The sequence below is a fragment of the Accipiter gentilis genome, chromosome 4 (genome assembly GCF_929443795.1).
Source record: "Accipiter gentilis chromosome 4, bAccGen1.1, whole genome shotgun sequence".
Lineage (NCBI taxonomy): Eukaryota > Metazoa > Chordata > Aves > Accipitriformes > Accipitridae > Astur > Astur gentilis.
Genome location: NC_064883.1, coordinates 2,155,637 through 2,274,449, shown reverse-complemented (window position 1 = coordinate 2,274,449; position 118,813 = coordinate 2,155,637). Strand labels below are relative to the sequence as shown.

Below are 118,813 nucleotides of genomic sequence, written 5' to 3'. Positions count from 1 at the left end.
TCTGTGTCTCTGAGAAGTGTATGATTAATGTGCTTGTGCCTTACAGCTACTGCTCTCCACTCAGAGCTTTCACCTTTTTAAGCTGATACCCCTTCCATGGAAGACATGAACAACACAAGCACCGCCTAAACAAAGAGTGAGATACCTCTTTCTCCATCCACTCAAATTGCCTCAAGTGTGACTTTTAGGCTGAATCTAAGCCTTTACACAGGATGCAGTCCACCAGTGCCTGTTGTAGGTATCTGAGACTCTCCAGGCACCACCATTTTTTTCAGGGATGGTACTTTGGTACCAAAACCTCCAGCAGAGTTCATGCTTGGCTGCACTGAATATCTCCTTTTGAACCTTCAAGTGGAAATTCCCCAAACAGGCACCCAGGTGTCTTTGTTCATGAGTCGAGCAGACTCGCAGAATAACAGAGGCTGGCAGAAACCTCCGGTCCAGGTGCTGTGCTCGCTGGTCATCTCGTCCAGGCTCCTGTTCAAAACAGGCAGCTTAGATCAGGTTGCTCAAGACCTTGTTGAATTTTGAGTATGTTCAATGCTAATGATTTTGCAGCCTCTCTGGGCACCTGGTGTGCCAAAGAAAGCAACGTACATAGCCGCTGTCAGGTGTGGTGCAAAGCACAGAGGCCGCATCTAGTCTAAAATTGGCAAAATGGGGGCTTTGTGAAGAAGGCCCTGCCTAGGTGCCCCCTCAAGCAGACAGCTGCAGGTGACCAGCTCTTCCTTCAAGCCAGCTACCCTCTGCCCCATAGTACCAGACTGCAGTAACTCAAGCTGCACAGCGAGGATGCTCTGCAGCCAGCTGAAACCAACTGCCTGGGGACACCATGGAGGGGTCTGCAGGGAGCCCTGCTGCAGGGCTGCTGCCACCGAGGGTGCAGTCAGGACAGGACCCCCGCCAGCGGCACGGCAGCGCTGCCAGCACCAGCTTTGCTGTAGTTGCTCTGACATTGAGGGAGGGTGGGATCTCTACAGCCTCCCTCTCCCCAGCAAGCATTAATGGTGCAGCCTTCCCTTCTCTCCTGTTGCTTCAGCAAAGGCCAGGTACAAAACAGCTCTCGGCTTCCCTATGGACATGCAAAGCCTCACTGCCCATATCTCTGTGGTTTCCAGCAGCGACCTGCCAAGCCCCAGGCAAGGCTAGCATCGCTGTGGTCAGCCCCAGCGTTTGCTGGTGCGCTGATGGCAGTGGCCACCCCTCACCAGTCCCCACTGCTGGCCACGTGTTGGCAAAGTTCTTCAAGCCCTGACTTGCTGTTTACACTGGCTCAAACTCTAAGTCCTTTTGGCTTAACAAGGCAAACAAGTACTGCAAAACCAAATATAAAGTGTATTAACAAAATTTAGCAGGCAAACTCCACAGACCTTTCAGTCTTGAAGTACACAATATCCTTGAAATAAAGTACCCTATATCCTTCTAATATTTTTTTCAATTAAGGCTTTTGCCCACCTTTCTTATCCTAAATATGGTGTTCAACATCCTTTTGTAAGCAGCTTTTAATGAGCATGTCAATCAGTATTTTATCACCAGGGTACACAGCAAGGAGGCTCCAGCTGTGCAATGCAGAAGGCATTGGGTTTACTACTTGGGTTTACTACTGAGCCATCCAATGGTCTAAACTAGATGGCAAAATTTCCCACCGCAGCCTGCCTCTGTGTTACCAGTTCACGTAATTCCCAGAACAATGGGGATTTTACCCCCTTCTAGGATATTCCCAACTGCTACTGGAATAAACATGAATGATAAAAGAAGAAAAAATCATGACCCTTCTCCTGGGTGGGGGGGGGGGGGGGGGGGCGGGGAAGAAAGGCATTAAGACATTGTTATTCTGAATGCTCCTGGAAAAAAAACTGGGCCACATGTAGAGCACCTGCAATATTGTACTCTTGTCAAGCCAGCTGTGCTGGGACCCAAGGGCTTCCTTTGCTTCCAGAGGAACATTGATTAATTTATTTCCTGATCCTTAGCTCTTTCTCTCTCTCCTGCTTGCTTGCTTTTTCTTTTTTTTTTTTTGGCATTATGTTTTTAATAAAATGCTGCCTGAGGCAATTTTTCCCTCTGGCCACAAAGAGGATGGAGTGAATTGTGTTCCAGACTGTCTGCTTGTTGTTCCTGAAAGCAGTTTGGCTGCATTCATGCTGCTTATTACTTGGCAAACATTCATGCAAGTGGGTGCACACTATGTGCGTGTTCAGAAGGCTCTTGCTGGGGCAGGTGCCAAAAATTCCAGTCTCATCCTGGGTCAGTATAAGTGATGCACCTCACTGCAGGATTTTGGTGTTTGGGGTTTTTTTCAGGCGCCTGTGCCCTACTGGGTTACATTTCCCAGCATGACCCACAAGACCCAGTTGGCCTGAGCCCATGGTGTCCCAGCCTGGCTGTCCAGGCCCTGTTTCCTCACCATGCCTTGACCAACTGGCAGGTCTCACCTATTTCTGACCTCTGGCAGCTGAAAGGCCTTTCTCATGGACAGAAAGCTGAGGAGAAAATCGGTGGTTTGCTGAAATACGGCCAAATTGTGAGACTCTTGGGAGGACTGAGTCCAGGAATAGATTTAAAACTCTTGACTAATGAATGAATGCTTTGAGCACCATCTAATCACTTCATGAAGAGACAAAGGCAAAAGGCAGCTCATAAATTTTCTGCTGGGCATTATTTTCTTAGTTATAATAGTGATAAACCAATCGCTTCAGACAGTTGCATTTATGTAGCTAAATTCTTTAAAAAAAGAAATGGTCACCTGATCAAGTCAGCATGATTAAACTCCCACTGCTGAAATGTCTGTTTTGCAAACATGCTGCCATGTGAAAGCAGGTAGAGCAAAGATCCCTGGCATTTCTTCCCAGTTTAGCCATCTCGTGTGTCACAGGAGGGACCACTCAGAGCTGAAAACACTCCCCCTCTTCCTCCCCCGTTGCAGCAAGGCTTTCCTGTGGAAGAAGAAACAAAAAGCAATTCTCCCCACTCTCTTTTTTCACCCATTTGTGGCTTCAAGCCCTGGCCACCACCTTCCCTCCCTGCTGTTTACCCTCCTCCTGCCAGGCACCTTCGGGTGCCTGGGTGGGGGCTGCCCAGTGCCCGCCCTTCCATCTGCCTCTGGCTTTGGATCAGGGTGCTGGTCTTTCTCTCATGAAAGCAACTCATTGTTTTTGTGTTTCAGAACAAGACCTGCATGACATATTGGGGTTTAAGTGTTGAGCTCAACCCTGCACGACCTCCCGATGCGAGGAGTGGGATGCAGGACGTGTTATCATCAGAGCCGTATGGTGAGCTACACAACTGGAGCTCCTCACCCCCCACCCGCTGCCCTGACAAAGACCAAACCTGGCGCTTTCCATCTCGCACAAAGAGCTTTGGAAACAGACTTCCTTCTGTTAGAAATATGCCAGGGTCCTCATGCTTCAACCTTGCTGGAGACCATTTAAGGTTAGAAAATGTTTTATGGAAGACATTGATTGCATCTAATTCCTGCTTTTGCTTGAAGATGAAAACTGTCTTTCTAGTTCTCAAACAGGAGACAATATAAACTTCTCCTGAGATAAATATCTGCCTGTCTGTGGCTGCAGATGTTTAGCTCTTAAAGGCTGGTCTTTATCTACCGACTTCCTTATACACGTATGTGAATGCTGAGAGGGTCTCTGCACTCGTCTGGCAAGGTTGTCTATGCTATGACTACCCAGTAAAATAAGATTATAAAAGTTTGATATTAAATTGGGAATACATCATTTGGCAATGTATAAAAAAAATGCCTCCCCAGCCTCAGAAGTGCCAAGGGTTGCTGCTTCAGAGATTGAGATGAAAATACAAGGCCTACTTTGGGCTCTTTCAGTGCATCATTGCAATGGTTGTTTGAAAATCATTTCAAGTAAAACGCTATTTTTTGAAAGAGCAAAGCCTTTTATGAAAAATTATATGAATGCCTCGAGTGACAAAAACAGCGTTTCATCTTTGATCCAACAAATCTGAACTAAAGGCTGTCAGAGAAAGAATCCAGTAAAAGAAAACGCAAACCCCATCTGCTCACGCCACCAAGAAAAACAGCTACATGGTGCTGCCACCAAGGAGAATTATAACTTGCAGCACATGGGTTAACAGACAGCATATTCAGGAGCAGCCTGTTCATAAGAGAGGCATTTAGCAAGTGAAAGATTATAACTGCTGATACTTGAATCCAGCCTTATTTCTGAAAAGGTGAGATTTCCTTATTTGGTGAAATTAAAGCTAGGGTACCGATTCTCTTCAACCAATATATTCGCTTTCCATAAATGATCGGGTGCTCCTGGAGGCAGAAGAAAGTAGGCCATACCTTTAATTAGCTAAAAGGTTTTGTACAGGACATAAATCTCATACCAAGACTTTTAATTTTCCAGTTGTTAAGCCTTGTACGCTTTTACACAGACTTGCTCATTTGCTTTGGCTACAACCCCTTTTGCTCGTCTAATCCCCATGTGAGAAGCAGGAGCAATATTTCTGTAACATGACAATGTCACCGACACTTCAGCCTCACCACTGAGGAGGAGTTTGCAGAAGCAACTTGCAGGGGATTAGACTGAAATTTTTCTTATAATGCTTTGAATGGCATAGCAAAATGCTCCTGTGTTCCAAGGCATTAAGGGCATCTCCCATTAAGTAGCAGGTTGTTTAGCCTACGTACTTCTGGAAAGGACATGTAAGCCTTATTAAATAAGGGGAAAAAAATAAGGCAATTTCATTTTAATGTAGGAATGTTAACATTAATTTGCTTGTCTTGAAATAATTTCTGCAATGGTTGCTTTAAGAACCTAATCTTAACAAAGCCATAAGAAATGGAAGAAAGAATTTAAATTAACTTACTTCATCCATTTATAAATTGTTTAGGTTAATCACAATAAACCAAACAGGATTCACCCATACTTAAACACAGCCTTTGCGCAAGTATAAACTGTTTATTATATCCATGACACACAACCAGGCAAAATTCATTCTTGATCTGGACAAGAGTCTAATTTAGTTTTATTAGCTCTAAAGGAAAACATTTTGGCAGAAGAAGGTTCACTTTTCAACATAAAACATTCTCAAAAAAACTCTCCTGAGAACAAGCAAGCGATGCAGGAGAGTCTCACCATCTTCACCACATCAGCAGCTTGGCCTAAAATTGGCTCCTATGGCAGGGCAGGTCCTTCCCAATGGGAGGGGGACTGCAGATGGAGCCTGAGCACGGGCAGAGAATGGTCAGACAGCTGAAGCTTGGGGAGGTGAAGCTTACTCCATGTGCTTCCAGGGGATCCCATTAAGACCATCACTTCACTCCACTGTAATACTGCTGAGGACAATAGGTTTGACTTCAGCAATCTGACCCATTATGTATATGAATTATAGGCAGATCTTTAGTATGGACAATATGCTTTTCCCACCAACACACGGAGAGTGCTCATAGACTAGCTTAAAGACTGATTTTTCTTTTCTTTACATCAGTGCTAGTGATACAAAATATTTGGTTCAAAAATCCTAGCAAGAAATACAATGGATTTTTACAAGGAAATTTTTGCCTTTCAATTTTCCAGTGAGCATTTTGACAATCCTTGGTGAGTCTTGATTGCTACATGGGTTGGCTAGGCTGGGGCTCTGTACTTTCGCACTACTTGCCCTGATGTGCAAAAATCAATCATATTAGCTTCAAGAAGAGATAGAAATTTATTTCATGGACAAAAGCATGAAATAAGCCTTGGATACAGGGTCAAACAGGTCAAATTATGATGTTCATCTTTTTTCATCTCCTTTTCTATACATGCAGCCAATGCATTAGCCATTGGAATGTATGAATGCTATAAAGCGAATGACTCCTATTGCCATCCTAGCAACACATTTCTTGCTTGAGCTACCCATCTTGGCAATAATACAATTATTAACTTGAGGATATTAAATGATCTGATGAATAACTTGTGTGTGCTTGTGACTCCATTTTGCTATACTTTATGGTAAGAATTGCATTTTTAAATAACTGCTTTTATTGTCTCCCAGGAGTAATTAAAATGAAATTACAGGTATTGTGAGCTGCACGTAATGTTTTTATTAAGACAATAATTACGGGGGAAGGGGTCTTCATCAGGCGGGGGGGAGCTCTTTTTTTTAATGTCTTATGCAAATATGTCCCACATGATTGCCTCATCAGGCTCAATACTCTGGGACCAGAGCAATGTCTTTGTCTTTCAGTTCTAAAGAAACACAGGAAACTAAACTGAGGGGGTTTTTTATGATGAAAAACATTTAAAAAAAAAACAACAAACAAACAAACAAACAAAAAAAACCAGAAAAGAACTCTCTTCAGGAAGAACTACACAACTGAAAAGAAGGGTGGCTAGAAAGGCCAATGTTGAGTACTTGTTTGGTTGCAGCAGTCTTCTCTCTAGCTACAATCAGAAAATAAAAGATTAATTCTCAAACTAGCACCAGATAAGAAAGGTGTGGAAAACACATAATATATTGTACTGTTTTAGCCTGAGTGATCTGGATGAAATTCATCCTTACAACCTCAGATCCATTTGTGCTTGTCTTTGACTGACTCTCCTGCATAAAACGGGAGTACATATCTGGTTCCCAATCCAAATGCACACCCCCGCCACATTGTGGCTCTGTATCAAGGCAAGACTTTGATGCTCCTCCATCCTCCCTTTCCCAGACCTCTGCTTCTCCGCAGAGTCAGCACCCAGGCACGAGGCCCCGCGAGGCCTTTCAGCACCCTCCAGCCTCAGCTCCATCCACAGTCAACCTGAGGTTCAACTACTTGAGGACCAAATTCTCCAAGCTGCAACACACCCCAGTGAGGATTTCTGCAGTAGCACAGTTTGCTCCCATGTTGCCAAAGGGGCAGAGGTGCTACTTACCATTTGAAAGGGGGCAAGAGGAGCTGGGGAACCCATTCAGTTCCCTGGATCTCAGGAAATTACAAGGGGTGGGAAGAATCAAACAATGAGAAGAGGGTAGGACTCAACAAGGATTCATCATGATTTTTTTCCCTACAGAGCAGTAGCTCTTGTAAAATAGAGAAGACAAAGTAAACATCATATGTCTTGAGCTTAGAAAGGCTTTTGATATCACCTCAAGTGATATTCATGTTAGCAAATTAGGGTAATGTTGTCCAAATTCAAGTTCAGAGTGGGTGCAAAGCTGGCTTGAAAGATATAATAGTTACTATGTAGGTCCCTAAGAGGTGTTGAGTACAGTTCCACAGCAACCCAAGTCTAGCTCCTATTCAGTATTTTAAATAATAGCCTAGGTAATGGACAAAAAAAAATGCTTATTATATCTGCAAACTGTATCACGCTGTGAGAGGCTGAAAACGTGCTGCAGGACAGACTGACAATTCAAATTGTTCTTCACAGATTGAATAAACATTTTGAAAAAAAAAGATCCTCTTTATTGGGAACACTTACAAGGGAGTAATTAAGTGTACAGATATCTAATGGGGAAAAGCCATATAGAGCAGTTGGCCAATGAAGTTCTAGAGCTCAGAGTGGATCACAAATCTGACAATAGTCAACAGTGTCTTGCTGTTACAAAAGAAGGTGAACATCATACTGTGATATATAAACAGCAGTGATAGCTGAGAGATGTACTAAGTGATCCTGTCTCCCTTTTAAAACTTGGTAAGGTTTCAGAGGACTGCTCTGTCTTGTTTGGGCAGCAGAATCATCAGAAGACTGTCAAACATGGCCTCTGAGGAAACGTGGGAGGAATGGCTGTAATGCAGCACTAGACAATAAGATAATTAAGGGGCAATAAGATAATCATCTATGAAGTTGCAAAGAGGAAAAATATGTTGGCATTAATCATGGTGGATAGATCAAACATAGCAGGGAAAATCCAGATTATCCATTAAGAAAACCTCATGGGAAGGCTGTAGGATGTCCAGCATTTTTGGTCATGAATTATAGACCAGGCAAAGGTTAGACACTAGTCTTCTGGTATCATTGATCCTATCTCAGGACAGAGGTCATATTGTCTTGATGACATCTTGAAGATCCTTTCCTGCCACAGAGGTTGCAGTTGCATGTTCAGAATGTGTCTCCAAAGGGCTGAGTTCAGGGTGGTCAAGAAGCTGGAAATTTTGTTCTATGGGAAATTCCAAAATGTGCTGGGGCATGGGGGCAGGACATCCTCTTTCATAATTCACCATAGAACATTGATATTTCTCATGGAAAGGAAAATATTAAAAAAAACAGACATATGGATTGCTTCCTATAAATATGAAGAATAAAATCAAGCCTGGAAACTCAGCTCTTTGGGGCCATATAGCTTAAAAGTGGCTTGCACACTCCTGACTTCATTTTTTAACCTTGGTAAAGAGCAAGAGTATGGAAACACTGCTTAGCTGAGATGCTCAGTCAGGGAAGTGCATTTTTCATGGCACCCTGAGCTTCCCATTGCTCAGCTTGGATGCCAAAAACACACCAGTGTCACCATGGGTTACACAGCATGGAAACATGTTCCCATCACTATTTAGGCAGTATGACAAGAAATGATCACAGGTCTGCACGTATTTTCCCTAAATTCCATTGAAATCCAATGTTTTCATGAAAGACTGCCTAAAACAAAGCAACATCTTCTGACAAATAATTTTTGTGTGAAAATTCCCAAGGCATTTTAGTTCCAATTCCCTCCTCTGCCACATGTGAGACATCCAGGAGTGCTCTTCGGAAGAGACATCCCGTGCGTGGCCCAAGTTGGTTACCAGAGAACACACCAGTAGATGGAGCACACGACTAGGCAGTGCTGCTCTTTGGCTCTCTAAAACCAATTAATATTCTCACTCTTCACTGCTTGCAGCTTGAGACAACAGAGCTGGGGCATAGAGGCCTGGACCAGCCACTGAGACTGCCGCCCAGCTTTCCTTGCTGCTACGCTCCAGGTGAGAGGCTAGATCTGCTTTGATCTGCTCCAGATGAGAGGCTAGATCTGCTTTCTTGGCTGACTTTATTTATATGGCTTTTAGGCTTAGCTCATACACTGCTATTTATGCCATTATTATACTCATCCCCACAATTTTCTGTTTCCCGAGAGTATAGTACATCCTACTTCTAAGCAGAAAGTTCCTGCAGCTTTTTGCAAGTCCCCGAAAATTTTGCACTTTGTTTGACTGAGTCTCCCCTGCCACAAGCTCTTAAAATCACCTAGTTCTTCATGCATGTCAAACTCTAAAACTTCCAATACAACTTCATCAGCAAATTTCATGAACATATGTCTGATCTTTCTGAAAGGGTTAGTGATGACAGCATGAAGTTAGATGAGCCCAGAATCAATACCAGTACTTGAGTGGTATCTTCCTTTCGCCGTCACTTGTTTTCATCTTTCATGACTTACTCCTACCCTCCTTACATTTTCTGTCCTGCTTCCCATTTATGTAGGTTTTCCCAAATTATATCACATCAAATACTGTAAGAGTCCAGTCTAGAAAATAAAATTTTTTCCCCAGAAAGCTCTCTGGTTAGCCTAGCACCATCTGCCTCTGCTAAGCCCATATCACACTATGTCCCATTTTTCACTCACTGCTGTCTCCTGTTAGTGACTCCTTCAACAATTTTTCTAAATCCACAGTGCAAGTTTTCACAAAAATAGAAGTTTTAAGTTCCTTGTGCATCATTCTTCTGTAAAATAGGACAACTAACATTTCTTTCTCCCACCCCTTGTCTTATTTAGTTTCCCAGGGCCAAATTGGTCTCACACGTTGTACAGTGCACAGAGAAGTCCTGATCTTGATGTTACCTTAGTTCTGACAGGAGCAGTGAGTGATCATCATCTGACCATCTAGATAAATCCATTGCTGAGAAAGAGAAGGCAAAATGTCACTTTGAGACAGCAACCTGAGCACTGCTTTTGCTTCAGCTTCCAATCTTCCCCCTTCTGCTACTCTGACATTTTTCCTATGGTGCCAAATACTGAAAATCTCCTGCTGAAAAAATGTCCAGGCATCAGAGAGGGCACAGAAACAGAGCAAGGGTAAAAATTTGTATCACCTGGCACAAAAGGGGCAGGATATATAAAGCTGCCAGTACTAATGCCTGCCAGATTTAAGGAGTCACTTCCCAGAATGACAAGCTGGTTGAAGGTTTCTTGGAAGAACAGTGTTGTGCAGAGAACAATATAGACTGCACAGTCCCAAAGGCAGATGTTATTTTCCATGGGCCTCTGCTATTTCATGGCAAGTGCTTTCATCATACTTTCCATTTTTAAATAGCTCTGTAGAAATTAACGCTCTCCAAGTTACTTACAAGAAAGAAATTACTTCATCAAAGCAGAACATCTGTGTTTGACAGAACTGTTAAGAGTTCATGTCCTTCACTTTCTATTATTTGCCCTTATCCTTCACAAAATAAAGATTTTACTGGGTTTTTAAAAATGAATTTTAAAAATGTGATCAATTGTACTTCAATTCTACATGAGCTACTAAGGCTTAAAGTGGTCATCTCTGTGGGACTTTTTCAAGATTACCCTTTCAGTATCACATTTCTTATTGAGATTGTCTTAAAACAAACTTTACCCTGTGTCCTGGGTTCAGCTGGGATAGAGTTAATTTTTTACAGGAACCTGGGAGGTGGGGGCATAGCCGGGGCAGCTGACCTGAACTAGCCAAGGAGCTATTCCATACCATGTGCCATCATGCTCAGTATATAAATGGGGAGCGGGCCGGGGGGTGGTCTCTGTTTTCGGTGGGGGAAGTGGCGGAGCGTCGGGTCCCGGGTGGTGAGCAGTTGCACTGTGCATCACTCTTTTTGTATACTTTTTCATTAGTGCCGTTGTTGTTGTTGTAATCTCTTTGTGTTTGTCCCAGTAAACTGCCTTTATCTCAACCCTCGAGGTTCCAGTTTCTTTTTCTTTTCTCTCCTCCGTCTCCTCCGCATCGCACCGGAGGGGGGCGGAGGAGTGAGCGAGCGGCTGCGTGGTCCTTTGTTACCGGCCGGGCTGAAACCACGACACCCTGATATACACAAAAATTGTTACTGTACTACAAAATGTCCTGCCTTCTGAAAGGGCTTGTCTAGGATCGGTGGATGGACCATGCTATGTTGGCGCAGATTGCTGCAGCATCAAGGTATATGCAAGTTCTCTGATGGCTGCACAATTGGTACTGCTTCACCACTCCACTCCTGCAGCGCAGCCATGCGGCACATTCACGTACATTAGATTTAGCAGAGGTTAATCGTTCGCACGACCATTGTTTCCTTCTGTGGGTTTGCCTCGAAACCTTTGATGTTCTCTTTATTGTACCTCTTGCTGTGCAAATTTCCTTGTTTTGTTTTGCTTCTCAAAGTAATTTTTGGTTGATTATTGTGTAGTTACAGAATTAGAGTAATAACATCTAATTGTACATCTGAAGCAAAAACATGTAATTGTGGGAGACTAGATTAAATTTAAAGAAAGAAAACCCCTCTACCAGGGTTTCTCATGGTTTGCACAGTGCATTTGCCAGGCAGTGCTGCTTTGATTGCATCTAACCTGCAATTAGCATGTGCAATTAAGACATAATGAATGTGTGCAATAGCATTATTTCAGGATGTAACAGTAGCAATATTTAGCAGTTACTGTACTAGACACAGTGCTTATAAGCTCAAATGATTTATCAGCATTTACCAATTATGCCACAAGAAGGAGGGCAGGCACGTGAGTGTGCCTTACCTACAGCCGATTTCCAGGATGAACACACTTCACTCTCCTGTTGAAAGCCCATGGAAGTAGCCAACGGGGAAGAGAAGCCGGGCAGATTTTGCACTGTTGAAAATGAGGGGCTCAAATGACACTTCCAGCTTACCTTTGGCTTGTCATAGAGCTCACATGTGACGTAATAGGAGAAAGCAGACTTAGCATTTAGTATTTCTGAATTACTCTCCTCTGCCTTCAGCATTTCATATCAGTTTTGTAAGACCAATCACGCTACCCAAGGATTTAAAAATAAAAATTATTTGAGCATGAACAAATGCTGTGATCTGTGTGCATGAGGAAGCCTCAGGCAAGTAACAGGTTTTTACATGCTCTTACCTGGCATTCTGGGAATGCAAGTCTACCAGTTCCCCTACCAGGCTTTTCTTAAAGGACATTTCTTGTCCTTTAAGGGTCAAATGATATTTGAAAAGCATCTTAATACATCATTGAAGGATACAAATGAAAATACATTCCAATTCAGTCTCACAGAAATAAAGATCTGAATCTCTAGGCACAAACCTTGAGTAGATAAACTGAGATGTTCTGAGTACCAAACTGCTGGTGTTGAAATGAAAGATCCCAGTGATAAAACTCAGGGCCCAATCCAGCAAGCATTTCCAGTTAAATCAGTGGGAGTTAGAAGCACTAAAATCATACATAACCAGACTCTATTGATTAGTGTTAATCTATCACAGAAAATCATATTAGAAGTCTTGAGACAAGGATTGCTTGTTCCATGCACAATGATTTGTGTGAGAGATTTTGCACACGGACCCAGCACAAAATGCCCAGAGTTCTCAGAAGATGCATCCATGCAACTAAAAGCAAAAACCGCCTTAGCATCCCTTCTTTCTAAGTATTTCCTCCCTTTCCTATTGAAAAAAGATTATTAGAAGTAGACACAAGAAATTACAAACAGCCAATGGATTAGCTTCTACATTGATTTATACCTGTACCTCACTACTTCCAGAACTTGGTTTAGCATCCTGGGAGATGGTGCTTGTCAGTAACTAGGAGAGGGAGCTCACGGGCTAATCCCATCTAGCTAGAACAGTAAAAAAATAAATAAAACAGCCATTTCTGCAACAACAATTTAGCTTCTGCGTTTGAAATCAAGAGTAAGATAAATTGTGACACATTTTCATCCAAGACATTTATTAAAGATGATATGGGCACAGCACACAGATAAATTACATCCTGCAGCAGAGGTGGACTAGGTTTCACATTTTAAAGCTGTGCTGGCAGTTTGTAGTTTCTCTGTCTGGAGCGCTCATAGGTACCTTCTTTATATATAATCTCTGCAGTTTTAGATTGACAAATGACAAACACAGCCTGTATTTATAAGGGTGTCATTTACTTCACTTTTTATTAAAATCACCAGCTACAAAATAGCCATTTTGTACATACTAGTCCTAAACAGGCAACTATGAGAAAATGACATTAGTCCTGAAATGAGACCATCATATTGTGCACCTGGGACATGATAAAGGGTCAAAAGTAATAGAAAATGTATGGAGATTAGATAATGTATTCACATCACACTGGAAGGTTAACCTATACCTTTGAAATAATCAGTGCACATGTTGATCAGAGACTTATTTTCTGCAAACTTTAAAAAGTTCCTTTTTGCTCTCATTTAAAAATACTATAGCCACTACTGCTACAGAAAGGAACTGTGTTACTTCAGTCGGACATGCACCATAAGTGTCACAGTGTCTGGAAACAGAGAAATGCACTAACAACATGAGGAGAAACAAGACTAACACTTTTTTGATAGTAGTGGTGTCACAAAACACCACAGACCAAATTCTTAGCTGATGGAAGGGACATAGCACCCCCTGAATGAAAAATCAAGTACACACCAAGAATCTGGACCATAATCAAAACATCCCGACACTGTATTCTGTCTTTCCCTTCAATGTCAAAAAAGAGAAGAAGGGGTAACAGTCCCGTCTAACTCAAGAAGCAACAGCAATGTCATCCCATCCATCAATCCAGCACCCCTTGGGTACTCTGCACTCCACCCGGAGTGGCTGGGAGGCTAAATAAGCCTTTTGGGCCCTGAGTTTTAGTTAGAGGCGTTCCAAGATCATGATAGCTGGTATTGTCATTTATTGTCTTGTGCTTCTGGCTAATTATCTGTGGGTATTACAGGGCAGAATCCAGGGGCCACATTGTGATATTAATTTTTATATTAATGTCAATGTGGGGTTTGGCTTAAAGTCCAGTGATCACTACAATAGCATAAGAATTTCACTTCCAGGACACTGTTAAAGGCATCTGTCTAGTGCTGCAGGGTGATTCTTGCTCCTATCTACTGCTCTGATAGTGTGATCTCCTTGGTTATCACAACCTTGTTAAACTTTCCACACCATCACCCTGGAAGTAGGAATGTCATGCAATGTTGGATCCTGGTACAACGTAGGAAATGAAAACAAGAAAGCGTTGTGTTCAAAGACAGCTTACAGCGGGACAGAAAACATTATAGCAGAAAGGTTCATATTGGTCAGTGCTACCTCAAATACAGAATAAGGAACAAACATCAAAACACTGAAGTTAAAAAGGTGTTGATTATAAGGTGAAAGACATGGTTATTTCCATTAGTTTGCTGCAAGAACTTCACCCCAAGAAATACATTTCTATCTCTATAAAATGGATCATTTTATAGAATAAAACAGATCAAAAGTATACTGTAATTGTTAACACAAAGACAAAAGTTTAGAACTTAGTTTTGCAAGTTAAGATTGACCAAAAACGTTCAAGCTGTTCATATCCTAAAATCACAGACAGGCCTTCTCTGATCACCACCACCTTACTTTCAGTGTGAAAATATAAATTATACACTGATAACATAAGATGAAGTCATCTCAAATCTGTAGGAAAATACAAACGGATGATGACAAATGAGTAATTTTGCTATATTCTTAATATATAGTCACCATGCATAAAAACATACATATCTTTCAGGTAAATACATATTTTTTTTTCTCTGTTATAATTTTAAAGTGCATCTAGAAGCTGCTAAATAAATCTTTACACTTTAAAATAGAGGAAGGTAAGCAGCAGTTCAGAAATGATAGGTAACTCCTGTTAACAAAGAGGTAAGAAGTTCGAAGTGCTATTCCAATATTCTCAGCTCTGCTAAAGTGGTGGTGATATTTTGGGTGGGCAGCCACTCACTGACTGGGCCCAATGATTATATTTCACAGATCACAAAATCCTGTATGTTGGAAGGGACCTTAATAGGTCACGTAGTTTGACCTGCTCTAACCAGGGTCAATATCAGTTGCTTGGGGCTTTGTGCAGGGGGATCCTGCAAACCTCCCGGGATGGCGACTGCACAACCCCACCAAGCCCCATTCTACTGTCTGCCTGTGCTCACAATGGAAAACCTGGGCAATCCACCCAGTTAGGGGCCTTGAGGAACTCTTCATATATGTCCACAATTTCCAGTTTTATCAGTGTAATTACCAACCAGGCCTCTACCCTTAAACACATACCAAACTAAAATATTGACAGAATAGACAGAGTATTAACTCACATTTTAAGGCTCACTGAGCTAAATCCACTCCTAACAGTAACTTCAGAGGACTACTGCCTGCATATGTGACGAGTTTGAGCTACACTGTGCACAGGCACCCCATAAGTAGCTGCCCTCCCTGGGACGTAGACACCATTTTCAGAAGTGCTCCCTTCTCGAGGAAACACTTCCCAGAATGGCAGTGGCGCTGCAAGCACCGGCCTGCCCCCAGCCACTCTCAGCCCTCATCAGCAAATACTTTCCTGCAAAGGGGTGTTCTGCAAAGCTCTCAACATCACTCCGTAAAATGACAGTTTCCAAACTATATGTCAAGCTTTTTACTACCTTTCATTCACCAAATAGCACCAGAATGCTGCTGCCATCCTCTCTCCATAACTACCATACGTGAGCAACATCTGGTGCTGTGGAGCTACAGCTACAAGTCCCTAGCAAGCAGTTCAATTTCATCCAGCAAGAAGTCCATGTCCTCTCGACTAACATGCGGGCTGATCACCACCTGGCGGAAGAAGTTGACTTTGCCCTGGTGAGGCTGGTACCCAAGCATCATGCTGCCCTTCTTCATCATCCTTTCTTTAATTATAGGAGCAACCTGAAAATAGAGACAAACAAGGGTTGATGTCACAGTCAGAAATATGGCAGATTTGGGCAGGAACTGTGTTTTGTGACTTACGAAGTTTTTTTGAAGTGTCTGAGTTTTGCATCCCTTGCCTGCCTTCCGACTGCCTTCCCCAAGAAACATTAAAGCTCAGACCTGCAGGTTTAGAGGCAGACTGTGCACTGAGACTCTCAGGTTCTGGGACTCCCAGAAGAATCAGAGCAAGATCTAAAACCCCCAAAAGCCTGCTGCTTGGGGCATTCATCTGTGACATGGGAAAGCTTGGGTTAGAGGTCCCTAGTCTTCCTGATTTAGATCAAAGATTTGAACTCGGGAAGAACATCAACCGCAGCTGGTAAAAGGCCAGGTTTCTCCCCTTGTGCTAACTAGGCTAAGTCTGACTACTCACCCTGATGGCCCTTCTCCTGCCACAGCTGCAAAGCCACTCTCCCTAGAGGACACTCTCCATTGAACCCCTGTGAAAATTAAGCTGCCAAAGAAGTCAGTGTGATCCAATACCAAGGGAGAAGACCTGATCCTGGCGCTTAAGATTTCGTCTCTTAGCTTTAAGGTGTAAGTAGCATTTGGCTACACTGTTCTTGTGTCAGATGGGGTGAAATTTCATAGGTGTCTCACTGCAGAAAAAAAACATGCATAAGATTGGCAGAGTCTGGTCCTTATAGCTGAACATTTGATCTCACCTCAGCAGGGCTATTAACCTTGTCCAATTAATCTTGTGCTTTAAGCGTGTGAGTAGTTCTGTGTTCTCATGCTTGAAATCAGTCATAAGCTTAAATGCATTGTCGGGTTAAGTACTCTACTCCTTGGAAGATAGAATTCAACATAAATAAGTATTTTGACAGAAGTAGTATTTTCTAAAATCTGTTTCATTTTAATATATTACTAATAACACCAATGTATTTCAGAACAGTGTGTTCCTTTTCTTCCTTTTGTGATGGTTTGACTTTGAACTAAGCAAATAGGTGTATGACCTAACCTTAGTTTCTGCATTAATTTATTTCAGCACTAAAAGTTAGTGCCAGAAACTACGACCTGATGTGCAAAAGAAAAATTATGATGCCAACCTTGCCTTAATAGCTTTGTTTTTACATGGCACATTTTAGTAGGCAAGTCCTATACAGTTTGCTTAGATAGAAACAGCTAAGGTTTTCAACACTAACAGCCCAGCTTTCCCATATTTGTTTAGTGGCACATGTCTAAATTACCATTGTTTCAGAATGTAGATTGAATTCAGAGGGTGAGTGTTTATGGTTCTAACTTAATTTGTGTCTCTGATTTTGGTTTATCTTTGTGACAAAGCTACATGTTTTATTTAGTGGGGTTTTTTTAAGCTATGAGAGTGCTGGAGTCAGAATTCTAACTGAAGTCTAGAGTGTGACATCAGTATGAATTATACACATGAAAGCAATGAATATCCTTTCAGAATGCAATGTGCAATCAGAATTTTGGGGTTTTTGCATATTGCTACAAGCAAAAAATTAGAAATAAGTTGTGAAAGTAGTTCTGATAAACATTTGGGAAACAAGAAAATAACAATGAGGACAGGAACACTCAGAATTACAGCAGAAATGTTAAGAAGTATACCGCAATACCTTCAGTCACATTCAGTAGTACCTTTCCCATAAAATCCATAAAATCTAATGTGGAGCTCCAGGTGTGCCTCCTGTGTAAAAATTCTAATGAAAGCTACCAATGAAATCACAATTCTGCTGTGTATCTGCAATGCGTACGTCACTTAGAAATAGAAGTCATCAAATACATCCCTATACCATCAACCACCTGGGTTTCTGTCTGCCTAGCAAATGATTCAAGGATTCCTCAATTTTCTTGTTTTATAGCTCAGAATTACTTCAGACTAACCTCACTTAGTCCAGACTCAAGAAAAAAATACAAACACTGGAGTTCTGCTTGGATAGAGATGGTAGCTATTTTGCATGAGACAGCCTTCTTCATCCCGAAAAGTATTTTACTCAGCAAACAATCCTCTCTGCTTCAGATCAAATATTCCAAACTGCATCCTAACAAACCACTGAATGCAGTACTGTGCAGCGCTAACACTAGGGCAAAACCTCGGTCATACAATTGTTCTTGCACATTTTCCAGTGGTGGAGTCAAATGGGAAGACTCTTGGTTGGGAATACTCCTGGTTATGCACACTAGTCAATAATTTTGGCATGCTAAACATTCTCCTACTTCTACAGTTTGCGTGTGTTGCACCCTTGAACAGTGCATGAGGCTACTAAGGGCTCTACTCTTCCATTATTATTCATGCCAGCTATGGCCTGAGATAGCAATGACACTGTGACAATGCTCAGTAGACATTGTGCCCAGGAAGCATTGTGCTGGGTACCATATAGATAGAGAAAAGAAAAAATTCCTCCCACCTCTGTACTTGACAAGAACCCCCAAGCGACTTCTACTCATGGAATAAAGGCACTACGAGTGCAAGGGGAGAAGTGAATTCTTCTTAATATACTTCCTCAAGCTCTTCTTTAAGATTCAAATCCCTACAGCAACTTTTAGCCTTTATTGATGTTCCATCAGAGTTATTTCATCTTTTGTATCACACTATTGATTCTTTCCATCTCAACACCCAGTGCTCCACAATCCATCATCCCAAAATGTGCAGTAGCACAAATGGAGACCATGAAAGCAAAAACATTTAGAGCTTCAGTAATTTGAGGACTGTAAATATACTGCATTTTAGTAGGTGTTCTCTCATGGAACGGAAAGGTAGAAAAATCTCATTTTCATTATCTCATTTATTATCTCGTTCATCCTCCATGCTAACGAAGTTGTCATCTTAATTTGAAGTGCATCAATCCCTTTTTGATGGCAAAACACTTCCTACTTAAAAGAAACAAAACAATATGGGCTTTTGACAGGACTATTTTTGGAAAGGTTTTACGTCAAGTATTTTGCATGTTCTATTTGCTAATGTGATGCAGTCAGTGTAACAAAACTATCAAGGATCCTACCCACAGAAAGCTGTAAGGAACAGAATATACGCACAAATGCTTAAGTACATGTCTCGCAAAAGAACCATTAAATGATACATGCATGCTAAGGCTTGAACTTGAGGATCACAGGGTAGAACTGCTAACTGAAAGTAAAGGCAGCTACCACTTTACAGCAGAAAAAATAGACCTATAAGGAACTAATTGCCTAGTGAAGAGTTCAATGAGTTTAATCCCCACTGAAGTCAATGAGATTTGAGGATGCTCAAATATCAGAAGGAGCTGCACAGCCCCATTCAGGATAGGCTCCTCAGAAAGCAATTTAGTGAGAGTGAGATTGCTTCACCAGTCCAATTATTTTACTATGGAACTTACTTCAAATTGTAAATCTAATTCTTTATGTTACCCGCCGGTGGAACAGTCTCAGAATTTTAAGTATAACGTATCCTAAAACTGAAGTCCTCTCCTTTGCTCCCTTCACCACTTCCTTCCCACTGCTGGCCTCCTCTGCCAATCCACCCTGGAGATTATTATTTCAAATGCTCACTTCACCAGTGTATTAGCTATCAGACATGCCCTTCTTCCACCCAGGAAGGTGGAGAGGAGGTGCAGTGCATGGAAGACCATCTTGCAGCAGAGCTGCACACATTGCACTGTGCAACCAGAGGCCCAGGGAACTTCTTTGCCTGAGGACTGATGGGTGCATCACAGTCTCCCCATGCAGACCTACACAGAGGCTGTAACATCTCGTGCTTCCCTTACTTTTAGTAGCAGAGGTTTTTAAACTAGAGCAGCAATGACATAGTGGTTTAGCTCCTTCTCCATTTATACCCGGGTGACAGGATAATCTCTTCTCCCACTCTCAGCCAGCACTCAGCCATATTACAAACAACACAAAGTTTTAGCCCTAAAGTTGGGGCTGTTAGCTGTTTCCAACCAGAGTCCAGACCACAGCTGACCCTCCTATATATTCACATGGAAGACGCCAATATTCCTTCCCAGCACATAAACACACACAGAGCAGTGTGAGAAATAGCCAGGACCAGCTTGGACACTACAGCTGAAGTATCTAGTGCACCAGGAGGATCAGGAAAGCAATATATCTCTCCATATCTCAAGTGTCCTTGACAAGAGTGGTTCTGCACAATTGTACCACAGGACAATACCTTAAAAACCACTGTGCTCCCCCTAATTGACTTGTCAACGGCATTCAATGCAAGTTTCTCCAACACTTCAAGAATTTCCATCAAGCTCGGGCTGTGATGGCATAACTTCAGCAACCACCACTGAAGACAGACTCATCAATAGTTGAGCACATTCTCAGCAGGAGAAGCATGTACCTAGTGTCTCCAAGAGGTCATTCCCAAGTCTGGACACTAAAATCCTTTCAGAGGACTTGATGAAACACCTATTTGAGATAATTTCTTCTTCTTCCAGCTAGCAAGGCCTCTGAAACCATTCTCACAGTGGTCAAGCTGTGTAAGCCTGGTTCTTAAGCAAAGAACAATTTCCTAGCACATGGGTTTCCCAGGTAAAGCAAAATCTCCAGAGCAGCTCTGTTTAATAGGTGATGGTCCCAGCATGGCACAGCATTATGCTTTGGAATTCATTCACTGTAAGCTGTCTCCTGTTGAGCAGTACAGACATTTGTAATTAGAATTGGTTTGTAAAAGTTTATTCTAACTACAAAAAAAAAACCCAAACAAACCAACACCCCAAAACATAATAAGATAACCATGCGCCTAGCTTTTTCAAATCACACAATCCTGTTAACTTCTAAAATACATACATCACTATTACCAGCTTATAGTTTAAGTCCTATCCTTAGTCCAAAATAGTTGATGCTTTCTGATGACAAGGGACAGAAAAAAGTAATGTAGTTCTTTTGTTCACCTGAGGTAAATCCACTGAGCCCTCAACCCCAACTGCACTAATGCTGCTGGGTATGGATAGCCAAGTAAGTTGTCCTAAGCAAAAGCAGAATTTCCCAACAAATATGCTACCTTGTCCTTCTTGCTTAAGTAAAGAAATAAGCACCTACTGATTTTAATTAGCCCCTTATTTTTCTGCTCTAATATTGTCTCTGACAACTGCAATTAACAGATATTCCGAAAGTACAAGAAAGCTCGGGCTGAACAACTGCAGAATAACTGCTGATAATGGAAGATTATGCCCAACCTTGGTTATGAAACTCTTTCTCCATGCCCTCCCTTAATCTCTCTTAGACCTAATCCAGTATTTTCAAACTGTCCCATCACAAACTATTTTCTATGCCTCTGACACTGTACCTATGTTACCTGAATGCTACTTGTACTGCTGTCATTCTCACAGACTCTAGTCTAGTCATACCAGATGTTGACATATTATAAGAGCTTTTCCAAACTGTAGGCTAGAGGCTATGCTCTTTAAAAGCAACATTCTGTAAATTTTGTATTTAAACACTAAGGCAACAGGAATGAGTTGTAAATTGATAACAACGCTGGGTAAAAACATTCTGCTAAGCACTGCTAAGCAATGAATTTACAAAAATATTTTGCTTCGGGGGAAAAAAACATTGTGAATTTGACAAATAGCCCAAGTGAAAAGATAGCATTAGCCAGAAAAATAAAGAAACCAGAAAAACTTAAAGGTTTTCTAATTTTTTTTAAAGAAAAGTATTTAGAGTATTTGTTTCAAAACACTGTTTTCAATTAAAACTTAAATTCAATTGGAAATGACCCATTTTTATTGCAGTGAGTAGAAAAGGACTCAGGAAAACAAAACTAACCAAATTGTTTCATTTTAGCTTGTCTGAAAACTTTCTGGTAAACTAAGAATTGCTTCCCGTTTCTTAATTCAATGGCCAAACAAAAAAATCCACTATTTGTACAACCATAAATATGTGGGATCAAAAGTGCTGACACTGCTTAACTGAATCATCTGTAGAATTTTTGGCCCCCAGAAAAGACAGAAAGTATGAGAAAATTCACAGGACTGCCTGTTCTGTCAGCAAAGTTTGGCTGGGAATCTCATGTGAACAGCTTTGAGTAGCGTGGATGACTCTGAACGTGCTAGCCCAGCAAGTGCTACAAAGTCAGAATGCCTATAAAAGATCGTGTTAACACTGGCAACTGCTATCAGAAACATTTTTTCCAAATCTTTTGGACAGTCCCCAGGTTACTGAGCATCTATGCAACATAAAGCTGAAGAGCTATTCCAGCTGCTGGCAGCAGCGACTCCCAGTCACTGGACCCCATTCTACTCCTCCTGAAATTCATTTCAAAATTGCCACGGACTTCAATGGAAGCAGAATGCAATTATCTAAATTTCCTCCTTATGTGTCTGCTTCAGGTGGCACTTTACAAACAGCCTTCAGCTTTTACTAGAGAAAGGCACACTCACAGTAAATCAAAGACCTTTCTAGGGATCCAGAAAAGCAGGCTAGACAGTGTTGGAAGGACAGGAGCATATTAGCAGCTCAAACTATTTCTCTTCCTCAAATACAGCCTTGATGAAATTTTCCAAGGTACCAAATACTGCACTAGAAATTGGCTGAAGATTTGTAGCTAGAAGACAAAAAAAGTCGCCCTTTTGACAAAATGGAAAGATCACATTCTCATGATTTCACAAAAATGGAAAACATATTTTGTGTTCTTGCCTCAATTATTCCTTGCAATGAAAGACAAGTTTATACAGAACAGTCTCTCTCAACTAACCACAAAAATCTATTTTGGCTACCCCAGAAGGGGCAAATTTTCATTTAGAAGTTCATGATTGTTACTTAAAAGGCAATTTATTGGCTATTCAAAGTCTGACAAGTTATGCTTCCTGCTAGAAATTACCAGTTCGGGTTCATGTATATACATAAGAAAACAACTGTTGTACAGCAATTGCCACCAAAAAAGTAAACAAAACCCCAATTCATTGAAGTATTTGAACACAATTTTAAACTTCTACATATGGGCTATTAATTTCAGTGGGTCATGACAATACTGTTTCTTATCTTGCTTAAATGACAGCACAGTGGTTGAAGTGCTAGATACAGACTCAACAAATAGGACTGGTCCCAAACCCTGCCAGAGGCTGTTTGGACAAATCACTCTATCTCTTTTGGGTAACATGTTTCTTCTTCCCTTCACAGGAGGCATATAACCCTTCGAGGCAGTGAAGTCTCTATGTGTTCATACATCTATTGTAATCAGCCCTGATACCTCATGGGTGCTCTGTACGCTAGTATGATATATATTAAATAATTTCTGTGCCAAATAGGTCTCACAGACATCTGTCACAGCATATCTGCTGCATTTGCCAGTGTGAGTGCAGAAGATAACTTTGATATCAATGATCAGAGTCGGCATTAAGTAAGAACAGTAGCTAGCATTTTAATATTGAACATTGGATACAATACAAGTGAACAAAACACTTTCCTTGGTTGGTTGTAAACACAGAACTAGCTAAATACTATAAATATTTGGAAGTAATAGTGCTTTCAACATATTATAACACTGAGAAAGTATATCCTCCACTGTTAAATATATTTTCTTGCCTTGTGCTGCAACACCAGTTGCTGGCTTTAAAACAACAGGCTTTTTCCCTTTTGGTGATAATTAAAAACAAACTCAGACCATTTGTCAGCTGTCACCCCAACCGGGACGATCGAAATACCAAATATTTGCACATCCAATCACAGCTTTGTTCCTGTAGCCAAGGCGCTCTGTAAAACCCAAACATGTTTTTCTTTTGTCTAGAATTTGTTCTGGGCCCACATCCCTAAACCACTAATAAATTATTGCTGTACACTATTGCGCCAGTGTTCCCCTTGTGCCACACCAGGCAACAAAAGAAGAAATAAGTGCATCTGTCAAAATAGCAGTAACCACTTCCACATTCTTCGGAGCAACTAACGTATCAAAGGAGAATAGATGCTGCTGTATTTTTGTCCTGATACTGACATTCTCCATGCACCTTCAACCCAGGGCTGTGCGGTATGTCTATGCTATCATATTTTGCACATCATCTTCTCACTCGTTACTTTTTGCCAGAAGACACATAAGTGAACCCCACAAATTACTGAAAATGACCTGACTAATACGAGATGGTGGGTTGGCTTTGGGTTTTGATTGCCTTAAATGACTTTTTTAGGCGGCCATGTATTCAACAAAAACTAGCCTTCAGACAAAGGCTTTTACATTAATGGTATTTGCCATTAATGTAAAAGGCAAAGGAGGAGGCAGAACAGACAGCACCCAGAACAGAATCAGCACTTAAAGATGTTTGTGTGTTTTTACTCACAGCTAAAATATACATTGGTGAACAACACAGCTTTTCAGGTGCACAGTCCCATGTTATCTTCTGTCTGAGCACACATGGTTTTCAAGACAATTCACGTGGATGTCTTACTATTTTTCTGTCATTTCTGTGGTGCTTTACCAAGGTCTTATTAACAAGCCATGTAGAAAGTGTAGGCATTAAGAAAACTCCAAAAGCTAGCACACAACGCTATGGATCCAGCGCTCTGATCTGTTTAACCAGTAGCAAGAGAGTTCAGTGCTACTGGTTTTATAAAAATAATTTTTTTAAAAGCTTTCATAGTGTACATGAAGTTCTTCCATACAACGTTTTGTTAAGTTCCCATTTTAATGACTAGGTTTTCCAGTCTTTCAATCCTGCCAAAGACAAACTCCCTTTCTTCATCCAGGATGAAAGGGTAGCTTGTCATCTTGAAAGCAAGAGTAACTAATCAAAAAAATATCCTTTTTAGTTTGTATGCATAGGGATGAGCTTCTGTTCTACTCCACTGGGGGGAAAAAAGAAATCACAGTGCAGTGTGAACGTCTGGGACTGGGAGGAGCACTTTACAACAGGAAGGTTACATTATATGGTGACACAAATTCAAAAAACTCAACACATCTGGTGTACAGAAAGGAATGTCACTTCAGAAACTTGGAATGATTCCCAATTGTTAAGTTCTTATTCACTACTTGCACAAGTCAGCTTCTGGCATAAGGTAGCAGCACCTTCTGTATTTGCATTACAGTACGGATTAAAGAACAGTAATGTGTCTTTGTTCATATTCTTTAACCAGATCTAAATAAAAATAAGTATTTCAACAAAACTAGGTATCTTTTATGTTTTTTATTTTTCTCCTTAAAAACATCATAATGACTTTCTCAGAGGCTGCTTACAATCTCTTGGGAAGGATGAGGGGATGGTGTCTACCATGACCCAGACCGCTACCACAAAAGCAAGGCTGCTGTCTGATCTGATCACCCAATTTAACAAAGAAAAGGTTTCCCTTTCCCCCTCCACCCACTGAAATATAGGACCAATAACTGTCAGTTACTAGAATTGTTGTGCCTGCCTGGGACTCATTTAGCTTAAGCCCGATCTGGCCATGAAATAAAGGCCACCAAACCCTTCCACGTGGAGCCCTATCAAAGTCAACAACACTTTTCCCATGTACATCTTGTCCCACAACAATGTTCGTTCCAGCTCTGCCTTCCTCCTCTCCTCATCCCCATCTGAGTAGGTTTTCCTTTATTTTTTATCTACAACTTAAATGCAACGTATGTTACAAACCTCTGTGCTTAAATGCATGGACAGTCACGAAACTGAAAGAACAAAGCAGGATCCCTAGGGTTTCAAAATTCACAAATTTTCTTGCACTTTGGAAGTGTGGAAAGTGAAGAGAAAATAATTATTTGCACCTACAAGTATTTGCAAACTGAAGAACCAAAATATAGGTAATTATGAATAATAAAAGTCTTAGGTAACTAGAACTAGACTGCAGTCAATCCCTAGATAATTTAAGGGCACTTGGAGGGGGAAAAGCACACTGGGCTCAAAATTTAGCATCTCTTTTGCACAGATTTGTAACCCTAAAGGAATACATGGAATAAAAAATTTGCTAACCTTGGGCCTGCTGTACACCCCTATAGATCTGGCTCAGCATTCAGAGGCAGAGATTAAATCCTCTAATCCTGTATACCAAGTTGCTTTGAGAACCTTGTTCTTACCAGTCTGACCAGCTATTCACTCTGGACCATGGCAAATGACACAACTACCTATAAATCACACCAAAAAGGTAAAAATGGTACAATTAGAAGGAAAACAGCAGGGTGAAAAACTTGCAGGTTTTTGTCAGGCTTCCGAACCAGCATAGATTTTTTTTTTTTTTTTTTTTGGGGGGGGGGGGGGGGGGGGCAAAAACAATCTTGAAAGCAGTTACGATCTACTATATAAAACTCATCCATTAAAGTCTGCTAGATTTCACTTCCTTTATTGAAAAGGTTCCACAGAATTTAATAAATACAAATAATCTTCCTAGAAAATTTATAAAGGCTCCAATTGATCCGTGGCTCTGGAGAAGAGTCTCTACGTTAATCAACATTCACCTAAAGTCTGCCATTGAAGTCATGGGGAGTTTTATAGCTGAATTCACCTGCAGTAGACTAACACATTTCCTTACAACTCTATCAAATTTGAAAGGAAGGTCTAACCACCTGCTGAACGGATATCCATCCAAGCATTTTCTACTGGTTTTAGAGGAACTCTTCCCAGTTACGAGAAATTTTGTAAGACTTGTAGATATTTCTGACCATACTGACCCCTTTAGAGAGTAACAAGAAATTCCTCCCTTGTAGGCATGAAAAAGAAACATATTCCATCTCAATCCTCTCAAGACACCTACAGTTAGAAAGGAATCTGTGCTTAAATATCTGAAGCACAAAATAAAATCTAAAGTCTCAGTATACATAAAGGAGCAGGATTTCCTCCCACTCACACCCACAAATATTTTTGACACCACTCACAACATTACACAAAATCTAAAGACTTTTTAATTGAGCAGATGATGCAAGCTACACACTTTTTCTGTGGCATTACTAGTAATTGATTTTTTTCTGAACATTCTGAAATTTCTTATCAAGCAACAACAAGAAAGGGCAGTTTTATGTGAAGAAAGGACAAAGTTTAAGGCCCAACCCTTTTTTCTTCTACTTACAAATGCAATGTTTACTTGCAATTTCTTAAAGAAGCATTTGATGCAGCAGGAGGGAAGTGCAGGTCCCCTCTCCTCCTACTGAAGTTGGTTATAGGAAATAGAGTGCTAACGTAGTAAGTAGATACTCATTTAAGTGGAGACAAGCTTTATTGACCTGAGAGCAAGAGGTCAATATTTATTCAGAGAACAATAGATCTTGATACTTGGTTCTAACAGATGTTAACCCAATGTATTATTAAATCCATCCCAGTAAAGCTAATTAGACTGTATGTCCTCGTGAGCCTTGTTGCCAATAGTCATTAGCATAGCACGGGTCATAATTACTGTACTTTGATAATTAAACCATATAATTTCCAATAAAATTAAATATCTGGGGATAGAAATACTTATTTTTCTCTACCCTAACTATATTATGGTACATTTCATTGGATTCTTCCTTCATGCTGCTGTAGACCTTCCTTCCATTCTTCTAACAGGACCAGCACAACTAAGGAATCAAAAGTTCTGTTTGAACTTTTTTTTAAACTTTCTCATTTGTCTTAAAAACCTGATACTCCTATAGCCACATCCATCTACTATTCATGTACTAGGACTGTAAGGAGCAAGGACACAAGTCCACAAGAAGCTGCTGTCAGGGAAAAAGAAAAAGGAGTCATACTCTTAAGTGAAAAATTCCTTCTATTTTGGAGTTTTACAGTGCTTTCCATCCCCACATTTCAATGCACTTCATAGATAAGAGAAAATGCTATCATCTCCACCTTAATCTCTGGAAAGAACTGAAGCACACAGAGGGGAAATAACAACCAAGATCTTAATCAGAACTCCATGCCAAAGCTAGACATCACTCAGATACATTAGTGAGCAGGACAGGGTATTTTCAGTGCAAATTTGTCTCGCAAATACTCTTGCAGAATACACACAAACTCACCACCATTTTGGTCAAAGTGGTTTCCTTCCTGAAGGAACCACAGCTGAACTCGGGCATCAGGGTACAATGTGGAGTGCCCCACGTGCAGTGCAGATGATGGCTCCTCCAGTGGTTAGCACTCCATGCACTCACAGTGCACACCTAGGGCTGCTGACTGGTGTGAACTTCACTGTTGAGGAAGACTTAGTGAGGACATTAGGGATCACAGAAAATCAAATCCTGGTCACTCCGTCTTCTTTACACCACATACATCAGTAATATAGACTACAGTTCCCAAGTTTCAGCTCCTTATATTGACTTATATTGATCCTTGACAGTATTTTTCCATCAGGACCTGCACTGTTTACAGGCAGTAGTTACTTATTTCTGTAAGACTCACACATAAGGGGATAATAGCTTGAGGGGAAGCGTTAGGTGCATTGAACTGCGCATCATGTGTTACACAGAGACATGGCCTCCAGCACTGAAGGTAAAATGTGGGAAGTAGGATTCAACTCCCATCATTTTGGCGGTCTAAAAGTTAAGACATCTAGCCTAAGCTAGTCATCTAGGCTTTGCCTTTAATTAATGGAGAAAGAGGCACCTCTAGAGAGTGATTCACTTCATCCTAGAGTAGGCATCTAAGATAGATGGGGCTCAATTTGGAAAAGCTTCTCTCTTCCTTCATGGGCTTCAGTGGAAGACCTTGGCCTAAGTTTTAGATGGCTAAAGCAAGGTAAGATGAAGTCTATGCAGACAGTTTATCTTAAATTCAAGATATCTAAAATCCACATTCCTCTGCTGTTTCTAGGCTATGGAACTGATGGAAATGCCCAAGAGCTGCACTGATCACAGTGCAGAGGGAGGATATCCAGAGTACAAGCAGAAGCAAAGGGAAGGAAGTGCTCCTCCAGTGACTAACGGTGAATGTGCATTAGGTGATTAAAGGCTAACCACAGAGAACAAAGACCCAGCAAGGATCAGAGAAAAAACGTCAAGCAGAGGAACCCTAGTAACCTGATCAGTGAACACGGAGCACAACACATTGATTACTCCTCTGACCCTAGTGTGAAACCCACAAGCAGAAATAAATTAAAAACTCTCAGAGGAATACCAGGTGAGGGGTACAGTACTTACTATGGGATGCAGAGGGAAGAAAATTCTGGGACTGTAGTAAACATATTATGGGATGCTTAGGTGAAGGACCAAAGGTGTGGACAGAGAGAGGCCAAGGAAGATTGAGGAGGAACAAGTGTGGGAAAACAGAGGGAAAAGAAGATAAACAGGGAAGTCAGATACAGACAGACTGCTGGTCAGTACACTCATCTAGATGAACCCTGCACTTCAACACTGCAGACTATCCTTTATTCTTATTAAACCTTATTTCCTTCTTCTGTGTGGATGCCTGAACACTAGTGAACTTCAAGACAGACCAGCCAGCTAGCAGGATAAGAGGTCTGAGTACCTGCAACCTGAGAGGTTTGCAGACCAAGGTGCCAGCAACTGGATAAACTCAATTTCTAAGACCAGCTACCAGAGAGACCATAACATGCACATATTTACCCCACAAGATTTCAGTCCTCATCAGCTGAAGAGAATTTAGTTGTTCATACTATTCATGTCTGTATGACTGTTATATGTGTTTATGGGGGTGCCAGTAAAGACACTGCTTTCTGTGTTGATCTGTGCAGCCAGCTGTGTCTGTATCACATACTTTGTGTGTGCGTGCATGCACACACATGTGCACCTATTGGAATGTGTTTACTCACTGGACCTGGGGACCGTGAACCACAGTGGCCTCATACCTATTGGGCTAGAAAAGGAGGAATGCTCCTCGGTCCCAAGGGCATCTGGATTCAGCCACCTTCTGACATTGTACTGAATTGCCACTGCTGTGAAATCTTTTCTGTGCTTGACAATTTGCATTGAAATGGTCAGGACGTGCTTTGAATCATTTTCTATATATAAGGACTCATTTGCATTTGATCCCAGGAGCATCCCATTAGTCCCACACATGCACACTGATCATTAGAAAACTATCTTCGAGGTGGAGGTTCATCTGGCATGAATTTGAAATGGAACTTCAGACTAGGATTAAATCCACATATGCTTTTACCTCATTATTCTATTGTACGTCAAGTACTCTAAGATCAAAAACTTAAAACGCACCGAATGAGACAATGTGAGGTTTGCATTTCTGATTCTGTTTGAGGAAGAGCCATCTTTAACCAAGAACAGTTGTGAGAATACGTGCTAACGTCGTACTAAGGGCATGCCTCAGCTCTCTTGACACCTTTTCCCCTCCACGTTCAAAGCCAGTTTTTATAAATTTAGTGCATACAAATTCCTTTGGTAAACTGCCGCCAAGCTGGCTATGTGTACCTCCGAAGATCCATTTTTCATGTACACACAGATTATTTGCATGCAAATATTACATGCATGCAAGTGCATACATGCAGCTGTGTAGGACCAATTTAGAACAAAAGTCAGACTTGCAGTGGACTCCTCCAAAAAAACCCAAACAAAAAAAACAAGCCAAAAGAAAAAACTCCATCTAGTATGTGGCACAAGCTCCATCTCTCCAACATGCTACAGAGCAATTTACTCTTCACAACTAGCATGGCTACAGGCTGCTGCCCTCCTACAAGCTTCAAACTGTTGTTATTTTACTTCCCTCAGATGATTCTCATTATAACCTGGCTGAGTGCTGAGTTAAAAAGTCAGTGTATGAATCATATCATCAGCTCAGTTGTCTGGAATCTTGGTTTTCCATGCATTTCCTCATTGCTACATGGGATCACCAGTGTAAAACATGTTGTAGCTGCATCAAATTTCCTTTTGCTCTTTTTAGCCCTACAATTGCCTGTGAGCAGTTACTTATTTACTGTTATCCAGCTTCCTTAACAACTGATGACCTGTACGTTCACCGCCTGCCTTGCAAAGAGGCAAACTTGCAAAGAATTACAAATATTTGAACTTGAGGTTATTGCCCAAAGGGGGATCTCTTTATCCAGCTTCTGGGATAAGGCCTCAGCATTGAATGTCTGTGTTCTGCTCAAGAAGAAAAATAAGAAGAATCTCAATTTAAGCCTAATTTAAACCATGCCATTTCTCCATGCACCATCAGATCTCCTCCATTTTTCCACAGGTGAGGGTGGCTCCACAGCACTGTATCTTTTGCCACAGCCATGCCCCATGGGACCTCCTCCCACACTGGAGCAGGAAGTGGGTTGGTTCCACCAGCTTTTAACCCTGCCAGAGGAAGGAGATATGCACAAGAGTGGCTCAGAGCACTAGTCCTGAGACAGACTTCTCCTGCCTTTCTTGCAGACGTACACAGAGGACAAAAAAAAAAAAAAAAAGCTCCCAGCTAGTAAGACTTACAAGTTATGTGTCACTCTCCTTCTTTCAACTGTTTATTTGAAATACATTGTTGGCCTATAATGGCTATAGTACAGTCCAGTGTGCTGTACAATGGCATCTTACAGTCCCATGTGTTGTACATTCACGTTCTACTATCCAATCACCGCACCACTGATATTTCTACCTACCATCACTCTACACAGTATTGTACCAGCCTTCCCCATGTCCCTAATCTAAGTCCATCTATCAGTCTCCTTTCCTGAAAATTATACTTTGATTTTTTTAGTAAAAATAATATTTTTGACTGATTCTCTTCAGTAGAATGCATTTTTCCAGTTACAGAATCCAAAATACATCTTGCAATCTCTCCCTTTGAAGCCAGTAGTATTCCCAAGGTACAAGATTAGAGCAGCTTTTATAATTTCAGGGTGGGCAGTATGGAAATGATTTCTTCTTGGTTTGTTTTTAGTCTTATAAAAAGCTGTAATCATGTTTCCAGAGTAGTGCTCCCCTCTTTCCATTACTAGCTTGTATTAACCGCCAGTAATCAATTTGTACATTCAGAGATTGAGTTTCCATCCATAGCGACTATTTTAAGAACTGGTATATTTCAATTCCTGTATTGTGGAAACAACACTAACACCAGCTTGAAGTTATGGGATATTTTATGAATATTTTGTGATCACACAGACAGAAGTATCTCCTACGTGTTTATCAAACAACTGATTTAAAAATCACAGTTCCAACAGGATATATGAATTTAGCAGCACCACTAAACACTTTAATTTCTACCTTAATCTTTAAGAGGATTCTGCTAAACAGATTAATCATTCATGGCCAGAGAAAAAAGTTTAAAAGCTTGGCAGGAAAAATGGTCAGTCTCATGTGCTTTCATTTGCCACTATCAGCTATGACTTTGGGAAGCGAAGAGAGCATATAACTTGGGCTGCTTTTGATCACCATCTAGTGCATGAATTAATGAACTGCACAAGCTTAAGGAGTGACTTCCCGATTTAAAATTAAGCAGCACTAGAATTAACGATTCTTTTCATCATTTTTAGAAGACCTCAGACAGGCTTAGTGAACTTGAAAAAGCGGGAATTTCCAGACGCTCCTAGTTGCCTGGCGAAAGCAAGATGTTTCATGATGACACTGTTTTCTAGTAGTCTGTGACTATGATGGTCTAGGGATATAAAGCAAACAAGACCTGCATAGTGGAGTACTAACTTTTTTCCAGGCCAAATTACTAAGTGAGAAAAAGCAACATGGTTTCAAGCAAGCAGTCTTTTCATCAAGTCTCTGTTTCTTTTCCAGGTGCCTAAATGCTACATTCATTTCATTATTATCTGATTTTTTGGTCAGGAAAGTCAGAAATACCATTTGCAAAAATTTTCACTTGCAAAAATGAATTGTGTGTGTTGTTATAACTAAAAACTACATTCTGATTGTGCTTCAACATTCATCCAGGCAATGGGGACTTCAAGGCTGGTAAAGCAGTAAGATGACTGGACAAAGGAAGACGACTAGTACCACTGGGGATGAAAGTCCCTGGCAGCTTTAGGTTTTGATCATTGCAGGTGACTCAGGATAACTTGGACAATGCTTCCCAACAGCAGTAGCCAAGCAAGCCCCGATCTCAGCTAGCAGCCTTGCCTTTCAGAAAGCATGCTGTGACTCAACACACAGAAACTCAGTATCTTCACACTGAGGAAATTAAAAAGCCTGAAACAAACACAAAACACATCTTTACTGAAAGAAGGTAATACTTTCAATAATAAGTAATCATACTGTAAATTTTCATCACAGATTAGAAGAGGAATTTCAGGAGACACTTGGAAGAAGCCTTTGCCTGTAGCCAGCAGAAAAGCCTTCTTTTTAAATGGAAAAACACTACTTTTCCCCCATTTTCTTGCGAAGGCAGGTCAAGGAGCAGGCAAAGATACTTTGACACCATGACTTATTAGTAACCTATAGTCACTCTTACACAATATCTACCCATGCTAAAATCCACACAGAGTAACTAGCCAGAAGGGATGTCTTTAGGTTTCCCTTCACATCTGAAATTCAGACCATCAGCTGAATTGTCACTCAGGAAAAAACAAACAAACAAACAAACAACACTCACTGCTGTTAAAACTGTACACTAACTCCTCAAATATTACTGGATTCAGACCCCATAGAGGATACTCAAATGCCTACGAAGGGGACAACTGTAAAATCTTTACAACCAGTTTCATATTTTATTAGACACTGACCTCTCAGTGATAATTATTCAAAATAACTTAATAGTCTAAACCTTGTAAGCAATACTTAATTTTATTCAAAGGAAAAGGAAGGGAAAAAGGACGGAAAATCTAGTGCTGCCTGGAAAGTAGAAGATAACTCATGCTTGCTATAGTTTATTCTTTAACAGCTCATGCCTTCAAAACAGAGCTGGCAGTATTACTGAGGAAATTATGCTGATTTAAGAACCGGAAGAAATTTCCTCCCCTCCTCAAACATAGGGTTTTTTCCTGACTGCACCGAACAGACAAGAACAGCGTGTGCATCCGTGAGCGTTTCCCACATATTACTGTTGTTCTGGTGCCCCCCAATGGTCGCCTGGCTTTACTACTACCTATGGCTTAAAAACCTATCTTGGAAAAGTTGTGCTCCAGGTGTAATCCCCAAATGCACACGTAGCTCTTCATCCGGCTGGACCCGAGCTCTGAGCCCTGACCAGCGACCGGCACCGCGGATTTCCCACAGCTGGTACCCGGAGTTGGCCGTGCAGGGCAGGTCCTACAGCCAGGTTCTAACCACCATCCCAAACCACTGCCAGCAGAGCACTTCAGCAGCTTGAGCCCTGAGCCCTCCAGGTCAACACAACTACCTCATACCTACTGCTGATTGCAAAAACTAACCTGATTCACCAGCACAGATGCTACATACAGCCAGGGTCTCTGCAGAAAGCTGCATTATATTAACTGAGCTGAAGCACCATTCAAGCAGCTAAGACACACAGATACCCAGCACTGGCTGTGCCTTCCCTCCCTTCCCCAGTCGCTGCATCCCGTTATGACACACACTGACCTAGCGTGACCACAGTCCCCATCTCATACGACAGTCACTTCTGCACAGCAATGCATCCTGTCCCAACTCACCAGCGGGGGTGGCGCGGACCCAGTATGATACATCTTCATTTCCAACCATATCGTGGCACAGAGAAATTAATCATCAGTCTACAAATCAGCACTTCCCTTTCTGAACTGATCACAACCTGACTATACTCACTGCAGCCAAAGCAAAAGGATGGTCCCAATCACAAAGGGTGTTTCAAAAGACTTAATTTCCAAACAACTTCAGGTGGAAAAGCTAGATGGAAGCTTCAAGCTCTATAAGAGGAGATTAGATGGCCAAAAGCTGCAATCCTTCAGTCAAGAAAGACGACAGCTTTATCTAAAAGCCCATCCTGGTTTATTGGCAAAGCAAAGATAGCAAGGCAATATTTAACAAGTTGAAAGGGGGAAGCGGGTCAGATAGCAATCAATACAAATGTGACATGGAGAAAATTTATCAGAGGGAAAAGAAATCCTTGATTGACAGGACTAAGAAAAGAAGAAACACTTTAGTATGTACATTAGGAACAAGTGAAGCCCTACCTATGGTTAATCATTAAAAATGCAGCCAAGGCTGAAATGTTCAATAAGCTTTCAATTTCTGCAGGGAGGGATTCCTACCACAAATCTGATGAACATTCCGAGCCATCAGCAGCTATTGGGATATTAAAGATCTGAGGGCAAATTTTTAGATCTAGAGGCCTGGATGGCTTGTACCCAAGATTAAAAAGGGCTCACTGAATCTTTGGATAATTTGGGGGATACCACAGAAATTTCAGAAAACAAGCACGAGTATTAGGAGTGGTAAGGTGACAGACCTAGTGAAATAAGGATGCTTAAGCCAATATGAACATAAAGTTAAAAAAAAAAAAAAACCAAACACTCACACTGGATTTAATTTATAATGAATTAAAGGGTAAGAATATATAGTCATTTTAAAATTGATAGAAACAGATTTCAATTTTAGTCTTTTATGTTCAATTACATTTACATCTTTGCGAAACATCATTTTTTTGGGGTCAGCCTGCCTTCATTATTTTGCTGATATTACAAGTTTTCTTGATGATTTACTTGCACTTAGGGCATTAATAAGAAAGCCTTACACAAGCCATTTAGATGAAAAATAGGAACAATTCACACAGCAACAGCACAAAAAAATTAGGAACACACAATAGCAATACAGTAAAACTAAGCAAGATTTGAATAACTAGCATATCTTCACATGTAGTAAATAGGGTGTCAATCAAACGTTGCTGCTAGTGAGGCTCCACAGAGATCAGGATTAGCCTTGATGCTAATCCTCATTGTTGGTTTTCTGGAAGTCAATAAATGACAGCTGATACCATTTGCGAGTGAGAGACTTGCTAAGGGAGAAAACCGAGGAAGACAAGCCATTCCACAGACCTGGAGTACTCAAACCCACTCTACCAATGACTTTTTAATACAGCCAAAAGGTTAAGTTGTGCATGTAGAAAAAAAAAAAAAAAAAACCCAAAAAACAGAGACAGCTCAGAATAAGTAAGTACCCTAAAAACAGTGACTTTGAAAAGACTGTAGCAGTCAACAATAAAACAAAATTCATATGAGCTTCCAGGTCACATATCAGAAACCAAGCATCCTTCCTGGCAAGAAAGTGACTTCTCTGCAATTGTTTTCACTCTACATTGGAGCTAAAATCAGCTTTAAAAAGTTCTGTCAAGAGACAGACTACAAAGTTTTGTAATTAGGTCATCTATGTGGATGCTTTAAAACAGTCAGGGGTGCTCTTAAACACGGATGTCCAGATCCTAGGACCACTGGTTAATCTGGGATGTCAGTTTGTTTTCCATGGGCCAATGGATGGGAAAAAAAAAGCCACAAGATGTTGACAATTTATTTTGTCTTGAAATAGTCATTTATATGCACAAGTAAAGATTTCATTTCAGCATTCATCATCATAATATATATAAATACATCATCAGCTTGAGCTCCCAAAGAAATACAGTAGAAGAAAAAAGTTAGTATGATCCATGATTTTATAAACAAGTACACAGGCATTTAGGAAACAATTTTATCTCCACATGCAGTAGTGGAAACTCAGGTGCTGGCAAACAATACATAGTTCAGATGTTCCCTTCCCCCCCCCAACGATAATGAAAAACTGGAAGGATGCTGGTGACAGCCACAGAAATGATTCAATGGCTAATGAAGACTTAAAGATGTGAATCTCTTTAGTTTATAAATAAAAGAATGAGAGGTGACTTGATGATGGCTTATGAGCACATGAAAAGGGAAAAATAGAGAAGGCTATTTTAGTGTGGAAGGCTATTTTTTCACTACCTTTTTTCCCCCTTCTCAATCAATCTCCTTTCATACAGGAAGGCTAATTAGCCACTGAAAGAAGGTGCCAAGAAAAATGGTCCTTTTACCATTCCTTGATATTTTCCAGTCAAGAATAGATACCTTTCCAGAAGATGCGCTTATACAAAAGTCACTGGACTACCCAGAGACAAGTCCCCAAAATACAGAGGTGGTCAGGTTATTCCTTCTGTCCTCAAGTTCTTTTTGATCATAGGCTTCAGTTTTATGGCTAGATGCAAATCAGCTGCAAACATGCAAATTAGTTTGTTTATTTATTTTCATAATTCACATGCAGCAACCTGCAACTTGTTAAACAATGGCTAATACATTCCTGCCTGGGAGGCACAATTCAGTTTAAGCATACTTTCAAGGGAAAAAGGTAAGGCGAGCTGATGCCTTCCCACAGATCTCTGGGCTGACTGCAGCTGGCTCACCTGGTCTGCCCAAAAGAGGGAAAGGGGAGATGAACTGCATCACCTGTCCATACGCATCTCTCCCAGAACACCTGCTCTGTTTAGAGAGTAAGAGCACAAACACTGGACTGGTAAAGAGTCGCTGCTACAAGAAACAGCAGGAAAGGGTAGAGAAAGAGGAGAATGGCAGAGAACATACAACAACTTCATTGCTCTTCTTTTGCAGAGAGCATGCTTTCCTCTGTGGTACTTGCACTCCTATTCCAGTGCCACAAAAAATGCATCTTTTGGACTACTAGGAACAAAGTAAGGACACTTCCATGCACTACCTCTCTTCCACAAAATCTAGGTAAGCTGTCCAACGTAAGCAGAGGTGTAAAGCTATAAATGTTCCATTTGTACCCTAAACCAACCACTAAACAATTCTATGATCAAATATTTGTAATCCAGGTACGTTTGTCATGCTTTTCTAGAAATGCTGCATATGCCCAAGTGCCCACATCCTTTGCAACTCCACCCAACATGGGAGTTCCCCACTTACACCTGATATAACAAATAAAATGAAATATTTCCCCAGATAGGTTAAGTCAGTGTTAAAATTGTCACCCATGTTTCAGACTACAGCAGAAGTTTACCTTTCCTGTGAGGTAAAATAAAGGCTTATACTGTTAAGCAGCTTCTGTTTTCTGGCTGATAAGGCAGAAAGATATCTTATCTTGTTTTCCATCAAATACATAGTAACTCATGCTGTAGGGGTCCATTAATTAAGGGTGAAACTCAAAAGATTTTATTTTCCTTCTGTCCAATTCCCTATAAAATGACAAAAAAAATATCCGTGTACTATTTATCTTGTAATCACTACTACTGCGCTACAGCCAATTAATTGCTGTTATTTATTAAACATGCCAAAACCAACAGAATGCTAGAAAACACTTGGTTCATTCAGAAACCACAGCAGGTACCAGCTGGCAGGGCAGAATGGTCATGATGCCACCAGAAAGATTTGTAACTGGAGGAAACTTTAATTGTGTAGTGTAGAAAGGGTTCATTAAAAAGCCACTACCAACAGACCACACTAGCACTCATTATTCATTCATGAGATTGTCATTCAGCCCGCCTGCAATTTCTGATATTCAAGTACCTTTATAAGATATTTAAAGCATTCGGAGAAGCTCCTGTTACCGCACCCTTGCAGAGGGAGAGACTGCACTTAAAAAGGTGCCAACCAAGAAGCGCTGGCTTCCATTCCACATTACAGTTTTGCTGTGTGCAAAAGCAAGAAAAATCACGCCCTAACAATTGAACAACTGCTGAAAATAATTTTTGTTTGGCTGCATTCTTTGCTTTCACTCTTAGTAAGATTCACCCTATGCTAAGGACCAATAGGAGAGGCAGATGTTACTTTTATCCTACACACATCCTTCAGCATTGAAATATCAATTATTAGCAAGGTAAAGGAATATATATAACCATCACACAGGAAGCCAGTGGCTCTGCTGGGCAGTCACCTCATCAGCCCCTAGCACACCCTAAAACATCCACTGCAAGTGCTCACCTAAAAATCATCTGTTATTCCCTCTTTTGCATTTCTCAGTCATCAACCCCATTCAGTTCAAACTCCCACTGTATAACAGAAAACACAAACCTCCTGATCCTCTGAACTGCATACCAAAATCCTCACAGGGATGAGGACCCACAGCTTGGACAGCTTCAGGAAGGGCAGCTCTAGGATCAGCTTACAAGCACAAGGTGAAACAACGCAGTGAAACAATGATGGTCCTCAAGGAGCACCATTGCCCACCGTGAGATGGGGCTGATCTGAGCCGCACAGCTGCCTCACTACTTCTAACCCAGAGGGCTCCTTATCAGCCAGTATGCCCTGCACCAGCCCAGCTCTGCTACAATCACACGATGCAGCCCCGGCACAGGAACCCTGTGATCACAACTTAAGAAAGGCCCAAGGGTCTCAATTTGGCCAGGCTTCCTACTGTTTCATTCCAAGATTTTTTTTCTATCAGTAGGATGCTGCAAAAGTCAACCTTCCTTCCACCACCTTCGCATAGGAATAGAATTTATCCCCTGTGCAAACCACAGAGCACCGAGTCCACAAAAGCCTTCTGTGACTGCTGTTTTCCTGAGACAAGACTATACATCCTTCCCATACCCACACAATACCACCTGTGCAGCCCCAGGGTTGCAAATTATTGCGTTCTCATCACCAAGGGACCAGTTAGGATCCTTCACAGAGCCCCCAGGGCTTCTCATATGAAAGGAGTAAATTCAGAGCTGGCATGCAGACCAGCTTCACAGGCCCAGAGAACATGTTCAGTGCCCCTATGGGACCGTTCTGCAGACACCCAGCACAGAAAAGAGATAGCTGTGAGTTGAGTGTACTGAAGACACTCTGAAATGCTAATGCCTCTGAATGATTGTTTTTTCTCATTTCACAGAAAATTAGGAGGGGGAAGGGGAAGAAAAGGAAGTTCATTGTTCCTCCAAACACCAGACAAAATAATTTAAGCCAGTGCATTAAAATATAATTACCATTTGTTACAAAAAGAAAATGATGGGGGGAGGAGACAGCTTTTATTCAGGTAAAAACTGAGCACAGAAGGAAGCTTCTAGTGACCTCAAGACTCAAGTACTTCGACATTCCCAGGATGCTTCAATTATTGAGTTCCCCTGTGATGTATATTGGGTTTCATTTTGGTCCACAGGCTATTAAACATGATCTATGACACTTTCAGAAAAGCTGTAGTTTGGAGTTCAGCCTGTAACTCAAACTTTTTTTTTCTTCCGTCATTGGTTATTAACGTGCATATGGCACTGAGAGAGCATAATGACAGGGTGCACAGAGATGCAGGAGCACAGTGCTGCTTTATAAGAACATAGTCAATAGGGTCAACTAGAACTAAATTAACTGTGTTGAGTGTCTTCAAACTCTGCTTTCTTATTAAAAGCAGTTCTCTTCACAGGCAGGCACAAAAGGCCATTTAAAAGATTAGTCAATATGTTCTAACTCCAAAATGAAGCAAAGGAAAGGAAGAGTAATTAGTCCTATTTAAGCAGAGGAAAATATATGCTGTTTGGGCAACCAACCACTACACAGTCAGGAATCTGGACGCACCAGCTGAAACCAACAAAATACATCAGGAGTACAGCAATTTGCCATGGCTCAGAATGGAAAATATTTGACTGTAAATAGCCTAAAAATGCATACTGTATTTTTGTCAAAGAATAAGCTAAAGATTTAGAGGTCACCATTTATTGGAAAGCGTATCTTTGTGAGGAATAAGGTTGTGTTTGCTTCTGTAGGGTTGTGGGTTTGTTTGGGGTTTTTTCCCTAAAAGTAGCCAAAGACTATTAAGATAGCAAAAATGTTGACTATGTGTAAGAGAAACAGGAAGATGCAGACAATAGAGGCTGGACAAATGGGCTGACAAGAACCTCATGAAGTTCAAAGGGAAATGCCAAATCCTGGACCTGGGGAGGAACAACCCCATGCACCAATAAATGCTGGGGGCCACCCAGATGGAAAGCAGCTTGGCAGAAAGAATGTAGTGGGGCTGGTGGACACCAAGTTGAACATGAGCCAGTAATGTGTCCTTGCCACAAAGAAGGCTAGCGTAACCCAGGCTGCATTTCGCAAAGCACTGCCAGCAGGTGAGGGGAGGTGGTCCTTCCCCTCTACTCGGCACTGGTGAGGCCTCACCTGGAGTACTGTGTCCAGCCCTGCGCTCCCCAGTGCAAGAGAGACATGGACATACTGGAGAGAGTGTAATGAAGGGCCATGAAAACTATTAAGGGACTGGAGCATCTCTCCTATGAGGAAAAGCTGAGAGAGCTCGGACTGTTCAGCCTAGACAAGAGAAGGTTCGGGGGGGGGGGTTATGAATGTATACAAACACCCCAAGGGAGGGTGCAAAGAGGACAGAGCCGGGCTCTTTCCAGTGGTGTCCAGTGACAGGACAAGAGGCAATGGGAACAAACTGAAATACAGGAGGTTCCCTCTAAAGATCAGGAAACACTTTCACCCTGAGGGTGACCGAGCACTGGCACAGGCTGCCCAGGGAGGTTGTGGAGTCTCCATCCTTGGAGATATTCAAAAGCCACCTGGACATGGTCCTGGGCAACCAGCTCTAGGTGGCCCTGCTTGAGCAGGGGGATTGGACAGGACGTTCAGAGGTCCCTTGCAACCACAACTGTTCTGCAATTCTGTTAACAAGTTTTTCTAAGAATCCAGTAACTTCCATAAAACTATGCCTTATTCCATTCTCTCCCTTTTCAATAATAATTTTCTTTTACATGATCCCAATATGTAAAAACATAATCATATACATGTGTATGCATGAGCACACACACACATTTACATTCAAAAAGCGCACACAATTCTAAAAAGCCCCACACTGTTGCATTACAAAATATTAAATTTTTCATTTCTATAGCAGTAACGAACAAAAATGCAATACTGTTCTGTGTGGCAACAGAACTCTATGTAAGAAATGCCTATTTTTATAATGCTGGGAATGCCTATAATCAGGAAACAGAAATACAGATGATAAACTCTTACATCCATGCCTTTTTTTCCTTATTTTCTTTATCTGTAAAATATTGATAATTCACCATTAATTTACCTGCCTTTCAAATATTAAAGCAGGGTTCACTAGTGGGACAGATTCAATGTAAATTCCCTTTGGCTTCCTATACTCTGAAAATAGTTTAATGCTTGCTTTTAAAAAATGTCATAGAGTTGACTTAGCTTCCAGATTAGGTGTTTTTGACTATTAGCATAAGGACAGGCTAATAATAACAGAAAATGTTAAATTATTCTTTGTTCCTGTGTACACAGAAACGATCATTATTTTTCTTTTCTACCTTGGTCACTCGTAGTAGAATATACCATTCCAATGCTTCAGTTTTACCCTAGCATAATCCTTTAATCAAGATGAGCATTATCTCCAAATTAGGAGCACTTAGATTTCAATTCTTCACAAACACAGACAGAATGATTTTCTGAGGTATGTCACGAACTGCCTACCTAATTTCTATGAACCATGCTACTTCCACATAATCCCCCCAAAAATTCACTTTTCTGGAAAAGAAACAGGGTTTAATTTTACCCCTTGGTCCTTCTACAATCTGCAAGATTCACAACAATGGATGCAAAATGTCCACTGCTCTGGGTAACATGCTATACCTATTTGAAAGCCATACAAATTAAAGAGTACTGTCTTTGTTCACGTAGAAATAGCAAACAGGTCTTATACAGCGCTTAGCATCCTTTAGTCAATTGGATCTGTGGCAATAAAGTGGAGAATGCAGTCCCACTGAATCGCCACAGCCTTTGTTTCTGTGATCTTTCAGTTAGAAAATAAGGCTTTTTAGATGCTTCCGATATGTAAACAGAAGAATTTATTATGTCTGAAGCTTTTCACAATGCAAAGGTTTAAAATCAGCTTGTTTGCTTTCTATATCTGAACTGAAAGCTAGAATGACCCTCAGGTTTTAGTAAGGCAGTATCCAAAATTTTTAAGGCATTGGACAAATGGAACCTATGCTGCCTCTGTAAGCAGGGAGTTCGTTTAGTGGTGAACGGGCTGAAATCCAGTTGGCAGCGGGTCACAAATGGTGTTCCCCAGGGCTCGGTATTGGGCCCTGTTCTGCTTAATATCTTTATTGATGATTTGGATGAGGAGATTGAGTGCACCCTCAGCAAGTTTGCAGATGACACCAAGTTGGGAGGCAGGGTCAATCTGCTTGAGGGTAGGGAGGCTCTACAGAGAGATCTGGACAGGCTGGATCGATGGGCTGAGGCCAATCGTATTAAGTTCAATAAGGCTAAGTGCTGGGTCCTGCACTTCGGTCATGGCAACCCCATGCAGCGCTACGGGCTTGGGGAAGAGTGGCTGGAAAGCTGCCTGGCAGAGAAAGACCTGGGTGTGCTGGTTGACAGCCGGCTGAATATGATCCAGCAGTGTGCCCAGGTGGGCAAGAAGGCCAATCGCATCCTGGCCTGTATCAGAAATAGTGTGGCCAGCAGGAGCAGGGAGGTGGTTGTTCCCCTGTACTCGGCACTGGTGAGGCCGCACCTCGAGTACTGTGTTCAGTTTTGGGCCCCTCACTACAGGAAAGACATTGAGGTGCTGGAGTGTGTCCAGAGAAAGGCAACCAAGCTGGTGAGGGGCCTGGAGCATAAGTCTTACGAGGAGTGGCTGAGGGAACTGGGATTGTTTAGTCTAGAAAAGAGGAGGCTGAGGGGAGACCTTATCGCTCTCTACAACTACCTGAAAGGGGGCCGTAGTGAGGCAGGTTCTGGTCTCTTCTGTCAGGTGGCTGGAGATAGGACAAGAGGAAATGACCTCAAGTTGAAGCAAGGGAGGTTTAGGTTAAATATTAGGAAAAAATTTTTTACTGAGAGGGTTGTCAAACATTGGAATGGGCTGCCCAGGTAAGTGGTTGAGTCGCCATCCCTGGAGATATTCAAAAAGCGAGTGGACAGGGCACTTCAGGACCTGGTTTAGTGGGCATGGTTAATGGTTGGACTCAATGATCTTGAAGATCTTTTCCAACCTAAAATGATTCTATGATTCTACATCTACACAAAACATACTCCACTATCATAGGTGATTTGCTTGGGTGCTGACAGAACAGGCATGTTAACTAACTAGTCCTTGTGAGATAGTTTCTAACCTGAATTAAGTACCATACTTACATGTGGCCATATCGCTCCTAGTACCTAAGCTAGCTAAGGTACCTTCACAAAGCATTACATACTGTGATGAAAATACATCTTGCATTGATCTTCCTGGAAGGTTTGGTCCTTTACATTGAGTCTGTCAGTCTCTCATGATTTTATTTCCTCACAATATTTTTCTCCACTTTTTCTAGCCCCCCCAGCTTCATTTCATGCCATTATGTGTATTACCACATAGAGAAATAATTGGACCTTCCATCATCCTTAAAAGGATTTCAGATAAAAAACAACTAGTGTGAAACCTACTTCACCTCTGGACATCTGAGCAATCTTGCTCCGCAGGTGGCTTGGGGAAGTTGAAATCCTTGTTCAGCCCAAATGCAACATATGGAGCTGCAGCAGACTCCCTCCCCACAGCTTCAATCATTTCTGTAGGCTGAGCACTAGGGATCAATAGACCTCAGTCCCCAGTGGGCCTTGAATATGCACGCTCAATGTTAAGTCTCTGACAAAAGTTGCCCTGAACTCCAATCTAGTAAACCATACATCAGCAAAGCCATTTGGGTTTCTTCTCTTTGTTCCAAGAATTGAAGGGTAGTTTTAGCAGCTGTGTAACAGTGCTCTTACAGTAGAGATGTTTGGCTGCCAGACATGTTATCATTGCTGAATGGGTTGTAAATATCATCAGTTCCAAGTATCACCTGATATTACAAGTCTGGGAAGGGACTGAGGGGTAGAACAGAAATAGTCAACTATCCAAAGGACCGAACTTAGATGGTTAAAATGAAGTGGAAGGTTATTTAGTGATGTTGATTCTTGCCCATTTGCCTCAATTGAAACAGCACCACCGACTCCCAAAAAGTAAAGATTTCTGCATAAATAGGACTGCTTCTAAATAGAGCCCAACTAGTACTACCCACTCATGAAAAGCCAGTCTGGAAGAGGGGCAGAGAGCTAGAACAGAAATCTCTACAATTGCCATATCATGAATTACTGAAATACCACAACTATTATAGAAAGCATAGGCTGGAAGCAGTTCATGTCTTTGCCTTGTCTTATCACATCTACTTTAGGTTACAATACAGTCATACAAATATACCTCCTTTCTATTCCCATACACACATCTGATATGCCAGTCATCCCATGAAAGAGCAAGCGTGAGATCAGGTCAGTCTCACAAACCATTATATGTGGCTGAAAGTTAAGCAGGTGTACAACCCCACTGATGTAAAATATATACTGAAGTGTGGCTAGCACCTGGGTCTAATGCCAAGGTGGGATGGACTGCATCAAGGTAAAATGCATTGATCCCTACTCCTGATGGAGACTTTAATAGTGAATTTGGCCCCTTGGTCTAGCATTACTACTTCAGTACTCATGCAAGAATAAATAGAACAGAACAAAAACATAAATTCCAGCTATGTCCAGTTATGCAGTCAGAAACCAAAGTATTCTATTTTGAATTAACTTTTTTAAAAAGACATGTTATTTTTGTGTTCTTACAACTCAAATCTATGGAGGAGACATTTAAAACAAAGTCATGCTAAATATCTTTTTTAATTAACAGCTACAGCCCACTTTTCTACTGATAAGTTATATAAAACTGCAGGGGAAAAAAAACATATTAAAAGGGAAATTGTACAAATCCCTCATTAACAAGTTACTGAAACACTGCTATATTTTTTTTCTGCTATTATATTACACTGTACTGTTCCTTCTTATTTATCAGAGCTCAGATCTCTCTTCTTAACAATAACAGCCATTTATATGCAGCTAAACTACAAAGACCTCATTCATCTGCTGCTGTATATTATGTACTATTAGTTGCAAAATAAGAGATGTTGTTACCTTAACAAGTGACTGCTCATTTTAATATTAAATTTCTGAGCATCATCCTCTGCTGAGGAATGGTCACACTACAGCATAAGTCCTGGTTATTATTGTATTACTCATTTTGTGATTTCAGGCCTTATTGTGTCCCTGTGCCCTAGGGTCCTTGCCTGCAGCCCTGCCTCCACCAGACCTCCTGCTCTCACCTCTACAAGAATGCTCTTTTTCTGCCACTCTTGAACACAATACTGAGAATTCAGCTGGGCCCATTGAATTAGGAGGAGATTTTGCAGCTCCTCCCTCCAGCAGCCTGTAAAATAGAGGCCTAAAACAGCACACAGCATGCTGAGGATTTAGTGTTGGGTTCTTCTTACTTGTGTTTATGAACTAAAGCAGCCGAGCTAGGATCTTGGCACCCCTAAGGTTCCCCTCCTGAATAATGAAGAACAACAAGTTTTTCCCAAGGGTGCTTCTAACTGTAGGCTGCCCAAGTCATGATCTGGGAGTTCCCCTTCTTCTCCTTGTTAAAGATGGAGGGAAACTGTGCCAACTCCTCAAGTAGCTTCCTTGGGTAACTGCCTCAAGTTACATAGGATTGATCTGAAGCTTCTGTTGACCCTGAGGATTTCCCTGACAAACCAAATTTCTTCAGACAACCCCTTTGGATGTCCCCATCTGATTCATTGAAATGACAATCCATCCCCCCGGAAGGTCTTTCTTTTAGACCTGCCAAAGCAATCTCTTTCATTTGTAGATTTTTGTTTCTTGAAGTCCACAACAGATTTGTAGGTTGCTTTAAGAGAAAGCATAAAGGTTGAGGGATGGCACCATCTCTTAACAATCCTCACATGTTGGCAAAAAAACACCCAGAAATTGACCCACTCTTTTTCCTTCCATTCTTTTTCAAAGGTATTTCTACATGATTACATTATTTCAATGTAACAAGAAAGCAGATGGGATCACAAACAATTAGATCGACATACAATATTCACAAGTGACTGATGAACAGCTCCAGATCTGTCAGTCACAATGATTTAGCCAATCTAACTCCCATATATTTCTGTGTAAATCTTACCATTGATTTTCCTGTCGTTTGATGTGGCCCTCCACAGAAACTAGTGTCAAACAGAGCTAGATGCTAGAGTCAGTAGGCTACTTGTTACCATAAAAATTACTCATGTAAGCAAAGTTCACAGAAAGAGGTCTCTACCATTGCTCTTCAAACACACACAATAAAACATTGTTTAATTGTGTTCTCGTTCAAGGGTAAGAAAAACTCAACGTATAGTACACAAGGATGCCAGGCATTCAAGTAACAACATTTTGCACACAACTCCCAAGTGGGGATCCCATGCAGTGACATGTTGGGGACCTTTCTTGTGCATAACCCTGGGCTTGCCGCATTTAATGTTCTGGTTTTAATCTATGTCATTTTTCTCTTGTTCTTCCAAAATATAGAGGGCAAACATTATTAATATAACCAATTGGAGGTCTTGTTTTCCTTTCCCATTCAAACCTCGTACCAGAGCCAATAGATATTTTGAATACATAAAGAATACTGAATCAGGTCCTTGATTAGTGTTTGATTTATACCACAAAGACCACAAGATTCAGAGGTTGCCAAGGCAACACCACTTCAACCTCCTTACATTTCAGCTTTGATATGAAACCTCTCATTATATAAATGTATCACAACACCAGTCAGCATGACAGGCTATTTTACAAATATGCCTTCACAGAGCAGACAGCTATATTCTTCTCTTAAATAGGGGGGGAAAGGCAGGAATAAGGTTACCTTTTACTAAGTAGGAGAGGGGAGGGGCAAAAATGGCATTCCAAGTTATATAGGCTTTAGTATGAAATTGTATCCTGAGCCTTCTAATACAGCCAATAAATTTTGTATTATTTGGCCAAAAATCCACAAAAGGGCAGGAAGCAAACAAAACAAAAAAACCCTAAACACACCACACAGTAGAGTCTGAGCCTGAGATGCTAAAATTTTGAGCAACTGGAACTAACAACTGCATATAAAAGCTTTACTGAACCATTGGAATCTGATACTCCAGCATACGCTTAGAACTACACTCCAGGCAAAGTCTAGTAAAGCATGAAAGACCTATCAGGAATCTACTGACACTTTAACCCCAATTTTGAGGTCTAAAGTGGTACTAAGCAATATACTACTAGCCTTCTTTACTGAGTAGCATTCAATATGCAGTAGTCTACCTACAGTTACGCTCCAGGATCCTTCAGCAAAGCCAGGCTCCTGCAGGAGGAGGGCTCTGTTAAAGATGATTACTTCTGTGTCTCCTTAGTTTTCTAGACCACTCCGAGTTTGAGCAGACTACAAGCTGATCCAGAATGCACAAGGCATGGCTGGCTGGGTTAGCAACAGGATGGCAATAGTTCCAGATGCATCCCTCCAAATGCTTCCCTGTGCTCTAGCACCCTCTGTGCTGCCAGGAGGCTTTCCAGAGACATTATTACTAACAATCAGCTAATTCTGCATCATCTAGAAACACTTCAGCATAAGCTGAGAAAGATGACTTTTCTAAAGAGAAGATTGTTACAAGTAAGAATATGTATAGATAGTTGTGGTTATGGAAAAAAAAAAAAAGAAAATTGGAATGGTCTAGGTTTAAATTTTTTAGTTCTCTCACTTTTATTTCTGGCTTGTAATTTCCAGGTACACTTTTCTGACTGTGACCCTGTGACATACTGACCATCCGCAGCAGTACAAAAAGTAAATCCAATGGTGTGTCACAAGAGGAAGAGGAGCAAATACAGTACTAGCAAAGCTAGGAGGCACATACAGTACTAGCAAAGCAACTGCTCCTTCATCCTGTCAATTATGTCCGTTCCAGGTCAGACACAACTGCCCCCGGTTTGCAATGACAATGTAATACCACTTACAAATATTTCTAGTTGAATGTAACAGCAGCTCCCCAATTACCCCAGTGTGCCCGTTTCTATGGTTGCTGCAAGAAGAAATCCCTCTTCACTTACTTGTGAAGAATGTCACTGAAAAAGGTTCCTTTACAGGTTAGGCTATCTGCTATGCCCTCCACATACTGCAAAATGTTCAGGGCGTGGACTATCTTGGACCACCCAACTGCATGCAAAGCCTTGCTGTACTGTCTATAGAACCAGTTTCACTACGGCGCCAATTCCTGCTGTAATCCCAAAAGATGAAAGTGTTGCAAGACTGTAGATGTGCACAGAATTCCCAGTTTCACTAGGTAATGGAGTAATGTACCACTCATGCTCCTCTCTACTTCCCTACCACCATGTTGTTTCTTTTTCCCTAAAGCATTCAGGTGATGAGTCAAATAACCAACTAGTGGCTGTCCCAAATCCTTCAGGCCACTCTTTCTTATCACCTTTCTGGTTTGCATGTTGGGGACTCTGAAGAGGGCAAATTTTATTCCTAAAGTCCAAGGCCCCCAAACTTAAAACAAACAGCCTATCACACACACACTAGGAAAAAAAAATAGGTTCCTGAGAGACACAGTTTATGTAGGACAGCTGGAAGACTGACATCAGAATCAGCTATCACTCTGCAATCCAGTCAGCCCTAACACATTTCCACATAAAGTGGGCCATGGAAGCTGAAGAAGAGCCAGTACAGCAGAATACCTTCAGGGTTATTTTGCATAGGACTATGCAAATTCTTCACAAAGCTGAAGACTTGAGATCAGAGCTATTTGCTTATCAACTTTCACCAGCACTAAAACTCACGTAACTAACCGTAGAAGACAGCATGTTATGCTGAACAATATTGCTGAACAAGCAGTTGAATAAAATCAATTACTTAAGGGATTTTTAAGCCATACATTTCCTTAATTATTGTCAGATATGCAGGTCAACAAAAAGGAAGATTGATTTCTGGATAAACAGAATAACTGTGATGTTAAAATGTTGTGTGAAAATACAAATTGTAAATTAAACCATTTTAATGATCACTTTAGTGGAATGATGGGAATATTCAGGAAACACTTGCAGTCAAGAAAATATACACATCCCCATCTGCCCATCAATGGCATAATGCAACAACCTCTTCAGTCTTCATCTTCTTATCACTTACACCTTGCTGATCAGGATGCATTCCTGCTTGCCCAGCCATATATTTGTACTGATTAATGTAATAGTAATATAATGACTATGCTGTTTGCATCAATGTTAGAACAAATTGACATTAGCTGGAAAAGTCAAGTCAGTCTTATCTTTTGTGACCCAGTGCTGTCATCTCATCTGCTCACTGATGCATGTTGTGTGCCAAAATGGCCCTCAACATCCAAAAAGCAAAGTAACCCCAGACCTGTCCCTGTAGAGAATCACGGAGGTGAAATAATGTTTTAGTTGTCTAACAGGCTCATTTCTGTAGTGTCCAAGAACTTCACAGCAGTGCCTAAAGCAACGCAACTAACAATCACCATTTGTTGTTTCCTCCAAGACAGAAATTTGTGCCATTCAGTGCCTTGCTTTGCTAGGGAGTTTTGGTCTGTTTTGTGGTAGATTTTTTTTCAGGCTTTTGTGGGGACGAGGGAAATAGGTTCTGGTTTATGATTTTGGTTTATTAATGCTTCATCAGAGGAGGCGTAGGAATCAAGAAAATGTCACCTTGCCCATGAAAAGAGTAGTTGAGATCTGCAGTGGTGCTCAGTTCTTGGGAAAAATTGCACACAAACTGCTTTCCAAGTTCTCTCCCACAAAACACCAGCTAGAAAATCTGCATTTCCAGCATCAGTTTATCTATACCAGTATATATACCAGTATATACCAGGCATCTATTCCCCACCCTGACTGGAAGCACCATAGAGCAGCAGAGCAAAAGAACCACTAAGTTACACTCAATAACCCACGGACAACATACATGCTTAAAGCCATTCATTGGGCTTCATCCCTTCCCTCCTCAGTCCCTTCCATAGCGTACATAAACCAAAAGATGGCAGTTGCAGCATTATTTCTTTTATGCCTTCCCATTGCTCCTTTCCAAATCCTCACTCCTCCACGGGTAGAGGAGCTGTTATACAGCTCTGTGTGTGTGTGTATACATTTATACACACACATAGGCCTTCCACTCTAACAAGAGGAGGGGAAGCACCATATGAAAGGATCATAACTCATCCATGCTTTGTGAAAGCATGGTAAATACAAAGCCCTTGTATCCACACTGTGGCTACGCATGGCTTTGTACTGTGAAAGTTAAATATACTTTCCAAAACAATACAGACAGGGTTAAGGAAGACCTCACCCCTAAAGACACCAGCATCCAGCATAAACTGAAAGCAATTCCTGTGAAAGTAAAGCTGCTGAAAGGAGAGCAGATGTTATAGAAAGTATGCATGTATATATAGTATGTATACCATATGCAAGCATGCATATGGTAAATACATCTATGTTCTAGTTCAAATTTCTAGTAGCAAATTCAAGGAAAGAATAAATGCAGAACACCAAAGCTGCTAGAGAGAGGAGCAAACAATGAATTAAATTCAATTCCTCACAGAATAGCTTATTCAGTAAAACATAATCCCACAGTGTCTACTGGCTTCTTAATTAAGTCTTAACTACTGATTCCCCACTAGCAACTTCAAAATTGTACTGCTGCTTTTTTCAAGATGTTCATGATTTTCTACCAGGATGGCAAAGAGTTACCAAAATGCTCACCAATGAAGTTTTTTCCCCATTGTATTCTTGTTGTCATTTATGGGTTGTTTAACATCAGAAATGCATTCTTAAGCACTTCCTCACTTGTCTTGCATTATCTATGATAATCTATGATAATGCAAGTTCCAAGGACAGCATTGTTAAGTGTCTGAAACAGGTAATGAATACTCACTCCGTCTAGACAAGAGATGCAGACAATACTGTTCCTCTTCTCTCAGTTCTGCCAGCTGCTAACAGCTTTGATAGTAAGCTGAATACTTGTAAATGCCTGCATCTCTTACATTAAGAAAAATATTAATTAGCTTTGTCTAAACAGAGAACAAACTTAAATCCTACCAAAATCTATTTAAGGATTAAATCCCCATTCTACTGATAGGTTAATGGTGAGCAAAGCCAAGGGCTATTTCACATTCTTATCTAGCATACAGATAAATGAGTAAACTACAGAGAACACTGCTTATGTGACACTCACCTGGTGTAGCTTCTGCCAAAATTCAGGTCCATCCTCCATTTTTCTTAAGCTTGGTGGAATGTACCAAAAGCAAACATTTGCATACTCCGGCTAAACAAGAGAACAAGTGATTTCTTATGAGATATAACAAAAGGGACAGGAACACATATTATATATAGCTTGTCAAAGAGTTCTATCTTTATTTGGGGGGGGGGAGGGGGGCTTTGAGTTTATATCCTTTTCATTAAAACTTCAATCTCCAACTAACCTCTTGTTTCCCTTTTTTGAAACTAGAAATAGTTTTCATATCATCCATTTCTCTTCCTGCTGCCAGCAAAAGGAAACCTGTTGGTGTTCCTTTTTAATTTCTTCTTCCTATATACATATTTAACATTGCTTTGCTCACTACAAATTTTGATTAGAAAAAAGTGTAAGAGAGGATAGAGAGGTAACTTACAGATTTAAAAATTGAAGCAACTTTAAAGAGAAGAATATATTTACTTTTTAGTGTTTTTCTTAAATGGAAATTTCCTATGATGCATTTTACACAAAACAAACTTAATTTTTGACACCATTTAACACTTGTACACCTAGTCATTTTTCTGCTGAACGCTGCTTATCTCCTTTTATATCATACAGCACACTACACAGTGCTGGAGTTAATGTTGGTTTTCTCAATTTCCACATTTTATAAGAATCTCAGGACCCCTTGCAGGGTACATGCCATAGGCTGGATACATCTTGCCCAATATCTAAGCAGGCCTTTTGAGCAAAGACTGAGACTCCAGATCTCTGCTTCCCTCCAGAGAAATGTTGGCTTTAAACTCGGCAGAGAGTTACCTGCAAGACTCCCAACAAGAATGGCTGTTCACCATGTACCATAAAATAAGGCATTTTGTGCTTATGAGGTTTCTGTTTCATACGTGATTGAGAAAAAGTTCCCAGCAGACCAGTCCAGGGCCTCTCTACAGTTCCTGCTAATTCGGAACATTTTTTTATTTTTTTTTCATGTACAGATAGCAATAGCACGAGGAATAGATGTGCCTTTAAATCCCATCCAACACTACCCATAAAACCACTCAGTCAAACTTGACCTACATTATTTGCAACACAGTATGTAACTGGGGTCTACATTATAACATGGATTATAAACTCACACACCCCTCTTCCCCTCCCACATGCCATCCTCATTAGTACTGGTTGAAAGGAAAAAAAAAATTGAAGTTAAAAGGGAGCTTAGTGGCTGGGTCACACCATCTCTTTGTGCCACTGTGAACATGGCTGCTATCACAATCCCAGGAAGTTTCCTGAACGAGGAGAGCCCACCAGCTGAAACATGTTCTTTCATGAAAGGGCACTGAGAACGGCTCATATCATTTTCTGCCTCGCTTCAAAGAATGCATTAAATACAATTTAATCATCAAGAAGAATATCATTGTCAGCAGGAACAGAGCTGCAAACCTGCCACCTGCTGCCACTGAATGAAATAAAGCTCAGCTCTTAAAGTCCCATTTCTTTCCCCAAAGAGCATGCATTGAGTATACACATAAACACAGACTCTGAAAAGGCAGCAGCTTCTTCATGAGCACAAGCACTAGCTCGCTGTTACAGGGTTTATTTTAAAACTATTTAAAATCAGATGGCAGGAGTAGACAGATGGCATATATTACCATATTGCTTATATTGCCTTCTTGATTATCTCAGTTTCCTTTCACACATCAAATACATCATCCCCCTCTGAAAATACCATTCATCCTAGAAAAACTTAACTACCCCCATGCTTCACTCTATTTCTGGTTATCTTGTCACAGCTCTTATCCAAGCAGGTAAGCAATTATACCACAGAAGAGTTCAAGATGACTCAAGCGCAAGTGGCATTTCCAGGCCATAGAGCGGTTCTTGTTGCAGGACTTTCCTCACTGCATGTATCAGAGGATCATCTTCCTGAGCTTCTTGTCCAAAGTCCAACTTCCTTTCAGAAAGGGCTCACATAACTGGGCCTAGCTGCCTCCCAGCAGTTTTTCTTTGAATTCTCACTGCTTGTCCCCCTGCACCCCTGAAAACCTTTTCTTACCCCTTGCTCAATTTCCTTCTCATAGCCCATACTATAGCACTCCCTCCAATCCCACTTTTAATCTGAGTGTCCTGTTCCTGCAGGAACTGAATAGCAGCCTCTGCTCTCACCAACAGCTTTCACATGTACAGTAGATCTGGGCTCTCTGCTAAGCTCTACAATAAATGGAGAGCTTTTAATAGACTTGCCACTTTAGGAACCCCAGAATGTGCTGCTGGCCCAAAATTCTTTAATCCATGTAAATTTTCCCAGTATGCACTTTGAAATTAGCAGTTTTCAGAGTTAAAGGGAAAAGTTTATATTATATGAATAGTATAAAACATTTTTTATATTTCATATTTCTTCTAGCCTAACCTGGAATGCTCATGGCATCAGCGAGTGTAAAGCAAATCTGCATCGTTTTGGTTTGCTGGTCTCCATGTATGGCACTTACTTGGTTCCCCTTCCTCCACCATGTGGTCTCTTCCTCCCCACACTACATACCCAGCTGTCTTTCACACACACACTTACACACACAGTTTCAACAATGCAGGTTTTTCTAAAAAGACAGGTCTTTGCAACATCCCCAGCACCTTAGTCTTATTAACCAAAGAGCTGAGGATAAGTGGAAAAACAGCGCTTTAATTCTGCCCCCTTTACTCACTCTCCCCCAAGCAAGATCACCAATAGATAATAAGTTGACAGATTCAGCAAAGATGAATGAAAAACACTATGTTTGTGTAGTTTGGGGGAAGATTGGTGTAGAAACAGAATTAAGGAAAAAAACCATGGACTTTAATCACAAAAAGTCCATTTTTAGGAGCAAAATATTCTTCCATCCAGCACACAGTCTTACCCTTAAGTCTGGCAAGCACTGCTTTTCTGTAGCCAGACTTTTCACTTTCACAGAGAAGAGCTCCATCTATACCCCCTGAGGCAATACAGGCCCAGAAGCTAGGAAAATAGGTAGAGTAATGGTAGGGAATACAGAGCATGTTACATGTGTTCAATCATATCTATGTATCTCCAATACATAAACTTATTATATTATATACTTCAAATACATATAGGCAATTGGCTAAAAAGAACAAAATCAAACAATAGATACACACAACCCCCCCCAATAACAACAGTTCAGTACCATTTTCACTTACCTCCAAAAGAAGCTGGAACCCCTCTCTTTTCTTAATTTCCTCCACTAGGTATCTGTAATTAAAAATGCAGGGTTTTAAAGCATAGAAGAAAATAATACATACAGACAACAACAACAAAGGTCTTGAACATGTACACACTTTTTTTTTCCTCCTCTTCCTTTTTCTTCTTTTCATTTTTTTTTTACCCTCCCTAAAGAAACCAGAGTTAAACCTCATCTCTACCTGCTGTGAAAATGCAGTAGCTATCAGTTCCTGAAAACAAATGAAGGCTACAGCCAGCCAAGGAGCACTGAGGAGAGCCCAAATTCTGTCCCCAGGCAGAGATTTTCAGTGGAGCCACATGACACAATTGATCCTGTTTGCATCAGGCTGTGAACTTTCAGAATGCAAATTTCCATTGATGTTGCTCTCTACAATTAATTCCTCCACCTCTTTTTCTCAAGTGATGATGCTGTGCTGCCACGCTATTTCATGGTCAGCCTGATATCTCTTACACTACTACTGTCACCGGACCTCTTCGTTTAGCCCAGAATTTAAAAGTTTCCACATATGTCAAGGCCAGCAGTTTTCCTAGTACTGTCCTTATTCCACACTGTACACAACAGTGCACATTTCCATTCAGTGAGCCACTGATGATGCACAATAATCCCTGGGCATCCTATGCTAACAATGCATTGAAATAAGTATTTCTTTTCTCTTTCACCTGTCAGTATGAAAAACACAGAAACCTTCAATAGGAAGATGGATTTGAATCAAAACTTTGGATCCAAACAGCTTCAATTTATAGAAGTTTTTTAAAACATGACCTCAACTTTGCCATGGCATACATCACACAGGAATTCTGAAGCAAAGAGGACACTGTGACATAGCTGGGACCTCTCTTATTCCCCCCCTTCCAAAGCGTTCCCAAGGAGAACTCCAAAGAAATCACCTCAAATTCACACAGCTTTTCCACTTCAATAGAATTTTAGTCCTCTACACAAAGATTTTGCTGTCTAACAGTAAAAAAACTGAGACAGTTGACTACTCATTGTGTACAAATCTGTTCTTTTGTTGCATTTATTTGGCATTTTCCTGCCCATGGCTGCATTACTGGTCATGACACAAATAATTATTTTATCCACTACTTGAGGAAGAAGAATACCGTCAGAATAACGCCCCTTGGTCCTATCCACATGCCTGAAACCCGCCCCCACAGGGACACCTCTAGCACAGTTGTATCTGAAATGCCTGCTATTCTGCAGAAACAGGTTGGCTAGGGAGCCAGTAAACAATACCCTAGATGGTGTATGTTTTTCAAAACAGAGCATGGGGAGTTGTCATGCTGTTTATCATTAACAAGTATCATGCGTGTGACTCATTACCTCTTAGCACACATCCCTGCAAAATGATTGCTGTGGTAGAGTGCCAGTTCCCACGACACGCAGCTCTGAGTTGCGCCGCACTGTGCACTGTTGAGATGCTTCCTCTCACTATAACAAGTTGAGGTTCTGGGTCTTTTCTGCCATGACCTTTTAGATCCTACTGTGTGCATTTCTTTGTTACCTGGCTATTAATGCCAACACTACTGTTTAGGCTGAAAGAGAGGCATGCTGAAAGGTAAATAGGAGACTAGATATCATGTGAGCATGTTGGGAGGAACTTGTTTCTGTAGGGGAATTGTCTTAAGTAAAAACAAGCTCAGTGCTTTTGTCCTGTTGATGAGAAGATACTTGTCTGTGCCATAAAACCAACATTCAGCAAAATCAGCAGGCTATTCACAAGACAGTGGCTCTCCATTTTTTTTTTTTTTTTGCTTTAATTAAATCTTGAAAAAGAAACCTACTTATGACCACCTTTCCTCTGACAGTTCCCCCCCCCTTTTTTTTTTCAAGTCTTAAATTGTTAAAAGCTATTTTACAATGCTTAATACCCTTCCCTCTTATCACAAGTGCCTTTTTTTTTTTATGTCACCATCTGACATAGGATATCTGATGTCGGTCAAGCTCACAACACTGTTAATCACATCCTTAACTACATTGCCAATAGCCTAAGAAGGCAGCCATTAGAAAATCCATCACCCATGACTTATCTTGCCAGGACCATTTGATGGCAGTGAAGCAATTTGCTCTGTGCATCTTTCCACAGTTGACAGTGGTATTTTATTATCGTGTCATGGTTGCAGAATGTCAGAAGGGCTTCAGTCTCAGTGAGGACTGGAGTGCACAGAGAAGTGGTATTTGCTATGATTAAGCCTTGCAGAAAATGAGGGGTGGAGATCTGCAGTGAAAGTAGACATATGTCTACTAAGAGTGGGTGTCAGAAGAGGAATCCAGCAGAAAAACTGCAAAGATGCTGAAGCATAAAATGCAGAGCTGATTATAGTTGTATTCTAAAAGCAGTTAACTTTTATTTTCTTTTTAGTGTACTTCATAAAGCAATATCCCTGCATCAAAAATAATTGGGAAAAAAACAACCAGCAAAAAATTTTCTGAAGTGATCAGCAGGATGCTCTACTGTAGGTATTTTAAAAATAAGCCTTTCCAAATAGGTAGCATCACAATGTTCCTGGGATATCTAATACACTGAAAATATGATTTATCTCCAGAACAAGAAGAAATTAATGGAATAGCCAATAAGCCAAGTTTGATGCAACAGAAATACGTGCTTGCCATTACCCTAAACCCTTGGCAGCTCTGCCTGGCCATGGGGGGGGGGAAAGTAATCTTGCTGTTAAATTCAATAGTCACTGGACTAGTTCCAGAATTAATCCAGCTCTGTGTTCAGATATGCTGAAATACTGTCTTTGCAACATCAAAGTAACACCTACTGTAACAAATCAGAAGAAAGGCTGCACAGCTGTTGAGTAGGTAGGAAGCCTGGCATAGTGCCCATGTCCATGCAAACCCAAGGTAGCAATGCAGCTACTGTAAAGAATATACTTCATCACATAATGACCAAGAATTAAATTTCTTAAAAAAAAAAAAAAAAAAAAAAAAAAAAAAAAGACAACCCAGTCACTCCTTGGAAATGCTACCAGCCGAATCCTAACATTCAAAGAAAATATTGATCCCAGAAAGGTCATTAATCACTACACTCTGTCAAATGACCTTGCCCAGTGACTTTGATAAGGCTCAATTCTCCTACTGATAGTGGAATGAATTACTCTGTAGAGACACAGAACAGTACAATGCTTTGGAAAAAAAACAAGGTGCAATTTAACAAGAAGATATTAAGGAACACTTAACCACCCAAACAATGAGTGGCTTTAAAGAAATAAAACAGAGAAAAAAGCCACAGCTCATCTGGGCTTTTCTAGTTTTGCTTCTTTCTAATCTACTCTGGGTTTAGGTCATGGGTATTTTTACCTTTTCTTTAAGTGACTTCATTAAACTGAGACTACTCCTTTAATTGTCACTGGAGTAAAGATTCAATTCTTTTCAACTTGGTAGTCCATATCAAAAATAAAACGGCAATATGATATTGGTGACTTTTTCAATATTAATGATTTGATTTATGGTAGCATATAGCTAGCCCACGAACTGGTGAAGATTTCACTGGGGTTTATCTTGTATAAATTCTGAACAAATATGATACTTCAGGTGAATTGTTTTTAATGGGCCATTATCTGATAGAAGAAATAATATTGAAATAAGAAGACAAAGCAACCTGTGTATGGAAGTTTCTTCCCAGAAACTGAGACATCACCATCACTTTAGAAAAAACTTCTAGCAATAATTTTGCAGAATTCACTTCTGAACCTCAGTTCTGCAAGACCAAAAACTTAGTAAAATTGAACAGGGCAGGCAAGGGGAAGATTGCAAGCAAAAGGTGTTTCAGTCCCTAACAGAACACACTGTAAGCATTAAGAACTTCAGCAAATTTGTGGAGAAAAAACAAGCAGTATCTCAGAACAATATGCCTTAACGTTAGGATGTAGTAGAGGTTTATTAACAGTGTCCTCATACGAATTTCCCCTCATCAGCTTTCTGCGTTTCCTCAGTCATGAGGAATGAAGTTAAGAGAAGAATGGTTAATTCACTTCTTGCTAGACACAGCTCAAGAGCCTGGCACATAGGGCTCCTTTTACAGTAACACCAGAACACAGTTATTAGTTAGAAGAGGGTGTATTGGCAAACCTGTCCTAAGTCTGGTTCAGATAACACAAATGTTAAACAACATAGATTGATAGTCGAATTTGGACTTCTATGTTTACCAAAACCTATGCTTATTGCCAAAAGTAATAGTTACTACTAAATATTGTAGCAAATGTAATAACACTCATTATTGCTATTAGTTTCTCCTATTATACACAAACAAAAGGAGAGGGGAAAAAAGTAACAATGTGGTCTGTTCCAGGATACAGAGTATCAGCAGTGTCAACATTTCAATCAATTAAACAGACCAGACATATTCAAAATTGTGAGGCAGTACCTAGCCAAAGCCAGTGCCCTGTTTACTCTCTCCTCAAGGCCTGTGGTTCCCAAGGCTTTCCACATCAGCCAGAATTTGAAGGCATCCGGACGCCTGCTGCACTGAATGGACTTGTCACCAGTGTCATAGCTGACATCGTAGAACTTGTCCTGCTGGAACAAGTATGCAGCCTTGGCAGAGTAACACTTCTTCAGGAGGCCCTATTAGAAACACAATAGAGACTTAGATTGCTGATTAGCATTTTCAAACCTTTTTATCTTCACAAGCCAAAGCCTTTTTTTCCTGTCTGTACCAACTGCTTAGTAAAACAGAACTGAATGTGCAGGAAACTATCCAAAGCTTATGGTGTAGTTTAAGAATCCTGGATGAACCTGAACCCAGTGAAGTCAGCGCTGACAACAAGGAAACTTCTTTTTATTATTATTTTCTTCATTAATGTCACTGTAGAGTTGCAGGTTGAAGAGGAATTCCAACTCAGATCTCACGAAACCATGGGATTGGGTGGGTACCACAGAAACAGTTGCCCAAAGACATACATAGGTGGTGGGAAAGAGGGAAGAGAAAGGAGAAGCTTGTGTCCACTGCTCCAGTCCATAGATTAGAAGAATAGCCCCTAAGAAGCTTTCTACATGTTCACAAATGGCTCAATCTATTCCTTCTCTGTCAAATAAAGAACTTTATAAATGGCACAGTTAGTTGTAGGTAGGGAAGATTTTTAGCCCCAAGTTAGCCCTTACCAGAAAACGGTCACTGAGGATTTAGCATAGGCTATCTGTTTGAGTGGAAACACCGCAAGGAGACTAGTACAACTTCAATTTTTGTCTCTTTTCACAGTTCAGATAATTTTAACATTTGAAAATAAACCTCAGAAAAGGTACCTTAGCATACCCTAATTAAGGTTTGTTAATGAAATTACTTTTATTCAACAATCTCCAGTCTCCAACTTCTGAGACGCTGTCTTGGCAGAGATGAGCAGCAGAAAACAGACAAAGATAAATGAGTAACATGGCAAGTTCCACCAAATAACAAAGCTGGGAAACAGAAAGGAGGCTGTCATAGGTTTAAAGGTGCAGCGGAAGAGAAGAGGCATAGGACTGGCCGTTGGCTGAAGAAAGAAATATCAAAGTACACTCTGTAATTCTATGAAGTAGAGAGAAGGGCTGGCAGAAAGCAGGTTACAAGAGCAGAGATGAGGGTGGCCCTACAAGGAGCCCAGGAGACAGAAAAGGTTGTAAATTTGTCAGTGATATTAAAAGTGGATAAGAAAAATAAACCACAGTCTATAAGATAATACCAGAATAGAAATTCAGATGAGGTTAAAAACATGGGTACAGCATCTAATTCAGACCTGCAAACATGTATTTAAGTGACAGTTGAACCAGAAGTCTTCCATGCAGAACAGACCAAGGAACAGAAGTGGACAGCATGACAGAAGTTGCTGAACAGTATCTCGAAGAGCACAATTCATTTTCCAATTCAACACCACTCTTCAGTTTGAACGAACTGAAAAAGCATTTCACATTTCATCCTTTTCTCTGCATCTGCTGCAAGTCTGATTTTAAAATGGCAGACAGTGTCTGACATCACTCTTAATCAAAGTGTCATATTCCTGTAACAGAGGTACAATTCTTGATCTACATTACAATACACTACTGATAACTTTGGAACTGGCAATAAAATAGAGAATAAAAGGTCAAGACAAAAAAATCCAAAGGAGAAATAATCCACTGGCATACACAGAATAAATCTCCCTCTCTCCTAGCCTTTTCAGTTCCCTCCATCAATACTAAAACCAAAGCAAACAAAAAAAACCAGCCTGCACACCTATTCATAGATCACAAAAGGAGAACACAACTAAAGGTTTCTCCACAACTTCTGTAGGGGTTTGCCAATCCCACTGTAATACCACTGGTTTGCAAAAAGGACAGCAAATTCAGTCTGAACTCTTTAGCCACAGGATCAGCACATTCAGCCTCGTGAAAAGAGTTTATGTGACACCTTGGGCAAAAAAAGGGGCAGCAGCTTCTCTCCCTCTGCAGTGATATTGTGCTGCTGCAGCACACGGTAGCCATAGCTGAAAAGCCAATGCTGGGTGCAGTTTTTTGCCATAGGATACTCACACCTGCTTTCCAACTTTCTCAGGAAAAGAAAGGCAAGAAGCTCACATTAGAAACCAAAGAAAAGTCAAGCACTGAAGCATGCGCCCTTTACAGTTTCTTTACAGCTCTCTGTTCTCTGGCTAGCAACTGCACAACAGGAACAGGAGTCTGTCAAGCCATTGTGCCATATTCATTTAGATCTCTGTACCATGATTTTCAGGGGAAATACAAGTTTACTAGACATGGTATTTTAAAAAAGAAAGAAAAAAAAAAGGCAGCAACATCTACAAATTTGATTGCTTTGTCTCTTACTGACTTTAAAATTCTGCAGTGTTTCTGCAGTGAGAGTATAGCAGGGTTGATCAATGTAGGACTATCTTCTGCCTTATCAGAATGTAGTACAGCTGCACAATAGAGGACATTACAGGATATTAGTTCCCCTCATGCCTGTTGTCTGAGAAAATAACTTTTGTTTGTCACAAGAAACCTAAACTCAGTTGGTAATATTAAAGAAAGACCAAGAAGTTCACCTAAGATCACAGTACAGCTGCAGAGTTTCATAGTTTAAAAACAAATGCTCTAGAGTGAAAACATAACAAGAACAAATAGTTCAATACCTCTGAGTGAACTCAAATTCCTAGCAACATATTTCATGTAAAAAAAAAAATTATGGGTACTGTCCTACTCTCCTGGTACATCTGAAGCTGACAAGACATGCTGGCTTGATGATCCTTTTTCATCTGCTTATCTTACTAATAATGCAACATGCTCAAGAAATCCTGCTGAAGATACTGCCTGCTGTCAATCTCCAGAGGCAAGTACAGGGACATCCTCCAGCACGTCACTAGAGCAGACAGGAAAAGAAAAAAAAACATGCTTTGTGAGAAAGAAAGAAACATGCCAGACCAATGCAAGAAGCAGGGTGGACCAGACCAGAAAGAGAAGGGAAGAGAAAGGGAATGTTGCAGAATAGAGTTTGGGCAGGGAAGACAACAGAAGAGGAAAAAAAATCCAAGATAAATGTTACGCTCAAGAAAGCAGTTACTCCTTGATTGCTGCTGTCTCAGAAAAACATGCTGAAGACAAAGTCATCTCAGTTTTCCTAGTCAAATGATGGAAAATTAGAAGAAAAAAGGATAAAAGTATGCTTTCTAACTCAACATTCTCAGTCCCAAGAATACCCCAACAGTTTTCCACACAGTAACTAAGCTGCTTCATCTGTTCAGAAGAATTGCAAAAATTTCATTAGAACTGCCCCATTTGACAAGTTTGAGATTATTTCTTCAGCATCTTTTATCCTTCTACCCTTTGTACAGAGACTAATGGTAGTGCTCTGCCTTATACTGGGGCTGTTAAAGTTTGGAAAATGGAAATACTATTTTTATGGAGGCTCCAGTCCACTACAAAGTTTGAAATAGCCTTTGGTTTTGATGAAGTTGTAATGTGTTCTAATTAATGGCAAATAAATGAATAATTATTGATACTGAAATCAAGTTATAAGAGCTCCAGTTTCATAATTCAAGATATTTTTCTCATTGAACACACTTATCTACAACAAGCCTTCTGCTGTCTTTCCATTTCCATTGCTAGTTAAAAGTGAATTTCAATTTCATTAACAAAACAGTTTTTTCCCCCCAAAACAAACATCTTCCTGATTTGCCTCATCTGAAGCAATAAGGATGCTTTTTGAAGGCATACTTTTGAAAGGCATATTTGAAAATTCTCAAAAGCAGTGCAGTGCAAAAAGCCATCCCTGTAATACATCTCAAAAAATGAGAAAGAGCTCTCAGTTGTACTAAGCCCACACAGAAAGCAATGGGAATAGAGTATTTGCTGCAACTGCCTTGGAAAGGAATCGGCGAAGTAGATACCTTTGTGATACTGCTAATAATGAGGAAGAGATGACACTGTAGATGGCTACTATGATCACCTCAATCAATTCTATTCTGTGCTCATTCTGGGATTTCATTAGCTACATTCTTTGAGACTTTATTTTTAACTAAGTGAAAAACTAAGTGAAAATTCTGCTCATTATCTAGAATTGATTGCTAATTACCTAACCTAGTGCTACACTCCAACAAGTCACAGAACTTCAGCATTGATGATAAACATTAGTTCTCTATATGGTGATAATATTCACATTTATATGCATTATAGCAAGGACAAATTAGAGTAGCTCTGTTGCCATAAAGGGTGTATGTAGAACCCAAGACTGATTCATAGCATTTTAAGAACATGTGAGAACAAAAGTTGACACTCATTGTTTTGAGAATATCAGTCCCTCTAGCTTTGTGTTTAAACAGTCACTGCAATTCACGCCACAGGAATACAAGTGTTTTCTGAGTAAGTCTATCTTATTATAGAAGTGATGAAATTTACCCAGGGCATGGCAGTGAAAAAGGGATAGCTGTGCATTTCCTGAGTGCTTTAAGCACTGAGGAACTGCTGTCATTGATCTGAGCTTTTACAGAGGATTAACCAACCTCTCTTTCCCTTTGGTGAAAACACTTCCCCCTTCTAAGCAAGTCAAACATTTGTTTCTCTTTTCGCTCTCTATCTTCTTTGGAAATCATTCCAATTTTGTTTCACTAAGGCTGGAAGATAGTCTTTTATCAGCATTTCACTGCAGTTTATCCTTTTTTTTTTTTCAATCTGTATAGGAAAATATTTAAGTACAATGTTTAATTCTAATAATCTAGCTGCAATGTCTTAAGCCTATTAACAGTGCTAAACCACATAGCTTTATTGATGCTATGTGGCAAAAACCCAACACAAATCAAACAAAACCAGTCACTATTACTTTTGCTAATGAGAAATTAGGGCGTTACAACTACCTCAGAAATGTGATTATTCTTTCTAAAGATTATCTTTTCATACATAAAGTAAAATACAAAGCTTGGGCTTGTTGAACTATCTATACTTTTGAAAAAAAAAAAAAGAAAGAAAAAGAGAGAGAGAAAGAAAAACTGAAGGGGATTATTTGTCCACTTATAATCACCTAACACTAATCCTGAGGTAGTCCACAGTTTCCAAATGGACATCAAAGCAAATGGGAAGACAGGCTAACAAAACTTCCTTAATCAGTCCTTCAAAGGGAACTAGGGCTTGATTCATAAATGGGACTTAACATCTATGTTTAACATTTTTCTGCTTTTATTTCTTGCAGAATTTACCACTTCAGAAACTACCTGAGGTTCCTCGAACATTCACTAGCAAAGCAATGTGTGCCAAACTCCTCCAGCTCCCACTGATGCATCCTAACCACAGCATGAAGGAATTATGTTAACATATAAATATGTGCTTCATCTGCAGCCATGGGTATTTATGTAATTTAGGAGCAGTGGAACAAGCTCCTAAGTGAGAAACCAATACATGTACTCTTCCCTTCTCTTACTGGTGTGCAGATACCATTTTTAGTGGGAAACTGGATTCAGCTGCCTGTTCTGCAAAAGGATCAAAGCAAAGCCTTTCTTCCAAAGTGTCTTAAATATGCATTTGATCTTTTTTTCTTAAGGATGTATATTCCAACACCTTCAAAAAGCTGATAAGGAACTACTCAAATTTGTATGCGTGTCTGTCTGCCTATAAAGACTGCACTGGCACATACACAAAACATCTAAGTGCCAATTTTCCAGGAATTAAACAGAGTAAAATGCTCTCTCCTCCCCATGCAGAGAAATCTTCTACTTTCCAGAAGACCTCTCACAGTACAACAGGATCTGATTGTATGATCAGTAATACTTGTGTTTTCACCCCTCAATGGCCTAGGATTCAGCTCTACAGGTACTTCCAGCACAACACTGCCTAGCTGTGATTTAGAAGTGGAATACAATTGCTCTACCAGACATTACACTCCAAGGAAGGAGAATGCAGAAAGGCTGCCAGAGACCTGCAGCTAGAACAGTGTTTGTAAAGTTACTATAAATGCCAGGGCAGCTAGGATATTTCATTCCTCTCCATTTCTTTCCTCTTTCTTCCTGAGAAATTTCCACTATGCAGCCCAAGTAGTCTAATCATTACCTGAGGCTATATCTATGTACTGGGTCTAATTAGTTAAAAATATAGCAGTGAATTCTTCCCAAGCCTGCAACTAAGACACCACATTAATCTTAGTCAATAACTTCATTCTGCTTGTTTTTTATCCTGGAATAAAGATAAAGTGATGGATGGGTAGTCCTGGAGTCTAATCCTTTTTAATCCCACATACTCTAGTTGAAGGAAATGAGGAAGCACGCTTCTCCTTGCTGTCCTGCCATGACTCAACCCTGACTTCGAGCAATGAGCTCCAAGAGAGCACTGATTAGCATCTATGCTCTTTGGTCCTCATCAGTTCTTACTACCAGAAGTTAGTAACCAATTACATGGATAGCTAACCACTAGCAGCTGAAAATAAACTATCAGCTCTTTTGACAGAGATTTATAAAAGTGATATACAAACCCTGGCCACAAAACAGTGATGCAAACCTCAGGGGGGCTCCATATCTTCAAGATGTTCAGTCATTCGTAACTATGAAGTAGAAGCTAAAACTCACCCATGATCGTGGACAATGGGCATAAGTTTTAGCAGGGTTGATTTTGAAATGGGACTTGAAATAATTGACCTCTTACTGGCTTCTTTATTAAGATAGAAGACTTCCACAAAGATGTAAGCAGGGACTTTTACCACATTGCAGACTCATCTCACTTTTGTGCCACCTGAGGTCAGAGCTCTGTTGTTTGCTTGTTAGACCTTTTAATTAGTCATGGCTTTTGGTAAGCCTAAATCACGCTGGTGATGAGGAAGAACTAGTAGAGGGAGGAAAGAAGGCTCACCACCTTTACCTGCATGTGCTCCAGCTCCTATCCCTCTCCTTTCCCACCCTGGTGCACCCATGTAAGAGGATGCAAAGAGGAGCTCAGTCTACTTCAAACAGAGATGCAGTACTGCTGCAGTCCCAATGAATCACAGCTATTCTGAGGACTTTGATGAGCTCAGTGTTTAAGTGCTGCAGACCTAGGTGACAAAATACTCAATTCTGAATGCAAATCATGTACAGAAGTTAACTAGCAAGGGCACCAGCTGCAAAATTTGGCCACTGGTGAGTACAGCAACTTGGATCAGTTTGACCCTGCTCTCTTATTCACCCTTTATTAATTTTGTGGTGAAATTCAAAATAATATAATTCAGCCTTGGTACTGCAGTGTAGTAAAACTGACTTGCAGTTGTTTTCTAATTATTTCCACCCCCATATTACAACAATGACAGCCTACTGCATTAAAAAAAAAAAAAAAAGAAGGACAGAAGGACTTACGGAGTTGTCTTTCACCAGAAGAGCACAGCACTGGATTCCTGCCAACAGCATTTTATGGGGATTCCAGGCGACAGAATCAGCCCTGCAAAATTTATAAATGGAGAAAGGGAGGCGGAAATTGCACATATAGTCATGGGTACTAGAGAATCAAAAATGGCCAAACGCAATCCAAGCAGACAAATCAGATTTCCCATTTCACCCCCCTAGTTTCAGAAACCTCTCCAGTTAATAGTATTTTTGGAAAATGCAGGTCTTATGGAAGCCAACAGGCCCTATGACCTCCATCTCAGTCCCTAGTAAGTGTGTCCATGAACTAAACTGACTTACCTGTGGATGCCGTGAAGAAGTCTGCAATGCTTCCTTGATATCAAAGCCGAACCACCCCAAGAAGCCTGTTGGAAAATTTTTAGAGCCAAGACAATATTATTTGTAAAAAGTTCTTTTGATAATGCTTCAATTAATAATTTCTGAAGATGTTTTATCTCATTTAAAACTTAAGTTTACTACATAATCAGTGGGCTAAATTTTGCCTTTACTATCATCTACTGAAATAAAGATGGCAGCCTGGGGTTGTGCCTAAAATAGAGGAGCTGATGGTTTGTGCCACTATGTCACCCACAAACTCCACTGTGCCTTCTGTGTAAGCAAGGGCATGAACTGAAGTGTCCTTGCATAACCAGATCCATTCCTAATATTGAATCAGAGGTGCTTCTTTTCCCCCAGCCTAAACCTAAGCAGTGAGAGCGAAAGCCCCATTTTGCATACCTTCTTCCTGCTAGCCTTTTCCTTTGAGACATTCACAAGGGAAACAGTAGAGAATGATAATATCTGCCAATTGCAAAGTTCATGCTCAGATTTTCCACTGAGTTTGGATATGAAAAGTGAAGTCCATGAGTAGGCAAGAGCAGCATTTCTGTTACCAGCAATCTAACTGACATTAAAATGGAGTAAGACTCACCACATCTCCCTCAGGTCATCGAAGAGCCAAGTGTGTGGTCTAAGAGTCATTTAGGCCTTCTGTGTAGTGAGGAGCTCTCCACTGAAATTTGTTATTGAGTGTTATCTTATCTATTCTGGACACCTGTCTTTGGGTGAAACCTTTTGCAGATGTCTCTCTCCACGGACTATAGAAGGAACCCAGACAACAAGCTTTTATTACAAGTTTAAGTTCTGGGCAGCTGGAGTCAGGGAAGGTGATTGTCAATCCATGAATTCTGCAAGGATCAGATTTCACCCACCAGGTGCTGTGAATCTCCAGTTCTCAAACAACAATATTCGTCCACAGGAGAGGGGTGGGGAGAACACACAACAAACAGTAGACATGTCACACAGTGCATTTGAGAAATTATTATTAAATATGAAAAAAAAGGATTTTCAATGTTCATGCAGGCAGAATCTACTGAAGCAAAATTCCCTGTGAAGCAAGCAAGGCTCCTCAGAGACACACAGGAGGCATCAGTCCACAAAACATCTGGACTCAGCTTATTTTTAAAAAAAAGATTCATACATTTTGGGCTAATGAAGGAAAAAAAAAAATATTACTGATGTGAAGATTCCTGACCTAAGCACGGAGAATACATGCTTGTATGGCTTTTGTTCTTCTTTTCCTTGAAAGAAACAGATGTGATAGCTGATCTAAGAATTTAGCATCAGTATTTACTTCAGAGGCCATACATTAGGAATAAGATCTGCTGTCTCTAGGAGACAGGAATTGTAAAGGCTCACAAGGGAAATGGCAGGTTAGTAACTTGTCTTAACACATGTTGTTCTCATTAACGCAGTATATTAATGCACCACATCACCTTTTATGTTGTCATGCTCACAGCATCCTTGCTGAATGAAGGGCTGCTGCTCAATCTACAGGTAAGACCTAAGGTAGGAAATGATTTGCCTCGATCTTCACAGTAATCCTGTAGCAGAACCATGACTTGAAACTGGGTTTCTTCAGCTAGCCCAAATTTGCCATGTTATGGGAAGACAATCAAACTGAACTTCCTATTCATAGACAAATTTTACTCTTCGCATTCTATGATTGAATAAAGTCAAAACAGTTACTAAGTTATTCCCCAATTTTCATAATTCATAAGCAACCCATTGAAATATAATAAATCTTTACAAAATTTGCATCCAAAGGTGTCTATATTTGAAAAAGATGACATTTTCACACTGTCTCTGAAAAACAGGACTAGAAAGGCCGTCAAGAGGTCACCTCAACAGTATGCTACCCCCAAAGGCAGGATCAGCCATACCTATCTCATTTCTGTCAAACACTTGTCTTTTCTAGAGACCTAAGCACAAGCTAATAGGTCAAACCTGATTTTCTGTACTGGTCTAGCCATAGGAAAAAAAGTCAAAGGACCAGCAGGGAAGAAACTCTTGTACATAGTATTTAAAGCTACATTAACATAATACATGACATACATAAGTGCTGGAGCTTGAGTGCGTATTGATGATGCAAAACAAGTCAATAAGAAAGGCATCATAATGTATGATAGAATGCAATAAGCAACTGGAATGTGTGTATGAATGCTGTTACGTGCACAAAATAAGCCTGGTTATAGTCTCTGCACTTAGGCTGTTGAATGGCTTGACTGCTGAGACAGTTTGGGCTTATTGGTATTATGTTCTTAAAACAACTTTTTCCTTAAGTCACTTTTCCTCTTTAGGTTTGTCTCCATGTGAGAGCTTATCTACTACTTCTGACTTCATTGAAATTTATCTTCCTGAAGCCCACTGATTTTATGCTGATGTTCTCCCTTTTGCCTTTCCTAAGAATCATAAGCTTTATCATCTCATATTTAATGAAAAGAGTCTCCCTAAGGCAAACATATAAATCTTCAGGATCAGAAAATATTCTGAAATGAGATACATAAGTGTAAATCTGGAAATAACACCACTGACATTCATATAAGATATTCTTAAAAACAGCTCAAGACTATTTTCAGTAGATAATCCTGATTCCCAACAATGATACATGAAAAGTCCTAAATTAGACAGAACTTTCCCTGTTTTTTAATCTTTGTTTTAATTGCACTGTACATTTTTTTCCTCCAAAGTTACAGCAGGCCCAAATACCAGTACTTACTTGCTATAACTCAGACTGCATGTGTAAATCATTCAACAAGAAGCCGGGCCTTTCAGAGGAATGGAGATCCTCAGATTTCAAAAATATGATATTCCTGCCTATAAAGCTAGAAAGGAAGCAGGCTTGCTTAAAAACAAACAAACAAAAACCCCAACTCTTCACTATGTTTCTCGTACACTCTTTCTGAATGGCAAATGCCTAGTCCCACTGTACCTTTTCACGTATTCTAGCAAACCTATTTCTAATGGTGCTGTGAGTGAAAAAAGGTCACATTATGAATTACAGTCTGCTCATTTTACTGTAGCACATTTGTATATACGTGTATGCCTAATGTCTCTTACGTGGAAAGTTTTCAGTCTTTTCCCCATACCCTGTTCTCATATAAATACAGCTAGAAACTTTAAACAAAAAATAAAGAAACAGCCATCCACTCAACTCTTCATAGAGGGTGAAAGGAAAGATGGAAGAAATACTGATAGAACTCCTGAGAACCACTCAGGTTCGTAACATGAATCACACCTTAACAGAACTATTGGTCTTCCAGACTATAAACCCAATTTATTACTGGACATTTGTCCTTCTACTGGGAATCAATTAACATCTGACAATGACAGTCACTCTTCAAACAGAAAATTAACTTTAAGATATTCACTGGCATTTTTACCTTAGTTTAACATGATGCTAAACTGGAAGAAGTTAATTCTTTACAAAACACTATCAACTGCCTATGAAGTATATAGTTCAGAATATGGCCCAGGCTCATCCCACCTAATTTTAGTTATTCAGCTACAGGGAATGTGTCAGGAAACCACTCATTGTCCTCTTACAGACACTGGAGATGGCTCCAGCCATGTCTATTCAATTCACCTAAGATCCAAGACAGATTCTGAATACATCCCTCTTTCCACCAACTATACACAGACACGCAAGAGACTAGCACCTAAAGTGAATGCTGCACTTCTGCTGAAAATCTGCTGGGTCATTCTCACCAGCACACAGCCATGAGGAAGCTTTGCAGACACTTTAAACACCAGGGCTAAATTCTGCATCTTTGCCTCCAAGTCAATAAAAAAAACTCTCTTGACTTACACATACAGCAACTTTATTTATTTATGTCTGTGAGACATTTATTTGAAACACACTTCGCTGCCTACATGATTTTTCCTCAGATACTCAACATTAAACAAACACTTCACAAATTTAGAGCAGGTCTAAGATTCTCCACTAATGTTGCTCCAGATTCTCTCATTGCTCCATGGCTTTTCATCTAACCATTCTGGATTTGTGGCATTGCAATTATAAAGAAAATGCAATTTTAGTATATATGAAGAGACCTAGTTTTAGAAAAATACATTTACAGCTAACTCTTTCAGGTAATAAAAAGGCTCAATGATTATTCCAAAAAGGTTCGTGAATGGATTTTAATATCCAAACCTAAAATTATAAAGAAATGAGAAAAGAAAAATTTCTTAACACTTTAGAAAAACATAAGGAGATCTATAGGAAACTCAAGCCTGTAAATATGAAACAGAATAATTTATGACAGGTTGAGCCAGAAATTCACCTGTATGAACCATACACCACAATTCTAATGTGTCCATTCTCCAACAGAATGTGGAAAGAATCCAAAGTTGTATTTGTATATAATCACCCCTGGAACATTTTTAGGAGGTGGCAAGAAGAAGAAATCGATTCTAAAATAATTCTGAAATATGACCTGACAATGACAAAATAGCTTTGACTGCTTGTCACAACCAAATTATTTGCTGTTTTTCAGCACATGTAACAGAGACAAATCAGAATGTATTTCTGTTCTCTATGCAAAAAAAAACCCAAACCAAACCAAACCAAAACGTTATTAGAGCCCAACTTACTTCTACAAAGAAACATCAACAGTCAAAGAAAAATAGCAATTATAAAAAAGTAATGCTAAACAGAACTACACAGTATACAAACTCACATCAACATGAAGCCAGAGGCCATGCTTTTCACAGATATCGGCAATTTTATCCAGAGGATCAAATGCTCCCAGCACTGTTGTGCCTGCTGTAGCACAGACAAGAAATGGTGCTGACCCCTGCAATAGGATTCAAAACAAAAAAATTGTCATTTGCGCTGCTTATTTCCTCCAGTATATCGGCAGAGCTAAAGTATAAAAAGGTTTAGGAATGTAGGACAAAGACACAACAGTCTACATTTTAGTTTCCCAGCAGAAGGTACTGCATTTAAAAGTGCTGACTTTTTTTTTTTAAAAAAAAAAAACAAACAAACAACAAAGACATTTTCCATTTCTAGTTAACACCATCCCAGGGCAGACTTCACCACCTTCAGACTGTTTTGACAGATGCTAGTTTTGTCAAGATCAAAACATACTGGATATTGACATCTCTCTTTATACACTGATTTTCATTTCTCAGTCTTCCACATTTTACTACCATATTTGCTGCCATTCTGCCAAATAAAATAAAGCTACTAGCTCAGCCAGCAGGCTACCCATGCAAGAAAAGGGCTCATCCCTCTAGAGGTTCCACCTGCATTGTCTCTACAATGCCCCTATTCTTCACCTGGTGAAGGGGAACCTTCAGTTAGGGAACACAATTTGCCTTCAGCAGCACTTCCGCTACTGCGACTGGGATAGTCATCGCTGTCTGACCCCCATGCCTGATCTACAACAAAGCGCTATTCTCTTGCTCCTACCCCTGTCTAGAAAACAGGAAGGACTGTAGATGGTAACTGAATGTTAGGAGAGAGACCACTGGAAATCTCAGACCATTTTAAGGTTAGACAGGTGGGATAAGGAAAACTTTTGTCAGGTTGCAGTCTCAGACAGCCATCATAAGCCATCCATTGTGGTATCAGTGGCTTTGCTCATCGCTTTCCCTCTCAACTAATAGCAGGGGTACAATTACAATAGCAGACTAGGTCACACACTGTGGCAGATGTGCTTGTGTCTACTTAGGAGCAGAAACTGAAACAATGAAAAGAATTGGTGGAAATTGAGGGTATCAGCCCTAGCAATGACTGTGGTCTCACTTGCTGTTAAATAGGCGCTGAAGGAACACTTCTGAACGTTTCAGCATCTGGACCACAGCATGACAATGCAGTTACTGAGGAGGATTAAGTTGTTATTAAATTGTACAGTCTGGGATCGCTGGAGTTCATTTACAGTGAATTAAATCTCTCAGATGATATAAGTTTCTCTGCTGATGTAATTGAATGTAGCTTCACTGAAATCAGACATCAGCTGAAAAATCAAACTCAACACATGAGTCTTTTATGCATCTCCACGTCAGCTGAAACCTGATCTTTCTTTAAAAAAAGTGTTGCCACTTTTAAACATCTGCTAGAGACAGAGAGGCTTGATTCACATTTACACTCTGACCGTTTTATACTTCTTTAACAGTGTAAAGGACTGTTGGAATGGTACATAATTATGATTTATTTGTATTTAAAGTTTCTTTACAAATTGCTAAAGCAGTGAAAAGTAACCTTGGAATTTAAATTAATCCCATACATTCACAATGAATTACCAGCCTATAATTCACTTCTTGGTCATTCATTCCTAGTATACAACCTACCACAAAAGTCAATCAAACTTACAAACGAGCCTGAAGCTCCAGTACAAAACACTTGCAAGTGAGGCAAAGAGGTATCTGCTGCATCTAGTTTCTGTTAGCGTTCTCACCAATTTTCTCCCTTAGCTACATCAAAGTCCAAAGGTCCCCCAGCAGCCAGTAGGTAACATGACTGAATAGGAGGACAAGTCTAGGACTTCTACGAATTCCAAAGATCATTACCATGACATTTTTCCTGCAAAGAATGGAATTAAATTTTTATTCTTCTTGACGATGTAGTTAAATAAATCTTCCTGACTAAATTCTCTAAAAAGAGGCCTAAGTCATGCTACTCAGTCAGTGATCATTTTGTGCTCCTATCACTAGCAAATACATCCTTTGTGGTCTAGAGCCTAGAATATTTACTGTAATTCATTAAAGTTACCTTCTGTAAAAGTTGTAAAGTAGCACTTTATCAAAGACAGACACACTGAAGCTCTGATGAAATGAAAAACCTTCCAATTCACCTGTAACTTCCATTAAAGTGCAAGTGAAATAGTGTTCTCCTGTAAGCAGAGCATTTTAATATAGACCATTTGTTTTTAAATTGCAGAGCACCATACTGAGGTTGACCTTTTTCTTAAAATCATAAATGCCAGAGGGTTTCTTTCAAATAACCATTAAATTTATTATTACATCAACAAACAAGAATTGTTTTTGCAAGAGCAGAGCTCGTTCTCCTGTCAGCCTGCTTCCTCTTGCTCCATTTTGTTTCAGTCCTTTTCTTGTCCCAAGCTTGCTCAAATGGGTCAAGTATAGGTTGTCTTCCACAGATAATGCAAAGTACAGAAAGAGGCAAGCAAGAGAGTTTGCTAGGTCATTAGGGCCACCATGTATCAATAGTTATGCCATCTAGCATGAAACTCAAAGAAGAGATGTTTGTTTGGCAGAAGATCTATCTAAATCAGATCTTAGTGAAAACTGTTGTGGCCATGGCAGTGCCTGACAGGACAACACTGCCTTGGCTTTTCTATCAGCCACAAAAGTAGGTTTCCCAAGGTAGGATTCTGTGGTAGGCATTGTCCACACCATGGACATTGCACTAGTTGCTTGGTATTCACAGATCGTGGACTAAGGGCTGAGCTCTGAATCCTACTCCTCTGATGCACAAAGTGGAAGTGAGAAATAAGGTGAGCTAACCAAGCCAAAAAGAAGATGCTCTGTGACTTAGAATTCACATTCAGTCCTACAAGCTCTCCAAAATAAAGTATGTTGACTATAGCAAGCGCTGACTTACAGATTGTGGGAATGTGTTAATGTTGCCCAAATACACACACCAGTACATTTCCAAATGCTGGCCTTTGACTTCCTACTTGGCAAAGTCCCTGGGGGAAAAGAGGCACAGGACACAATCTCTGTACTCTTGCTACAATACTAGAAAGGACCAAATTTAGCATTTGTAGCTTGTATAATTGTTTTGGAGACTAAGCCACATGTTACAGTTCTTGCTCACTGCAGAGGACAGAGCAGTACTGCTGTAATTAACTGAAAAACCTACAGTTTTCATTTACTGTTTAAGGAAGTCAAATACTGCATCCATTTAAAAAAGAATCAAGGGCAAAATAAATCCTAGAAGAAATGTGCTAAATACTTCAGAGCAGTGTTGTACTTGGGACTTTCCTTAGTAGTAAACACCCTGTTGAATTTTAATCCCTTGCAAGAGTGTAGCACCTAGAAGTCTTGGCTTGTTCCACAAGTTTATGGCAAACGGATTGCACCTGTAAGAAAGACACTGTTACATTAACTGCCCTATTTTTAAGATTTCACGCACTCTTAGTTTTCCTTCCTTTCACTCAGACACAAGCACATAGTCTGCATACACTCTTCTCCACAGTCTCTCCCCCTCTCACCTCTTTCCAGGCCCGTTGGACTTGTTTCTCCAGTTCCTCAGGTATCATCTTACCTCTAAGGGACACAGATTTAAAACTTTTCAGTTACATTCAAATAGGCTGGTTATGTACAGCACTACTGCATTTTAAAAAGGCTCAGAGACCACAGCCGTGGCTTTTCCTTGCTTACCTTTCATCTGCTTTGATGAAGTAAACATTCTCTGTACCAATACCCAGGAAGGAGGCTGCCTTCTTCATGGAGTAATGACACTGTAAATGAAAGTGGCATGGAAAAAAAGAAGTAAGCAATTAAAACAAAAGAAAAAAATTCTTTAGCATAGGGAACAGTGACACTGAAATTAATTAAATAGCAGCTAACAGTCATGACTACAGCATATCCTAACAAAAACTGACAAAGCTACACAGCACCAATACCATCTTGTATTTAACAATAACACACACTGAAGACTGGGGAAAATAAGACAAAAAAAAAAAGATGTGCACCATGTTTAAAATGTGAGCTTAAAAAAATAAAAAGCTCTATTCCATACACCTTTTTTTTTTAAAGCTGGTTCTGCATTAGAATGAAAAGTAGAAATTTTGAAGTGTCATCAGGGAAGAATTATTAATTGTTTCAAAATGTTTTAACAGAACTGAGTCAAAAGTATCAATGAGTGTAAGAGTTAGGAAATGCATAAGAAGAAAGGTCCAAAGGCTATCGACTCAGCTGCCTAGAAGCAACCGCTAGGTCTGAAAGTCTAAAAGCACCACTCCTTGGAAACTGGACCCTTAATCAGGATATATCATACGATATAGCTAAAGCCTTCACCAATTTATCTGTGTAATTTTTCTATGTGCTTTCTCTAAACATCAGCTGTTGGCCACTGCCAGAGACAGGATACTACACTAAACTGACCCTTGGCCTGATCCAGCAACTCTGTGCATAGGATCAAGGAGCTCCAGCCCCAAAACTTAAAGCCTTTAGATGTGGTACAGTTAGGACTTCCAAGGCTTTCAAAGCCCTATCACTGCAAAAGGATCTAAAAATCATGGTGTTATGAAGGCTGTTCACATCAACGTGAATCTCAGAAGCCATTATGAAAGCAAGCAGACTTTAGATAGGACTCAGCACATCTTCAAAAGTTAATATGAATTTTACAAAAGGTTCCAGTATGGACCAGTCTGCATTTTTCAGAAAATGAAGTTACTATTTCTGCAAAGAATTTTAGCTAGGTGTCATCACAGAGACGTTTTTTGAATGACTACAGATATATGCAGCCCACATTTCAGTTCGCACTGAATAAAGGGCATTAGCATATGAAGCCTGTGAAGCAAGTGTAAAAGAAGAGGCCCCTTCACCTGCTCAAAGGATGTTAGAAATGGGTGTTTATTCAATCAGAACGTGATAAAATGGCTCTGGTGAGAAGGATACTTAAGCCCACAGCCCACTCTGTACTTTTTAAAAGCTTTTTTCTGTTAAACGAATATTGAAGGTATATCTTACCGTATTTCCAACATTCACCTCTACAAGGACCTGCTCTACTGTGGATACTGTTACTCCAGCATAAGAACATTTTGTCTTATTCCAGAACAACAGTATGCTGATCCCTGGTTAATCCATCTTCAAGATTAGCCTGGGAATTCAAGATACAGTAACCTTCTTAATCTGAAGATATTTTTAGATGTCAAAACCACTCTGAATAACCTGCAGCATGCCAGATGTCTACACCACTCAGCAATGGAGTCAGTTTTGACAGTATGCAGCATCTCACAGGACTACACAGTTCTTCTGAGAATCAAGATCATCCAAGCCTTGGATAATCACTGCTCTTCTCAAAAAATATAATTGGCTCTTTTTAACATTATAACTGAAGAGTTAAAATAATCCATGCATACTCCAGCAACTGCGAAGATGTCTAGAATTGTTACTTTTCATATGGGAGGTGAAGCCAGGTGGTTAATTAATTCCACTTTCTTCCAGAGAGTTCACACAAATGCAGTTACTGCAGAACATAATTATGAAAAATGTACAACATTTTAATGTGTGGGTATGAATATATTAAGGGTATTAAGGCCTGTCATGCTTATTTTGATGAGATGGATCATCTCAAAGGGCTCTTTCTTTTTGACAAAAAGGTTTCCCCCACCATGATCTACTTTTTCAATAAAGGCATTCAAAGATACTGCCTGATACTATCAGGTAGTTTTAAGAAAGCTTAATTCTGTAACATCACACATTCACAAAGCCTTTAAGGCTCATTCATTTAGACTGTTAAAAGAACAGAAACATACATAGGTAGATAATTAGTCCTACATTATATCAAATTACATCAATAATGGTAATAATGATTGTAGAGTGGCTGTGTGTTGTTCAGTAGAAGTTTGAAGATGTTTTCAACTGGTTAGTGAAGCACTCAAAATACAAGTTGCCTCCATCACTGATTTCTATCCATTAGGTTCAAATGAAAGGTATGAATCACCAGGAATAATCAGATTGCTCCAAATTAAGAAAGCAGTAGACCTGCAAATTCACTATACTAGTAAACAGGCAATCACTAAATCATGTATTTTATTATAAAAAATGGTATGGGAGACTGGGAGAAAGATAAGAGGCTTGAGCACCTGAGAGAACATACAAAAAAGCAGAGGGAAAGAGAAGGACAAAGAGAATACTAAAACAAAACAGGCTGCAAGACACATTATTTCTCGCCTCCACAAGTACTTCTGCACCTCTTGGAAAATTTTGTCAGGTCTTCAGTAGGACAGAAAAGGGACAAGACTTATACTACCCCACAGACTTGGAATATGCTTTCCTTGATGAAAAAAGTAGTCTTTCAGTTATATTGATTGAAAACATAAAATTTTCTTTTTTTTCCCCTACTATCATTACTAGAAGCCATTATGCTAAATTATACCACATCAAGAAAAAATATACCAGAGGACATTTAGCAGCTCCAGTCACAAGTGTCAACTAATTCACTTGTTCATCATTCCATTTCCAAAAAAAAAAGAGATAGAAATATTCAGATAAAAGGTATTATTTGTATCTAGATTATGTATGTAATTTGAAGTAATAATTTTAAATACTGTGAGTTCAGATTACTCTTGCCACATCTTTGCAATTTTGTTTGTTTAGACCCATTATTAAATCTGTAGCCATTTGTAGCAAGAAATTAATTCCTTTGAGCACAAGATCAAATTGGAACAGTGCATTTAAGATGTGCTGCTGTACTATTTTAACTATAGCTAGACATAGTTTTCATTTCCTAATAACATTTGCAAAGACAAGGTACTTTCCCCCTGTGCTCATTAAAACAGAAGATAAATTTGTATTTTCTTGCTTGTGAAAAGTTTCCTAGAAACATGGTTGCATAAAGCAATTACATTATTATGAAATTGTTTTATTGCTCATTTTTGTCTGTTGTAATTTCAACAGGGGACAACATGGTGAGTTAATGTTGTGTTCTCTCACTTTATTACTTTCATGATCAAGTTGCACTGGGGAGGAATTTAGTTTCATTGTATCTAAAAAACTGCTCATATCAGCATGAATATTTCAACTGTTTACACATCCTCTTCTACCCTCAGTTACCTCAAATTTGGCAGATTTCTACCTTTCAGGTCAATGCAATACATTCTTGGGTCCAAATAAAGTTCAGATGGGACTCAAATAGCAAAAAGTGATAAAAAGGTGGGCTGACATCTATAACTACAACTGTATTCAGCTCATATGGAACCACAAATCATGCCTCAAGAAGAGGGGGATATAACCATTTCTCTACTACTGCTACTGTCTCAAGACAAATCACTCTGTGATGGTCCAGCAAGAAAACTACAAAGTAGTAGCATAAAGAGTTTTCATTATCACCATAATTTTAAGTAGCTAAGCATTTTACTTGGAGGAACAAGGAGCCTTTTCATTCCTGAAGGCCAAGCAGAGCATGTGAGGACCTTGGGTGGGCCATGCATTAAACATACATCTTTGTGTTATCCAAGAACATACAAATAGCCCCAGATCACATAAAACTGAGTCAGTGACAAATCCATGCTTTCCCCTGCTCTACAGCAAGGCAACTCTTTCAGTCTGCCAAGTGCCAGACTGAAAATTTGAGACTTGGCAACTCAAGGCAAATATCATTTCATCTGAACACAGTGTTGAAGCCAAGCCCTAAAAATGACAAGTGCCTTGAGCAGCCATATGTTTTAACTCCTTATCAATACTCTCAGTTGATTATAGCCTTGTGGCTTCTCCATGCCAGCACTGTTAGCCTGATCACGTTGAAGATAAACACAGGTTGTTAACTTTCCAAGATAATTTTTTTTTTAATCATTTGCTTCTCCAGGTAACTCTTCAGTGAAAAAAAAAAAAAAAAAAAAAAGAAAGAAAAAAAAAGCGAGCAGCACAAAATGCTAAGTAAAAGAAGGCTCAAAATAAAAACAAATAATAAAACTTCAGATTGTGTGACACACACACTTGTGTACTCATCTTCAGGGTGGGCCATTTATTACATATATTCTCAATACGACGTATCTGAACTAAACAAAATTCCAAAAGGTTACATAACTTGGACTCAGTACAGGTGGTTCTAAAATAAGTATATATGAACATGCACATCTTCTCCCTCATGACCATGAATAAACACTAGATATCTGTCCTGGGTTCAGCTGGGATAGAGTTAATTTTTTACAGGAACCTGGGAGGTGGGGGCATAGCCGGGGCAGCTGACCTGAACTAGCCAAGGAGCTATTCCATACCATGTGCCATCATGCTCAGTATATAAATGGGGAGCGGGCCGGGGGGTGGTCTCTGTTTTCGGTGGGGGAAGTGGCGGAGCGTCGGGTCCCGGGTGGTGAGCAGTTGCACTGTGCATCACTCTTTTTGTATACTTTTTCATTAGTGCTGTTGTTGTTGTTGTAATCTCTTTGTGTTTGTCCCAGTAAACTGCCTTTATCTCAACCCTCGAGGTTCCAGTTTCTTTTTCTTTTCTCTCCTCCGTCTCCTCCGCATCCCACCGGCGGGGGGCGGAGGAGTGAGCGAGCGGCTGCGTGGTCCTTTGTTACCGGCCGGGCTGAAACCACGACAGTCCTTTTTGGCGCCCAACGTGGGGCAGAAGGGTTGAGATAACGACAGACCTGGCCAGAGCGTGTTAAAACAAATTTGCCAAACGCATTTCTTAGATAAATAGATGTTAGTCACAATGTTGATTCATTTGTTTACATGGTGGCGTTTTGTAAGCTCTTATATGCTCTATGTATTGCCTGTAGTTGCGTATCTCATCTCTGGGAGAGTGACTGGGATTATCATTTTGCTGTACTGGGCAATGTCGATTTATGAAATGATTACATCACTGGTCATGAGGTTAAGCTGGTATCTGTATGAAGCAGTGGTAACATTTCCATACTTTGGGCGCCTTCTGTCGGATTTTATTGGTAATTACACCCAATCCATGGGGAAATTAGGGGGGGATACCTCCCCCCGTCCGTTCCCCTCCCTTTTCTCCTTCCGACTAATTACAACAGCTTTTGAGAATTTTGAATATCCTTGGGATGCGCAAGCCAGTGTGCTGTTAGTGCTATGCCTCCTGAATATGTTTCAGGTCTTCTTTAGGGCTACAAAAACGCTCTTTAAGAGTACCACTCAGAGATCTCCCCCAAAGCTGGATACTCATGGGTGGCACGGCACGTGGGAGGATATGGGCAAGTATCTAGAGAACTTCTCACCGCCAGTGACTTGGAAGTTCACTCCCGAACAACTACAGAACCCTCATGACGTGACAGAATATTTGAAAGAAAAATGCTGTGGCTATTCCAAAGACGTACAACTCGCCTCACTGTGCTGGGCCCTGGCCAGTATCTACCAAACACTGCTTAATACTAGGCAGCACCCTCAGGGAGAAAAGATGGAAAACAGAACAACAGGCACCGTGGCTACCCCAACCCCGACAACAGACACCGTGGCTGCCCCTACCCCGACAACAAGCACCGTGGCTGCCCCTACCCTGACAACAGGTACCGTGACTACCCCTACCCCGGTGACAGACACTTCAGCTAAACCAGAGAACCAACCTGTGCCAGTGTCAGTCGCCCCTGTACAGAAAAAGAAACACACAAAGAAATCAGTTCGCTTAGCGAGAGATGAAGATGAACCAGGGTCATCGCGAGAACAGGAGGTAGAGGCAGAACCTGAAATAATTACCCGATCTCTATCCATGAGTGAGTTGCGTGACATGCAAAAAGATTTTAGCCACCACCCAGGTGAGCACATTGTTACCTGGCTGCTCCGATGCTGGGATAGCGGGGCTAGTAGTGTGGAATTAGAGGGTAAGGAAGCCAAGCAGTTGGGATCTCTGTCTAGGGAAGGGGGCATCGACAAGGCGATTGGGAGAAAAACACAAGTCCTCAGCCTCTGGAGGCGACTTCTGTTAGGTGTAAAGGAAAGATACCCCTTCAGGGATGAAGTTACATGTCACCAAGGTAAGTGGACCACCATGGAGAGAGGTACCCAGTACCTGAGAGAATTAGCCGTGCTGGAGGTGATTTATAATGATCCAGAAAATGCGCAGTCACCCACAGACCCAGATGAAGTCCAATGCACACAACCCATGTGGCGGAAGTTTCTACGAAGTGCACCACCAACCTATGCCAACTCATTGGCAGTAATGTCCTGGAGAGAAGGCTATGGACAAACAGTGGATGAATTGGCTGTCCAACTCCGGCAATACAAAGGGAGTCTCTCTTCCTCCCTACGGGCCTGTGTCTCAGCTGTAGAGGAGTTGTCCCGAGAGTTCCAGCAATTCAAAGTGGATCTGTCCTCCTCCTCACCTGTACAGGCCCGCATCGCAGTTATTGGGAGTAAGCGTTCCTCTGCCCAAGAGAGAGGAGAGAGCAAGTACACTCGACGGGCTAACCTGTGGTTTTACCTGCGTGACCATGGAGAGGACATGAGGAAGTGGGATGGAAAACCCACTTCAGTCTTGGATGCACAGGTACAGGAGTTGCGAGAAAAAGCAACCAGAAAAGAGAATTCTTCTTGGAAAACTGCTGCTCCAGTTTCCCGTGAGCAGTCCCCCAGACGCAGTAGATGGGCTGATCTCATTTCTGATCCCCTTGAAGGGACTTCTGATTTACGTGTGCAGAAAGTGAATAACGGATATTCTAACCAGGATTAGAGGGGCCCTGCCTCCAGCCAGGTGGAGGAGAGGGACAACCGAGTCTACTGGACAGTGTGGATTCGATGGCCTGGCACATCAGACCCACAGGAATATAAGGCTCTAGTGGACACTGGTGCACAATGTACCCTAATGCCATCTAGTTATAAAGGGGCAGAACCCATCTGTATCTCTGGTGTGACAGGCGGATCCCAAGAGCTAACCGTATTGGAAGCTGAAATGAGTCTAACCGGGAATGAGTGGCATAAACACCCCATTGCGACTGGCCCAGAGGCCCCGTGCATCCTTGGTATAGATTATCTCAGGAGGGGGTATTTCAAGGACCCAAAAGGGTACCGTTGGGCCTTTGGTATAGCTGCATTGGAGACGGAGGAGATTGAACAGCTATCTACCCTGCCGGGTCTCTCCCAAGACCCTTCGGTTGTGGGGTTGCTGAAGGTTGAAGAACAACAGGTGCCAATTGCTACCACGACGGTGCACCGGCGACAATATCGCACCAACCGAGACTCCCTGATCCCCATCCATAAGCTGATTTGCCAATTGGAGAGCCAAGGAGTGATCAGCAAGACTCACTCACCCTTTAATAGTCCCACATGGCCCGTGCAGAAATCCAATGGGGAATGGCGACTAACAGTATCTACATAATCTACTGATTATCGTGGGCTGAATGAAGTCACGCCACCGCTGAGCGCTGCTGTGCCAGATATGTTAGAGCTTCAATATGAACTGGAATCAAAGGCAGCGAAGTGGTATGCCACAATTGACATTGCTAATGCATTTTTCTCCATTCCTTTGGCAGCGGAGTGCAGGCCTCAGTTTGCTTTCACTTGGAGGGGCGTCCAGTACACCTGGAATCGACTGCCCCAGGGGTGGAAACACAGCCCCACCATTTGTCATGGACTGATCCAGGCTGCACTAGAAAAAGGTGAAGCTCCAGAGCACCTGCAATATATTGATGACATCATCGTATGGGGCAACACGGCAGAAGAAGTTTTTGAGAAAGGGAAGAAAATAATCCAAATCCTTTTGAAGGATGGTTTTGCCATAAAAGAAAGTAAGGTCAAGGGACCTGCGCAGGAGATCCAGTTCTTAGGAGTAAAATGGCAAGATGGGTGTCGTCAGATCCCTGTGGACGTCATCAACAAAATAGCAGCTATGTCCTCACCGACCAATAAAAAGGATACACAGGCTTTCTTAGGTGTTGTGGGGTTTTGGAGAATGCATATTCCAAATTACAGTCAAATTGTAAGCCCTCTCTACCAAGTTACTCGGAAGAAGAACGATTTTAAATGGGGGCCTGAGCAACGACAAGCCTTTGAACAGATTAAGCAGGAGATTGTTCACGCAGTAGCTCTTGGGCCAGTCCGGACAGGACAAGATATTAAAAATATGCTCTACACTGCAGCTGGGGTGAATGGCCCTACCTGGAGCCTTTGGCAGAAAGCACCTGGGGAGACCCGTGGCCGACCCCTGGGGTTTTGGAGTCGGGGATATCGAGGATCCGAGGCTCGCTATACTCCAACTGAAAAAGAGATCTTGGCAGCGTATGAAGGAGTTCGAGCCGCCTCAGAAGTGGTTGGTACTGAAACACAGCTCTTCTTAGCACCTCGACTGCCAGTGCTGGGCTGGATGTTCAAAGGGAAAGTTTCCTCTACGCATCACGCGACTGACGCCACATGGAGTAAGTGGATCGCACTGATCACACAACAGGCTCGCATAGGAAACCCCAGTCACCCAGGAATGTTAGAAGTGATCACAGACTGGCCAGAAGGCAAAGATTCTGGAATGTCGCCAGAGAAAGAGGTGACACGGGCTGAAGAAGCCCCGCTGTATAATAAACTGCCAGAAAATGAGAGGCAATATGCCCTGTTCACTGATGGGTCCTGTCGCATTGTGGGAAAACATCGAAGGTGGAAGGCTGCTGTATGGAGTCCTACACGACTAGTCGCAGAAACTGCTGAAGGAGAAGGCGAATCGAGTCAGTTTGCAGAGGTGAAAGCCATCCAGCTAGCGTTAGACATTGCTGAAAGAGAAAAGTGGCCAGTGCTCTATCTCTATACTGACTCATGGATGGTGGCAAATGCCCTATGGTGGTGGCTACAGCAATGGAAGAAGGGCAATTGGCAGTGCAGAGGTAAACCCATCTGGGCTGCCGCACTCTGGCAAGATATCGCTGTTCGGATAGAGAAGCTAGTGGTAAAAGTACGTCACGTAGATGCTCATGTACCCGAGTCGAGCCACTGAAGAACATCAAAACAACCAGCAGGCGGATCAGGCCGCCAAGATTGAAGTCTCAGGTGGACCCGGACTGGCAACGTAGAGGTGAGCTATTTATGGCTCGGTGGGCCCATGATACCTCAGGCCATCAGGGAAGAGATGCAACATATAGATGGGCTCGAGATCGAGGGGTGGACTTGACCATGGACACTATCGCACAGGTCATCCATGAATGTGAAACATGTGCTGCAATTAAGCAAGCCAAGCGGCAAAAACCCCTGTCGCGTGGAGGGCGATGGCTGAAATATAAACAGTGGGAGGCCTGGCAGATTGACTATATCGCACTCCCACGAACACGCCAAGGCAAGTGCCATGTGCTTACAATGGTAGAAGCAACCACTGGATGGCTGGAAACATATTCTGTACCCCATGCCACTGCCCAGAACACTATCCTGGGCCTTGAAGAGAAAATTTTATGGCAACACGGCACCCCAGAAAGAATCGAGTCGGACAACGGGACTCACTTCCGAAACAACCTCGTAGACACCTGGGCCAAAGAACATGGCATTGAGTGGGTGTATCACATCCCTTATCACGCACCAGCCTCCGGAAAAATTGAGCGATACAATGGACTGCTGAAAACTACATTGAGAGCGAGGGGGGGTGGAACTTTCAAGCATTGGGATACACATTTAACAAAAGCCACCTGGTTAGTTAATACTAGAGGATCCGCCAATCGGGCTGGCCCTGCCCAACCAAGAGTTCCACATACTGTAGAAGGGGATAAAGTCCCTGTAGTGCGCATGAGGAGTATGTTAGGAAAGACAGTCTGGGTTAGTCCTCCCTCAAGCAGAGGCAAACCCATTCAAGGGGTTGTTTTTGCTCAAGGACCTGGGTACACCTGGTGGGTGATACAGAAGGATGGGGAGGTTCGATGTGTACCTCAGGGAGATTTGATTTTGGGAGAGAATAGCCGGTGAATTGGACTGTATGATATTTAACTGCTAAATAACCTGCCAATGCATGTCATTGTATCTATAGTGTCTATATGCCATATCAAGGGTATTATTGTGAGAATTATCCAAATGACTACAGGATGGACTTTTGAAACTGAGCCAAGTACAACAGCGATAGAACTTGAACTGGCACCCAGCAATTTCCTCAAGATCAACATCTTCGACCTGCAGACCAAGGGCATGAGTTGCACCAAATGTACTAGCCACAAGTTCCAGAGGCAGCATACAACAACCCAACATCTCACACCATCTCTCTCTTATCCTGAAGAACTGTTACAACAGATAGAGTCCCAAAATCGATGGACACATTAGAGGGATAGCCCATAGGCTAAAGGAACACCATGTGTGTGTGTGTGCGAGGTCGGTGGGGTAGAGTCCATATACTTATATATAAGACAAGGAAAGTTGTAGTGGTTGATTGGGAAAAAAATGTAAGATCTGGGCATGATGTAGATGGTGTAGAATAAGGGGTGGATAATGTCCTGGGTTCAGCTGGGATAGAGTTAATTTTTTACAGGAACCTGGGAGGTGGGGGCATAGCCGGGGCAGCTGACCTGAACTAGCCAAGGAGCTATTCCATACCATGTGCCATCATGCTCAGTATATAAATGGGGAGCGGGCCGGGGGGTGGTCTCTGTTTTCGGTGGGGGAAGTGGCGGAGCGTCGGGTCCCGGGTGGTGAGCAGTTGCACTGTGCATCACTCTTTTTGTATACTTTTTCATTAGTGCTGTTGTTGTTGTTGTAATCTCTTTGTGTTTGTCCCAGAAAACTGCCTTTATCTCAACCCTCGAGGTTCCAGTTTCTTTTTCTTTTTTCTCTCCTCCGTCTCCTCCGCATCGCACCGGAGGGGGGCGGAGGAGTGAGCGAGCGGCTGCGTGGTCCTTTGTTACCGGCCGGGCTGAAACCACAACAATATCTTAGACAATAGCCACAATATCTAACTACTAAAAGTGGCAGTTTTACAGTTAAGTGATTATTGAGTACTAAAGACAACATGATTTTGTGACTCAAGCAAAGTATTGGACATCAAGAACATTGCCTTACAAACAATTTACCAATTTATTTTTCCTGGTCAGTTCTATGTTTTATGGTTTTGGTCTTTCTGGTGAAGAAAAGACATCAAAATAAATTTACTCTGAGGGTCAAATAAAATTTCTTTTGTCATGAAATTAAATGCTCGTTTGGTTTGGAGTATGCGATTATACATTTTAGTTAAATCTCACAATGAAATAAAGTATTACTTAGTGATAGAAATTCTATATGCTTCACCTCAAAAGCGTTAACAGAACATGTTTCAACCTCATGTTTCTTCCTTAGCTATTTTTAAGATGTAATGTGATGGATTAAGTATGAACTGGCATGTCATTTCATATACACACTTTTCAGAAAGAAAAAACCTAAATATATTTTGCCCGGGAAAAAAATAATCCCTTTATGACATTTGGATTCAGTTCCAAAATATATGTGCTGTCTTGAACAACTTATACGATGCCTTCATCCCTCCGGCCTTTTCAAAATAAGCCTCTTGTCTATTTACACTGCAAACTGTTTGGAGCATAAACTTAAGAACTAAAATTATTCTAGTAACTATATACATCCTAGTACAACAAGGTTCTCACTTCCACTGGGGCCTTTATATAGTGAAGTCAGAATTAATAATAACTCTGTACTAATCAAATGATAAACTCTTAAAATTGGAGGGACAGGTGAAAGAAAAAAGCCTCCAAAAATCAGCTTCAGAGGAAATGTATGAATATAACTCAATTTCCCACAGGCAGTTTGGACAGATATTCAAAAACTTTAAAACTAGCCACATATTTTCAATTATTTAAAGAACTGTCTGAAGACCAAGCATGTTTTTTTCCAAAATGCTTTATGGGGGGTTTGGTTCTGTACCACAACCAATCTGTATGCAGACATAGGGCAGAGTGGGAGCTGCAGAGAGCCAACTCACAGTTCCACAAGTGCTCAGCTTAGTACAAATTAAACCTGCAGAAAACAGCTTTGACATCCAAAACCTACCTATGGCTCCTGCTGGACTTCCCATGATGTGGGAAATAAATGCTGCAGACGTCTACAACAGACCACATGCATTCTGCTTCAGGTTTGCCCCACATAAAACTTATTCTTATATCAGCAGTTTCCAAGAGCAGGAACAACTGTGTTTGTTTTCTGAAAGCACAGAAGCTTCTGCAGGGAAGTTTACTATCAGACTTCTCCATTTAGCTCCAATGTTCCACATCATACATAGAAGACAAATTTATTGTACCAGTGCCCCATCAGATTTGCAAATGATATAATTTTGCAGCCATTGAAAAATAAAGTTCAAAAAGCTTTTTTGTTTTGCTTTTACCTCTTCTGAAGTGAACAGGACTAGTCTTGGCAAACCTGAAAGTCCTTTTTCCTTTATCTCAGGACAAAACTTGTATCTTGCTAAGTTCATAGCATACATATTAGAAACAGAGCCACCTGCAGAAAGAGACATACAAATATCATATTAGCCACAGTCCTGGCACCTGTCCTCTATCTGAGTGCTTGACCTATTAGGGAAAAAAAATAAAAATATCAAACATACAGTTTTCCTATAGATGCATCCATCTAGCTTATTTCCTCCCCCAAAGCCTACAGACATAAAATGAACTTCGGGTTCTGCAGCATGCACGGAAACAGAGCATGTTTGAATGCTCTTTGGGGATATTTCCTGAAGAATAAGAACTATGCCCTAACAGTCCTCCCCAACAGAGAATACCCTGCAACAGCTCCTTCGCATTTACACTGAAGCAGTGCCAGCTCAGCTGCCCACACCGAGCTCAGCTGTGGCTGCACCATACGGAGCCTAGGAGATCTCTTGGGCAACAAGGCCTCAGAGTATTACAGGGAAAAAAAAGCCATTAGAAAAAAAAAACCAAAACACAATGAGCGGGAATTGGAAGATCTGCAAGGTAAGATCTGGACAGGTTTTATTAACTTAAAATAACAAAACCAAAATAATAAGAAACACCCTTACATAAAACTAGCACAAAAAAGTACAATCCATTTATCTTAACAGTATCTCAGTAAGTTTTAATTAAGCAAGTCTGCCATAAAAGCAAGGATTCCACTGAAAATACACATCAAATCTAATGTGAAAAAAAATCCATACCTGCAATATATTTTAAAAAAATAATTAGGGGATTTCAGTTTGTTTATTTTTCTACTACTTACATGTAGGCTAGAATTACTGACTTTGTTTTGGTAGGGGGGGTTAAATCCATTTACTCACATAGTTTCTCTTCTCACCCCCAAATTAGATAGAAAAGCTTCGCATCTAGCCTACTAATTTGTTATCTGAATAATCTGTGGAATAAAATCATTATGCTTCATTATTTCAATACAGTGGGCTGGAACACTGTTTTACAGAACATTTGAAATCCATGACTTATCAAGAAGCTTAAGTATTTGGTTGGCCTTATCACAACTTTTAATAAAACTATCAAAACTCAAAGGAGTTAAGATCATGACACTCTCAGTAAGATAAACTCTGGCTCCCACAGTTGATATGAAGGATACACAGATCAGTGCCCTCAGGCACCACTGGTTGGTGTATAGCATGTAAATCAGCTCCCTGCCTGTCAACCAATTTGACTCAGTCCAGTGAGGCTGTGGTATTGTTGTTAATAAGGTCAGGAAGGGCATCAGTTACAAACAATTAATTTCCACATAATTATATTTAATGTAGAATTGTTTTCCTTCATTTACTGAATCAGATTCACAGAATTATTACTAGAAACACATAAAATAAGCCTGGATTAAATAGTTGTGTGTGCGCATCACTGGATTTTTGCATGCATTTTCAAATATTCTACATGAATCCAATATTCACGGAATTACTGGTATTAGTTGGTTTATAATGACTCAGCTTGAAATCTGAACTGTTCCCACCTGGATTAAATATACCATCACCTTCTTCCCAGCCTATGAACTCAATCATTTTCTTGATGACTGCTTCTTCCACCAACAGAAACACAGGGGATACTTCATATGTATATCTGAACAAAAATAAAAGCATCATGACTGGTATTAAGACTAAAGAACTCGTGCCACAGAATATTGCTAAAACTAGATAAAGGTTTCTTGCACTTTAATCTATCAGAAGCTGACCACCATCGGCAGTAGAACTCTAAGCTAAAAACACTATGGATCTGACCCAGTAGAGCAATTGCTTAGTTCCTGCCAGCATCACATTGACACTTCCACTCTCAAAGTAATACATCAGAGTTTGCTTTTAATGTAGGTCACAGGCTTAAATTTCAGCTATAATGATCTATTGCAAACAACAATTACTTTTTGTTTAGGCTTTACATTTGCAAGTAAACAGTAGACAGGTAACCATTTGCATTCAACTCCGTGCAGAATGTTTCAAAGGAAAAGAAAACTGAGTAAGTCTGATTAATTAATTTTTATGCACTAAGTAAGATAAAAGTCTTAACGTTTAAAAGCATTGAAAAGCAAAGATCTCTCCTCTTAAACCCCACGTCACAAACTAGAAAAAAAGGCCTCATCAGATTAACCAACCTTCTGGTTAGCTATTCAGCCAATCCAGACTGTTTTCTCTCCCAAATTCCTGCACAATTCCTACCTCCTCTGTAACACTGAAAACAGAAATTGGAAGGGGGTAGGGTGCAAAAAAAGCTGTTATTCCAAAAAGCATGCTAATTCATCATCAAGAGGACAATGAAATACACTTACACACTTGGGTTCAGTGCTTCTGTAATGAAACGAGCCACTAACGAGTAATAATCTATTCCAGCATACAGCTGGTTGAAAAATCTTGGATGACCTGAAAATAGAGATGAAAAGCAAGCAGTGACAGGACGTACATGAAAAGAGAATATATCACAGGCCCTCTCGGTTGAACACTGATCACTGCAAATCACAATTCACTCCATTTTCTCAGTATTTTCTGGATTTACTGTCCTTTCCTTAGATTAGACAATCCCTTGAAAGTAAATTTAATAAGCACTTTCAGGTCCCAAAACAAGGTTTGAGAGATATAAATAGTGCACAGAATGAATGTGGGTTGTTCACAAGTTTTACAAATCAAAGAAAAAGAAAAGGAATTTACAACTGAGTATATACAGTGGCTTTTAACAGCGATCTTGAGGCCACGATGGATGCTCAACCAAATTCTGTTAAGCAGTAGAATACAGGAAACTGCTGATCCCAGGCAGCTGTGCCTATGCTCCCACCGAAACCTCGGTATTGAGGGAGAGGCAGTTTAACATCTTGGAAAAACTTGCTGCAGACTTAAAATGACAAGTTAAGAGAATTTGTTTGCCTGCCTCAAAACACTGAGATATAACTAATTGTGAGAAAATTCTATACCATCGCTGACTATAGAAACAAGTCAGTTCAGCAGCGGAATCATCACCTAAATTTTAATGCACAGCATAGTACTTTTACATGCAAAATCAGGTAAACTGTATGGCTCCATTTATATTATACCTGGGGCTTCAATAAATGTTTATACTTAGATTAAAGACTATTTGCACAGCATATTTTTATATACAATATCCTTTCTAAGGTGACATAGTGTAACAAATGAAAATCTAAAGCCAATTTGCAAAAGTAAGATAAACAGAACACCTTCCAGTAACTCAGTAATTATATCTGCATATTATTAGTGCACTCCCCCTGCAGATCAGTATTGCTATTTTTCTGTGGTTTTCAAAGGCATGCATTCACTCTCAAAATTATTTTACGGTTCTACTTTGTTGCAACAGTGACTGTACCAAGGAACATGCCCTGGAAATCCACAACTAACTATATCAAATGTCATTCTCATTTTCCAAAACACAGTCTAAGCTATGCCACATCTGAAATCCCAAGCTACTGATCCACAGCAGTTTCCTGAACAGATGTTGTTCGTCCCTTTTTGCTAAGATTGAATTATACTACACATGCTGCAGAAAGGTTAGCCGTAGAGAACTAACCCTACAGAGATGTGGTATACTATCTCTGAAACATTGCAAACTTTCTTCTCACCAGTGTCTGGAACAGGAATTACTGCCTATCAGCAAATTATCACCCTATTGCTCAAAAAGAACAATAGTAAATGTAGGGTAATCATCACTAAGAATGTATGAGGGCAATGACTTCAACCCCACTCCTTACCACCCAGACAGCAGAAAATCACACCCAAAGGTCCTTCTCCTACCTGTTTTGCTAGACTGTTACATCACAGCTGTCTAGGTGACTTTGTCAAGACTTCAAAATGACAGAATCTACCATTATGTCAATGGCATTACAGGAACTAGTTTTCAATTAGTTTGCCATGATTACACATTTTAGTCAAACCTGTAGTGACCAGCATTCAGTCAAATAACAGGAACACAGCCAAATGTTTGCATAGTTGTATAGGCAGGCAGAAAACAAACATTCACACCCCCAGTTTCCTGAAAGGTGACAAAACTTTGTAAACATTATCCTGTCTTCCTAAGTCAGCATACAACATAACTTCACTAGAAATCACATTCCTACTGGTTTTGACGCTGTATTGTATAACATCCCGGCAGAGTTGCAAGAGTTTCTGATGAGATTCTCCAGCGTCCCTCATTTCCAGGTCAAGAATCTGCTTCAATGTTTCTGGGTCTTGCCATTCACAAACCTAGTGATGGGGAGAGGGGGAGACACCAGCAGTGAACAGGTGAGCCAAGAGGAAGAGGTCATTAAGGTACAAAGCACCACATACAGCACTGGTTTCACAAAACCGCCCATTGCAGGGCAGCATGCCACCATAAAATATCTCTGATAAACTGGTCTCATGGGATCTTTGTTTTATTGTGTGTTGGGCATTGCTTGACCATAAAAATTAGAGTGGGGAACGCTGGAAAGCAGAAAAGCAAGAGAGCTGTTCTGCCAAGGGGTGGGAGCAACCAGTGGATGCTCAAAGGCAAGCCCAATTCATTTGCAGCTCCTTTTCCCATACAGCCTCTTAAGCAGTATTTCTGGGAAAACCATAGCAATCTCATAATGTTGCCCTTCCACACTGGTACCACATCCACTGTTCCTCTTTCTCCAATACCAGTGCCCCTCAGGAGCAAACAAATAACTCCCCCCAGCCCAAACAAGAAAAACACTACACCCACTTGTCATGTCAAAGAAAGTGCCCATTGTACTCCAAGATTAAAAAATTCATTATTTTCTGGAAAATATGTACACTAATTATGTTATTGAAGGATTTTTTAATGCGATCTTTCTTAATTTGTAAAGCTGTCGTCTTATTTCAGCCAGGCACAGACTATGTAAGCCTTAAAATCGCTTCTAAAGTGCAATAAAATACAGCTTAGAAATAAATCGATTTATTGTTCATTTTCTCTGTTACAAATGCTCAACAACACTCTACGGCTTTACCTTTTCTGTTACATCATCAGCTTTCTGGATGACTTCTTCCATTATAATATTACAAGCCTCTTCCACAAACTTCTCTCCTGCTTTTGAGTCCATTATTGGACCATTTAGGACGACCCCATCCACCAAAACAGCATTCTTCTTCTGGAGCATCTCCTGTTTGCAAATGCCATCTGCAAGATAAATAATTCACCATTAGAGCAAGGCCTGGACAACTAAATCATAAACAAAAAAAAATATTCTTTCATCACTCAAGATTTAGTCAACTTAAGGAAAAAATACACGTGGGCTTTACATGTGTACAAAAATCCTAGCTTTTGGTGGAAGAATTACAGACAGAAAACCCCAATGTGTTACTTCAAACCTAGATTGTTATTATGTAGGTAATAACAGCCTACTGTATGGTATCTACTGCTTTCTACAGCATACAAAAGCATGCAAGGCACCTTCTAAACACAGAGGAAAATACAGTTCTGGCCTAGAACATGATACAGCTGGATAAAGAGAAATAAAGTGCAAGATATTAGGCATTTTTCTCAGCTGAAAATGTTTCCCTCCACATGTTATCCCTCCTGCTCCCCGTTTTTCATGAAATAATTTTTAGTTTCATTCCCGTATCTTTATGCTGGTCTTTCCTACCAGCCAGTCCTATTGCTCTGAGTCTTCTGCATCCTTTGCTGAGTGTTTCACAGAGCCATGCTCCACGAAGATAAAACCTTTTGAGATTACTGTCAATATCACACACCTGTACTTCTCTCCTTTCTGCCCTCATCCTATTATGTGCCCTCAGTCACTAATTACAGATTATCTTGTTTATTCACTTCAACAATGATCTCTTTCCTCTGTCTCACCTTTATCCACTAGACTACTCTCCTGATGTTTTCCATAAACATATCACTACTTGCTCCTTTACATTACCTCTGAAAGCCCATCCAAGATGCTTGTAAGACACTGGCCAATAGCGTCAACTACGTATCTATTTCATGTATTGATTTCATATGGTAAGATCAGGACTCCAGTTTTAATCAAGGTGAGGATAAAGGTGAAAGTGAGACATTTGGAGATATCAGGGGAACAGACATTTGAAACAGTATAGCGCTGAAAGGAGAAGCAGTAACTACCATATCCAAATTATCTGGCTTACAGACAGCATCTGTCCACTGATCTCGCCTTAGAATAGCTAAGATCTATGAAGCCATGCAGCACTGCCTTGAAGGGTCATCTTCATCTACAGTGAGGATGGTGGAAGGGTGTCCTGGTTTCAGCTGGGATAGAGTTAACTGTCTTCCTAGTAGCTGGTACAGTGCTATGTTTTGAGTTCAGCATGCAAAGAATGTTGATAACACTGATGTTTTCAGTTGTTGCTCAGTATTGTTTAGACTATAGTCAAGGATTTTTCAGCTTCTCATGGCCAGCCAGGCCACAAGAAGTTGGCACAGGACACAACCAAGGCACCTGACCCAAACTGGCCAACGGTGTATTCCATACCATGTGACGTCCCATCTAGTTTAGGAACTGGGAGGGGGGGGGGGGCAGGGAATCGCTGCCCGGGGACTGGCGGGGTGTCGGTCGGCGGGTGGTGAGCTATTGCCCTGTGCATCATTTGTACATTCCAATCCTTTTATTACTACTGTTGTCATTTTATTAGTGTTATCATTATCATTATAATTTCTTCTTTTCTGCTCTATTAAATCATTCTTATCTCAACCCAGAAGTTTTACCTTTTTTTCCCGAGTTCCTCCCCCATCCCACTGGATGGGGGAAGTGAGTGAGCGGCTGCGTGGTACTTAGTTGCTGGCTGGAGTTAAACCACGACAGTCCATTTTGGCGCCCAACGTGGGGCATGAGGGGTTGAGATAACAACAAACCTGACCAGAGCTTGTTAAAACAAATTTGTTCCAAGCGTTCATTATGTTGATTTATGAGTTCTTAGAGTTGTTGCCCTGGCTTTTAAAGCTCTGTTATGTATCACCTCGCTTGCTGTATATAATTCCTCTTCTACTGCTTATCATCCGTGGGAGGTGGATTTTTGCTTTGATGTGTGGTATAACACTGGTTTATGGTATGATAAAGTCATCGGCTGTGGGATTAATCCGGTATTTGCACTTAGCATTGTCACCTTTATACGGCAGGAGCCACCTGTGGGAAATTATTGATAATTATACCATTTACCTTTCCTCCATGGAAAACCAGTCTATGGGTGGGGTATCTTTCTTCCCCTCTCCTTTCTCCTTTAGTCCAGTTACAATGGTGTTGGAGAATTTTGGAAAATTTGAATATTCCTGGGGTGTTGGGACTAGCACAGTCCTAGCCCTACTGCTAGGAATTAGCATACTTCTGAATGTGGTTCAGCTCTCGTTTAAGGTTAAACAGCTATTTAAGAAGATCACCCAGAGATGTGCCCCAAGGCTAGATAATTATGAGTGGCAGGGTGTGTGGGGTAGTATGGGCAAGTACCTAGAAAATTGGGCACCTCCAATGTTTTGGAAATTCACCCCTGAACAAGTGCGGGATCCAGAAGAACTAGTAAAATATTTGGAAAAGGTCTGCTGTCACCCCGGCAGCTCCAGAGAGATACAAATCACTGCAACATGCTGGGGCCTGGCCCATGCCTATCGAGCCCTGTTCGACACTACTCAGTACCCTCAAGGGGAAGAGAAAGTCTCTAGACCTAACAACGAAACGATGACCACCGCAGCCATCCAAACCTCAACAATGGGCGCTGCGGCCCCTCCAGGCCTAGCAAGGAGCACTGCTGCTACCCAAACCTCGGCAACAGACACTGCGGTTATCCAGAACCCGGCGAGCGATACTGCAAATGAACCAGAGGACCAACCTGGACCAGTATCGGTTGCCCCCGTACAGAAAAGGAAATATACAAAAAAATCAGTTCGCTTAGCAAAGGACAATGGTGAACCAGGGTCATCACGGGAACCGGAGGAAGAGGCAGAACCAGAGGTAATAACCCAGTCCCTATCCTTGAGTGAGCTGCGGGATTTGCGAAAAGATTTTGGCCGCCGCGTAGGTGAGCATATTATCACCTGGCTCCTCCGATGCTGGGACAATGGGGCTAATAGCTTGGAATTAGAAGGTAGGGAAGCCAAGCAGCTGGGATCACTTGCCAGGGAAGGTGGCATTGACAAGGCACTTGGAAGAGGGACACAAGCCATCAGCCTCTGGAGGCGACTCCTGTCAAGTGTGAAGGAAAGGTACCCCTTTAAGGAAGATGTTATATGTCAATCAAGCAAGTGGACCACCATGGAAAAAGGTATTCAATATCTGAGGGAATTAGCCATGCTAGAGGCGATTCATCATGACCCGGACAACCAACAGTTACCCAAAGACCCAGACGAAGTCCAATGCACATGACCCATGTGGCGGAAGTTTGTACGGAGCGCACCATCGTCCTATGCCAACGCATTGGCAGTAACGTCCTGGAAGGATGAAGAGGCACCAACAGTGGAGGAAGTGGCTTGCCAGCTGCGTCAATACGAAGAAAATCTCTCCTCCTCCCTACAAGCCTGCATTTCAGCTGTGGAGAAGCTGTCCGAGGATTTCCAGCAATTCAAAAAGGATATGTCCTATTCCCCACCTGGAAGGACCAATGTCTCAGCTATTAGGAGTGAGCGGTCTTCTGCCCAAGAGAGAGAATATAGAAGGTACACACCACGAGGTGCCCTGTGGTTTTACCTATGTGATCAGGGAGAGGAAATCAGGAAATGGGACGGAAAACCTACCTCGGTCCTAAATGCACGGGTACGTGAACTGCGAGGAAAAACCCCCACAAAAGGGGATTCTACCAGGGAAAATGCCGCTCCAGTTTCCAAACAGAGTAGAAGGCCTGACTTTATTTCCGATCCTCTTGAAGGGACTTCTGAGCCAATTCTACGAGAAGTGAATACTGAATACTCTAACCAGAATTAGAGGGGCCCTGCCTCCAGCCAGGTGGAGGAAAGGGATAACCGGGTCTATTGGACTGTGTGGATTCGATGGCCTGGCACGTCAGACCCACAGGAGTATAAGGCTCTAGTAGACACCAGTGCACAGTGCACTCTAATACCATCAAGTTATAACGGGACAGAATCCATCTGTATTTCTGGTGTGACAGGGGGATCTCAAGAGTTAACTGTATTGGAAGCTGAAGTAAGCCTAACCGGGAATGAATGGCAAAAACACCCCATTGTAACTGGTCCAGAGGCTCCGTGTATCCTTGGCATAGACTATCTCAGGAGGGGGTATTTTAAGGACCCGAAGGGGTATCGATGGGCTTTCGGTATAGCTGCCTTGGAGACGGAGGGCACTGAACAGTTGTCTACCCTGCCTGGTCTCTCTCAAGACCCTTCGATTGTGGGGTTGCTGAAGGTTGAAGAACAACAAGTGCCAATTGCTACCACGACGGTGCACCAGCGGCAATATCGCACCAACCGAGACTCTCTGATTCCCATCCACAAATTGATTCGCCAACTGGAGAGCCAAGGAGTGATCAGCAAAACTCGCTCACCCTTTAATAGTCCCATATGGCCAGTGCGGAAGTCTAATGGGGAATGGAGATTAACCGTAGACTATCGCGGCCTGAATGAAGTTACCCCACCGCTGAGTGCTGCCGTTCCAGATATGCTAGAACTTCAATACGAGTTAGAGTCAAAGGCAGCCAAGTGGTATGCCACAATTAACATTGCTAATGCATTTTTCTCAATCCCTCTGGCAGCAGAGTGTCGTCCACAATTTGCCTTTACTTGGAGGGGTGTCCAGTACACTTGGAATCGATTGCCCCAGGGGTGGAAACACAGCCCCACCATTTGCCATGGACTAATCCAGACTGCACTGGAAAAAGGTGAAGCTCCGGAACACCTGCAATACATTGATGACATCATTGTATGGGGCAACACAGCAGAAGAAGTCTTTGAGAAAGGGAAGAAAATAATCCAAATCCTTCTGAAAGCCGGTTTCGCCATAAAGGAAAGTAAGGTCAAGGGACCTGCACTGGAGATCCAGTTTTTGGGAATAAAATGGCAAGATGGCCGTCGTCAGATCCCAATGGACGTAATTAACAAAATAGCAGCTATGTCTCCCCCAACTAATAAAAAGGACACACAGGCCTTCTTAGGTGTCATGGGGTTTTGGAGAATGCATATTCCAAATTACAGTTTGATTGTAAGCCCTCTCTATCAAGTGACCAGGAAGAAGAATGATTTTAAATGGGGCCCTGAACAACAACAAGCCTTCGAACAAATTAAACGGGAGATTGTTCATGCCGTAGCTCTTGGACCAGTCCGGACAGGACAAGATGTTAAAACTGTGCTCTACACTGCAGCTGGGGTGAATGGCCCTACCTGGAGCCTCTGGCAGAAAGCACCTGGGGAAACCCTAGGCCGACCCCTGGGGTTTTGGAGTCGAGGATATCGAGGATCCGAGGATCGCTATACTCCAACTGAAAAAGAGATACTGGCAGCGTATGAAGGAGTTCGAGCCGCCTCAGAAGTGGTTGGTACTGAGACACAGCTCTTCTTAGCACCCCGACTGCCAGTGCTGGGCTGGATGTTCAAAGGGAGGGTCTCCTCTACACATCACGCGACTGACGCCACGTGGAGTAAGTGGATCGCACTGATCACACAACAGGCTCGCATAGGAAACCCCAGTCACCCAGGAATGTTAGAAGTGATCACAGACTGGCCAGAAGGCAAAGATTCTGGAATGTCGCCAGAGAAAGAGGTGACACGGGCTGAAGAAGCCCCGCTGTATAATAAACTGCCAGAAAATGAGAGGCAATATGCCCTGTTCACTGATGGGTCCTGTCGCATTATGGGAAAACATCGGAGGTGGAAGGCTGCTGTATGGAGTCCTACACGACAAGTCGCAGAAACTGCTGAAGGAGAAGGCGAATCGAGTCAGTTTGCAGAGGTGAAAGCCATCCAGCTAGCGTTAGACATTGCTGAAAGAGAAAAGTGGCCAGTGCTCTATCTCTATACTGACTCATGGATGGTGGCAAATGCCCTGTGGGGGTGGCTACAGCAATGGAAGCAGACCAACTGGCAGCGCAGAGGTAAACCCATTTGGGCTGCCGCACTCTGGCAAGATATTGCGTCCCGGCTAGAGAATCTGGTTGTAAAAGTACGTCATGTAGATGCTCACATACCCAAGGGTTGGGCCACTGAAGAACATCGAAACAACGAACAGGTGGATCAGGCTGCCAAGATTGAAGTGGCTCAGGTGGACCTGGACTGGCAACATGAGGGTGAGCTATTTATGGCTCGGTGGGCCCATGATACTTCAGGCCATCAGGGAAGAGATGCAACATATAGATGGGCTCGAGATTGAGGGGTGGACTTGACCATGGACGCTATCGCGCAGGTTATCCATGAATGTGAAACATGTGCTGCAATTAAGCAAGCCAAGTGGTTAAAGCCTCTCTGGTATGGAGGGCGATGGCTGAAATATAAATTTGGGGAAGCCTGGCAGATTGACTATATCACCCTCCCACAAACTCGCCAAGGCAAGCGCTATGTGCTGACGATGGTGGAAGCAACCACTGGATGGCTGGAAACATATTCTGTACCCCATGCCACTGCCCGGAACACTATCCTGGGCCTTGAGCAGGTCTTGTGGCGACATGGCACCCCAGAAAGAATCGAGTCAGACAATGGGACTCATTTCCGAAACAACCTCATAGACACCTGGGCCAAAGAGCATGGCATTGAGTGGGTGTATCATATTCCCTATCATGCACCAGCCTCTGGGAAAATCGAGCGATACAATGGACTGTTAAAGACTACATTGAAAGCAATGGGGGGTGGAACTTTCAAACATTGGGATACACATTTAGCAAAAGCCACCTGGTTAATCAACACCAGAGGATCTGCCAATCGGAGTGCCCCTGCCCAATCAGAATTTTTACATACTGTAGAAGGGGATAAAGTCCCTGTAGTGCACATGAAAAATATGTTAGGGAAAACAGTCTGGGTTACTCCTGCCTCAGGCAATGGTAAACCCATTCGTGGGATTGCTTTTGCTCAAGGGCCTGGGTGCACTTGGTGGGTGATGCGAAAAGATGGAAAAGTCCGATGTGTGCCTCAAGGGGATTTGATTTTAGGTGAAAATAGCCAAAATTAAACTGTATCATATTAGTTGCTATATAACCCTGCTACTGTATGTTATCATTATTATAATTGTTATATGCTATATCCATAGTACTATAGCAAGAAAGAACTGTCATAAAACTGAGCAAAACGCAATAGTGATGGAACCAGAACTGACTCCAGCATGCAACAATCCAACGGTGCACACCATCCTCCTGCTACGTCAAATGTCAGCTGCTCGTCACACCGCACTGAAGCCCAATTCTGCTCTACCGACTGAGAGGACTTTGCACCATTCCTCCTGCCCAGACAGACTGGTGTGACAGATGGAGCCCAGAGTTGGAAACTAATTGAACTCAACAAATGTTTTATGAACATAACTCATGAACTAAAGGAATAATATCTCTGTGTGTGTATATATATATATATATCTCATTGTTCATATGTCTCAAAGGACTGGAAAGGTGGTGATGATTAATCAGGATGTAACTAAAGGTATGGGAACTGAGCATGACGTCAATGGTATAGAATAAGGGGTGGATACTGTCCTGGTTTCAGCTGGGATAGAGTTAACTGTCTTCCTAGTAGCTGGTACAGTGCTATGTTTTGAGTTCAGCATGCAAAGAATGTTGATAACACTGATGTTTTCAGTTGTTGCTCAGTAGTGTTTAGACTATAGTCAAGGATTTTTCAGCTTCTCATGGCCAGCCAGGCCACAAGAAGTTGGCACAGGACACAACCAAGGCACCTGACCCAAACTGGCCAACGGTGTATTCCATACCATGTGACATCCCATCTAGTTTAGGAACTGGGAGGGGGGGGGGGGGGCAGGGAATCACTGCTCAGGGACTGGCGGGGTGTCGGTCAGCGGGTGGTGAGCTATTGCCCTGTGCATCATTTGTACATTCCAATCCTTTTATTACTACTGTTGTCATTTTATTAGTGTTATCATTATCATTATAATTTCTTCTTTTCTGCTCTATTAAATCGTTCTTATCTCAACCCAGAAGTTTTACCTTTTTTTCCCCGAGTTCCTCCCCCATCCCACTGGATGGGGGAAGTGAGTGAGCGGCTGCGTGGTACTTAGTTGCTGGCTGGAGTTAAACCACGACAAAGGGTAAAGATGTATGAATGAGAACGCTCTATACCCAAAACAACTTTATCTTCTGCTTTACTTTTTGCTCCAGTTACAAAGTACAGAAGAAAGGTAGCTTCTTCACAGGTCTAAACCAACTGAAATTCCAGAAGACTGCCAGACACTGCAGTCTGACACATTCATCATGCTTATAATAATTATAGTTCCTCATGCGCAGGAGGACATCGACGAACAATGCTGTGTAGAAAGGTGCGTGACTTCGAGGTTCACTGATTGAAAGAAATCCTGTCAATCCCATGATCTTTTGTTTACTGATGACTCAGAGAAGCTATTCAGTTCACTTTCACTTATCAGGAGAGATATGACAAACAAGATAAAATTCCAACACGAGATGGAACCTCAGGCTTCCTATAACACTGATGACAAAAATGAGACCCCCCACCCTCTGCATTTCTGAAATTACTTCTATTTTTAATCCAACAGAGCAATAGACTATATTTTGCTGAACAGAGTAGCCTTCGGCACATTATTACAGGAGAGGCATAAATGTTCTTGTGGGAAAGATACAGAACAAGCAGATAAATAGTATTATATCTTCAACAGGCAAAGATGGAAAATCACAGACATCAAAAACGTCAATTCTTATCATGCTTCCCAACACACCACAGCAGAGGTACTGTACAGAAATTGCAGCTTTGAAAAAGTCTTAGAGGTTTCTCTCTGAAAACACAAGCTAGTAGGTCAACTTTACGAGACTTAAAACACCAGGTATTAACAAGGAATTGGAAGGCATCAGGTCTTTGGGCAGACAGAATAGGCACTGTTTTTGGATTGAGAGTTAGTTATTTGATGCATAAATAGCTGCCTTAAGTACTAACCAGAGTTCAACATAAACACAGAAAAGAATCTCAGCCTTGCCATCACCTGAAGATGCTGTCATCTCCTTGTATGTCAAAGGTGTTTTCTTTCTATGGAAAAGACAACAGGATCTAAAAAAAACCTACATTGGAGATTAATATCTATCGCAGAGCACAGATGTTAATACTTACTTTGGTTACAAGAAGAATAGATGGTGGAGCTCACCAACCTCATTAACTCCTTTTTTCTGCCGTGCTCCACCTCTCAGCTCGCTGCTAGAACCAGAGCTGTGCAAAAGCTTTCTGGTGGTAACTCCATCAGCCCTATTTCTGACACTTTTGCACAGAGATACGATACTAGTACTTCCATGACTTTACATGATCTCTTCCAGGGATTCTGCAAAAAGCAAAAGCAGACTTTACATCACTTTTTCTGCCACGTCTTTATGGGGCTGGGTCATGGGTCTAAGAGCAGCTCCCTATTTGAAGCAGGTCTGTTCACCTCTACACACAGTTTTACAGTCTCCACAGGACACTTTGTGGAGCCTGAGGAAGAAGGGATCCTCTGGAAAATAGGTGATAGTCCACCCCTAGTCCCAACACATGTAATGCTGGGCCTCAGGCACAGTCTATGAAAGAGAAAGGCAAAGCAGAAGGGTCAAAAGAAGGGAGGGAAAAAAGCCTTCATTTCAACAGCAATTTACCTGTGTAAGGCTCCAGCAAAGAGTTCAGGATGTAGCCCACATTATATTTCATTAAATAATACACTTTGCAATTATTTACCACTTTCTCAATAATTTTTTGGTTATCACTTACCATTTCAATCTGAACTTGCTGAGCTGAATTCTACCCTGGAACATACCATAAGACTATTACTAGAAATTAATAGGAACAACTATTTCACAATCAGCAGCTAAATCAAGCCCTAAACATACACATTTTCCAAGGCAAAGGTCTTCAGGTTTTGCAAACCACTGGTAGATATATACACTATTCCCATCCCTCATGATTTTACTGCAAATCCTGTGATACTTAATCTTCTACTTAAACTGTCTGACTTCTGGAGTTCTTATGAGAATTCCAAACTCTTCTTTACTGAAAAATAAATGTGTTTCCTCCTGGTTGCAGTAAAAACCTTGAAGAGGAAAACTAAGTAGATGATAAAAGTCTGAATTTTCATAACTTTTTTTTCCTTTTATCATATTTTTTAAAAGATCTATGACCAATTTATTATGTTTTAGATGGGTGAACCTCCAGAAAGATTCAAGGTTCACTTTGTATCACAGTACCCAAATTAAATAGCATGATTTTAACACCTTCTCAGAGCTCAGCAACCAAGCTAAGAAAAACACGCTATCTTTATGAGCTGATAATGTGTTGTCTCTTTAAAAAAAAAAATCTTACCTCAAATGCTCAAAACATTGTTTTCCAAGAATTTGGGGCCTTTTAGATATCTATCTCAAACATACCTCATTGCACTAAGGGAATGTTCTACATGGAGCCTACTTCGTAGAAACATCTTGTCACATATACATTTTTTGTTTTCAAACATGATAGGCAAACAATCTAGAGATGTGGCTGCAATAAATATATTCTTTTTTATTTAAGAATACAGAAACAGACTCCTAAGCAGACTCAGAAAAACAGACTTCCAGAAAGTATATCAAATGCAACTTCAGCCAAATGGCCCCAGGCTTAACACAGAACTGAAACTTTACCAAATGGAAGTGCTTTTAAGGATTATTGACTGTTCAAGATATTCTTCAGCAAAAAAGACGACTCAATCCTGCTCCAATTGAAAGCAATTGGGCATTTAGCCACTGGCTTCAGCACTGACAGAATGAAGCCTGTAATTCTCACATTTCGTCCTGAATGAAATATTCTATTACAGAAGCCGAAGGATTTCCAACCAGCATTTCATTTTTATGATCAATATTATTTTCCCAGCAGAAAACATAAATTAATTGGAGCTGAAATACAAGTACAGAAAGACAAACATTTTCTTCAGATGTTTCTATATCTTTATGTAAGCACTACCAAGTATTTTTAAAGCTGCATCTGTGTTTCCATAAACATATAGAAACTTTCACTGCTGAATTCTTGCACTACAAAAAGGAGCTGGAGCCTTGTACTTGGCACATTCTGACAACATTTGGGAGAGTAGAATAAAATGCCCAGAAAGACTTACTGCTCACAAGGAAAAGGCAGAAACAAAAGGGCGTGGTTGTGAAAGAGTAGTTTCTGCTTGAATGCCAGAGCCAAATCCTGTTCAGTTTAAACTGTACTAGTACCACTGACTATTCAAGCAAATGCAAAAGGCTGGCTTTGACCAAAGGCCAATTTCTGCTTTGTAACAAATACAATAATAATTGCCAGCATTAATCAGAAAAAAAAATTCTTAAATTTCTCATTCTGCACGATCTAGTCATGGTTCTTCTTTCAGAAGACCTCAGTATCTTCTTTCAGTGTGTCCAAAAAAAACAGAAAACAAGTGAACTTCAGTGTCAAGACTCCACACCACCATGTTTAATGGATTAATGTGGTACCATATCATGCATCGAAGTATTAAAACACAAACCTGTCCCATACTATGCAGCAATTTGAGTCCTTTGGCATACATAATCTTTAAAGACACTTTTGTTTCTTTAATCACCACTTTCTGTATGTCTATGACTAAAGCAAAGCCACTCCATTTTTAAGGCAAAATACTTAGTTTCTTAGTAAAGTGATTTCCCAGGCCTGTTGCCAAGTAAAGGAGGTGCAGGTTTCTTAGAATCCAGTATATAAGTTGACTTGGTGTCCTGGCAAAGCCATCCATATAAAAAAAAAAAAAGTAGGCACAGGTATGGTAGGGCTCATGCAGTTGCCCCTATACTACATGTTCCTGTTTTGCAGGTTTATGGACCCGGCCTGTGGACAGGGAACAAGTTGGGTGCTTCCCTTCAGAAGGTCTGCAACAGCACACACACACACACCCACCCCCCCCCCCCCCCCCAAGGAATCCTCTGACTGTGAAAATGCAAACGTGACCTTTACAGAGCAGGACTGAGGGAAACAAAAGTGCTTGTGTCCAGGCTCAAAGGCCCCTCAATAGACTCTGGGCACACTGCTAGCACTGAAAGGCAACAGTACAACAAACTGGTCCTATTCTCCGTCCCACACCTAAATTTCCCCTTCTGAAAGGAAAGGTTGGGAGGAGAGAGAAATCCGGAGAGGAGCCCCAGCAATTAATATCTGACAGGGAATGCAAGGTCCGCACTAGGAGAGAGGTTCTGTTTTCAGAGATGTTTCCAGCATCCTGAGGGGGCACCTGTATTAGTTCAATGCTCATGACATGCTGTGCCCATTCACTGCATGCCAAGCGCTTGCTATACACAACAATACTAGGCAGGATATGCTAAAAAAAAAAATAAAAAAAAAAAAAAAAAGAAGCTGACAAAAGTTAAGAAACAAGAATCAGAAACTTTTATGCGGCCAAACCTCAGGAATTAATGTTAGTATTTAATAACAGCTTCTCAATGCCCTAACCAAGTAACTGCAGGAATGACTCATGCTGTAACATTTCCAATTAGGAAGAAAGGCTGTGGAGAACTGGAATTCACCTTGATGCGAAACTGAGAAACGGCAGATGCCAACTATGAAATGGAAATCCCAGCTCCCTGACCCCAATGAGATTCTCTCTACTCACATGTGCTAATTTTTAACATCTGCCAACAGCATAGGAAGCATTTGAGAAACAAAATGGCTCTTACTTTAATTAGAAGTTGCACACTGATAATGAACATTTAATGAACATTCCTTTTCCTGTGGAAAAGTGAATATATTTGCAGCATCCAAGTCAATCACAGGCACTGTACATGGGATAGAAAAGTTAACAACTTCAGGAGGCTGAGTTCAGACAGAAGTGATGAATATATGTGTGACCCACATAGAATATAAAGAATCCCTGAGATTTCTCTGCTTCCCACTGGAAAAAATTGAAGTGAAAATACAATTGGTTTTTTTTCTAAATGGAAGTCCTGCAGCTTCATTTAAGAGTCCGCGACAGACTCTAATTTCATGCAAGAACTATATTTTTAGTCATAATATAAAAAGTTTTAACTCCAGTCTTTCTTTCAAAAATCAAATAAGAAAGCAGTAATTTACTAAATGTGAGTTTTCTGGGATTCAATGCAAGTTAAAATGTAAAAATAGATGGAAAGTCTAAATTTCATTTTAGGAAGTTTTACCACTACATTGAAGTTACAGTCAAAACTTTTTTCCCCCTCTCACTTTTTGTTAACGTCATAAACACTTCCCTATTTTCTGTTTCCTACAAAGGATTTCCAATTACTGCTCACTAACTTACATCTACAACATTGCTCTGAGATATGCCCTTATTTACTAACAGGGAGAAGCTAGTGCACAGTAAATCAGGATGTAACTTTCCAGCCCACTAGGTCCTCTGAACTAGTTTCTACGTAGACATAATTTATTAGCATATTACGTATAGCAAAGTAGTTCAATCCACTTTCAAAATGGAACAAGCTGCCTTGCACAAACTATTATGACATTGCTGGTCAGATCAGCAGACACACAGATGAGGGACCCAGCAGGGCTCTGGACCCATCACTTCAGATCATGCCTGCCCCGATTCCCTATGTGGTTTTGGGAAACCACTCCTGAGCTGCAAGAGGCCAAGCTGCTGGGTGACAACACACATTAGCAAGTGCCAGCAGAAGACATTGGCAGTCCTTGTTGAGGGCAGCAGCCTGGATGATGCCTGGTAGAAGCACAGATCTGACCATGCTATGCATGCTAGGACTCACCAATGAGACCATATGATCCCTGCCCCAGCAAAGCAGCTGAAGAGGCCCAAACAGAATCCCTACACTACCTACAGTCTCACTGCACCCACATCTTCCATTTTTCCTCTAAGAAAGGCAGAAGACAGATAACTTATCTGGGTTTTTTGGATTTTTTTTTGACCATGCCAAAACTTTTTTCAGTCATTTGAGATCAGCATCAGCACTGCAACCAAATATCAGATACATACAGTATTTGTTGCTTACTCTCCCCTTCAGGCAGGTGTAACGGCTTTTTAACATGATATATTGGCACCAAAGGGGGGATCAATAACCCCTGAACAATGCAGTAGGTCTGTTTGAGAAAAATTAGTTTAAGAAGCTCAATAAGACACAAGCCATCTTGCAGCATAACTAGCAGCGGGACACCAAGCTGCTTATGAGACAACCTTTCTTGTTGAAACCCTGACATTTGCCAATGGATAAGATCATATTTATGAGGCTTTTCAGCTTACATAAGGTGAGACATGACAAAGGGCAGAGACACCCAAGCTTTAGAGCCAAAAGCTCTTCCAAATTATCTAGATTTAACCAGCTACTTTGTAGAGTTATTGCTACTTCGCTGACAAAAGACCTTGGTCACTAAGAACTGCTTTCCTCATATTTACAGCACTGAAAAAACTCTGGTCTAGTGATGACTTCTTTAAAGACACCTCTATTTGCTGACACTTCACAAATTTTTCATTAAAAAAAGAAATCAAGATCACATATACTCAAGAAACAGTAATAGAGATGGACATACATACATGTGAACCAGGTCAAAGCCACCTTTTAGTACCCTTAGACAAGCCCTGACAATAATCATCAACAACAACAACCTCCACTAACATGCCACAAAGCAACAACCATTTATATTTAAATTTATTATTCCCTCATTGCACATCTATAAACCCCGCTAATGTTAAAATAAGATAACTTGTGTGCACAGGTGGGAGAACAAAAAAGGGGGTAAGTGGCCCCAATTTAGCCATGTCCTGCTGAGCATCCTTGAGTGATCAATGCTTTACAAACAACTACCTCCAACAACCTCTGCAGTTTGTGTCATTGTGACACGATAAAAAGCAAAAAACTGCCTAAGAAATTTAACATCTGATTTTTGCAAAGCCTTTAGAGGTAGTTTTTGTAAATATTTGGGATGAGCATTAGGACTGACTATTGCAAATCTGATGGGGGGGGGGGGGTGTCAGAGAAATACAAAGACATGTATTTCAATGTGTCCATGTTTTCTGTCTTGAACATGTAATAAATGCTTATGGAAATACAAATGGTCTTTAAAGCAGCAGGCTGCTTAAAATAATCAAGTGCAGGGAAATTAAGGCACATGAAATCTAAACTGTTTAATAGGCAATAGTAGCTGAATCAGTATGCAACAAGATCTCCCAATGCATTAAAAAGTAACAATTCTTGGTTGTATAAGTGACAGCTTAAAAGATGCCTTAATCAAGAAAGAAAAATTATTTATTGAACTTCTCAAATGTCAAATTAAGCTCCTTCACTAAATTCATTAACTGCCAAGAAAATTCTTGCTAATTTTAAAGTGCAATGAATGCATTCACACAGAATGGCTTTATTTGATGCAAACTTCATTTCTTGCAAACTTATGTTTCCCTTCCTCTGATGAAGTGATATTAGCAAAGATCCTAGTATCTTTTTTATCAGATCAGATTTTAAGACACAGGAGAGATCCTATTCCTCTACTCTGACCAAAATACTAACCAGTGTCACATTACCAGCGCCTGAAAGTCACCCTAACTTCCAGTATGTTTTACCATGCTTCACATTACACTTGTTTGAGATGGCAACACAGCAACATCTTACATGAAATAAATGTTTAATGACTCATCTCCCCAGTTTGCTGGCAGACGCAAACCACATAACATCCCAAACATACCACATACACACCAAGCAGCCAGCAATTCAGAAGTTAAAAAGCAGCATATTGCGTAAATGCTGGTTGCTCCCTTACTCTTGTGGCTTCCAGCTCCGACTCTGTTTGTTGTACTTGATTAGCTAGTAACTTGCTTGAGACTCCACTTAATAGACTCAGCCTTTATGCCCTACAAGGGAATATCTCACCTATTTTTTTTCTCCAAATACAGAATTCTCCAGGCTTTCTCCATGCCAAAACAACCTTTGAAAGTGACCCTGATGCCAAATGACTGAAGGATATAGACAGTCAAGATCCATTTCTGCAGCTAGGAGTAGGAATCTACAACTTGGTCCCCTCTCATTAATGGGATTTTGCTATCTTTTTTGTTAGTGGAAGCATAGCCTAGAAAATCCTCTTCCTGCACAGTCATTAAGGCTGCCCTTATGGACAGCAGTGATAATGTCCGAGAGAAATTTGGCTCAATTAGGAACAAGCAAGATGAACCTCATAAGTGCTCACTTTCAGATACATTAAGGGTGTTTAAAAAAGGAAAGAACAAATAAAAACCAAACAACAACAACAACAAAAAAAAACCCCAAAGACAAAAAACCCCCAACCAAACCAAACAAAACAAAATGAAACAATGTCACCACCCAAGAAGCGCTCCCACTGCATTCACCACAACAGCCACTGCAAGGGTCACTCTATACACATCCAAGTCTCCACTCCAACTGTGTCCACTTTGCCAGCTGCTCCAGCTGTGCAAAGCAAACACAATGATACTGCTGCAACAGGCAGGTGACTTCAGTCTTTTGTCTCCTAGATGTTTTCCCATATAACCTTAAAAGCTAAGAGAACAAAAAATCAGTACTGAAAGGAGAACTGCACATACCAGCCCAGTAGGTCCGTTTTTTACTGTGGATTCACACTTAGGAAAAAAAGCTTTCAGCAGGCAGCAAAGAACTTACCACCTCAAGAACCACAGAGCCCCATTTCTCAGCTCAAGATAACAAGAGCAAAATATTTCCCCAGATCCCAAACCACCTGAATTCACAAATAAGGCAACAATCAACACAGAGAGAAAAGGCTACAATGCAGCCCAACTTCCTCCACCATCCCACTCACATGAAGTTCATCCACCAGACAGAACCTGGTAGAAAACACAGCAACTCACCAAAGGTAAAGGGAAGACAGAACAGGGAGAGTAAAAAATTCCTCATGAGAGATAGAGCAGGCAGAAATTACAGATGCTACTTGTGAATAAGGCAGAGACTGGAAAATTTGCAGCAATGAGGGTGGGGATCTTATTATCACTAGACACATTCTACCTTACCAACACAAGCCAATGGTTTGTAAGGAAAGTAGACTTTTGGTAGCATACTGCAGGCAATATTTGAACAAGAACAGTACTACCCAGCCAAAGGGAACACTGGGATCTTGGTCTTAGTGACCACTAGAAGCTTATCTTTGGTGTCGTCTTGGCAGAGGATATTATGATAAGGTGCATGTGAAGCAAATCACTTTTGCAGCTGCTGTCACTCATACAGTACTGCTACTCACATAGTACAGCTGTTGTTACTTGCAAAGTATAGCCTTAAACTACTATGAACACTGGAACATACTTACTGCACACTAGAATTGCCATGTAACTTTAAAATGCTCAATTTATATTAAATCAAGGAAAAGGGAGCCATCATTCTTAAAATACTAAGTTTCCGCAGTTTTCTATCAAATATATTCTTTTGTTTGGAGGTTTTCCACCAATAGAGTGCTAATGACTTGGGTCACCCATGAATGCAAGACACTGAAATTCTGGGAGACAAGCTAGGACACTTTCTCAACCTGGGAGTAAAAACTTTTTTAGTATCTCATCCACGCTTAGAGTAAAGCTAGAAGAAATATACTAGGTCCAAGACTGTTTCATGAGAGATTCCCAATTTGGGGTAAGTGGAAAAATTCTTATCAAGAATATTGATCTTGTAGGAGAGCGAACAGCCATCTGCACATACTTTTACTATTTTCTGACTTCACAACCAGTTTCCACTCACAAGACTGTGGAATTCCTCATTTCTTAACCTTGCAAATAAAGGTATACCCAAAGCCTAGGCATACCACAATTTAGTCTCCCCATTTTCTAAGCTTCTCCAGAAGTCTCATTATTGTATTAGCCATAGGACTTCCACATTGCCTACTTCCATAAACGTATGGTCAACTTTTATTTTTCATTACATAATGATGCAAGGCCTTCCTGCTAATGCAGGTAATCAAGTTGACTTGATAATACATATATCAAGCAGGATTAACTTCTCCCTTCCTGAGACCTTTTGCTCCAAAGCAAATCACCATATGCCCATGCCTGTTTTATACTAGTGCCTGGGGGAAAAAAAAATATAAAAGGCACCACTCTTTAAAGATCATTTACGTCAACAAAAATACTGTGCTGCAATGCTTTTATAATAATTGTTGCAAACTCTGTACCTTATTAACCGTTCTGGCTGCCTTACTGCTGCACTTGAAGGAAAGGAGGTTATAGATAGGTGGATACTCGACAGGCAGCCTTTCTGCTCACCTCCACACCCGACCGGGGAAGTTTCCGAGCCGGCGGGAGCCCTTCCCGAAGGCAGCCCTACCCCTCCCGCACCTTGGCTGCGAACCCACCCTGCCTCCCTCCTCCGCCCCGAGCTCCCTCTCCTCCCCTGGCCCGCCGGCGGCCGCGGCGAGGCGGCTGCGGGGCCCCCGCAGGCCGGCGGCCGGCCGAGGACATGCCTGGAAGCCCCGAGCGGGGCCAGGAGCGAGCCACTCCGCCCGGCCGAGAGGGCGCTGCCCCGGCGGCCGCAGCCCGTGGCGAGGCGCAGCGGGAGAGAGGGAGAAAGCCGCAGCCCTGCTGAAGCGCGGAGGGAGGCGGGAGAAGGCCGCTCTGGCCCCGGCAGCGTTTACCCTCCATCTCGCCTTCGCGGTGGGAGCCGGGTGCGGACCGCAGGGGAGGGGAGGCACCTCCCCGGCGTGGCCCTGGCCGCTCCCGCGCCGAGCCATCCATGTCCCCTGCCAAGCCCGCAGCCTTCACCCCGTAGCCGCCCGGCCGCCTATTAATACCCTCGGCGCCGCTGGCCCGCCGCCAGCCGCCTCCTCCGGCGGGAGGGGGGCACGGCCGCCTACACCGGAGCGGCTGCCCCGAGCGTGAGGGGAGCGGCGGTGCGGAGGTTGCGCTAAGGAAGGAGGGCGTTTTTAATGCCCGGGAGCTGCCCTTATTCCGAAGTCGGGGTTTCGTTGCTGTCGCTGCTTGTGACAGAGCTTGTTTCGGTGCCTCAAAAGGCTGACCCGGTGCCTTAAAACCCTTGCCGGGGGGGAGGGAGCGGCAGCAGCGGGCGCAGCCCGGCCGTCCCTGAGGGCAGCCAGCTGCCTGCCGGAGACCCGCGACGCTGCCCTGCCTGCCGCTGCCCTGCCTGCTGCTGCCCGTCAATGCCCGCCCTGGCACCGTCGGCTGCTAAGGGCTGTTTGAAGGCCTCCGAGTGAGTTGTGGCTGACCTCCTTATTCCAGTTTATTCCAGGACACCAGCCCCATCCAAGGCGACACAGGCCTTCTTAATTCTCATCCCTTTATTTCCTTGTAGTGATTACCGCTTTAAAAAAAAAAAAAAAAAAAAAGTCGATCGGGCTTTCATTGTGACAAAAGGCATTAGTGCTCTTGTCATAGGAAGGTCTGAAAGCATCCAAAGATTAACTACCAATGCCCCCAAAAGCTCACGTCTTCCATTGGAATTCAGGCTTGATTGAGGTCTGGCAAAGGGGTTTGGAAGCTGGTGAAATAGTCAGGCATGAATTAAACATTTATTCACATGTGGTATCCTGATTTTCCTTGTTTGTGAGGAAACAAGCGTGTAGCCCTTTTCTAGCTTCAACTGCAGACTCTACTAAGTCATTAATAACTTCTACATCTTGCAAAAGGCAATTTTGTAGCCCAATAGATAGGCTACACCACAAGAGATAAGTATTTGAACCTCAATGTGATAGATAAAAATGGTAGATATCACTAAATTAAAAGTTTGGAGTTGCCTGGGAACGAGCGATCATGGCCTGATTGCATTCATCATGGGTAAATGAAGGACAGCCCCAATCAAAACTATGTATTTCTGCTGCTTCAAAAGAGCTAATTTCCACAAACTGAGAAAAACAGTAAGGGGAACTGACAAGGCAAAAAACATTTAGTGAGAACACAGAAAGGGGGGCTCTTTTAAAGACTCTATAAAATGGCTAAGAGTATGATTTTTGCAATCACAGAAGGCAGTAACTTTCCCATAAAAGCTCAAAGGTAGCAGTTAGAAATAAAATGGAAAACAAAGAGTGATTATATAAATTACAGTTGCTATAAATTACAAGTTACAACATCAACAATTGATAAGGGAAGTTAATAGGCAATGAAAAAAATCTATGGTTGTAAGATCTGAAGACAAATGAGACGTTTTAAGTGTGTTAGGAATAAAAGAAAAGCCAGTGGTGATACTGGCCCATCAGTAAATGTAGTTCATAAGTGGGTTTGTGCTGATATGAAAAATGTAAATATGTTCAATAAGTACTTCTGTGCAACAAAAGAAACAAGTAGGTGGATCTCAAGGGGATTATGAAGAACTGCTCCAGCCTTCTAGTAATTACAAAAGATAGGAATCATGACCATTCTCCTATAAGCAAACTTAGATAATGTTTACTCCTGGTTCCAGAATACGTACAGGGGCTCTTTCACTTGTTTTAGTGAACTTATGAATACTTGTGAAATTCCAAAGGGGTGCTAATGTTATACCAGCAGTCAAAAAGGGCAATTGCAATAACAGGAAAGTACGGGCCAACATCAGTACCCCAAACAATAATGGGAATATCAGATTTAACTTAAAAAGACTTTAAAAAAATGAATAGAAATAATTCCAGTCTTTTTTATGAAGACAGGTCTAATCAAACTTCTCTAAATTAATTCTTTGATGAGATTGATCATTTGGTTAAGTGCATATTGAAAATTTAGACTTTTAAGACAGTCTGAAAGAAAATGTAGTACCCCATGATATCATTAAAGCAGATAGTAAATTGACTAAGACTTGCCTAAATGACTGATGACAAAAAGTAACTGACAGTAAGGAACCTTCGTCAAATGGGTGTGTTTCTGTGAAAAGGGACGTCACATCTGAAAATGACACAAAAGGGAGAGAAATGGTAAAGATAATAAGGATCAAGCAACCATGTGAAATAGTCTGAATTGAGTCGCAAACTGGGCCCTGTCAAATAAAATACATTTACTATAACTAAATCCCTGTAACAAGCTTGAAGGATTGTAGGTGCTGTATACTGAGAGGGAGATGGCACTTAGGGGTTGTAGTCACCAACTCACCATAATGCTCACTCTGACACTGGTAACAGGAAGGCTTAATCTGCATCAGGGAAGTAGGAAGCAGGGGAGATATAGTTTTATCTCTGGATATATCACTGAGGAGACCAATCTTGTATACTGCATTCCTGCCCATGTTTTGAAAAAACGTTGAAAAATCGGAGAGGGGGCAGATTAGAGCTGAAAATGTGATTTGAGAATTGAAGAAAAATGCTGCTAAGTGAGACTTAAAGAGCTCAGTCTGTTTATTGTATCAAAAAGATTGACTTGATTACAGCGTATAAGTACCTCTATGGAGAAAAAAATACTGAATTCTGAAGGGCTCTTTAATCTAGTGGAGAATGGCATAACAAGAAGCTGTGGTAGAAACTGAAGTCAGACAAATTCAAATGAGGCACACAATTTTTCTTCTTAAGGTGACAATACATCACAGGAACAAGCTAACAAAGGCACCAAGAAATTTTTAATGGTTTTATGTTCCTGAACCAGTACAAGATGTCTTTCTGGAAAACAGGCTTTAGCCAAATGCAGGTTACTGCCCTCAGTGCTCGTACATGCATGAAATTTAATGACATAGGATACAGATGAGATCAGATCATATGACTAAATGGTCCTTTGTGGTCTTACTTCATTATTTCTTGTTATACTCAGTAAATATAAGAAAGGGTGTCTATCGGTGAGCATCTGCTCAAGATTATATTCTTTGTCAACTGACTGCAATCAGTCTGTGAAAAACATGACTACGCTGAGTGTGTAGGATTTTAAATGATCGCAGTACACGAGATTATTCTTGGCCAGCAGAATATGAAATATCAGAAGACAATCAACATTAGTCACCTATTTTCATTTGTCAGTGCACTAAGCTGACAAGATTTCAATTCATCTGGGTCACAAAGGAGCTCAGAAGAGCTTAAGGAGAAGCTGAAGGAAAGGGCAGAAGCATGAATCCATTAAAAACCCTGGCCGTCAGACTTCGGTAACGTGATAATTAAACTGCAAGCTTTGAAACACTGGCAGACAAACCAGACAACTAATTCTGTATGCAATTATTAGACTAGTAAATATACATCAGTTTTAAATATTTATGGATTTCTTGCCCAGCTTGTGCATAAATGAATCAAGTTACCTCACCTGAAGCTATGATCCCCCATAATGAGCTGTGGTATGCAGTGAAGGCTAAAAGGTTTGACACTGACAAGTAATATCTACCTCTCTGAAAGCAGCCAGGAACACACAATTGAATTGTGTTGCACATGAACTATTGAGAACTACATTTAAACATTAATGAACTAACATTCTTCTTAAATTGTTGTATTTGCCAGGATGTGAACTTGTATCTTCTCTCTTCTGCTTACAAAGTCAATATGGCAATAGTCGCCTCAGTGTCCTTTCTGTTCTCATCACTTGTGCCCATCCCCAAAGTTTGTTACATGAAGACACAACCTTTTCAGCAAGTAAGGAACCTCCCCTAAACTGCAGAAAACCAATGGCCATAAACAAATAGTTAAAACAGAACAGTAGAATAACAATGCATTCCTTAGTGAAGGAAGAAAGAATAAAGTTGGAGAGGGAGAGTTCATTTTGGAGTTAGCATATAAACTTTTTTCAATTCCACTACCCCAAAATTCAAAACAGGTGTGCTTTCCAAACAAGAAAACAATGCAAACCCTGACATACCCTGTGAATGGTTCTGACTTCTAGAAATTATTTAGAAAAAATGCCAGGCCCCTTAGATGGTCTTAAAGATGAAAGCTTTCAAAATTACCATATACTTTTGCAAATCTAAACTGGAAGGTGCAGAAAGTAGGGTCTCAGCCTGTTCTCTGTCTTTTCCCCAGGAGAAGCTGTGGGCTCCATTTTTAGAATTACAAAGAATTCCCAACTCCAAATGTAGTAAACAAAAGCTGCAGGACCCCTGCGCTTGTGAAAATCAGATCCTGGGCCATTAATAATTGAAATGTCATGGTTACCTCTATTGGTATCAACATCACCTATGGAACTCAAACATTAGTAGTCTGGTGCAGGTAACTGAGACAGGGAAGAAAAAGCATTAAGAGGTTGAAGGGCATTCATTACCTTTTTGATGCCTAGAAGAATAATGTTGCTGTGCTACTGGAGGCCAACCAAAGGTGAAGACTGATCATTCTATACAGTAAAGTGAAGTAGTTAAGTTCTCAAGTTGCAGCATCTGATGCCTTCAAAGGAACAATATTACATTAGCTGGCTGGCAAAACACATTGTTCAGAACATCAAGGCTCAAAACAACAAAACATCAGTGGTTGCGGCTCAGACCCTAAAGGCATCAGCAGAGACAACAAAGCCAGCAGAAGGAATACTGAATTTGAGCAGCAAAATATGGCTACAGGACACTTCCTGGAGATTATATTCTGCATATCAGAGGTGATCAAATGTCATTCCCTTGAGATGCACATCGGCCACACCTTCTTTTGGACAGGACATCTTCAGATGTCCAAAGGTCATGCATACTATGAAGAGTCTAGGTGGAAGAAAGCACGGGGAGCCATTCACAAACAGCAAAAGCTTCTGCATCCTTAGGAGGCAGGGCAAGGACCTGTCAAATATCAGAACTCACCTCTGTCCCTGCTGGTGGTGCCAGAGGCAGGATGAGCAGGAGACAACAGCACCCTAAAGAGTCAGAGGCACTGAAAGGACATCCCACCATTCCACTGCACGCCTGGGCTGGACATCCAGCTCAGGCCTCTAGCAACCTCATGTTGCTAGCCTTATCCCCACTTGCTGCTCACATGGAAACTCACTCAAATTGCTGGCAAGTCATTCCTGGTTTCACTTAGCTTAGATACCCATGTTGTGTATTTAAATCTATTAAATCACATCTATATTTTCTTGGGGGGAGGGGGGATAATCCAAATAGGGCTATTTATAACCCTTGAACATGCAACATTTCAAGACTGAGTTTTGTTGATTCAAGTCAATAATGATAATTACAGATATAACCATTATTATTCCCATGTTTAATAAAAGAAGCCTTGCAACATACATTATTAAAGGGTAGACTACCTAAGGTGCCTGATCCCAAAATTGTAATACTATTTTTGAATAACTGATATGTCTTGTACATTTCCTTTAATCAATGTTGGCAAACCAGGTCATGTCATACCCCTTCTCTAATGCTGATTTTGGTGGGAGGTGAAAGAATGTAAAACCTTATGGGAGGAGGAACCTTGCAGGGTTTGGGAATCAACATACTGTTTCACCTATTATGTTTTAATCAGGTATTTTCCTGGGGTAGGTACGTGCTCTAGGAAAGATCCTCATGATAAAATAATGCTTAACAAATCTCATTACTCAGGTTTATGAAGTTGCTTGCCCCTTCTGTAATTCAGAGGGATTAAATCACTCCTGCAAATTACAAATAGGACGATCAACCGATTAGAGCAGGGCTTCTGTTTGAATCAGGCAGACAAAAGAGGGAGCAGAAGCAATAAGGAAATAATGTTCAAGAATTGTAACAAATAAATGAAGATATTTCAAATCTCAGACTCTAATTTTATCTCAAGATCTCATTGATTACAAAGAAAAAGACTATACAAGCTTCATTCTTATGGTTCATAACATTACCAAAATCTTTTGATAGCCGTATAATTCACATTTGCCTGTTTCATTGTGTTCTAGACAGAGAAGCCTAAGGAAAAATGGCTAATAAAAAGCAAGGTGATTTAATCCTTATTATGTGTCTGCACTTGATGGTTTTTAACAAACAAAAAGATACTAGAAGTGCACATAGCTTTTTGCCTTTTTTTTTTTAAAAAAAAATGCAAGAATCTTAACATTCTATTTCAATCATAGAAAGAGAAAGGTGATCACAGAGGAGGGATAGAGAAAAATTAGAGAAATACCAGATACTGCTCTGCTGCAGTCACTACAGCTAGTGTGGGCATGTATGAGCTATCTTAAAACTAGCAAGCTTGGATATTGCTAAAGAAGTAGCAAAAGTAACACAATGCTCAAGGCAAGATGCAGACTCTTCCTCAAGGCTGGATATTTGGCACATTGCCCACATGGAGCTACATGCTGCTGCAGCCAGAGTGCTATCATGCATAGGGCTATAACAGATGATCATATGTCAGATGTTCATGTCTTGGAAGTTAGGAGATGAAACCCATGTATGAAGACTACAAAAGTTGAAGATGCAATTGCTAAAAAGACACAGTTTCATTCAGCAGTCAACTGCATCAATTAGATTCTCCCACAATGGCTCTCTTCCTAAAACTTTTATAGATGTTTTTGAATCGGGCTTCACTAGATATTCGTGAGACAATAAACTCTGAAGAGCACAACAGTAGAGGTGAAAAATCAAAGAAGGGGCAAACTCTCCACTTTCATGTTTTGTAGTGTGAGGAATCTTAAGAAAACCCTATATACCTGCTTTTCCACATAAAGTAGCTTGCATGTTTGTTGCCCACCTAAAAAGAAAAATCTCTTGTGATTTTCCAAAAGAATAAAAACTAGGGAATTTTTAGCAGGCTAAGTATATGCCATCCTGAAATACCTTTGTGGCAAAAGCTGTAATTGTCACATCAGCAAGCCATAAAATAAAAGGCATGAATATTGTTTCTGGAATCAGGATTTATGTCCTTTGTAACTTGCAGTGACCAGAAGGTAACATGTGCCCAAGAAATGCACTCAAACAGGTCTAACAACCCATCCAATGCAGGACATTGTGTGGTATCATTTGGAAGCAGATACAGCTACTGCAGAGTGTAAGTGGAACACCTCTACATTGTCTTCCAGAGCATGACACCATGTTAAGTAAGGAGGGCTAATGCATGAGCTTCCTGTCTCTGTAAA

General features: G+C 41.1%; 1 protein-coding gene across 2 annotated transcripts; it reads right to left on the bottom strand.

Annotated features, from left to right (window-relative positions):
- Positions 1–12,840: 12,840 nt before the first annotated feature.
- Positions 12,841–111,681, bottom strand: GADL1 (glutamate decarboxylase like 1). 2 transcript variants are annotated; one of them, XM_049798556.1, is made up of 15 exons: positions 111,562–111,681; positions 92,873–93,042; positions 92,000–92,126; positions 90,209–90,299; positions 89,402–89,508; positions 87,834–87,949; positions 75,269–75,348; positions 75,100–75,154; positions 71,596–71,712; positions 66,878–66,942; positions 66,551–66,632; positions 59,161–59,360; positions 54,748–54,799; positions 51,562–51,651; positions 12,841–15,812 (listed from the first exon to the last, which is right to left on the bottom strand). In XM_049798556.1, exons 1-15 carry the CDS (start codon positions 111,647–111,649, stop codon positions 15,639–15,641), a joined length of 1,614 nt encoding a protein of 537 aa, XP_049654513.1. In that variant the 5' UTR covers positions 111,650–111,681; the 3' UTR covers positions 12,841–15,638. The 2 variants fall into 2 exon arrangements, with proteins under 2 accessions (XP_049654513.1, XP_049654512.1); XM_049798555.1 differs by having other exon boundaries at positions 12,842–15,812; positions 111,550–111,681.
- Between the last annotated feature and the right edge of the window lie 7,132 nt (positions 111,682–118,813).

What these genes read in the sequence shown, in the direction of transcription:
- GADL1 (XM_049798555.1), bottom strand. Translation starts at nt 111,649, where the DNA reads ATGGATGGCTCGGCGCGGGAGCGGCCAGGGCCACGCCGGGGAGGTGCC. An exon ending in TCCAACGGGCCTGGAAAGAG is followed by an intron (nt 71,713 to 75,099) that starts GTGAGAGGGGGA and finishes ATCCTATTGCAG; the next exon opens with GGGTCAGCACCATTTCTTGT. An exon ending in TTTGGCAGAAGCTACACCAG is followed by an intron (nt 15,813 to 51,561) that starts GTGAGTGTCACA and finishes CTCTATTTTCAG; the next exon opens with GTTGCTCCTATAATTAAAGA.